Source organism: Notolabrus celidotus, chromosome 17, assembly GCF_009762535.1.
Source record: "Notolabrus celidotus isolate fNotCel1 chromosome 17, fNotCel1.pri, whole genome shotgun sequence".
NCBI lineage: Eukaryota > Metazoa > Chordata > Actinopteri > Labriformes > Labridae > Notolabrus > Notolabrus celidotus.
The window spans coordinates 9545577-9685671 of record NC_048288.1 but is presented as its reverse complement, the minus strand read 5'-3'; the positions used below and the strand labels follow the sequence as shown (position 1 = coordinate 9685671).

Sequence of the window (140095 nt, the reverse complement as noted above, 5' to 3'; positions counted from 1 at the left end):
ATCAATGAATGTGTTTTTTTTTCGCACTCACGTTCTTGGAGGAGAGGAAGTCCATGCCTTTGGCCACCTGGAATGCAAAGTTGAGCAGGTCGTCAAATGTCAGCGTTTGCAGGTCCTCTGCGGGGTCGTCTGGATTTTCAAAGATCTCTGGTCCTACGGATAATGGGTTGGAATAGCAGGTATGAATATATGATTTTAAAACCATGCATGTTGTAACATCAGATGTTTGTTTCACCTTCGAAGCTGTCCATGTCAGTGGAGTTGAGGGTGAGCAGGGCGATGTCCTCCTGCCCTCTGGTGGTGGCGCGGTACATAGGCATGTAATGACCCACTCCTGCGTCTCCCTCACTGAGGGGAAAATAAATGAAATATGCTTGTGATGTTATAGCTTTCTACCTTTATATCTGATCTCTCTTTTGTTGCCTGATTTTACTCATTACTCTTCCTCCCTCCCCTTGTCCACACCTGGAGCTCTTCCTGGGCTGCAGGTTGTGGTACAGGCAGCTGAATCGGTCCTTGTTGAAAGCATCAGTCACAGACTTGTGGTAGAGCTCTCTGTTTTTCTTTAGGTAGTTCAGTAAATCTCCATAACAGCAGTACTGGAAAATCAGGTATGTGGGTCCTGTGCGGGAAACACCTGTAATCACTGGTAACACTTTACTTGAACCTTGTTAAGCCTTTGTTAGCATCGTACAAACTTTTGAATGTTTATAACATACTTTAACAAGCAGCAGAAAACATACCAGAGTCTGTGCATGCCCCCAGCAGGTTTACCACATTGACATGGTGACCGATGTGAGTCAGCATCTTCAGCTCTGACATCAGCGCCTCCTTCTCCACAGTCTGGTGTTTCTCTGAAGGGTCAAATCCCACATCAGCTACAGAACTGACCTCCATGTCATTTTGAATCTCTCTTGTGGGAATAAATACACCAAACACTGACCTTTAAGCATCTTGACGGCCACTTGCTGAGAGACTCCGGGCTTGCTGATGCCGTAAGCTGTTGCCTGGAGCACCATGCCAAAAGCCCCGGAGCCAAGCTCCTTACCTGGAGGAAACACAAAAACACTCTTAGTATGATCACATGATACTACTCCACCTTACTTCATTTATTAGACAGCTGTACTGTTTTTGGATATTGGTCCTCAGAAATGTATTTTAGGATTGGTCTCAGAATATATAAGAACTTACGATTTCATATTTGTCTTTTTTATCTAAAAATTGTGACTTTCTATCCCCACAACTTTGACTTTTTACCTAATAACTATAACTTACCTCACTATTATGATTTACTATCTCCCAGATATTACACATAATCAGTTTTAAGTTCACGCTAAACCTATTCCCTTTATTTTACTGGTGGAAATGAGCCCCTGTACCCATGGCAGTGGAAATAGCTGTTAAAAATAATGATATATAAATATCAATGATTGCTATCGGATGTGTTTGTCTCTACATGCCAAAAGCAGGCATCAGGACTGATTTGTATAACCAGCTAAAAACTCCTAACAGCAGCTGTAGGTCAGTGATGAGTTCTTCTGATGCTTATGTCTGTTCTCTGTGCTAAAGATTGATGTAGTTTGTACCCATTTCCAGGTTCTCTCTGGGAAACTCCCACTTTTTGTCGTACTCAAAGTCCTTGAAGTTGATGTAAATGTAATCATTGTCATTGGGTCCGACCATCTGGATTATCTGCAGCTGGGGCTGATACTGAGGTTTCTGTGTGAAAGCAAATTAGTCACATCTTTCTGTGTGTTATGTCTGTGTTTATCTGTGTTTACAGACTTAAAAATGAGTCATATATACCTTCTTCTTCACAAAGTATGCTAGCACTATGCTAACTACTGCTAAAGCCAGCAGCAGAACCACACTGCCAACTTTCAGCACCATCAAGCTGCCACTCTCGTCGTTTGGAGCACCTAAAATCAGTAACAAAGGAAGGTTAGTGATCACAGTCATCAGAAACATAAAGCTATTTAATCTCCTCATATTAAAATGTGGAATGGTTCTCACTACCTCTGGAGGCCGAGACTAGAGTTGAGTAGTATATGGGCAGTTGGGTTTGGCACCAGGAGCCGACTGAGTTTGTCAGGCAAAACTTTAAATAGTGTCCGTCCCTGCAGTCCTTCTGCCCCACAGAGCTCTTGAGTGTCTTGCTACAGGAGATGTTAGAGTCTGATCCGGACTCGATCACTTTCCAGGTAGAGTCTGAGTCACAATCACTAAAAGACAACGAGCAAGAACCTTAGGAAATCTGAGTCAGAGAGCAAATCAGAGCATCTGATTGGACACTCAGCTTACCTATCATTTGCCGAAGGACAACACTTCCAGGTGTAATTTGCGGGCACGGGACTCACAGTCTTGAAGGTGAAGGTTTCATCTGCCTCATCAGCACTGAATTTGAACTTGGGTGGGTCTGAAACAAAGTGAGAGGTCAGTGAGATTTAAGCTGTCTTAAACATAATTGTATAGGGGTTACATGAGTAGAACTAAATATCCCATCCTTACCTGCAACACACACTGTTACAGTCTTTGTTTCATTTTGACCTCCAGCCTCCAAGTGTAACTTATAATCTCCTGATCTGAGTGGATCACAAAGCTTCACGGTACTGAGGAGAGAGTGTTAAATGTTGAAATATCCAGAATGTATAAAAGTTCCACATCTTCTGTAAAACATCTCATATGGTTTCATTTTAAAGGGTCTATTAAAGCTCAATGAAGACTTATCTACATGCTCTATTGAAGGAGTTTGTTCCAGACTCATGGCTTCATGCAGATACCTGTGTTTTGTCACCCACTGGTCCCTGATACACTTGGTCACAGTTTTATTAGGGGCTTCCCACGAACAGTTTTGGAGCACTGGGTGGTAGGAGACTTGAGCTTGCAGACAGGATTTTGAAGCACTCCCGGCTAGCAGGATCTTTCTCTCATCCAGCTGGGAGGAGAGGAAACCCTCCTCTGGAGAAACACAGAAGTGAAATGAATAAAAACAGGTCTTAAGATGAGAACAAGTCAAACAGAGAAGACGTGAACTTGGACGTACTGACCCTGGATGTTGATGTAGACAGACTTCACTTTGTTTGATGGACTCCTGCAGGTATAGGTACCAGTGTGATTCACATGGACTGACTGGATGTACAGGTAGGTCATCAAACTATTATAAAGTGAGTCATTTTGTATGCAGATCTGTGGCAGAAACATGATTTGACTTAAGACGTGTGTATATCAGGAAGATTCAGTTGTTAGGTTATTTCTATTCAAAACGTGAAGGTAAGGTTCACATGAATTCACTGCACCTCCTTTTTGACTTTTGAAGAGCACTTCAATGATCTGTCACTCATCCTCCGGCTGCCTATCTCCCACACAGAGTGTGGCGGGTTGTAGCTCAGTACTGTGCAGCGTAGCACTAAAGACTGACCAGGGCTCAAAGTCACATTAGAAACCTCATTCTTCTTCATGACGTCAGTCTGCAGGTCTGAAACACACGTTAGGTTATTCTGCATTTGCTTTATTAGAATAAGGAGCATCCTCTGGGCTGTAAATCACTTTTCCTCCAACTTTGTCTCTAAAAAATGAGTTTCAAACTTTTCACTGTGGATAAACGTCTTCTGGACTGTATTACATGATTTTTTAGGAGATATCTTTTTACCATAGTCATATACTTGAGAGCACTCCTGTCCTCCAGCATTAGTAGCACAGCACATAGCCCTTTTATTATAATATTTTCCACTGGATATTTTGCTCCCGCTACTTCCACCATCTGTATGAAATCCCGTGCTTTCATTGGATCTGTTCAAAAGAAGGAATAACTTCACTCACAGAAGTATGATATCATCATATCATCAACATCCTTTTAGTGACCCATACAAATGCAATGTATGAAAACTTACCCTGACCATTTTATGGTGGGCTTTGGGAAGCCCTCAGAGATGCAGATGAAGTTAGGGGATTCATATTGCTCATCCAATCGATCCATTGTCAGCTTTGGTTTTGAGGGACGCTCTAGACAAATAAAAGTTCTGTTAGCAAAGTCTTATTACGTCTTTTCAACAGCATGACATGAACAAGTGTTTGTCTGCTGTGTTGAGTGATGACTGACTAATTTAGATGAGAGGTGTTACTCACTCATCACTACATGAAGAAACACAGTCATGGAGGAGCTGCTCACACAGCTCAGCATGTACTCCCCTGAGTCTGCCTCAGAAAGAGGGGGAAGCACCATCGACTGACTCCCATTTCTGGTAGTTAAGAGAAAATTCTCAGTTTGGCCCTTCACAGGTTCAAAAATGGAGGAAATACACACAACACAAACTCTTACACAGTCACTACTGGTCCTGCTTCTCTGGTCCAGCTGCAGACGGGGGATTCAGAGATGCGATCAAGAGAGATGACGAGTTTCTTACCAACAAACACTTCTACGCTGACGGTACCAGACACATTCAGATGGTCTGATGGAACAAAACACGCCACCTAAAAGACAAAACACCCACTTATATCATTCTGCAGTACAAAGCATTTAGTTTGGTGGCCTGATCCTATTAAACATTTAACTAATTTGTTTCAACTCTTCATACATTTCTCAAAATATTAATTCATTTTAACTAAAAATTTAAGTTTTGATGTCTAAAAGTATTGTTTTGAATTGTCTCTGTAGAAAAAAACATGGGTGTTATAAAAATTAAGAATTACTCAGTTTTTTTTAAGTGACCAAATAAGTTTAAAGGTGAGCTAGCATGCACTGTACCACAATTCTGACACTGAAGCAGCTACATGGAACTCAGCCACGGTTAATTTTACTCTCAACACCTGTACTTCACCAACTTTGACATCATTATAACATATTTAAAACTTGTCATGACTCTGCTTTTACGGCTATTTTTGAAGGTTTTACAGAAATGACAAATAAAGGGAAAGACTTGAAACAGATAAACAGAAAAAAAACGAGAATCAATTCAGTCAAGCATGAACCATTTCTCTCTCAGACGTTTTACATCGCCTGGCTGCTCGACCGTTTTGATTTCTGTTTCTGAGTAAACTTATTTAAAGTGTATGTAATCTAAAATACAAGAAAAGGTTTCTTTGTTTGGTCTGCTATGTGCTGGACAAACACACTTTACAAAAAGAAAAAATTAAATATAATCACATAGTTAATCTTATAATTATGATATTTAAAACCTGTAGTTTCAAAATCTTTCATTACAAGGCTTTTTTAGAAGAACAATTACTTTCTGCACATTTTCATTCACACTGGAGCAAACCAAAATATTCCCTTTACCTAACAACATTAAATAAACTACAGTAAATCAGAAAGACTGGTACATATGCAGTTAATAAGTTTTTCAATTAACACACAGTAGACTTGTAGGCGAGCAGTTTTTACCTCATGACTGGGTACACAGGCTGGAGTCTGCGCTGCCAGACCATCAGAGCCGAGCAGCTCAGCCCACAGCAGGAGGACAGCTGACAAACAAACCGAAGAATATAACTGTATTTTAAAGATTTTCAATTAAATATAATAAACTTAAGTGTTTCAAAAATAAAAAAGTGACATGCAAGTAATATAAAGATAAAAACTGTAGTTCCTCAGGATGTGCTTGCTGGTGGTTTAAATGCTTTATAAAACAGTTAATAATTTCAGTTTGTGAAAAACCTTTACTGATTTGGTTTTTGTATCACACACACACACACACACGCACACACACACACCCACACTTTTCAAATGTTTAAATTTTTTTGCGTTTACTGTATGATGAATGTGTCTCAACCTTCTGTATAACCATCCTCTTGATGTACTTTTGATCTGCAGCTGAATGTTGATATCAACCAGAAGTTGTCTTTTGAAGTAGACTAATGAATCCCCAAAGACAAAATAAAAAATAATCCTGCCAGATTAAAAAAAGTTAGACTTAATTTCCCAAAGTTTAAAAAATTATAATCCTCCTTTAACACTTTCCTTTTAAATCCCTCTGATGCTGCAGTGGCAAATATTAATTCCACATGATAGAGACTAAGAAATGGTCTGACTTACCAACAATCATGTTTGCGTGTTTCAGCAGTGATGCTGTGACACGCTCCTTGGTCAGTCAGCTACGCTACTGTATGATGTTGAAGATTTGGATGAGTACCTTTTAAACCGGGAAGTGCTGAATGTCATAATGACGCTGTCAGACACGCTTGGCTGCAATATGTGAAGACAGACCATTAAACCTTTATGAAGCGCCTTATGATGACAGGGTAATAACACCATGGGGTCTAAATCGTTATACCAACACAAAAGTCCTTTTATAACATATACGTTTAAAATAACATGGACCATAGTCTGAGGTTGTTCTATGTTTTATTGAGTGAAGGAGTAACTGTTTCAATATTTTGGGTAAAAGAATCCAGACAGAGGTCTGGGAAGATTATTGTGTCATATCAAAATGTCACGATTAGACTCATCCCACCTCTCCAAAATCTTTTGATGAATTCAAACTAAGTCAAACTCACCTCCATCAAGGTCCTAAAGCCATAAGATAGTTTTAAACACATTTCCTGTGATGAAACAATTTAGCACTTGTCCATTCGGCAGTAAGATATTATTCTATCCACACTGGTGGGGAAACAAACTTACAAGTATTGTTCAAATTGCAAATGTGCTTAAAAAGATATCTTCTTCTTTCTTCAGCAGCATTATTCGGATGCATTGAGGTTATGACCGAGCAGTAACTCTGCAGCTCGCATGTGCAGCAGGTGAACGCTGTACCCACAATGCAAAGCTATGCTAGCTGGTCCCTAGCAGAGAGAGCAGCCTGCGAGGAAAAACAACAACAGGCTACTTTACGAAGACAGCAGCTGCATGGAGAGCGACAACAACGACGACCAGGAGTCCACACATGCATTTGTATTCTCGTACACCAAATGCATATTAGCCTTATAATGTGAGTACTGTAGCTCATTTAGTGTTCCTCACCAGCTGAAGTTGCATTTTAAGGAGAAAGTGTTTGCAGGCTAGCTGGCTAGCTCGCCAGCTATCTGCTCCTCTATGTGTGAGTGTCTTCCTCCGGCAGCAGCGGCAGCAGCGGTGCCATGAACAGTGGACTCCCAGCTTCAGCTGCTCCGCTCGGGGGTGTCGGGATACCCAATGTCAAAGTGAAATTCTGTCGATATTACGCGAAAGATAAAACCTGTTTTTATGGAGAGGAGTGTCAGTTCTTGCACGAGGATCCGTCCATGGCTTCCCTGCACGGAGGCGGCGGTAGCCCCGTCCCGTTGTCCATGGCCGGGGGTGGCGGGACGCCAGCGGGGTATCCCCTCGGTGGCTCCGCGGCGGCCTGCCCCGGCGGAGGGACAGGTGTGCCCAAGAAGAGCGAACCGCTGGGGCCTGCAGGCACGTCTCTGGAGGGGCAGCTGTTAACCAGTAAGTGACAGTCACAGTTTCTGAAGGCCTCACATGGGGGGACTGACTGTGACTTTACTTTTGGGCCTTGTGGGGCTTTGTTTAACTTTAGCCCGAGGATTCAGTGAGGCCTCTTCACCCAAAACAACGTGGGACACTTTTACCTGCCGAACACAAGCCTGCTGCTTACAGCTTCGGCGTTAGCTGGAATATGAATACTTTTTCCACAGGTGGTATCAGTTGTGATTTATAATAACACATAAAATGACCCAGAGTGTTGCAGGTCACGGGAGGAGGCCCGTGTGTGTGTGACAGCTGTGAGTGGGCAGAATCCGCGACCCACGAAGCTTAGCATGTGGAGCTACTAGCTAACCAGCGTTAGCATGTTAACTTAACCAGTCTTATATTTGCAGCTTTAATGGGCTGAGGTGTGTGCTGGGTGCACTTTCAGACACTCCTTCATAGTTTAAGAACTTATTCTTGTCAAATGTAGAGTAGTTAACTTGAAGTGTTGTGGTGCTGTCAGAGTTTAATGTTTGCTAACATTAGCATAGCTAGCTGTTCATCGTGAGGCTTTTTACCACAAACGTAAACAAACAGCAAGCAGCTAACCTTCACGTGCAGTTCAGATACAACAGTGTTTACTAATACGTGAATCAGGCAATCTTAGCTCCAGTGTTTTAAAGTCGTCTGTGCTAATGCTGTTTATCAGCCCGTGTTTGATAAGTAGCTCACTCTGCAGCTTTGGAGATGTTTACATGCTTGATAATGAGCCCTAAGCATGCCCTCAGTAGATCCAACATTTACATGCAAACTTTCCCTCCTCATCTCCTTTAATGTGCACAATGATCTCATAGTTATTTCTGTCTGGCTGCTTACTGGTAGTAAAACTCGTTTTTGTCTTTCTTCCACAGTCCCAGGGATGGAGGGCACAACCCTGAGTGATGCCAATCTCACCAACTCTTACTTCAGCAGCAGCTTTATCGGGGTCAATGGGTTTGGAAGCCCCGCTGAGTCAAAATACTCCATGATGCAGGTACAGTGGGGAAATACAATATGTATAGTCTTTGAAAACATTGTCTCAAACGCTGATTTTGGATGAATGTTTTTTATTTTGTCAAATTGCTGTGGTTGGTGTCCTTGTAGAATCTGAAGCACTTCATTTCGTTGTGAATTTATAACCAGTTATTTGTCATGTATTTTGTTAAAAATGTATTTTGTGCGCACTTACATAAGATTCAATAACACAAATGTTTCTGATGCTGCTGTTTTTAGCGAATGACGACCAGCAGCAGCTCTCCCAGTCTCCTAAATGATGGTGCCAAGAACTTTAGCCACGGCACTCATGGTAAGACACCTTTAGCACACAGGAGAGCCGCTCACATTTATCAATTACTGAAAGTGCAACTGCTAAGCTCCTTACACTATTTGGTCTTCTACAGATCCAGTGAATTCCCCAACATCCTCACTGTTCAGTGATTTTGGTGCTCTTAGCATTTCCCAAAGGAGAAAGGTGAGCACACATCCACCCTTTACTGACTTTTGTAGGAGCACAGCAGGAACTTTAAACTGAACTAAAACTATTTGATTTCTGTCTTCCTCTTAATCCCATCTGTCAGTGATAGATTTCATCTTAGTCTTTCATGTGTGTGTTTGTGCCAACAGGCTCCTAACCCGGCAGCAAGTGAGTTCATTCCGAAAGGAGCTCCACGAATGCCCACCATGGCTCAGTCCACTGTCCAGGCCTTCCCCTCCCCTATCTTCCCACATCCAGGCCTCAGCAGCTCCACAGCTGCTGCACTGGCTCCAGGTGAGGGATCATTAGTCACTGAAAAATCACCTTCCAACATGGCTCAGTTTTGTTTTCCATCTTAATCTCTGAAGTTGGGTAATTCAGCAGGTTTAAAAATCCTCTGTTGAGTATAAATACATGAACGTCTGCAGGTCTCTTTTGGAGCAGATAATCACACCCAGTAAACAATGTGTGCTCAAACTTTTTGCCCCTAATTTTAGGCATGTCCCTGTCTGCTGGGTCTTCGCCTCTCCATTCCCCAAAAATCACGCCACACAGCTCACCTGCTCCCCGTCGGCGCAGCCACACCCCAAACCCGGCGAATTACATGGTGCCCACCACTGCAGCTGACCCGAATACTCATATAATCCAGAAAGAGACTGTAGGGGGGACCACCTACTTCTACACAGACAACACGCCAGCACCAATGGCTGGGATGGTATGTTCTGCACAAGAACATATAAAGATGAAGCTTCACTCAACCTGCACTACTTCATTACACTAGCTTGCTATTACATCTACATGCATTTCAATGATTTTAATAGATTTTTTGGAATAAAGGGTGGTTGGTCAATTTTTTGTGTGTGCAAACGCAGAAGAAAATGTGTGTACATTAGGTTCATATTGCACTGTGTAACCTTCCTAACAGTTTTGAAAAAATAATGCATGTTTGGTGCCTCTGGTTTTCGTTTCTTAATAAATAGGAAGTTGTGTTTTTCTGGTTTCATTGCAGGTGTTTCCTACCTACCATATCTACCCCCCCACTGCTCCCCATGTGGCTTACATGCAGCCAAAAGCGAACGCCCCATCCTTCTTCATGGCTGATGAGCTACGACAGGTAGTCCCCATTCCCCCTCCTCTGTTTTTGCACTAAGTATCTCTCTTGCCTTCGTGTATTGATGTGATGCCCTTTATTTCCCCTCCAGGAGTTGATAAACAGACATCTGATTACCATGGCTCAGATTGACCACTCAGAAAACCCAGGTAAAGGGTCCAGTGTTATGTCACTATAAAGAGTTGTTGTTTATGGTATGATTACACCCTGTGTGCAGCAGAATGAAGATGACTTGTGATGAAAACAATTTTCAGTCCATGTTGGCTGTGCGTCTGGTTTTGGTTTTCAAGTAAACAAACCTCCATTGGTTGCTTAAACCAATGTGAAGATGATTTCCTCATGTCAGCGTGAAAGGCAGTTGAAATGTGATGTTTGTGGTCTCTTTGGGGTCTGCTTGCAGTTACTCGTGTTCCTATTCTGTTTCTGTCTCATGGTATTGGGCAAGTACAGTCAAGTATGCATGCATACGTGGGAACGATAATAAAGGTTAAAAATACTGTGGAAACAAAACATTGTTTTTGTGGGCTATCACTTACAGCCTGCTTTAAGTCATCAGACTATTTATTGATTCTGCAGCTTTGTATTTTTCTCTGCTCTTTTCTGAAACTGCTTATGTCGGACAGATGTACCAGCAGAGGTGGACAGCTACCACAGCCTGTTCCCCCTTGAGCCCCTCCCCCCTCCAAACCGCATGCAGAAGACCAGCAACTTCAGCTACATCACCTCCTGCTACAAGGCGGTCAACAGCAAGGATGACCTGCCGTACTGCCTGAGGAGGATACACGGTAAAAAAAAGCAGTGATAGGAAAAGGTCTTTCACAGAAGCATAATGCAAACGGCACACAAGCAAGGTAGTCTCTGAGACCAAAGTAGTGACCATTATGTGCTTATGTTTTGAATGCATTTTTCTTTAATTACTATATTCAAACTGAATAAAGGTATATTTTCATGTAATGAAGCTGGAACAACTAACACTGTGTTGGAAACTGGTCCGTAAGTCAAAATAAATGAACACAAATTGGTATTTAATTTCAACAAAGATAATAGAAGAGCTGATTATTTTCTTCTGTCAGGAAGAAAAATAATCCACATCTGTAAAGAAGACTTTGTTACACTAATATTATTTTATTTTGGTGAGCAGAGCTGGACATGGTTGTCGGCTCCTCTCAGAGCGAACCTGAAATATATGTGTTGCATTTAAAGGTGACACAGGATACAGTGATAGTGATAGACATCTGTTATAGCTTCTAATGTCTGTCTGTCTTCTGTGTGTCTGTAAAATCTATTCAGGTTTCCGCCTTGCCAACACCAAGTGCATGATGCTGGTGGACATGTGGAAGAAGATTCAGCATTCAAACTCTGTGACACTGAGGGAGGTCTTCACCACAAAGGCCTTTGGAGACCACTGTGAGTCTGATTTGTGGACAAACAAATGTATTGTTTGGTGTCATATCCACTGTTTGGCACTACTCCACACAACTCCCTTTGAACACTTTCTTGTTCTGACTTCCCACTGTGATTGTTATGGATAGTGTTCAGTACCTGGTTCTTGTTTTGATATCACTATGGCAGAGGTTTCATGCCTGCAGGGCTACAGATACTAACATTTGATCAAAACAAGGCAGAAATAGTAATCCCTGCCTGAGCAACCACACCTTTGGTTTGGATTGGGTGGTGTGTAGTGCAAACACAAAATCTGAGATACACAAAGACGCCTTACACGTTAAACACTCTAATCATGCTGCACTGATGTGATGCTGCACTGCCAGCTAAGAACCTGGCCTGCAGGTAGCTTGTACCAGCTGCAGTAGAAACCACAGAAAGAAAGTACTGGTTTTGGTTCCATGCAAGCAGATCCAACATTGTGCTGTTTGGGACGTTTCATTACCCTGACTCTTCACTCTCCATCTTTTCCCCCAGCGTTGGTGTTCTCCTACGACTTCCATGCGGGTGCAGAAACCATGTACAGCAGACACTTCAATGACCCAGCAGCAGACTCATACTTCACCAAGAGGAAGTGGGGTGAGTAGATCTGCCCTCCCTTCCTCCTTCACTCTGAAATAGACCCAGCATCACCTCTGCACCCCTCTACTTCACACTTTGTGTTTTTGTTTGCATGTGTGCTAATGGGGTCATGGGCCAGGGTCTATTTTCACAATGTGTGGTTATGACCACATATGCATCACGTGACTCATGTGTTGGGAAACTGTCCTACTTTGGCAGTTAGCCTGCGTGTGTTTGTGCCAGAGACCTGGGGATTTGGGGGGAAACTGTGGCTGAAACTGATCCTAGGACAGGTGCTGTAAGTCCCACCTACAGGGATGCAGACTGAGGAAGCAAAACCACTCACACTATGTGCTTTGTTTAGGTTTTCACTGTATCACGCAGAGCAAATAGCTCATATATGGAAACAGACCTAGTCAACCCAAGCATTGTAGGTGTGAGTTTGTGGGTTCTGTTGTGCTGTACACACCCTAACACTGTCGCTTGAAGTTATGAAGTTTCCCAGCCCTTGTATTGGGTGTTGTTATAGAAAATCACATGCATGATATAAACACACTTTCTGAGAACAGTAAGCTGGGTATCCGGTTGTATTTTGTTCTGATGAGAGCTGAATGATCAGACCAACAAGAGAAAGAATCATGAAGTATTTATAATGTTATTTATACATCTCAGGATCTGACTCCCTGTTCAATCGTGAAGCGAATACCTTGGTGTGTGTTTTGATGAGATGAGTAATTTGAAAACAGCATTTTGAGTTGTGGCTTATGATGATGCATTTTCTCCACTTTTTGACATTCAGACCACGGGATGAATCTGTTATTGAGAGACGAAGCAGCTTTATTGATGCCTCAGAGAGTGTTGAACTGACCAGAAATGACATGTTGCATTTACTTCACAACTCAAGCTACTTTTTCCTGTTAAGAGGAAGTCACTGACAGTTTCAGGTTCGGTTTGAAGTAAACTTTTTTTTGCATTTGCATGATAAAGCATCTCCCTGTGTTTAGGACAACATGAACCTCCCCCTCCACGGCAGCATGCAGGCCTGCTCCCTGAGTCTCTGATCTGGGCCTACATCGTACAGCTGAGCTCGGCCCTGCGCACCATCCACACTGCCGGCCTGGCCTGCCGTGTCATGGACCCCAGCAAGATTCTTATTACTGGCAAGACCAGGTACACACACAGAAACCCCTCTGCAGAAATGTTATGTAGCACGGGCTGATGAGTGCTGCTGATTACAGCTTATCACATGAACCATAAGTAGTGACCAACTGAATTTAAATTTCCTTTCTGAAAGTGTAGATATGACTGTTAAATCTCTGAAAGAGGAAGACTATTTTTATGTGAAACTGCCATCTTGCTCTACCATGTATTTGTGCACAACCCTCACAGCAGTCTTTATGTTTCTCTGCAGGTTACGGGTGAACTGTGTTGGGGTGTTTGATGTCTTAACTTTTGACAACAGTCAGACGAATCATCTTGCCCTGATGCCACAGTACCAGGTACTTTCTTTAATTTGGTTTTAACAGTCAAACATCCATTTCAGAAGAGTTCTGCATCTGCTTAACAACTTTTCAGATACCACCACTTGACTTTTCAGATACCACCTAGTACTCTGAGCTTCATCTCTGTGTTGTGTTTTGTTGTGTAGCAAGCGGACCTCGTGTCGCTGGGCAAGGTGGTGCTGGCGTTGGCTTGTAACTCCCTGGCTGGCATTCAGAGGGAGAACCTGCAGAAGGCCATGGAGCTGGTGTCCATCAACTACTCATCAGACCTCAAGAACCTCATTCTGTAAGACAGGAGGGCAGCACATTGTCACTGATGTTTTTACTCTACACATTGCTTGTTCATCTGTCTTACTGTTGTTGTGTAAGACCTCCTACAAAGATAAAACATGATACTGACACACTACCAGACAGACAGGTGATGAGATATGAAGTGAAGGTCCCTTAGTGATGGTTTACAGAGTTAAAGAATTAATGAGCATGCACAGATGTCACTTCTCTCTTGTGGCATTGCATTCAGCTGGGTGAGGCTTTAAGCTTCACGTACACACAGTCCATAAAGCGTATTTATCAGAGCAGGCATGTGTTGCATATCTTCATTTTTCCAAGGTTGAGATGCTTCATCAGCTTAGTGGACGAGGGGAGCCTTCAGTCTGAGAGGATTTTGTATTTGTATTTGGTTCATATTTTATCTCCATCTCTTTCTGAAATAGCTTCACTGGATCAGGTTGGAGCACTGTTTTGAAAATATTGGATGATGTCTAAAAGATGGGGTGAAAAGATTTGATCAGTGTCAGAACCCTCCTCTTATCAACATACACTTGTTTTAGTTCATCAGTGTATCTCCTCATCAACCAAGATAAGAAACTTCCTTCATTCAAAGCTGAACACAAGACTGTTGTGTTCTTTTTTTACACATCAAAAAACCTCCTTTTAACAGTTCATTCAGTTCAAACTGTCCATGGTACCAACTAGGGATGTCAACAATTAATCGATTATCGATTAATTGATTGTTAAGAATATTTGGTTCAGCTATCAGGGAGGTGTTTTAACTTTAAAGCATCTTTCGATGTGAATCAGCTGACTGAAGGTGTTGCACACAGCCGAGATGCTCAGCTGGGGGCTGCGGCTGAGTGACAGGTCTCCAAGCACGTTTTTTTCTCCGCCGCCGGACTGATTATGACCGGGTTGCGCTCCCGGCTGACACCTGACCACATTCACATGCTTATTTCTCTCAATATGAACGAGTAGACAGAAAACTGGACGCTGTGAGTCTGAAATATGTTTCTGTTCAGTTCCCTTGTTGAAGTCTGAGCCTTCACTTTTATGACTGTATGTATGCAGAGATTATGTGTCTGCTCCACATGTTGATATTCAGCGTGTTTAACATTTTGAACACCTCAATACGATCTGTAGCTATTCAATACTGTCAGTTAAATACATGGTGTCATGAAAGAAAATTTGATTCAGGGGAAAAAACGCATTTGTCATTGTTTTTGACATGTAAAACATTTACGTTTTTTTCATGACTAATCGATAATTGATTGTTAACATTTCCAAAGATCGACACAGAAAATACTTGAAATTTACATCCCTAGTACCAACAGGACCTCTTCAGTTTGTCCGTTCTTCAGTTCTTTTGTTGAGTCTATAGACTTTCACATCTTCTGTGTCAAAAACTTTAACTCAGAACATTTCTAAATATCCGGTCCTCTGAGTGAAAGCTTTCCATGTTTCACACTAAGTGTTTTAATCTGATCCAGGATGAACAAAGTTAAAACTTCCATCTGCACAGTTATTAGTTTATTATGTTGCAGTAGTTACGATGTCATGAAACTTGCAGAGGTTTAGGTTCATGTTAGTGAGGAAGGAAGCCAGGATTTAAAGCTGCTGTACCTGAAGTGTTGGGGGTAAACATTAAGGCTGTAACTATCTCCTCTCCTCTCTTGTGTCAGTCTGTGTTTTAATGTCAGCGAGGACTGAAGAGTTTCTGATCTTTCTGAACTTTAAAGAACAAATTCTCTGTTTTACCTGAAATCTCCAGCCAAGTTAAGATCAACTTATAAACAGAGAACAGTCTAAACCTGCTCTTTTTATAAAACGCCTTGAGATAACATTTGTTGTGAGTTGGCGCTATATAAACAGAGATGAGTGGATTGATGGCAAGGACAAACTACCATTAACAGGCAGAAACCTCCAGCAGGACCAAACTCATGTTAGACACACATCTGCTGAGACCGTGTTGAAATTTTTGATCAGATTGACAAGTTCTCATTTGAAGCTCTGAATGCAGAGTGTGGATGTGACATCTGCAGGTAGTTTGAACCACAAGTATTTACACCATCACCTCTTGTGTGGGGGTGGAGCACATTTTAGTGCCCTCAGAAATGTCCTCATGAGACCTGGGGGCTGGATTTAAAACATGTGTCTCTGTAACTTGTGGATGAGTGTATGGATGACTTTACTTGACCTCTCCAGCCAACCTGAAAGTAAACCTCTGATGTGTTTGTGTTTGTGCAGGTATCTGCTGACTGAACAGTCACGTCTTCGCAGCGTCAATGACATCATGCCCATGATCGGAGCTCGGTTCTACACACAGCTGGATGCGTCGCAGATGAGGAATGATGTCATTGAGGAGGACCTAGCTAAGGTATGTGAGGGGTGTTGCAGTGTTGTTCACAACTTTATTTATGAAAACAGAGCATGCATTAATGAGGCGGGTATGCTGTGCCTGCTCAGGCTGGTATTTCGGGTGGTAGTCAGAAGTGGGGACTGTTTTTGTAAAATAAGAGGGAAGCTGTGTGCACACAGGATGTTGTAGGGTGTCTTGGCTTTTGCTGCCTCTTCTTGAGTTTAGTTTCACCACATTGAAGTACAAAGGTGTGAAACAGCCGGGCCTCACTTCATCTTTCTTCTTGCTAGTGCCCCAACTTCCCCTTTATACCCGACTCTGTACACATCCACCAAACAGAGAGGTTTGGTGTTTTCATCTCAGACTGATGCAAGTGGGGTTTTCTGTTTTTGCCTCAATCAGATGTCCAGCCGATCTCACAAGGCGACATGAAGTTAGTAAACAGCAAGTGAGAAGAGATGGATGGGCAGATCAGAAGATATAAAACAGGCTGCAGAATAGAGTATCTTCTTTGCCGAAGCCTGCCTTCAATCTAATGATTAATGTGCCCGGTTATCAGTCTCTGTTATGTGTTAGAAAAATCTAAACACGATACACAGACAGAGTCGTTCATGAAGAACATAACAACTTGGATTCATTGGTTGTGACTAGGGATGACCACAATTAATCGAGTATCGATTAATTGATTGTTAAGAAATTACTCGAAACACAAATTTTTGTTATCAATTTTCCGTCACGTGGAACAAACATCATGTGGTCTCATATTACACTCATCTATCAGGGAGGTGTTTTAAGTTTAAAGCATGTTTCCATGTGAATCAGCTGTTAAAGGTGTTGCGCACAGCGGAGACGCTCAGCTGGGGGCTGTGGCTCTGCATCAGGTCTCCACAAGCACTTTTTTTTAAAGAGGATCAATACAAAACTGCTGCCAACAACGACACGGACACGAAGGTTGACAACTTTACACAGGACATTTCCCACCTTTATCACCCTACCGAAGGCAACAGACTGGGGGGAAATTCAGGTACGCTATGTTTGCAGAGCAGCAACATCAGAGCCGTCTGAGCTTTTCTGCAGCTGGACTGATTATGACCCCGTTGCGCTCCCGGCTGACACCTGATCGAATACACATGTTTATTTTTCTCAATAAGAACGAGTAGACAGAAAACTGGACACTGTGAGTCTGAAGTACTTTTCTGTTAGTAGTCTCAGCCTTCACTTTATAAGATTATGTCCGCGTAGAATATTTTAATGAGCCTGATCATTGATATTCTGCGTGTCAAACATGTACCGTATTCAATCCCGTAAGTTATATGCATTTTGTTGCTGTAGAAAATACAATTTAGGGGGAAAACGTATTTAGCCTTGTTTTTGACGTAAGAATAATAATGTTTTTTTAATCAATTAATCGATAATTGATCGTTAACATTTCCGAAAATCGATCATGGAAAATACTTTAAATATGCATCCCTAGTTCTTACTCGTAACACGTGGTAGGACATTTTCAGGCTGCCTCGGTGGCTGTGTTTCTGAAAGGGTTAAACAAAACGCAGCCAGCAGGTGAAAATCATCGTCCTTTATTTTCTTCATGTTAAAGAAATAACAGAATGATCCCGGTTTGTCTCAGCTGGCCGTGAGCAGGACAGTCAGCATGATCATGAATCTGTTGCTCCTGTTTGTGTTTCTTCACATCAGCCTGATCTCTGTGAGGAGCACAGCATTAACCCGGCTGGAGGAAATACACTGAAGAGTGATTCTGACAGTGAACGCCTGTGTTCTTACTGCACATCACGACAGTACGTACCCGTGAACAGAGCCTATGTTCAGTCTGCCTGTGTACACATGGCATCAAGACAGCTAATGAAGCTACAAACTTTCAGCCAGCACTCTGCAAGTGTTTCATCTGCTGTGGAAACTGGACCAAGTGGCTGAATGTTTACGTTTCCTCAACACATGAATGCATTAACAATTCATGTCCGACCTTAAACGAGAAGTAGGTTCACAGAAATGTAACTCTAAATAACTTTGACCCTCTTCACACCCAGCCCCCATCAGTGCGGGCTGAGATCTGATCACTTAGTCCACATGAAGGACCGCCCCTCCACGTATCCACAGCAACAATCACTTGTTGTCTGGTTTATGCAAACAGACAGAACTTTAATGGTGTATTTGCATCTGAAGTGGGAGGGTGAGATCTAATCGCTGGATGGTTAATGCAGAGTGTGAACATTAATGCTTGGTCACTAAAAACCACGTGTTGATGCAAGGTCTGAACAGCCACTTATTTCTCAACTCAAATCTTTGGACCCGCTCTGCTGGAAATGTCCATTGTAGTATAGAATGAACAAGAAACATGTCTATCTGTGCTAAATGACTGAGGCACTTAGCTGCTGATCTCAGAGGAACAAGGTTTGTGTTTGATGATCTTAATTTGTTAGGGATCCATTGATGTTGAACTTTGATCCACACAAGGAGCCCAGAAACATGAAAGCTTGATTAGTTGTCGATCCTTCTCACTTTGTCCTACAGAGCAGAAATGTATGACAGGCAGAGAGGAGGAAGAGAAAGGAGGAGAGAGGCAGCAGTAAGTTTTAACTGCAGAAGTGAAAGGTGAGCTACGACCTGTTGACAGAATCACTGCAGACAGCCCTGTAAACAGTCCAATAAACCAAGCTCCCTGTAACACATCTGTCAGAGTGTACAGAGTGATTTTAGAAGACTTGATGTCGGGAGTACCCGCTGCGTTTTCTTTGGGTTTCTAATAACTGACATAGTTTTAATGCAGAAGTTTGGAGAAGCCTCTTCTGTCTGACTTTCAGTAAGAAAGGAGGAAGTGTCCTCTGGAGCCTGTGAGGAAACAGTCCAGCACCGAGCGGATGGAAAGTGAAGTGACAGGTTTCAGTGCACTGTTCTCTGTCGGGGAACGAAGTCTTATTTTGAAAGTTCATTAAGAATTGTCACACACCTTTAGTGTGATAAGTGTTCATTCTGTGTTGATCTGTCGCCTCTTATGTATTTGTTAACTTATTTATTTATTTATTTGTACGCAGCATCAGAATGCCCCGCCGGCTTCCTCCTCTGCAGCTCTCTCAGCAGCATTAAAGCACAGTTCACTGTTAACATGCATCCTCTTTAATGATCATAGTGACACTTTCCAACCTCTCAAAGCCTCCAGAATATTCTTCACTTTGTACCAAATTCAAGACGTTTGTTTATGTTTGTGTCACTTTTACAGATAAATATGTTAGCTCTTGATTTTCTGTTTAAGAAACCTTGTGAATCAGCCACACTGAACTCCTCTCAGGATCTACTCTGAGCTGCTCTGAAGCTCCTCAGGGATGCTGATGACGGATGTGTTTGTAGGAAAATGTTTCAATGCTTTAACCTGACACTTGGTGAACTGTCACCTTCATTACTGCAGACAGTTTGGTTCTGTAAATAGATCTGTTAAAGGTGATACCTCTCACCTTATATCCTGCCGGCCTCTTACCCACTAACTTCAACTTCTGACTATTTTCAGGAGGTGCAGAACGGACGTCTCTTCCGCCTGCTGGCCAAACTGGGCACCATCAACGAGCGACCAGAGTAAGTACCACCCAATAGAAAGAGCCACCTGTACGTGGGACGTGTGATTCTGTGACTTGGTGATGTGATGTGGGGTTTGTATTTTTGAATCAGGTTTCAGAAGGACCCAACATGGTCAGAGACGGGCGACCGCTACCTGTTGAAGCTTTTCCGGGATCACCTGTTCCACCAGGTGACAGAAGCCGGGACACCCTGGATCGACCTCAGCCACATCGTCTCCTGCCTCAACAAAGTCAGTCAGCTTCATCTCTCATCTTTTATTGTGTGATGATATTCAGGAAGTTGTGCTTGTGAATGAACTGTTTGTGTTTCAGTCAAACGTGCAAAGTGTCCACTCTCATGATGTCGTTCTTTAAATGCACTGCAGAAAAAAAAACATGCTCAAATATCTGTGCAGAAAGAGAGTCTGTCTTTCTCTGGCTGACTTCCAGCAGTGACATTTGGTGAGCAGATGGTTCCAGGCAGAAGTACTGAAACTGAAAATCCCTCAGCTCTTTAGGATGGCTCAATCAGATATCTTCTTCTTCTTCTTCTTTGTGTCACTGAGCTAACAAATATAACATGACATGAGTTCAGTTCAAGTACAGTTTAAACTAATGAATCCAACAAAAGTCCACGAGCGGCTCAAAACATGTCCTGAAGAAAAAGGTTGACCCATTAACTGAGTCCTCTTGTTTTTCTCTTCTCCTCTGTGGTTCCTCTTTTAAGTGTGAAGCTGTCAAAAGCTCTACTTCACAAATATGACTCTTTTGTTAAACTTAACAAACTGAACCCCACACACTGATGAAAACACAATACTCCTGTCCTGGAGTTTTTAAAGTACTCAGTGTCCCCAGGAGTCAGACAGAAAGTGGTCCGTGCTTGAAAAGGAGAGTTCATTCTTTTTTTAAATCAAGTTAATCTGCTGAATCCTGATGATTTGATCTCCACTTGGTCAAACTGTCCTGTAGCGCACTATGAGAACAGACCACACAGATGTTGAGTTACTGCAGCGTGAGAAAATCACAGGACTTACCACAGCCGTCAAACAGTCCCGGCTCACTTACTGAAGAGATGACCGACTGACCCTCACTACTCTCTCCTCCTCTCTTTATAGTTCAAGCTGCTCTGCTGTGGTTTTCAGAACGTGTCCTCACACTTTAAGTTGATTCATTATGTCTTCGTTCACACAGCTGGATGCCGGCGTTCCTGAGAAGATCAGTCTGGTGTCTCGGGACGAGAAGAGCGTCCTGGTCGTGACCTACTCAGACCTGAAGCGCTGCTTCGAAAGTACCTTCCAGGAGCTGCAGGCTGCTGCCTCTGGCTCTCTGTAGCGCCTCCTTGGGGCCAGGAATGGGACTGCCCGGACCTGGAGCACACTATTGCACTACAGGGGGAGGACCAGGCGCATGGAGATGACATCAGCATGGCGAAGGCAGCGGGGCGGGGCTTCGTGAACCTCAGTCACATACACTGACCTTGTCCACCAGGAAGGCTTTTTCTAAAGTGTATTTTTTTTAGTTTTCCTAAACCCCGCAGCTGAAAAATGTAAAAGGAACAAAAAAAGGACAAACGTGGAAGCTGTGATGAACGATTATGAGGACATTTTTTTAGATTTGGGGAACAAAACGAGAAACAAATCATGAGGTTTTGAACATTTTCCTGCTTTTATTGTTTATTTCTACAGTGGGGGTTATTTTTCAGAGGAGGATGCACTAAGATTTTAATTTTTTTGTTATTTTTTGTTATTTTTATGAACACGTGTGCGTGGCCTACATGGTGTACTGAGAGCGAACGTCACACACACGGACACCAACACCAGAGTAGACTAAGAATGAAAACAAACAAAAAAAACCCCAACAAAAACAAAACCCAGCTTTGCATCGAATGCGTCTCTCTTCCGTCTGGAGACCACACCTCTTCATTGTGACGCACTGAGAGACAGGACGCACCACTCGAGGCTCTCAGGAGGAGGGACGGCACCTGTTCTATGAAATGGGCCGGCCCCCCTCCGCCTCGGTTGTCGGCTCCTCTTCAGAAAGGACAAACCACTCGGGTGGGCGGGGAGGTTTCTTAAAACTGGAAGAATCTATGAATTTCTGACATTTTGGTTCAGGAGATTGTGGAACATCAGGCTCATATGTACATGATGTGTGAGGGTGGGGGGGCGAGCATGGACGGGTATTCGGGGGTAAAACGTGGTTTTCGTTGGCACTGAGGAGGGGTGTCTTCTCCTGATGCCATCTACCATGTATGTGTTACATATGCAGCAGCAGCAGCAGCAGCAGCAGCCTCTGGGTGACAGACAGTGACATGAACTGCTCGAGGATGGGTCCTTTTAATTTGGCTGTCTAGCACTTAGGTGTAGCCCGCGGGTGGGGCTTCTGTTGAGGTGGAGCCACAGCTGCCTCTTTGTGGAATGTCCTTTTTTGTCCCCCACCCATCCTCCCTGCCTCCCAAACGTCCCCCTTTTCTGTCTCGCGTTTACTCTCCCCTCTTCTCCTCCTGGCCTCTCTCCATTTGAGAAAAAGTGATGCTTTTTTGTGATTTTTCTAGCTGGTTTTTCTCTTTGCTCAGATATTGTGCAGGAATGCATGATGGGAAATTGGAGGGCAGTTAATTTTTGCCTCGTTGTTATTCTGTGGACCAATTCCAGCAGGGGTTTAGAGGGTAGGGCTGAGGGGCAGAGGAGAGAAGAAGAACAGGGCACCAAACGTTTCTATGTTTTGTTTTATTTGACTTTTAAAGATCATGATATTGAAAACGTGCTGGAGACGATGCAGCGGCGGCGCCGGCTGCTGCGCTCACTCGGATGGCTTGGATTTCTCTCAGGATGTCAAACAGCTGGAGGGGCCCGATGATTGAATGTGTTTGGCTGTCATTGGCCGCCCCCTGTCCAGTCAGATAGATAAGATGTGAGCGGAGTGGGCTCTTTGGATCAAGGTTTTAGGAAGTTAACGGCATTGTGGAGATCATGCTGGGAGGGATTTCATGTTGCCCTTAAGCACAGTCCATAATCTGATTATAATCTGAAATCTATTCCCAAATTCTGTCTTTGAAAGGACTGAATGAATCTGGTGCTTTACCCTGATAGAGCTTTGACAAACCACAGGTTTTCATTGACCTGCCCTTGCCTTGTTATCCGTAGATTTTGGCTCATTTTTGCAACAAAAACAAAAACATGATGAACCACATCATCAGATTGGAGGAAAATCAAGGTGAGAAGCAGGATAAAGAACAGGGTCCTGGCTGTATTTGGGGGCAACAGACGTGCAGGGTGAGTTTGATCATGTACGACTTCCTGTTTTAGTGACATGAACAGACAAAAACATATTTGGTGAATGTGGTGCTTTAGAAAAACCCTCAAAACAAACACACAAACACAAGCCCTCCAACACGGCCTACACAATGTCAGTGCTCATATCACCTTCTTCCACGTCATCACACACACTCCACTTAATATTAGTGACAACCTTCTCCTCCTGCTCCCCTGACACACACACACACACACACACACACACACACACACACACACACACACACACACACACACACACACACACACACACACACACACACACACACACACACACACACACACACACACACCTACAATCACCATCTAAATATGTTTTATGCCCCTCTTGTGTTCATTGTCTCAAATTTTGCAATATTTGTGTGTACAGCAGTATTTTAATAAAGAATACCAAAACTGACGCATCCTGTTTTCTGTCTGCCGAGGCTTTAAAATCCAGACCTTCTGCAGGGACATTTTAAAAACTAATCACTCACTGAACGTCAGACTTTTCCTTATAATGTAGTAACTGTCTAGTTACTACATTATAAGGAAACAACATGTAGCTGTTGCTCACATCTTAATGTGAGTTCTCTTCTCATCTGCAAGACACCGATTGCATTAAAGGTGACATATTACGCTTTTTTCATCAAAATATATTGGTCTAAGAGGTCCCCAAAACATGTCTTTAAAGTTTATGCTCAAAAAAACACTTTGAAATCAGATTTTGGCATGCCTGAAAAACCCTCTTCTTCAGCCCTGTTCAGAAAGGTCTGTTTTCCGACCTTTGTGTTTATTAAGACAGCCTACAACTAGCATGCCTCCCTCCTAAGCTCCTTGTTAGAAAACATTTGTGCAGGGAATGAAAAACGGAGGAGGGGTTGAGTTGTATTTTATACAGTCTATGGGCTGAACAAGCTCCGAGCTCTGACTCCGTGACAGACCGGATATTGTTGTGACTTAACAAAAACACGGAAGTCTGAAACGGCTCGTTTCACACACATTTACAGAAATGTGGAGAAATCAGAACAGGGGCAGAATGGATTTTTTTCATTCTCGGGGGGTTTGTAGACATGCCAGGGACACATATTTCAGGTAGAGAACCATTAAAAAGTCCATTTTGCATATGTCACCTTTAAACTGAATTATCATCTGAATGAGGACGTCTTTAATGATGTAAACTGAGTTGACATCAATTACAAATCAATAAAGATGTTCACAGAGTTGCTCAAATACCAAATTGTACGTTTAGTTTTTTGTCCAGGGATGCTACAAAACATCTGTTCATTCATGTGGTTGATGAATCATTTCTATTCATCCATTTATCTATCTGCACCGCTTATCCCAGAGGAGGCTAAATAGTAAAAGGACTGTGTTGATAAAGCTCTCTCTCTCTAGTCGTCTGAGCACTCGGAGCTCTTTTACATCATGTCACATTCACCCATTCTCACACTGGTAGCAGAGGCTGCTGTGTAAAGCACCATCAGTATTAACTAATCTGATTCACACAACGCTGACCCAGTACTAGGGGAAGTTCAGGGTGAAGCATCTCGCCCAGAGACACTTTAACATGTGGACAGCAAGACCTGGGATCAAATCCCGACCCTACGATTGAGAGATGACTGACTCCACCACTGAGCCACAGCTGCTCTGCTGGAGCCAGGGCTCCCTGCACAGGGCTGACACAGAGACAAACAGCCACCCACACCTACGGGTGATTTAAAGTCACTTCTATTTAATTCAACGAGTGTGATTGTGGTAGAAAGTCAGAGAACCCGGCCCTGCATGGGCAGAACATGCAAACTCTACACATACCTTAGCTGAGATTTAAACTGAGAAACAACTCATATTTTTAAGAATGTTAAACTCTGTTGGAAAGCAGTGATAGAGAAAAAAAACACACCTCCAGATTGAGTTTATAAATATATTTGTTAATACAAAAACATTTAATATTCAGCAGGAGAAAATGAGTATTATAAAAATTCTGAATAACTAAACTTTGTTTCTATCCAATAACACTAAATATTACATTTAATATAAACTCAGATGCCAGTTTGTTTTGTGCACCTAGATAAACTACAGTCTCAGAGTCAGCGCTGCAGCAGGGTTTAATGTTGGTGGTTTATGTGCACACTGACAGCAGGCTGTTTGTCACTGAGAGGACTTTAATATGACCCCCTTACTTTGATTCTACTGCGGAGCATCATTTTGTAAAGTAAGGCCACACTGCAGCCTAGTACTCACCTGAAGGCTGTCAGGGTTGAACTAGGTGCTTGTAATAAACTGGCAGCTGAGTGTGAACGTCCACAAAAGTCAAAGCTCGGGACAGAAACAAGTCACTTTGATTAATGCATTAATATAAATACAGATAACTACATCCTGTCTGACATCTTCAGATTCAGTGACAGTGACTTTTTCCAGCATTAGTCGCTGTGCAGGAGAAACAGATTTCATACAGCAGTGTTCCTCTTTACAAAGCTCAGCATGAGGTACCAATACAATAAGCTCTATTACTGTTAGCTCAGTGAATACGTTCTGCAGAGTACAGCAGGTGAGTGTTACTATCAGGTAGCAGCTGCTCAGAGAGGAGGTGTGTGTGGGGGTGCAGGATTAAACATGGTAATACTGAAGGACCTTTACAGAGAAGCAAAAAGCCAGATTTGTTTTCATCCTGATGTCTTAGTTTGGCTGAAGGGGGAGAGAGGAGTGAAGACGATCTTCAGATTTTGACTCGAGGTAGAAAAGATAGGATGAGTTCTGATTGGCTAGAATTGAACAGCAGGAAAAAATATACCCCGTGATAATCTATCAAATACAACATCCAATGCTAGAGGGAGGGGTAAAGGAAAGCAGAGTTATAGTCCGGAGGAGGGGAGCCACCCTCTTCAGATTCCCAATCACACGGCAGGATGGACGGCTCATCGTCACAGAGACCTTTGTCATTGCACAAGAAGGGCACCTGGTTGTCCCGACGCTTTGTGAAGGAGAGAAACCTAAACAGGAAACACATCAAAACAGAGATGCTGTCTCAAAGCATCAACACAACTGCACTCTTATGAGACAAACCACAGGAAGATGTAATCATGTTCAACTGAAGATCTTTACATGCAAAGATGTTGGTAGGATAAAGTGTTTATGTCACAGATAAGATGTCATCACCTGCTGAGCTTCTTGGTCTTGGCGCTGTTATTCCACGTCAGACGCTTCAGCTCCTCAGATGGCAGGACCATGCCGCTGTCGCTCTGCTCATTCTGAAGCAATGACACACTCATCAGTCTCTGTTTTCATCTGTTGAGCCCAGAGCTCTTCAGTGTTTACAAGCTGAAGATGCATTTTAGAGTGTGTGTGTGCAGGTATAGTGAAAGTGTGTTTCTTACATCAGGGCTGTCGGGCTCTTCACAGGGCAGCTCCTCAAAAACCTGAAGTGTGGCCATCCCCCTCATGTAGCTGGAGAGATTCAGACACAAAAACAAGAGATGGAGGTTTGTCTTTTGTTGTTTCTGGGTGTAGTTTCAGCTTTCTCTCTTCACTTTCACCTCTGAGATTGTCATTTTTCAGTTTTCAAAAATATATATCTAAAGTGAAAACACGCTGACTCAGACCTTCATGCAGCTCACTGATTTATGTGATGTTTCATTTTATGTCTTGTTTTTCTTTACCTCAGATTTGTGACAGCGAGAGGGTTTTCTTTCACGGTCTCACTGCGACCACTGTGTCCTGCTGTGAAAGATCCCAGAGGAATATAATCCTTCCCGTCCTGTTAAAGAGAAGGAATTTAAACAGGGTATTATAAACCACTTTGTCTTTTTCTCTTCGTGTGAAGAGGAGATCAGATCTGAGAAAAGCCTTACCTGCTGAACTCTGGCTTGCAGCAGGTCTCCCAGAGTCTCCACCAGGTCAGTGAAGGTGGGTCGATCTGAGGGACTGGCCTCCCAGCATGCCAGCATCGTGCTGTAACTGCACAAACAAACATGAAGTGTTTCTGTGAGCTTTGTGTCAAATATCTGGCATCAGGGCAGAGCAGTTTTTATTCTGAAGTTAAGCTCCTGGTTTGTATCCAGGCTGTTTCTGCTGTTTATCCACTCACATCTCAGGTGTGCTGTATTCAGGGGCTCTCATCCTCGTCCCCCCCTTCAGTCTGTGGCAGAACTCTTCATCGATGTGAAGACCAGGATATGGAGACGCTCCTGTGAGAGAAGCCCATACATAAACCACCGTCTGTCAACTCATAACGTTGTTTTGGTTAATTATTTGGTTCATTGTGTTTATTTATTATTTTGTTAATTATATTTATCTATTATTTGTTTTTATTATTATGTTTATTATAATTATTAATTATTTTATCCTCTCATATTTATTTATCATTTTGTTTATTATACTCATTTATTTTTTGTTTATATGTATTGATTGTTTTGTTTATTATGTTTATTTATTATTGTATCAATCATATTTATTCATCATTTTGTTTATATTGATTTATCATTTTGTCTATTATATCTATTAATTGTTGTGTTTATATTTATTCATTATTTTGTCTATTATATGTATTCATTATTTTGTTTATATTTATTTATTATTTTGTCTATTATATTAATTAATGGTTTCGTTTATATTTATTCATTATTCTGTTTATTTTTATTTATTATTTTGTTTATTATAATCATTCATTTTTTTTGTTAATAATATAAATATATATTTTTTTAATTATATTTATTTATTACTTTTTAAAGATATTTATTTTTTAATTTTTACCTATATTTATTTATTTGTTCATGATATCTATTTTTATTATTTTGTCTATTATATTTATTAATACTTCTGCTTATGATATTTATTGATAATTTTGTTTATGATATTTCATTATTATTTTGTTTCTGTTTTGGACTGATTAATGTTTTATATTTAGAATAAATTTGTGGAGTGAGAGCTCTTACCCAGAGAGAAGATCTCCCACAGCAGAATGCCAAAGGACCAGACATCACTCTGTGTAGTAAACACTTTGTCAAAGATGGACTCAGGAGACATCCACTTCAGAGGGAGACGAGCCTGTCAGCCAATCAGATCGCAGGGATGAGGAAAAGTGTTTCCAGAATAATAGAAGTGAGTTCATGTTTGCAGCAGGGAGCAGAAATCCTCTACGTCTGAATAAAAGACGATGTGGGATGAATGCATTATGAATTCTAGATGACAACATTTTCTAAATATTAAATGCTAGAATATCTTTATTGTTACGATTCAAGTCAAATATCCCTTTCCCCTGTTTGTCCTCATCAGGGCTGCTGAGGCGTTAAATATTCTAGTTTAAATAAAGCTTGCACAACATCTGTAACTTTATAAAAACATTCTGTGAAGACTTCCTGGACTGGATTTTGGACACATTGCTGCTCAGTTACTCACATCTCCCTTGCGGACGTAGTCGGGGTCTTTGTAGATGTCTCTAGCCAGGCCGAAGTCACAGATCTTCACCACTTTATTGTCGGAGAGCAAAATGTTCCTGGCAGCCAGGTCTCTGTGAATACACTGAGGTAGAAACAGAGTACATAAATAAATGTATGAAACAGGTGTACCTGCAAACACGCCACTACACCTTCATCAAGACCGGCACCAGACCTTGCGAGAAGCCAAGAACTCCATCCCTCGCACCACCTGGAAGCTGAAGGAGATGAGATCCTCCAGGTACAGAGGGGAGCCGGAGGATGAGTCAGGATCTGTAGAGAGACCGACAGACGATGTTAGAGACAGTCTAATTGTGCTCAAACATGACAGGTGTTCATTCAGTGGCTGTGTTACCTTCATCGCTCTCTGTCTTGTTTAACTCATCATGGTTTGTTGGAACTTTGTTTTGGGCATCCAGCATGCTGCTGATACAACGTGGACTTCCAGTCTTCCCGTCAGATACCTGAGGTTGGGAGAAATCAGAAGACTGTAGACAGAAAAATAACATTAAATTTAAGATGGACTGAAACAGCCAGATATTTTTATTTTTCCGGTCTCACAAAAATAATTCTGTCAGACTTTGAGACTATGTTTTTTGGTTGTGTCTAAAACTATGAATTAATTAAGGAACTACACCTCCTGCTAAAAACTGATAACATCCTCTGACCTCAATAACACAACAGAAATGACTTTTGAATGTATGACTGTGAAAGCGTGTGCGGCACAAAAGGCTGATTCTGTATTCAGAAAGAAGGTTTGGGGCAAACATAAATGTGTGAAACGTATGTGTCATGGACGTCCTGTTCTCTGCAAACAGGATTATTTTCTGAAACCATGTTTGATTGTGTTTGGAGATAACTGTGGATGCTGAGCTCACCATGTGGTTCACAAACACCTCTCTCTTGCTCTTTAGAAAGGCAGAGAGATTTCCGTAGCAGCAGTACTCCACGATAACCATCAGCGGTCCTTCAGGCACAGAAAGCACAAACGTTGTAGTTAGAGCACAAACACACAACTGTGCTTGAAGTGAATGGGATATACACCATATACACACACACACCTCCTAGCTCAGTGCAAGCTCCCAGTAGGTTGACCACATTCAGATGATGCCCAATGTGGTTGAGGATCTTCAGTTCAGTCATGAGTGCTTTATGTTCACTGGCTGTGGCTCCCTCTAGTGGACAAAACAAAAACACACCACAAAGATAAATGTCAGCATTTTCTTTTGCACAGACTTTTTTGATTTTCTCTGGACTTCAGGGAAAGGATCTTCACCTTTGAGCATCTTCACAGCCACAGTCCTGCAGTTGGTGCTGTTGTCAATACCAAAAGCAGATGCCTGCATCACTTTACCGAAGGCCCCCCGGCCCAGAGGTTTCCCTGGAAAGAGGCAGAGAAGAGGGATGTGAGGGAGGCTGATAAAAGGGAAGGGAGGTGTTTTTATTCTTTAATATTATGAGCCATCCTGGAACGTGAGATGCTGATAAGAGAAGAGCCCATCAGCAGTCCATTTAACTGAATCCCACCCTGATGATAGTGAGAGCTGATTAGCTCCAATCAACACTCCCTGCTGGAGCTGATTAGCCGAGCACAGACAACATAGACACAAAGTCTGATTAACGGAATGAGAGTCACTCCCAATAATAGTCTGATAAGACCTGTGAGAAAGTCCTCGTATCTGTCATGTGATCTTCAAAACCTTCCCTCTCTCCCATCCTTACATTACGTGACCTGTTCTTAGAGTTACAGTCGAGGTTAAAAAAAATCTAGATCAGTTCTGTATCATTAAAAAGAGAAGTGAACCTAGTTTGAGCCGCTCCCGTGGGAACTCCCATTTGTTGGGGTCGTACTGCAGTCTCTCACACTGCTCTTCCATTGGTCCCTCTCCGGTGTCCAGGATGATTGACAGGTACTCTGGCTTTATGTTGGAGCTGTTGGGCTTTGGAGAAATAACAAAACAGAGATTTAAAGAAATAAACAAAACCATCTTCGCCTCGAGGAAGAAGATCAACCACAGATTCATAAAAGGGAAGAGCTCACACTGTGTTGGTTAAAGAGTGGAGGTTAGCCTGCCTCATGTTTGTTAATACCCAAACTATTGTCTTTATTCTTTAGTCATGTAATCTGCAGCTGATTTGTGTTCCAGTCATGAAGGTATTGTTTTTGTACCACTTCATTTAATCATGATCCATACATGTTCAGGGTCATGTAGAACAGAGTATGTACCTGATATTACCAGACAAAAACAATGAGATCTACTCTGATGTTTCAAATTTCAAACACTTTGAAACTTGTGTTATTTCATAGCTCTGATGTGTCTGTAACATGGAAGAGACAAGGAGGGAAAATACATCTCAGAGCTTTCAATCAGAGAGGTGGAGTTATTCTGCAGAACTAAATCATTGATGTCAGTTCAAAGAAAGATTCAGATTCTTTCATACGATCACAAATAAAAAAATATGTAGGTGATTCTGTTTCCCCATCACCTTCTCTTACTGACTCTCACCTGCTTCAGTCTGCGTATGAAGAGAGTGAGAAGAAGCCAGAAGATAGTGGCCACCACGCAGGTACAGGTGAGTGTGGGAATCTCTAGAGACGAGGTTTCAGAGGGGCCTGCAGATAAAAAGAAATACACTTTATTGATTAACTGGTTTTAACTTTGCATTTGATTATATAACAGAAGAAAGAGCCTTGAATGAACTGCAAGGAACTTTGATCATTGATAGATTTTGGGAAAGCAAAACAAAAAGTCCCTTTATTCAGAGATGATGCAGATGTAAGAACATGTTTTAAAATGAGATAGACTTTGAGAGCTGAGAATCAGAGTTACCTGGCAGGTTTTATAATTTGATTTTATATTTTTATATATTCTACATTTCTGATTTCTGATATTGATTGTTTTAATCTTTAATGTTGTATACTTTTTATAAAACATCATTTTATTTCCTTTTACTTGTCTTCTTCACATTTCTCTTTAAATTTATTCTATTTTCTTTCTTAATTGTAAAGAATATAGTAACCCTGTTTTAAAAAGTGCTATATAAATAAAGATTATTATTATTACCTCATGAACATCTCTTCAGCTTTAGTGCTTATTTTACTGTGATTCCACCATCATATTATCATCCACACACACACCACACTTCTATGTGTTTCCTCATTAAATCCCAACTTTATGTGCGTTTCATTTTGAAAGTGAAGAAATGAAGAGCTAAATGCAGCTAAGATCCTCCTGAGGATGCAGGCCGAGCCCTTCAGGAGGAAATAAAAACGGGAGACAGCTTCCTTCCTGACTGATCTGAACACAACAACACAGCCACTCCTCTCTCGCGCTCGGACTTGGAGGCTTGTCGCCCACTTGTGCAAATAAGAATCACTCAAACTGGGGGTGATAGCAGAACCACACAGGTCCTGCCGCGGTCAAACGGGATATGTGTGCACATATGTGTAAATGAGGAAACTGAACAAAAGGCTGAGGGTGTCTGAGCTCAGGATTATGTAAGACCGTTCTTTGATCATTGTTTACTCTGACATCGATAAACAAACCTATCACCCTCCATTAATAGAATCATCACACCATGCCTCTTGTGGAAAACACTGTATCCATAGAAACAATGCGATAATGTGCACTATATGTCAGAGTGTCCAGGCCATACATCTATTTAGAGAACTGAGAACAATGGACATTCAAACATGTCCATACATGGAGGAGTTGTGTCTTTGAGAAAAAGTCAACAAAGCCAATCAAAGGCTGACATGCTCTGCTGACGAACACTCACCATTGACCCATATATAGGCAGAGCTCTCTGCAGTACCCCTCTCATTGGTGGCCTGGCAGGTGTACAGGCCCTGGTCCTCGGGCCTGATCCGATCAATGTGGAGGCTCCCATCCTCTGATGATACGATGATACCTAAAGAAGGTGGCACAACCTCTAAGAAAACAGAATATAGCTACAGCTGAAGATGGCATGTTAGTTTGTTTTTACCTGATCCCTGGGACAGAGCATGTTCATCCTTGTACCATGTGATGGTGGGGGCTGGGACGCCCACAGACGGGCATGTTAGTACCACTGAGCTGCTGACGTTGACCGTACAGTCCGTCAAATTATCCAGCAGCACCGGAGGCTCCAAAACTGAAGACAGGAAACAAACACCATCAACAAAACAAATAATAACTGGTTTGATTTATGATTAATGATGAACAATAACTCAAGTGCTTGATTATTTTCAATCTATGACACTTCATAATTAAATTATTCAACACATCAGTGACATCTTTCTCCAATCAGTATATCCATCAGCTTGAGGGACTTCACAGAGTAAGACTTCATTTGAACGTGATAATGGATCGATTTATTACAGTGTATGAATAGTTCAAACTATTACTACTGTTTCCTACAGAATTCACATTTGTTTAATTGATTAATCAATCTTTATTTATACAGCCCCAAATCACAACAAAAGTTATCTGAATACTCTTTACAAACAGCAGGTCTAGACTGTACTCTATGTTCTGTTATTAACAAAGACCAAACATCAAGACAGGATAAGATCCAGTCCCATCTTACAGACAGGACTCAGTCTGATCTCATCTTAATCCACCATGAGCAGAGCATTTTGCAGCATTTAGCAAGTTACAGTGGCAAGGACAAACTTCCTTTAACAGGCAGAAACCTCGAGCAGGACCAGACTCATGTTAGACACACATCTGCTGGGAACTTGCTTGGGGTTGGAAGGAGGGATAGCGTTTCTTCTAAGTAATTAACAAAATCCATACTTAACTTTTGGACATCGATCTCAGCAGATGTGTGTCTAACATGAGTCTGGTTCTGCTGGAGGTCTCCTGTTAAAGGAAGTTTGTCCTTGCCACTGTAACTTGCTAAATGCCGCAAAGTGCTCTGCTCATGGTGGATTAAGATGAGATCAGACTTAGTCCTGTCTGTAGGATGGGACTGGATCTTAACCTGTCTATATTGTCTATTTTAATAAAGACTGATTGATTGATTGATCGATTGATTATGCATTAGTCCCTTTTGTAGCCACCTGAAGGCAGCGAAATTAAGACCTGAACATAACGCTGTAGCATCTCGTGAAAATAATGTAACTAACATGTAAGCGAGCAGTTCTTCACCTGTCAGATGTGAGTGCATAGTCCCCACCAATTCCTATGATACTTTGAATGTTTTTTATACTGCTAGCCTCTACTTGAACTGGCTAGCTGCTAGCTGTCTGTCTTCAGTGGTATCAAGTTAAATGTGTAAAGTTGTGTTATAAATGATCTGCCTGGCAGGATGTGTGCAGAAAAACAAAAGCAAAGCTAGAAATCGCACACCCAAATAGTGGGCTGCAAAGGTTCAATTCAAGTTTTCAGCCCCTTTCTCACAAATTATCACCCCACTCTGTCTCCTGTTTCCTGCTCTGTCCACTGTCCTATCCTCTCAAAATAAAGGTGTAAAAGCCCAAAAATAAATCATTTAAAAAAAACTAAAAATCTCCAACAGTTCTGTATAGAAGGGAGAGAACTACAGAGCTGACTGCTGGCTCGTTACTGATCCGTTGATCCACTGTGTATATAAAGTATACCTTCCTGCTGCTTTAATTTTCATTAAACTGCTAACATGTATGGGCTTTCAATAAAACTAGACAACAGAAGGTTTTAAATTACATCAAAGTCCTGTTTACATTTGGTATTTCCATCCCTTGATTAAAGATTGTACACTGAAGTCACTTAAAAACACTTGCGTCTTCATGCAGCTGCAGTTATTTATAGACTGTTACAGTTCTGTGATGAAGTGAAACTGTGCTATTTTTTCCCCACTGTTTTCTGGACCTGTGCCACTTTGAAACAATAATTGTGCACTAGTAGTGACACATTTTTCCGTGAGAATGGCCTTGGCTTCAACCTGTGAGTCAGCTGAAGTTTGGGTCCTCTAGGGTCCCTTACTCACCCTGAAACTCTTTTCTAAAAAAACCACAATGTAGTGTTTCATCATGTGGACACTCATAGGTCTATGAGTGCAGACAATGAGCTGGATGCTGTGTTTTAGTTTCCATTTCAGCACTATAATCAGAGTACACAATATAATAAAATGAGTTGACTCCTTACGCCTAGAATGTTTCACCCCATGCTTTATTTTTTTCCATAATTTCCCCTTTTTTTCTCCTGGGCTCATTCTTTCTCATCCCCATGTCTCTCTAGTAATTCCTTTGTGACGGTCTCAGGGGAGGAAGCTGACGTGTTGAGCCCTGATTGTATAGTGAACAGCAGTAAAAGACATGAAGAAAAGTCACTTAAGTAAGGCCACTGATTGTTGTTTCCCCTATCTTCCTCCTGGACAACAATTGATGATTGTCTGCGGGGGCTGGGGCCTGACAGTGTCTGATTGGCTGATTGTTCCTCGAGCCCTGTGTGGGGGCCTGTAAATGTGGCATTGTGGGAAGTGCCATTGTATGCTCTTCCTCCAGACAAGGGCTCATTCCCACGTGAAAGAGGTGCAGAGCTGAAGCGCAAGAGCAAAGGCAGGGTGGGGCCCCAGGAAGTTGTGGGGACCCAATTCCCAAGCAGCAAAGCTCTGTGAGAGAGTGTGGCTGTTTGTTTGTTTGTATGCAGGTTTAACGTCTGCACAGAGAACATGAGGAAGCAGTGAGTTTTAGGGGAGACGGACATCAATTTATCAATGCTTTCAAATTTTGTTTGACAGAGCAGATTCAGGGCCCTGACAGCTAGTCACCTGGGGCCCAACAATCAATATCCTCTTCCAGGCCTGTTTAGTTTAGGGGGCCTTAAGGGCCTAGATAATGAAACCTATGTGGGAGGGCTTGATTCTTTCCTAACATGGTCGGTTAAGGCTAAAATTATTTGAAAATAATAAGTAGCGTCACCATACCATACAATATGTATGATGTCATATGAAACATACAATATGATAAGATACAAAACGATACGATATGAAACGATAACATACCATACAGTACCACACCATAACATACAATACAAAATAATGCGATATGATACGATATAGGGATGTCAGTTTTAAGTATTCAATGCGATCGATCTTTGGTAATGTTAATGATCAATAATCGATTAATCAGTAAAAGAAATGTAGACCATGTCAAAAACAATGATAAATGTTTTTTTTTCCCTCAAATCAAATTTACCTTAGCATCACGATGTGACGGTATTGAATAGCTAAGGATCATATTGAGATGTAAAAACACTAATTATCAAAGTGTGAAGCAGACTAAAAAGTAATCTCTGTGGACGCATAGCCGATGCGGAAAGATACGATACGATGCCATATGATACAATACAATACAATACAATGCGATGCGATACGATATGATATGATATGATATAATACAATACAATACAATATGATGCAATGTGATACGATATGATACGATACAATATGATACAATACAATGCGATACGATGTAATACGATGCGATGTAATACGATACAATACGATCCGATACAATGCGATAGAATACGATATTATACCATACTATATCATATCATATGATACGATATGATTGAATATGGAAAGATATGATATGATACTATATGATACAATATACTATTCAGCATGATATGAAACAGAAAGATACGATACAATTCCATAACATGCAATACTATACCTTACAATACGTTATGATACAAAACATCACCATATGATCCATAAAATACTGGACAATGTGATGTGATCCACTTTATTGTCCCCAAGGGGATCTTTACCTTGAACCCATGTGCTGCATTCATTTAGCTGCCCCCGTAGTGCCACTGGTTGATTTTGTCAAACAAAGGCGTGATGAGGCATTGTAGTATTATGCACTACCGGCATTACTGTTCTGTTAAAATCCTGTTTGTTGAGAGATGTCTGAAGTTCAGGTGAACTCATTATTGGAAGGAAGATGCTGTCTGCCATATGAGCAAAGTGACCTTGAGACATCACACAAGTGTGTGGTTGATTGTTTTGTCTGAAGGTATTGTATCTTGTTTTGTTCAGTAGGTAAATTTAACTCTGCACTTCTCTGACTCCAGGATTCTTGGAGGGAGAGCTTCTAAAATTCAGGAAAAAGCCATGAAGAAGAGTTAAAACACTCAATAAGGGAGGGACATGCAGTGGTGGTTCTAGACCAATTTTACTGGGGGGGCCAGGCTGGGGCTAAGGGTGTTGTCAGAGGGACACATTCAACCCTGACAAAGGAGACTGAGAAGGACGAGGACCGGCTGAGAACAAACTGGCAAAACATCAGTGCATCCCTATGTACTAGACATATATACTACTGTGTACTAGATCAAAATGCGGACTGACAGCAGCTGTTTGGCTGTTTACACTCAACATGAGTCCCTTAGCGCTCTAAGGGACTGGAACCAAGTGCCACACGCATGTGTTCCGCCTGTAACATTGGTGCGATGCTGAAGCTTTTTGTATTTCAGTTTTACAGGGGCACTGGCCCCTGTTGGCCCCTCCCCAGAACCGCCACTGGGGACATGACCGAGCAACAGTGGAGCCGAAGTCACAGAGTTCCAGTGTTCACTATGGGGTGCCTACAGTTCACTAAAAATTAAATCAATCTTGCACAAAAATCTGAACTAGGTGATAACTTGACCTATTAGTGTCTATAAAGGGAAGTAATTATTATTCTGTTTAAAGGTATCACCACAAATGCTCCATAATACATCAGTTTTATAGATGAAGATGAGGAAGATGGGAAAGGGACTCACTTGTGACCACCACCTGTATATCCAGGTGCATCTCCTGTCCAGTGATGATGTGGTGGGCGGAGCATCTGTAGACTGCAGAGTTTCTTGCTGTCAGGTTGCTTAGCCACAGGTCCAAAGTGTTGGAGTACTGTCCTGATGTGAACTGCAGAGAGCTCAGATTAGAGCTCCAGGGCTGATCTGCTTTGATGTCATTCACTCGCTGCCATGACAACACTGTGTACAGGTATTTATTGGCTGCACAGGTGAGATGGAGGTCTCCCCCCTCTCGTGGCTCCTCCCTCTGCCTCACGCTGAAGCCTCCTGGGATGTCTGAGGGAAGAGAAGGCCCATAAACTAAATATAATGTGTTTGATGAATTAGCCCTCTCAGTTTCACGGCGTGCAAATCTGGATCCTGTCTGGTGCCTGAAACCAGGACCAGCTGATTGGACCAATCCTCCATTTATTGAACATTTGGATGACAATGTTGAATGGCTATTGTGGGTAAAAGCAGTGAGTGGAATACAGTGAAAAGGCCTTTTATTTACTTTAGCCATTTGAAACTTCCCGTGGAAACGGCTCAAGAGTTTCCTGATGGCAGATAGTGTTTATCTTTCCCGAACACCCCAAGGCCTCCCGAAATAAAGCGGACCTGCCAGTCCAAGGAAGTGCGCTGCACAGGGAAGTGGTACGATAAGAGCCACAGGTTCCTGTTTCGCTCTAACAGCCTACACACAAATACACTCACGTACACGATTAAAAACAAATTGACGCCAAACCTTACCTGTATTTTCAGTAGCATGTGAGACCTCGCACAAAAACACAGTATGTGCACAACTTTCATCAAGTCTTTCCACGCACATCAGTGTGTGTTACTCCGCTGACAATACATGACTTAATTTTGTCACGGATGACTTATAAAAAATTCTGACTGTAGACAGACACATAAGAAAATCCTCAGTTTTGTTAGAAGTCATAATTTAAATTTTTGAGGTTTCAATAACGTCCTTCCAGTCTTAAGCTTCCGGATGTGAGGAGATTAATGTTGTGACAGTATCACCCAAACTGAGCAGCGTTCAACAGACCTGTTACTGTAGGTTTGTTACTGTCGAGGCTTGAGAAGGAGCTTCAAGATCTGTTGCTCTAAGTCCCTTAACTCAGCAGTTCACTGCATTTAATACTCCATTATTTCCACATTTAGAATTTGGGCTTAATGTCTCATTCAATAACTTCAATCTAACCAGTAAAGTTGGAAAGTTTTTCAAGTGCATTTTGGCATCGACATGAAAGATAATGTCTTCTGGTTTACACTAACTTCTTTCCAGAGAACATCCTTTTAGAGAGTTTCAGGTAAATGGGGCGGCTGTGGCTCAGTGGAAGGGGTCATCTCTTGATAAGAAGGTTGAAGGTTCGATCCTAGCTCCTGCAGTCACATGCCAAAGTGTCCATGTGCAAGACACGAACCCCAAATTGCTCCGTGACGTGGTCAGCGGTGTATGAATGAGATTAGCTAATACTGACAGTCCCTTACTATAGCAGCCTCTGCCATCAGTGAGTGAATTTGGTGTGAATGTGACCAGACATGTAAAAGTGCTTTGAGCGGTTGGACTAGGACATTTCAATAAAAGTGCAAAGTCAATTTACCATAAATCGAGATCTTTAGGAAGTCCGTTCAATAAAACTTAACAGGCTTAATTGATTACGCTAACAACACCAAAAGAGAGAACTTAAATTATTTCATGATTGGTCACTTCTCTGGATGAAATGTCAATAAAAAAGTTAATGTTAAGCTCACAATGACAAAGCATTGAGTGAATCAGCTGATACGAGCATGGTTTCAATTAGGAAGGGGAAGTGAAGTGGAAAAGATGAAACAGGTATGAGACAGAAACTAGTTATTTAAAGTAAGAGGATTCTGAGTTCAAAGGGGGGAGGCAGGCAAGGAAGGAGCAACTTAAAATAGATGTTTTACTGTAATTTCTTAATCAAGCTTAGGAAAAAAATCCCAGATGTGAAAACGGAAAACAACTCCCACGGTTTGTATATCTTAAAACATGATTCATCCTGTTCACCTGTGACGTAGAAGTGGACGTCTAGCTGGTCTGTGCCTGCAGAGTTGGAAGCAATGCAACGATACACTCCAGACACAAAGGCCTCTGCCACAGTCAGGACCCCCACCGTCTATGAAAACCACAAACATCCTCATTAACAAACCGGCACTTTGCACACACACACACACACACACACACACACACACACACACACACACACACACACACACACACACACACACACACACACACACACACACACACACACACACACACACACACACACACACATATTCATGCACAGATGTCAGGTTCAGGTCTGTTACCTCTGCCATCGATGGCAGGAATCATAATTTCCATTGGCCCACTGAGCAGACAATAGGGGTCTCTGAGCCGGACCTCCTGCCCACTTCCAGCCCAGTGGGCAGCGCAACATGCAAGCTGTCGATAAGTATTAACATAGGTATGTGTGTGTGAAGGTGTGTGTGTAACAAAGGAAGCTGTACAGTGAAGTTTGCCTAATGTCTGTTGATCATGTTTAGACAAAGTGATGTATTCTAGGTCAGTTTTGATCAAGATATCTGCTTATGTTCTTGATCAAGATCTTCGTATGGGATAAAATCTAGATCTTTAATCATCACATTTATCACATTATCATATTACAGTTTTTCTCAGTCGCTTTTCTACATTTCTCGAATCATCCTCAACATTTGCAAAACAGTAAGTGCATTTCTCCAAACAATTCGTACAAATAGCAAAACACCATGGATTACCTGCAAGAGCCAGTTTCATGCTCAAAATCCTTAGTTCATCCCTCAAAAGTAAATATCTGTGTCAATGAACATGTCAGTGCCGTCAGAGTGACAAGTCCTTGTGTCATTGCGTACGGATAAGACAGTCAAATTACTAGTCGTGTTGGCTAAACTTTTGATGACAGTTATTGTAAATTGTAAGTTAGACCTTAGTGTATTGTGGCTCTTATCTCATCAGGAATATGCATATGTCCTCTGCCTCTTCCTCTGTATTGCCTCCCAGCTCCTCCACCACGCAGCCTCACTCCTCTTCCTCTTCTTCTTCTCTCTGGCTGTTGACCCAGTCCAATTCCTTGTCCTTACATTGTCAGACATTGTAACATTGTGTTGTGCTCCGGCTATATATATACTTGCCAGTATATCGTTCATGAGATGCACCTTTGAGCTATTTCAGAAAACTGGTTGATCATTGGTTGATCTCACGCTCCACACATTTCCCTTCGTTAGAGAGAGTCAAGATTCACCTGTGAGCAATTTACCAATTCAGAACAGATTTAGAAAAAAAAGTCTGATGGAAATGTATAGTAATATGACTGACATATTCTGACATGTTCAACCATTTTGCATGTGAAAACTTATGCGATGAACTAATGCCTAAATGTTGTTGAGGGTGAGACTATTCAACAGAGACCCATTATAATAGATTTTGATCAACATGACATAAACACTTGATAATGTAGGAAACAGCAGAGAATTGTACATAATCATTTGCATGGATGTACCAAAGCATTTGCAACTTGTTCAAAGAAACGAGAAACTGCTTTTTTGATGTCCACTAGTGACACAATGATGTGAAGATTGAACAAGTAGTTTTGAGAATTTCAATTCTGATCTGAGAAATGTACCAAAGCGATTAAGGAAAACTGTAACTGTACACTCTTATTTTTACGGATTCATAGTGGAGACTTTATCTTATTTAAGATTTTATGTTTAGTTACCTAAACCTTTTCTATCATTTTCTTACAGTGAGCATTCATTCCCCGTTTGATCAATGAAGACCTTCTGATCCTGAATCTGCTGTACCTTCGAGTCAGACTGTGTCAGGAATCTTTTTGTGTTGTTACCTTAATTTTCAACATTGCATGAATAATATATATATTCCTGTTACATATGTCAGCTTGTCTTCTTAAACATTTATATTTCACAGCTTCACCTACCTTTTTCTTTCCCTGAAGCACTTCCTGTCTGCGTGTTACACTCAGGATGCGGTTGCTTGTGGACGTGGCAGGGACTCTCTCTGTCACAGGACCCCATAGTGAGGAAGACTTTGGACACACGCACCTTGAAAGATGAGGAGGAGGATGCAGAGAGCTCAGCTGTGTTATCACAAGTCATTTTATAGTGACACCAGGTGTGAGTGTGTTTTTCTCAGCTGTGCGATGCAGGGGGGAAATCAGAACATCAGGGAAATGCCTTGATCATCGCTGCTTGATATTATCCTCACCAACATCATCATCATCATCACCTTACCATTTTTATCAACGGCATCACATCCTCTTACTCTGTCCTGCCGGCTGACAAAAGGGAATCTTTGAGTGCTTTGTTAAACTGGATTGTTCATCTATGGAGGATGCAGAGGTGGTATTGTCATCCTATGAATCAACTTCCTCCCATTCTTGACAAACCATCCCACATATCCAGGACAAGAGTTCCTGTCTCCAAATCCATAGATTACATATGAGTGGAGCTGTGGGAACTGGACGTTGTGCAAGATGCTTTGTGGTATGCACATGATGCAAAACTGTGAGATCATACAGGAGCTGGGAAGTGGCCTCAAACATCCAACACACTTTCTATGTCTTATAACAGCTCAATAAAAACGATGGTGGAAGAATCAAATGTATTTAAATTAAAGGTGTTGAACATGGATGAAAATGTACTGTGTTGACAACTTAGCAGGAAAATAAGTAAATGATTTTAAATATTCATTCAAATATTTCTAATGTTTGCATCTGGAGCCATGAAAGTGTTGCTATTACATATACGTACTTTTAACTAAATAACTATTAAATACTATTTCTGACTGATTAAAATGAATGCTTCCATTATTTTGTACTCAGTAGACAAGGCTAGTTATTAACCAAGCTAGCAAGTTCACTAGCTTAGCTTAGCTTTACTGACTGAAAGGTGTGATTTACATTCATACCTGATTATTAATAAAGCGTTTGTTGGGATGTTACCATCATATTTATCTTCTATGCTAGTTTGGTCCTCTGGAGAAAAACAAACCAGATCTACTAAATGGCTCACTCTCCAGGTTCCCAGAGTTCATTCAGAGCTGTGAAAATCTGCCTTTGGCTTTTTTGCACCATCTGCATGGAACTTCCTTCAAAGCACTTTAAAATGAATGCATTTGTTTCTTTTAGTCAATTTAAATCATTAGATTTAAACCTTTTAACCTCTGATTGCACCTGTTTCAACTGACTTTGTGTTAACATTACTTTTCAGTAGTTTTAACATTACTTTTTAATTGTTGTCTGTTTTGAATTGATCATCATTATTTTAAGGTTTCATCTTTTATTTGCTTGTCATGCATTTTAATGTTTCTTTTGTATGCTCCACGTCATTGTAAATGAGGGCTTCGCTCTCAATGATTTTCGAGTTTAAATAAAGATAATTAAATTAAAAGCTTACTTGCTTAGTTTAATAGCTAACTAAGTGATAAGTCCAGCTTGTTTGAGCTAAAATCATTTCTTGATTTCCAATTTGTTTTAGTGGAAGAAGATTTTACCTGCCCTTTGGGAGATGCGCATTAGAAACAGTCAAACACTTCTGGGGAAACACAATTCTTGTTAAGAGCTACTAGCAATAACTGATGATGTAGCCAGCAGCCTATAAGCTAGCTTAACTGGATGCCTGGAAACATCCAAAAGAGGCAGGATAGGATCAACAGAGCTCCTTTCAGCCACACATACCCCCTCCTCTTAAATTTAAATAGAGTCACAACAATCTAACACTATTAAATGTTACAAACGGGATAGAACATGTTAAATGGTGAGCTTGGAGCATAGACTGTAAATGATTATATAATAATAATTGGAGGTACTTTTTGACGGACACAGACAGGCTACCCCCCTTTACTACAGTCTTGACAATAGGCTATTTTCTCTTTGCTTCCTGCTTTCTTTCATTTTTTGAGTATCCCTACTTTAGAGACTTGGTGTGCGTATCTTGTACCCGAGGCTTTGTTAGAACGTGTTTCCTTTGCCCATCTTGAGGCTGCATTACTCATGAAACTGCAACTTGTTTGGTGATGATGATGATTATTATAGAACAATGCTGAAAATAATGATTTCTATGTTTGTATGTGCACATCTATCTATCTATCTATCTATCTATCTATCTATCTATCTATCTATCTATCTATCTATCTATCTATCTATCTATCTATCTATCTGTCTATCTGTCTATCTGTCTATCTGACAGACATGTATTATTTAGAACCACTGTCCTTATTGTAAACCATCGTTTCCCCTCTGTCCATTGATCCTTTGCGTGTTTATGAATGTGTCACTGTGTCTCTCCGCTCCCTGTCTCTGTCTGTATCCTTGTCGTCATCCTTCTCTGTCTGTTCTGCGCTCCTCCCTGAGGTTGGTTCCTCTTTGCTCCCTGATTGCTCTTCCTCTTGGCATCTAGTACGCGACTGCACGAATGACCCACCCTGTGCATGACACTGAAGGCCTCACACCGATGTCACAAACACACACTCATCTCACAGGCAGTGGAGATTCCAGCGAACACTCCCACGCTTCTCAGGAAAGGCTTTCTCACTCAAAGAAGAATTTGTACACAAAAATAGGATTAGTTAGATGGATGTGTGGACATAAACAGGGTTAGAAATGAACTTGCATGCATACACACATTCAAACAGACACATTCATACAGTGTGTGCCTGCCAACAGGGTGAGCAGCAGCCGCCTGGAAATATGAATGAAGTGTTCAGTTGTGTATCAGTGGGGGCCATCTCCTGCTTTTTCTTCCTGTCCTGTCCTACTGCTTAAAATACACTTTTTACTGCTGTCCCCGTCTGTTCCTGTCGCAACCACAAAATAACCTCAGAGCCGTATAAACCAAACACAGGCGTACACAAATATGAGCAAAGTTTAATGCAAAAACACAAACAACGGATATAACACTTCAATACATCTTAACAGATTCATACAAAGTTGTCAAATACTGTCATTCATCATATGTAAGTTAGTTGTATAAAATTATTAAATATTAGATTCATATATTACTCATAGAACATCTGTATACAAGGAATGGATCACATTGGGAAACACCCGTAAAATGGGACACACACGATTTTTCTGCACAAGTACACACACTCTCACACTTGCTTTACGCACACAAACACATGCATAAATGGACTTTGCTTTTAAGGCACTCATTCTTTTTAGATGACTTGTAGTAGCACACACACTTTGAGACTTTAATCAACGGGCTGTTATACTGACATCATTAGACAAACACAAGACACTTTGACATGGGATGACACTTTACAACACAGGGTGACATAACATGATGGAGGAAGTCATAGTCTCTGGTCTGTGGAGACTTCCTACATGGTAGGCGTCTGTTGACCATCAGTCTTTTTTAATAGAGAACTGTAGGCACCCCATAGTGGACAATACAAAGCTTGTCCTCCTTCCTGCTTCGCCCATCCAAAGTGAGCACATTTGACCCTCTACCAGCGGCTAAAACTGGCAGCAGAAACTCACAGCTTTTGTGGATGTCAGAATCGGATCAGGGCTTGGGACAGGCACGGTTCATGCACCCTTTATAGTACCACTCTAGGACACAAAAAAACAAGCAAAGCAGCTCCAGAAACATGGCAGGTGGATGGATGGAATTGCACTTCTTCTGGCTCAAAATGTCTGTGTAATATAAAAATAGCATGAAACTATAGGATGGCTGGGCGAGGGGAGCACTCAAATTGGGAAAATGAAGAAAATAAATAAATAATCAGTAAAGCAGGTGCCTTTATATCCTTAGTGATGTGGCTTTTTTCCTCTGTGTTCTTGTGTCTCCTGGTCATCACTGCTCAGCAGTGTTCAAAGTCACTTTCCTCACTTTCCACATCAGTTTAGCAAGAACAGGATCTTCACGAAGGATCACTGGTAATGTCACTGAGGGTTCTGGCTGCTTTGGAGGAGCACTGATGAGTGTGGGGAGGTGGTGGCAGAGGTGATGGGGGGTTGTTCTTCTGTAGAGGTGGAGGATGCTGGGTTGGGGTGGAGGGCAGAGCTGGTGAGGGAAGGGGCTGTAGAGGTATGTGTGGGGGGCAGCAGAGTTGGGGGAAGGGATGTGTAGGGGTGGTGGGTGTGTGTGTGGGCCTCTCAAGAATAGATCAAGCCCTTGAGGAAGCGGACTGTGCCACGTTTGAAGACGAAGGGACAATCACGCTGCTGGGAAGCGTCTCGCGTCGGAGAGGAAGCCAAACAACGAGAGGAAAAGCGCTCTGATTTTCGCACAGGAAGCCCAGTGCGCCTCCTGCCCGGGCCAGATAAGAGCGCTGCGGTTCCCAGGGCCAGACCCAGGAGTGGGCCCAGGACCCAGGCGTGAGGCCCCCCATCAGCCTGGCCCTGCCTGGTTCACTGTCCCTGGGCCTCCTCCAGCGCGGCGTCAGGCTTGTGGTGCAGCCGGGCTGCAAAGAACAAGGCGCCTAGTGAGGATCCAGTCACAAACTGGTCTACAGAAACACACTCAGTACTGAACCAGAACAGAGCTTTATCAAGGACCATAAGTCAGCGTGAAGGGGCCAAATGTAATCTGCTAAAACACTGATGTGCATTTATATTTTAACACCACTGAAGCATGATGCTGAAGTTATATCATTAACGACTGCAGTGACGAACAGTTGTGTCACTTTTGAACTCTTCTTATTTTTTTAAGCCTTTTACGACAGAACTTTCCAATTGAACTCACAACCTGATCAAAACTTCAATAAAAGTCTGAACGTCTGTCACAAACTGAACATTAAATGATTTTGATTTGGGCAGTGTTCTTCCATTAGCAGATTGCATGTGGCTCCTATGATGAAACAAGACAAACGTTTGCACTCATGCATATTTTACATGTTAAACCATTTTCAGAAGCGAAACTGAAACCCTCAATGAAATGTTTGAAAATGAAACAGATTGAGTTGGCTGACATTTCTGCAGAACACCCTCCACAGGCTCAGTTCTTACAGGAGACACCCGAAACTTTAGCATCACCTGCCAATCTCAAAGATGTTTGTGTACACTTTGTAAATTGCATTTGAGGGGGAGACAGACGGGTGGAACCAAAATGTAATAATCTCAGCATGGCGCCATCTTAGAGTGCGGGGGTCAAGGGTCAAGTACACGAATGATGTCAGTGCATCAGAGGGGGAACTGAGCATGGGCGGCTGCTGCGGTGCTCTCAGGTAATACTTAACCTTTCTGACTCAGTCATAAGTAACACAATACGAGTCTGACCTCCGAGAGCAAGTCAATCAATGTTACTGCCAAGTGCTGGCTTGAGTGTGTATGTCTGTGTGTGAGTGTCAGTGTGTGTGAGTGGACTAAATGGACTGTCCGTCTTCATCCCTGGGCCATTTCTCATGAGAACTTTATATATAGTGTTTGTGTCAGATATAAGAAAGGCATCACAGGATGCGGTGTGCAATCACAATAATAAACAGGCCTCTCACCCCGCGTCCTGCTCAGGAAATTCATTAAATCATAGCGTTTGATTTGGAAACCAACAAATCGTGACTGAGAGCACGGAACTGGCTTCTATTGAAGTGTGTTTTTTTTCTCTGTCCTTTCAAGTCTGAGATACACTGTGTACTGTCTGTGAATGTACCACACACACACACACACACACACACACACACACACACACGCACACGCACACACACACTCACACACATGCATGCACAGTGACACAGAGGCTAAGCATTTGTGTGCAGTTAAACAAACATATGGAAAAGGACACATGGACAAACAGAACAAACATATGGGGAAAGAGCTGCACAAGCAAGCAGACAGATATGATGGAGCACTCACACACACACACACACACACACACACAGGTAGACGAATACACATGCACACAAATAATCACACACACATTTTCACACATTCCCGCACATGAAAGGCCCCAAAAGGCATCTGTTCTGGTTACAAGAAGGAAACGTTGTCTGAACACATGCTGAATTAGACAAAACATGTCTCGTTTTTCAAATCTTACACACACACACGCACACACGTGCGCACACACATACACACACACTAACACACGCACATACAACTTAACATGAAACACAAGACTAAATGAATTTATTGACTGTATATTTGGTAGATGTTGATGAAAGTACTGCGTGCATGTTACTTTTAGCATTAGCAGCCAAAATTAATCAACAACAGTTTAATTTCAATCAGGACCAAAAAATAAAGAGAGCTGGTTTTTGCTCTTCATCAGGATTCACCATGGTTTTGGTTCCCCGACACGTCATGCACGTTTTGGGAAACAGTGTTGTTTTAATTCCAGCTAAATAATACTTTGTTAAGGTGGCTGCAAAGGGCAAACACTTTGCTTGTGCACAAAATGCTGCAAATTATTGTTTCTGTGTTTTCCTTATGTTTGTTGTAAACACATATTCATTTTCATTAATTTTCACTTTATATGCCATGCATCAGTAGCTTTTGTTTTTTTTTTGGATTATTGCATGTTTTTTGAATTTACATCATTTTGAAAATCTTTTGGAGTTGCTTCAGCCCATTTGCCCTCCATGGCCACCATGCTTTATGTTGTCTTACTCTTACTGTGTTTTTTCCTTTGTGCTTATTGCTCTGTAAGACTGTGATGTGATTATGTATTATTATGTAGGCTATCTATATGTGTTTGGGTGGACTCCAGGAAGAGTAGCTGTGCTTTGGCCACAGCTAATGGAGATCTGAATAAATGAAATGAAACACTTTTCTTCTCATTCTGTGAGTAAGACATAATGTCCACACTACATCCAGACTTGAGGGCTACTTACCGGCCTTTGGATGGACAGGGATGCCAGAGCCACTGGATGTGAGGAGGTGGGACTGCGTGGGATGTGCAGTGAAGGGCTTGTCTGCTTCCTTGTGGCACTGAGCCCGGGTCCTGCGGCGATACCGCTTTCTCTCCTATCTGAGGACTCACTGCCAGAACACACAAACAGACAAAGAAAAGAACACGGTTTAACTCCTGGGATGGAGAGGGCTAAAGGTTGTTAATAGGTGAAGTATTAAACCCAAGGAATCTCACCATTGACCACAAGTGTGAGTGTGAGATTCTGGTAAAGCCCGTGTTCCTGGATTCGTACTAGGACAGTGTACTTCCCAGCATCCTCCTCTGCTACATCCCGGATCACCAAAGAAGTCCCATCGATGTGGTATCTGGAGCACTGCTCTGCTGCCACCATGCCATCCTTCAACCTGTCGGAATAAAAAACGCCTCTGAGCAAAGTTTCGGAGAGGAAAGTCCAACTAATTAAGAACACATTTCCTCTTCAAATCAGAGTTTAGAGAGGGGATTGTAAAGTTACAGAATTACTCCGATCAATAGGATAACGACGCACGATTAGCTGAATTTGGTTGCTAAAACAAACTGCGCCCGGCCTTTCTAAGGAAATGGTGTTGAGGAAGTTTGCCAGAGATTAATATAGATAAAAGACTTGGAGGCAGAAACAGGGTGGGAAACTGAAGACAAAAGGCTGTTAGGTGTGATTGAAGGATCAAAGTGAGCTCTTACCAGATGACCTCAGGGGCAGGGAATGCTCGGAGTTTGGGGCTGATTTTGTAAGATTTCTGTCCTGCCTGCACCTCCATCACAGACCCGTGTCGGGGCTTCAGGCGGATAAACGGATGGTCTGACATGAAGGAAACACAGGCATGCAGTTTTTAACATCAAGAGAGCAAATGAAAAAGTCTGAGCATATTTTACCCAACACTTAAAAGACTAACCTTTCTGTATGTCTGCAGTCTGAGTGTGTAAATGTGGATGAGGTTCAGAGGAAGACACTCACCATAGACAGTAACAGTGACTTTCTGTTGTTTGGTATTATTTCCGCTGGTGACGCGACACGTGTAGAGGCCTCGGTCTGAGCGCTGGAGCTTGGGGATGGTCAGAATATTGTAGAACAACATGTGATTTTTGTGTTTCACAAGCCTCTTGAAGGTAGAGCCGGTGTTGTTACTCTGAAGGTGGAGAGGGAGGAAGAGCAGATAAATGAAGTGTGACATACAAAGCACCTGGACCAGAATCCATTTCCTCACAGCTTGAACCCTTGAGAGCTACAGACTTTAATACACTGTGTTAAACAAATTTGTGTTTAACAAATGAGTCAAAGTCCTGATTAATGTAATGTGAATAAGCATTATTAAGTGGTTGCATTTCACCTCAGTCGAGTGACAGTAGGCTTTCAGCCAGCGATGAGGTGAAAGGAAACACTCACATCCAACGATCAGTTTTAACACTAACTTCACTTTGAGTCCTTTTCAAAGCAGCAACCTTTCACTTATCTCAAACAAAGTGTAAAATAAGTACTTCAAGCCTTTTCTTAACTCTCAGTCCAATCAATCGACTGTCCACTCACCCCTGAGCTCCTTTCAGAACCCCCTGACTGAAGAGACAAAGTGTTTTCTGACGGAGAGAAACTCTTGTTCAGTCTCTGTCAGAGCTCATTTGACCTCCACACATCTGCGTTAATTGCTTAATTCAAAGTCTTCTCAATCTCATGTAGCTCTGACCTTTCCAGGGTAGTCCCAGGTGATGTTGACTCTAGTGTTTAGCTCCCCGGTGGCAGTGCAGTTCAACACCAGTCTCTCTCCCTTCAAGGCCTGCACAGGTCCACTGCTGTTCAGATACACCTCCATGATGTTACTCACTGTGATGGGAAAGACATGACGTATGACAGGAGGCAGAGTGGACTGCAGAGAAACCTCATATACATATATGTTGATAAGGAATTTGATTCCTTTCCAACAGGAGTGTAAGCACAGCTGACCTGGTCTGTATACAATGTACATCCGTGACTTGTGTTTGACACCCTCAGTGATCGTCTCGCAGTAGAAGAGGCCGATGTAATAGAAGGTGGGACTTCGGATGGTGAAACCTTGCTTGCTGTTCCAGATAATGTTCCTGTGGTCTGGATTCAGTCTGTGGTTTGGGAACTGAAGGAGGATGAGGGAGGAAAAGACAACACCCTTCAAATGTATGACTGTACAATAACCGTGACTGCAGCCTCATAACAGGCTTTCAGCACTCTTGATGTCTAAGGTGAGGCAGTGCAGAGATCACTGAACAACAGAGTCATGGCTAGTTTAGTTATTGAAAACATAACAAATGCAAATGAGGAAGGAACACGGTCACATGTGATATATTACACCCTGCTAACAATGTTATAATGTGATCACACACAGAGGAACGAAACTGTGAAAAACCAGTCTCAAGACTTTGTGTGAATAAATGTCCAAAGTTAATGTGTACTTATGGTAAGATACTTATTTATCCTGCCTCTGACCACAAAGATCCAGTAAGACAAACATGTGTCTGACCTTTGGGCTCAAATAGTTTGATACAAGTGGAGTGTGAAGTCTTGTTAAAACACTCTCAAGAAAGTCTAAGCTCAGAAATGTAGAAAAAAAGGCAAGTACATTAAATTGAGAATTTAGAATTAGCATCTTAAGTTTTCTTCTAAAAGCTTTAACGTGTTTCTTTTTTTTCAGCAGGATTTTTTAAAATTACACAAATATCCAAATATCCAAAATGTACACAGAAAACTACATGATAAGATAAGCTGGATCTATCAGAAACCCATTCCTCATAACCCAACAGTCCCAATGTCCATACAGGAGCTCCATACTGCATCTGTTTAATAGAATAGGCTTGGAGTGAGCAACGTTCAAGTGCTGGAAGTCAGGTTGTCTATTAAGTGTAATACTACTAAATAATTGGGAATACATTAAATAAAAAAATTTAAAAAGATAAAAGTGATGAAGGTTTTCGTGGTGACAATAAATATGAGTAATCCTTTTAAACTGTATGCCTGAAAATTATAAAGAAGACTGTGAAGTCAATAAGAGAAGGAAGGTGTCTCTTTAAATTGACTGAAGTTACTGAAAGTGCTCCACAAAAGGTCCCCACGTTTGAATAATCTTTTCACTGCAGCCAGTGACTGAACAGTGGATCTTTTCAAGGTCTAAGGAGCACATGATGTCCCTGAGCCACTGACTGTGGATGGGCGGGGCAGCATCCCTCCATCTTAGCAATAAAGCTGAATTTTTAACGATTGAGACCAAGTTATACAATATTTTTAAAAGGTCTATTTTTGGTAATTTTCGCCTTCATTTAATAGGACAGCTGAAGCGAGACAGGAGATGTGGGAAGCAGAGAGCGGGGGAAGACACGCAACAAATGGTCAAGCACGGGAGTCGAACCTGCGACTGCTGCCACAAGGACTATGGCCTCTGTAAATGGGACCAAGTTATTTTAATTTATCTATTTTTACACATTAAAAACAGGCAGCAAAGCAAATCCTCTCTGTTTCTGTTGTATTAGTCACTCTTTAGGGATTTAACCTATTCCAGGGGTGTCAAACATATGGGCCGCGGGCCAAAACCGTCCCACCAGAGGTTCCAATCCAGCCTGACGGATGACTTCCCAAAATGAAAAAATGACAGACAAGACATTAACTGCTATTTTCCAATAAAAGTAACTGCTATATCAGATTTGTTCTCTGGGGGTTAGTTATAATCATAGTGCTGATGGAGTGCACCTGAACAACGCAGGTGAGTGGGATAACCTGTGTGTTTGGTGTGTTCGCAGCAGGTTTCAGGGCTTAAAGAATAAAATACTTGGGCCCACTATGAGACTCATCATGGAGAAAAATACAACAGCTGTTTTAGTAAAAAAATGTAGTTCATTAAATGTGAACATTTTCAGAATTTACTTGTACTTTTTGCACTAAAACTAAGGGAAAATGTGTAGTTGTCCTTCTTTATAGGTTATTATGTTATGGTTTTACTAGTCTGGCCCTCTTGAGATCAACTTGGGCTGTCTGTGGCCCCTAAACTGAAATCAGTTTGACACCCCTGACCTAGTCAATACTTCAGGGCATTTTTTTGAGTTCTTTAATTTTTTTTTACTACTAACATGTAAAGATGCTGTTTTATTCTGGTGTCCCAATCAAATATGCTGCCAACAGCTGATAGCTATGACACAGGGAACCATATACTGTATGATCTGCTAACAATCGACTGGTTCATTTTAAAAGAATACTGCTGCCAAGTGACAGCAACATGAACAACAAGTTAGAGATACTGCCTGAGGATCAAAGCCACAGAGGCTGACAATGTCACAACCTAGAGGTGAGAGGAGGTTAACACTGAAGCCAAACAGCACCATGAGCAGTGTCAACAAAGAGAGATAAAAGAGGGAACAGGTAGGGACTGCTGAAGTATCAACAATTTCCTAAAACATAATACAATCTCTCTATGACCACTGAAATATATGAATTAATAGTCCCTCAGTTAAACATTAACAATCACTGCTGATGCTATTTTAAGAAAAGGTCTCACTGATTTCACAACCACTGAATCAGACCTCTCCTAAGGTGTGAAGAGCACAGTAGAAGCTTTATTCCTTGAACACACATCAGATTTGGTTCTGTGTTTTCAAGGTCTTGTGGATTTTTCTAGAATTTGACTCCATGTTAAGTTCCATAGATCCTTTAGGCTTCTTCTTGGCTTGAGTTTAGGTTTTCACTCATTCACCCATCCACTTCAATCTCAGCTCCCTCTAGGAGTCCTTGTCATTTCTGGTCAGACAAGAACTTACCATGGACTACCGTCAGTCAAAAGCAGCCCGTGATGGATCGACCTGGGTCCTCCCAGTGCTGCTTCTGTAATCTGGATTTATAACACTTGTGTAACTGTGTTGTTTTCTTGGACACAGCCTCGAGGAAATGTTTACGAGAATTTCTGTGACATAGTGGAAGCCTCCCACCCACTCTCAGGGGAACAGGTAGACCCCACCACCTCCACCATCACACACACAAACACACACACACACACACGCACACACGCACACCGACTTCCCCCCTCCTGCACCCCCAGTGTGAACTGGCTGATATCCCCCCTCCCAGAGTGAGGTGACCCTCTCAGACGCCACTGAGCTCTTCCTCCTCCTCCTCCTCTCAAGCCTTTGACGGCTAGCCTCTGATAAAACGCCCTCAGTGCCCTCAGTGCCCTGCTTTCCCTCTCTTTCCGAATGTATACGAGTAAGATGGAGGCAATGGAGAAAACAAGAGGAGGAGCTGAGGAGTCAGAGGACTCAGGATATGAGAAACGTGACTCCAGTCCATCTCCTTGCATCCTGTTACTACAGGATATAGACATTTGGACTGGAACCTCAGGTCGACCCTGTCATCCCGGACCTCCTGGTCACTTTCACAGCCAGAGAGCTGAGAGAGAGCTCCTGGGTATTGTTCCTGATGACAAGGGTCATATTAGAGATCCAGGCAAAGTGCAAATTCCTTCCAGGAAAAAAACACTCCAGAGGTTGTGACAGTGAGCGGATTCCTGGTTCAGACCGGCCAGTGCGGGGTGAGAGGAGGGAGACGAAGGAAGGGGGGAGGGGGCTATTTTTAGAAGAGTTACTTTAGTGTTTGCAGGACAAAAATACACAAGGGTCTCTGCAGCCGAGTCTGTTTCAGGGCTTGAATCTCATTTTTATATTTCCTTCATCAAGAATCAGACAATTCCTAGAAGATCCTCGACATGACTCCGTTCTCTGACGCATCTCAGTCTGTTCAGCAAGACTGCACTTCCTCAACAACTGTTACATAAAACACACATACTGATATTCATGTTCCCTAGAGGATGAACCCATCCGTCTTTGATCATCACTTGACTACTTTTTCTTTCACATTTGGCTCATAATCAACCATACTGTCAGCATGGAAACCATTCCACTGCTGCTGCCCTCTTGGCCCTCAGTGAATTTTTCCTGTGTTTTTGACCTTACTGTTGTGTGCATCTGTTGTTGCTTACTCAGTGAGCTCTATATGTTGCTTCATGTGAATTGTGTGTGCCGCTTTTTTTAATGATTGATATTCACTCTCTGATGCAAATGTGTAGAGCACTGATAAATGTTGTCCTGTTGTGCAAATGTGTACATATAGCACTTGCACACTTTCTGCATGTTTTTACTAAGACATGTTTAATGCTGCATAATGTGCTGATCATATACTGTATAAAATATGGACGTAGGATCCGTGACGTCACCCATCTGTTTCTGAAGAGCTGTTTTGAGGCCAATAAGCAGTGGCAGCCATATTGCTGCTGTTGAGCTAGTGTGACGTAAAGAGGCGGGCTTTGTGCCTCCTAACCAACAGCTACAGTGTTCCTGCCTGTCAATCAAGTCAGCTGTGCCTCTCATTGGAAGACTCTTAATCTCAATATCTTTGAAATTGCAGCGTTAGAAAAAAATTCACCCCCCGTACAGTGTGTGCCGATCGAGAAATGAGCTATACAGACTACACTTGTTTTCTGTACCAGGCTGTAAACATGTTTATTTCAGCTGTAAAGATCAGCTTTTCTGAATTAGTGTGTATGTGGTCTCCGGTACTTGCCAGCCTCAAGCGGATCTTCGATTAATTGCAGTTTATAACACTTCTGCATTGGACTCATATTTTTAGACCGGAGGTTGCCGCTTGGTGCTGATGCATGCTTAGCTTCTATTCCTGCACTCTTGTTTACCTTGAAAGCTTTGTTTTTGTTTTTTGTTTTTATGCATGTCCTGCATGCTCCATGTATTTCTTAACATTTCTTTATTGCTGCTTCCTGCTGGTCTTGCACGCTTCATGTATTTAATTTCTATGGCTAATTCGCCTCTTTCTCTAAGACTGTTATGTTATCTCTTTATGTAGTTTTTAGTCAAAGGTGTTATTTGTAATCGAATTATCGTGTTTTCTTCTCCCACCTTTTTTGGGGGAGCCTATTTTTACATCAGGGACTGCGGATGGAAACTAGCCTTTTTGCTAACTCTGGCATATTTACAGAAATGTTCATCAATATGCATGATCCTTGTAAATGAAAAATAAATATATACATTTGTAAGGGTCATGTATGGGGTTCTGATATGTCTGGAGATCTATGGTGTGGGTCAAAATACATTTAAATTCAGACGTTGTGTTCTCCTCAGGATGAATCTAAAGTCGTCGTCATACATTTAATCTATCAGGTCATTTTTTGTCGACAATTACACTCACAATTTTGTTCACCATGAAACACTGGACATTTCACCAGCTGCAACTGCTCATTGTGTTTTGTGCTGAGTAGAGATCTTTTAACTTTAAACTAAAATTTTAAACATAATGAAGGCTTTACCTCAGAGCTGTTAGCGTGGGTGCAGACTTTCAGTATTGAATAATAAAACTGTAGGAAAAGTGCTGTTTGATCCCTCAGCTCTGTAAAGTCCTCTATGGATTGTGTCTTGTCCTCTTACTGCATGTTAGCGCTGTACTTAGTAATTAAACTTAATGTAACTTGTTGTCTTAAATGAGCATCCTTTTAATGCACATTATTCTCACTTAGTGGTCGTCTGTTTAAAGCACCAACAGAATAATTCATCTCATAGTTCACTGTATGTTTTACAACCACTCCATTGTAGTTAAGCCACCCTGAGCTTCCTACTGTGACGCACACACTGTCATATTAATGATCAGCGTTCGTGATTGAAGAGAATGGACTCCTCTTTGATCTGCGAGGCCAACAGTAGCTCCCTCTGCTTCCTCCACCAGGCTAACCAGCTGTTTTAAACATCAGTGTGGGGAAGTTGGCAGCCAGTAATCCTACTACAAGAGGTGGAGGGTGAGATGTGGGAAGTGGAGCTGGCCAGGGGCCAGAGGGGCCAGAGGGGCACTCCAGACCCCATGTCCTGTCTCCAGAGGTGGAAACAGTGCCAACAGGAGCGAGTGGGCGCCGCTTGATCGGAAAAAGTCAGTAATGAAAGAGAGATCTTTGCAGGAAGGTTTTCTTGCAGATTCAGACACAGAGACGGGGTTTTGTTTCATCCGCAGGCAAATACAAAAAACAGACATACGCAAACAGCACTCACTCCAAACACTCCTCTTTGCACTCTGTAACAATGTCCGCTGGCTCGCTCACTCAGCACTCAAGCACCAACACTTACAAACACATCCGCACACTTTCACACATATCCGCAGGCGGACTCAAACAAACGCACGCACACGCCACAGCGCCATGACTGCCAAGATAAAACTATGTGCTGAATGATCTGTAGAGGGAGAAAAAGCGGGACGCAAAAGTGAGACCTGATGGAAAATGTGTGAGAGGTGATGAAGTGCAGACAATGTGAGGAGTGTAATTAACAGAGAAGGACAAGGTGTAGATCTCTGCACTCAAACATCTGAGCTCTCTCTTCTCGTGTCATATTTCCTGTACTGACCTTCACCAGCGTGCTGGTGGTGTTAGGGTGGGTGACACGGCAGGGGATGACCAGCGGCTGCTTCTCCATCAAGTACAACACATCTGTGCTCATCGCGGGATGGTCCACAAATGGCTGCTGGCTGTCTGAAACCAAAGAACAGCAGTCAGGGACACATATGGTGCACAAATGGAGCATAAAAATCACACGGACAATGTCTGTCTTCAACACTAAGATCACAAATGCAAGATTATGAGCATGTGTCCAAAGGGTCAGGTCAAGGAAACTACAGCAAACATATTTTCTCACTTTTCTTTAGCTGCTAAGCTTTTGGTTTGACTTTTACTTGACTGTTTTGAAGTTATGGCTGAGAGTAGTGTTTGTGTTCTTTAAAGCTCCTGGGATGAGTTTTTAGCTAATTATGAAACAGACTCAAATGAACACTGAGGCATTTTTCTGACCTGCAAAAGAAAATGAGTCCATTAGCATAAAGACAGACTTATGGGATTCACAGTACACACAGTACACAACTTCTTTTATCCATTTTCGATGGCAGAGACTCGATAAGTGATGCATTCAAGTGTTAAAAGAAAGCCGGAGGAGATCGATCAAACTCAGCAAAGAGATGAAGGTACTGTTTTGTCCACAGAGGGTTCCAAAACTAAAATTCTCACACAGGGGCTTTAAAAAAAAAAGAAATAAAACCCAAATACATTTTATTTAAGAGACAGAAAAGTGACCAACATGACAGATTCTGATGTCCCAAGAAGAAGAATGATTTTTCTTAATTCTGCTGCAGCATTTTTTCTATTGATGTGAGAAACAATCTTCAACCAACCTTTACCATTTTATCTGGTTGGAGGCAGAAATCTCAAATATCTCAAACACAGAGCAGAAAAAAAGTCATGTTGTTTACGTGTTCAGAAGAAGTTAAGTTTGGCCTGCATGAATCTTCACTTTGAAGAGCAATCCACTTCACTACCTTCTTCGCTAACAGAATATTCCTTGCTTTATTTAACTCAGAAGGGGTATGGTTGTCAGGTCCATCAGTCGGCCATGAGTAAGGTTTGTAAGTATTCCTTTGTTGCAGTAAAGAGTCATTAACCCTCAGCAGTGAAGTATGGTAGCCTGAGAGGCAAAATCCATGGAAATCAACTGATCTTAAAGTGTCATGTTTTATATTTGGTGTCACAGTGGGAATGAGTTTAAAGTGGAGACATTTTTGTGACGACTCGAAATACAGGTCAGTAGATAGAGTAAAATTTGGCACCCGTTCACCGGTTGTACTGACATGATGTCAGAAACATGGCGGACTTCAGTAAACGCAATCAGTTGTGATTGTTCTTCTGTCCACATGGAGGGACCTGGATTAGTTCTGAGCAATGAAATTCATCAAATTGCGAATTTTTAGCATCTGTTTTGATCCCACATTATGACATCAAGCTCCTGAACGTGCCTCAGAGAGGAAATGGGACCGCTGACCGAGTGAGAAAGTGTAGCATCATAAATTATGTTTTGTGAGCTGACCCTTTAATTTCATGCACAAACAGACAAGAAACAAAACAATTACGCGGCCCAAACAAACACACACAGACTTCCAAGTATCAATGTCAACAACAAACAAAAACAAACAGACACACACTCCTAAACACAGCCTTTCATTGAGCCAATGACTGCCTGTAGTCAACAATAAACACACAGATTGTTTAGAGGCAATCAAACGGCCTCTCTGAGCTTTCTCCTCCCTGTCCGACTCCTCTCAGAGCTTGCAGCCATTGAAAAGTGTGGGTGTTGCTCGCTGTATTGTTTGGGTGTTATTCAAGGAAAGCAAATCTCTGAACATTCGAACAAAAGTACCCAGAGGACCAGCGGACTGAGGGCTTCCTTCTCTCGCTTTGATTTCTAATAGAGGACTCAGGGAGGGAGGCAGCGTCTCAGCAGAGCCGCAGGCCAAGTCAGACGCTTAATGGACATGGCGACCTGAGCGATTGATGGCCCCCGAGGGTCCTGTTGGCCAAACAGTAGCATGCCCTGTGACCCTGGCTTCTAGCCCAGCTCCGTGCCAGGTAGCAGACCCAGCCCAAAGAGCGTCATCCTCCAGGAACAGGGAGGAGTAGACAAAGTGCCTCTTCTAGAGCCCTCATCTTATCCTTTTCAGCTCCTCACTCGCACACAAACACTTCCACTCCTCCTTGCACCTTGTAGAGACACAGCTACATCCCCTCCAAGCACAACCCCCCTTAGAGCCCTCCCCCCTCCCCCACCTCCTCCTCCCCCAAGCACAGGATGCTTCAAGCGAGGCTGAGCAGAGCAGATAAGGCTGATGCCCTGGGAAACTCTGCCCGGGGCCTGAGCCTTTCAGCAGCTGGGCTATTCCTGGCCTCGAGGTAGCACGTAAACGAAAGTAAAAAGAATTTAAATATAGAAGCACAGGGAGGTAAAAAGGAGGGGTTCCAAAACTGTGCCAGAGTCATGTAGAAGGATGTGTTGTTGGGACAAACAGTGTTTAGATATAATTGGCTCTCTGGCATTGGTCTGTATTTAGCATCCACTGCATCCTGTTTAACCTAGAGGTATAAACAATAAGCATGGAGGGTGGGGAATGGAGGGGCTTCTCAATGAGAGAGAGGGAGAACGAGTCAGAGCTCGGGCAGGAGAGTCTTACCTGTGACATAAACATAAATGGAGGTCTGTTTCCGGGTGCGGTGTTGGTATCTGCAGCGGAACAGGCCGGTGTGCTGGGCCTGACTGCGGCTCACCGTCACACTGCTGCAGTACTGTTGGCCGGTCTTCCCACAGCGAGATTCCTCCACCTGCACCTGATCTCTGGCCAGACCTGAAGGGAACGCCCATGACAGCTCCCAGCGACCCCTGCAACGAGCAAAAGAAGAAAAAACTTGGCAATTTTGTGCGTGCTTCCACATTCGGCTTACATAACATCCAAGTGTTTGTGGAAGGATTGTTTTAGCATCTTGAGTTTGAGCTTCAAAAAAAATTAAGACCTTCAAAGTGGCTTAATTTAGATGCTGGAAATGACCTTTCCCTGTGTCCCGTTCAACTGAGTTTTCGTCCTGACATGAAGACATTAAAGTTTGGGGTCTCCTGTGCTTTGATATCCAGTTATCAATCACCCACACTGGGACAGAACCGTCTACACAAAACTCACCTGCAGCTGAGCTGTAGTGTCTGGTTGATGTCTATGACCAGCTGTCGGCTCTTTACGTCCAGAATAGGGACGCTGTACTTCCCTTTTTGCTCTTTATCTGCAAAGAGAGAAGAGAAGGTGAGCATGCAGAAACATCTATAACTACTTCACTGATAAAGCACTGATATGTAGTCCTCTCCTTAAAGGTCAGAGGTCAAGGTCGGCTTGTAAGACTTCAGGTTAGAGGAATCTTCTGGGACATCTGGTAGGATGTTTACTCTCTGAAATGAGTGCTTGAAGGAGAATCTTGTTTATGAATAAACTAATATGGAGGAAATAGTGCAGTGACATTCAGATGGGGATATTCTTAATTCCTTTGTGTGTCCTCAGGTCTACATGAGACCACTTTAAGAGGATATCCTGGAAGACAAAACACTTTACAAGGAGTAAATATTTTGGAAGGTTCCTCTAAGCTCTGTCCATCACAAACTGGACTAAACCGGACTCTGACTGCAGAACTGGTCTTGATGGGCTCCAGCTTTGGAGCACATCCTCCATTCAGGCCACCGTATCTGTGACCCTCCTCGATTCTCCATGCTCAGGACACTTGACAACTTGTGTGGAAATGCGTAGGCAGTGTCCCTCTTGTTTATCAAATGGCGGCGTTTCTCCACTCGGTGGCTGAGGTTTATTAATGAGAGATAAAGACGCCGTCTGTCCGCCCTTCCTTCCCCCAACAACAGCGGAAACATCCTTCAGGGAAGTCTGTCCTTCACTCTGACTCCTCTCGCAGCTCTGAGCACTCCTCTGAACACCACGACTTCTGTCTGTTCTTCCACATTGTTAAATCATTTGGATGAGAGTGAGTTTATCACTGCGGCCCATTATTACCTTTCATTGTCAGCATCATTGTTCCCAGTGGATGCCCCTTTTTGTAGACCTAGTGTTACTCACACTACTACCACTTCCTATTCTATTTCCTCAGATTTCACAGTGTGAGTATAGCAGGACACACACACACACACACACACACACACACACACACACACACACACACACACACACACACACACACAGGCATAGTAAGGGACGAAAGACGGGAAGTGAGAGATCTCCTCCCGGCCTTCTGGGGACTTTTAATAAGCTCTGAGCTGTCTAAACTACTGTGTCAAATAATCTCCAGCACCTTCACACCGAAAGCTCTGTTATTGCTTTTGTATCACACTGACAAGAAATCACTGTCTGTTTTTCCCACAGTAACTCAATAACTAAATCATTTTCACTTAAAGTCGGAAGGGAACATCAAAAAAAACAAAATACTTTTAGGATACACATCTCAAAGGAAAACAGTTAATGTTTGAATGAGCACCTCCAGACCTGATGGTAATTCAACTTCATCCAATGACAATAAATGCAATTAAATTGTGACTTAGTCTGAATTCATTTTTAACAGTGTTTTATGTAAATACCTGACTTTAAAATGTGTAAAACATGTGCGTAATGAACACACAAGGCTAGTTCAGAGCAGCCTGAGTTAAGGGATGTCCTGCGTAAGTAACGTTTCAGACACTGTGTTAGGGCTTCACTTTCTGAGTTCTGAACTTGGTATAAGTAGAGTGTACCCTCGCACTGTTTCTTGCCAAAAATAACCTCTAAGTGACCAATGGCAGCACAGAGATCTGTGGAGCGCATACCTGCTCACTGATTTAGAAGTAAACACAGATCAAAACCTGTCCCTGCTCACCGGGTGCCCCATGACCTGTCGTTCATTAATATCCCAACTCTTACTCAACAAACTCATCCGTCTCGGGACAACAACGCCCTGCGTGTGTCAAAGCACCCAAGGAGCCGTGCCACAGAGGTCCAAGTTATCCAAACACATGTCCCGCAGGATAGAGCTTATCTCCATCACGGCGGGCGGGTCTCATAGAGGTGAACAAGTCAAACAGCCTCAGACACACGACTAAACCGAACAATGAGTAACCGAGAGATGCACACGATCCTGAGTCGGTGCGTAATAATGAAAAAGGCACGTTTGCTATGCCATAGTTAATTTTTCTAGCAAAGCATCGCCTGTTACATGGTGGTGTTGGAAAATATTGTCAAGCTAAAGAGCGATAAGGTGCTCACTGATCCTCTGGGACTCTGTAGTTTATTGCAAAGACTATTTATGAGGAAACTCGTGCGTAAAATGTCGCTTTTATGAGTTTGTAATGTATTACATTTAAGGCTTTAGCCCGTTACAGTTAAACCAACGACACAAAAAAAGTTACATTATTCAAAAAGTAACTAAAATGCTAAATTTGTAAGCATCGTAGAAATATTTACAGCATGTGCTCTTTTCACTTTTCAGGGTCCTGCATCATCCAAAGTAAACTTGACTCACCTTTTCCAAAAACACCGTACAATCCACATAACAGGCAGAAGAGGATCAAATTCATCATCTTTGGAGACTCCGGTAGGGCAGGTAGGTTTCAAATACAACACAAGAAACGAGATTTATTCCTGCGGTTTATGTTCCCCACTCCAGACTTTGCACGGCGCGGCGCACTGGGCTGTGGCGCTCAGCGCTGATTGTGGGTGAATAGAGATTTCCTGAGTGTTGCTGCGGGAGATCACACAACAGGGCTCCTCACTTGAACTCCAGTGCAACTTTTTCCCATCGTTTTGGATACTGGCGCGGATTTATACAGTTCCCACAGTGCAGCCACCGGATAGCGGACTTCCGTGACGTCCATTGACACACCCAGGGCGCGTAACAACAGTCCCAATCCAAGTCCTCCCCAGTGGTCAATCAACCGATCACTGAGGGGTCATTAAACTATATTTATAAAGTCAAAAACAGCTTCAGTTATGTTTGACAAACTATTAATAGTTTATTCCTCCACGACCTAACTTATATCCTCTTTATTATCATATTTTCTGCACTGACTGGAAATACGCACCGCTGGATACCGGAGAGGATGCAGGGCAGCTCTTTGCTGGAGTCTCGAGTGTCCCCTGGACTGGTAAACGGGATAATCAGCACGTAGGCACCGTAGGGAACGGGTGGTGTCATGATCAACTTGACAGTCACGTTCCTCACATTCCTCACTGTCAATCCGTCTTTATAAAAAGCTCCTTGGAAAAGCATGTCACACATTCCGCTAGATAGAGAAGCATTGATTTAAACTCTTCAAGAGAGGTTACCTCAGTTCATAGGTGACTTCATACTCAAGTTGTCCTGCATATGCCATCAGATGATGACGTATGTAAAGTCATTGATAGCCAGGATACTGCACTTTACAGGTGTCTGATTGTACTTCTGAGTCTACAGCATCAACAATAAGAAGATTTCTAAGAGATTGTTGAAAATAAAAATCAGATTCCTCATAAAGTACAGTAACAAATTCTACAGGTGCATTGGAAATTGTGTCTTTAATATAAAGGCATATAAAGTGGTATAAACAATGATGCAAACTGCATGTATTAAAGTCCTTTGGGTGTAAAGTGCATCACTCCTTCCAGACATTAAATAAACAGTGGTGCAGGGCGACCACAGGGTGGTGATGTCAACTGATTTTGAACAGAGAGGAGAAGAAATATTGAAGTGCAGGTGTGTCTGCATTCAGAGATCAGTAAGATTGTTTTTGATGATCTCATTTCTTCCTCACTGCAGGGCTGTGAGGGGAGCGGTGATGATGCTTTATTCAGAGACACCAGAGATAAATTAAATCAGGATACAACTGAAATGAAAAATATATTATTACCTCATATGGAGGGATTATTTACTTTCTATATAACAGAATATACTCAACATAAGGCTATGACTCAGATAAACTCATGATATACAAATGCACAAACATACACATACAGTACAATAACAGTTACACAGTGAGCCATGGACACACATATACAGTACAAGGACACATTTAAGGCTCTATGCTTGTGTGGGGAGAAAATAACTGATGCGATTGCTGCTGTCAGCACCTGACGCGGTCACTTTCAGGAGGCATGTAGCTTTGACAGGGACAGGATGGAGGGCAGACATTCAGTCGAACAGGAAGTGATCGTCTACTTTTACATGCACACTGTCTTGAGTTTGTATTTGCTGAGGAGGTTTTCAAGCAGGTTGTGTAGTTTGATGGGATGTTATCATGAACAACTTTTATATGTCTAAAAATGACTTTCACAAAAGGACACAAAAAAGTAGGGATGTATACACAACATGATGATTCTAGCAAATGTCTGACATATTGGTTTAATTGTATGCATATATGTTTTGATTGATACATAAACATTTATTGCACACCTTGCTGAGCACAGTCTGATTGGTCAAATATGTTGTTCTGCTGTAGGTTTTTTTTAATAGCAGATCACGGGTGAATTTTCTTTGTAGTCTTCAGAACTTGTTTTTTTTTTGCCTGTTTTTCAAACGAACAGCTGTTCTAAATCGTTTATTCCCTCTGAAATTAGATTGTAAAATGCTCCTTAAGTTAATTATAAATGTTTAATCATTTTTACCAGACTGACTCTTTTTTTTTATTGTACTGATCCTTTATTGATTTTTATTCTACCTATCTTATCAGTCTGCTGATACCCATAGTGTACTTGGTTCATTGTTGTCCATCTGTCTGTTTGTATTTATGTTATTATTTTTGTACAAGCTGCTCCAAACAAACTGCCCCTAGAGGGATTAATAAAGTTGTTCGAGTTGCTCAGGGCATAGATCACATTTTTTCTGCAGAAGTAATAAAGTTGTGTTTTTTTAATCATTATTTATCTCAAAGTAATGCTGATCTGAAACTTCATACACTTTGATACATTTGGATGCTTATATCTGTAAGAAACACTCACCACTATATAATTCTGAAACATGAAAATCATGACATCTGTGCAGAGAGCACAATCAAAAGCTAAAGGGCCTTTTTTTTAATAACTAACTTATCTTTGTTTAAACCACATGTCTATGTAGTGAGACAAAACCAGGTTCATTTAACACAGCTGTTCAGTGCAGACTCTCTGTGCCTGTCAGCACAGCCTCAGCAGATGTTTGAAGATCTGAAGGCAGTTGTCGGGTTAGGTAGGTGGACCACGTTGGTGTCAATGATATACTCCCAGAAATGGATGAATTTGTTGTCACGCAATCATAGCAACAGTCTGAAGATCGACTCCAGATCTGTCGCCTTCGTCCTGCACCTCAAGTCTGTCACTTTGTTCGTGTCAGTCTGGATTTCTGTCACACCTGTCCTTTAGTCTGCTGATGGATCCAGTCTGTGAATTTAACTACCTGTGTATAGACGCCAGGACGATTCAGCCTCGCGCAGCCTTCACCCCAGCTTACAATCCCCGCCAGGAACCACCGTCTGCCTCGCTCCAGACACACCAACGGACCTCCTGAGTCCCCCTGATGGCAGAGACAAGCAGAGGGACGTCATTCAGATTAAAAAATCATAACAAAGTCTTGATAGACGCATGCACACACACCATGGTCCAGTTCCTGAGCATTTCGTGACCAATACGGCTTAGCTGCAAACTTTTCTGGAAGTTTTATCATCATTTCAGAGCAGCTGAAGGAATTATGATGACAGAAATTTCAAGAAAGACAGAGAGACATCTTATAAAAGAAAGGATGTGAGTGAGGTTACCCAGCACGAGTGGAATTCTGCTAGTAGCTTAAACTGAAAAGTTGTTCTGGTGGCCGTCTGACTATGACTGAAAAACTTAGACATGTTTTACATTTTTAACATTCTTTTTTAAACATTTTCTTTTTTGATATTTTTAAATGAAGATAAATATTTTGTTACATTTTAACTTAATTTGTTTAGTTTTTTTTAAATATTTTTTTCACTTTTTAAAAATATATATTTTTCTTTCTTTTAACATTTTTTTCTTTTTTCACACATTTTTAAATTAACTTATTTTGACCTTTTTATAAGGATAATTTATTGTTAAGAATAATCAAGATATTGGAGAAGAAAAAGTAAAGACATTTAGAAAATTCACAAAATGAAAATAGATACGTGAATTAAGATTAGATTAAGAAAATAATCTGCTGCTGCTACTGCTGCTTCAAAAAAAAATTGGTTACCTTTTTGTTTTTGTTTTACTTATTTCATTTTATGTTCTTAACTGTGTCCTAATCTTTCTTTGGGGAAAAACAGTTTTAAGTTTCTGACATATTTCCAGTTTGACCTTACAGTCTGGAGAAAAATGGATATTTTCTCTCTTTGTCATGGTGCACATTAGTGTGAACATTATCAAGTATTTTTCCATGAAGAGAAACACCACTCATAATGCACACACTCACTTGGCAGGCATCCACCCCTCCCTGCAGATTCCCAGCGCACAGCATTCTGGGAGTGACAGCGTCATCGTACAGCTTGTTGCACGTGTTCCTGTTGATGATCTTCACTGAAGCCTCTTGTAAGCGAGAAGCCAGTTCACCTATGAATTAAACAAATGGTAAATTATGCTTTTTGATAATGCTGGAGATCTCAGTTAGTTTTATTAGATACTTTCAGAAAACTCTTACCGTCCTCCATCAGGACGCCCCAGCCTGTGACGTAGCAGCTGGTCCCCGTTGTGAAGGTGTGTGTGGGTGCAGGGACACACACAGGTTGCACCAAGTCATTGAAGAAGACCGGAGCACTGAGCTCGAGGAGGGCGATGTCGTAATCAGAGGTGAACTGGTCGTACTGCGGGTGGATGAGTATGCGGCGGATTGGTCTCGTTGCCGCTCCGTTGTTCCCTGTAGTCATCACACGCATCCCCATGTAGGCCCGCCACGCCCGAGCGTCTGAGTATCTGCAGACACAGTAGACATGAATTTACGTGAATAACGACTACAATCCTGACACTCTCTGGTGACTTTCTTACTTTATGGCGTCCGAGTCCTGGAAGCAGTGAGCTGCAGAGATGAGCCAGCGGCTGGCGACCAGTGTAGCTCCACAGACGTGTCCATAGCGATCCATCTGGAGGCTGACCTGCCACGGCCAAGACCCTGGCCCTGAATCAGAGCCGCCCACTATCTTGGCACGCTTTCTGGGCCTGGTGCCACAGCCTGAGAGGACCACGAGACAGAGAGACAAAGACAGGTCAGCCCGAACAGTCAGACTATTTTATTACTGAGAACTTCAGAAGTCTGAGGTTGAATTTATAAAACGAACCACAGCGCAGTTCATCTGAGCCATCATAACAGTCTTTAACTCCATCGCACTCAGGGTTCACCTTACTGACACACTTTCCATTGGCACATTTGAACGAGGATAAGGAGCAGCCTTTGAAGTCTAAAGAGAATGAAAGACATGTGAACACACTGAAAGTAGAGATTATAAATCGTGTAATTTATAAAACACACTAAAACTGATCCATTAGACACGTGATGTCATAAGTACTCACACGCTCTGGTACAGTTGAATTCATCGCTGCGGTCTTTGCAGTCAATAACACCATCACACACGGATGATTTGGACAGACAGACCTTGTTGGGACACACGTGGTAACATTTACCTCCTGAAAGCAAATACATGAGCTGTGATCATGAAAATACACCAAACTACAAGCACATGTTTCCACCATGACGTCTGCTCACCACACGGTCCCTCCTCGCTGCTGTCTTGGCAGGTGCTCTGGCTCACACACAGGCTGCTGTGAGGCTTACACTGTCCATTCCCACACAACACCTCACCTGGCCTGCAGGAGGCTGCTACGTGTTTGTGTGAAAACATGCAGACAGAAACATCAGACAATTTAGCTCCCAGGTCTTTGAAATCAGCGTGATTCATACATCGACATAAAATATCCTGGATTTGAGTCTGTCAGGTTTCTGGTGATCTGTATGAAGTTAAGTAGACGTGTGCATGTAAACACACTTAATGTCAACTTTACACCCGAGCAGATGAAAGAAGGAGCCTTACAGCATCGAGCCTCATCCCGTCCGTCTGAGCAGTCTTTTGATCCGTCACACACTTTCCTCAGAGGAATGCAGCGCCCGTCACCACAGCGAAACTGACGAGGACAGGCTGGAGGACGACAGAGAGTGACATACATGTACTCTTCTTTAGTTAGCTTAGACAGGCCTGATTCACTGCACCACTTATACTACAAGTCCAATAACCAAATATCAATGTGAGAGCATTATTTGATTTTTAGTATAGAGTACAAAAACATGTTTATTCTGCTCTTAGAAATAAAGGAGGAGCTTCAGATTGACTCACTGCCCTCTGGAGAAAAGGCTCGGTAGAGCAGGTAAAATCCTTTGTGAGTGAGAGATTCATCCGAGTGGAAGTGGATGGAGACAGGAGAGGAGTAGACTCTCTTCTTGCTGCTGTCTGACATTGGATTACACAGCCTGGAAAAAGAGGAGCACAATGGGAAGGGGTGTGACCCTAAACACACAGATATGACCAAGAGAGGGGATGTTTTTAACTTCAACACAACATATCTCTGCTCTGGAGGAAGAGCTGGAAGCAGCTCAGCCTCACAACTCACTTGATCCCTCCGATATCCAGCCAGTCTTTCTCACAGCCATCTGATGACGAGTCCTGAATGTCCATTGTCACGATCGTCAGTGAGATCAGGTATCCAGGTAACGGCGCCTGATGAGAGACCAGAAGAGATTTTTGAAAAGTTGAAATGTTGGAAAAATTTAAAAACTTCAACAGAAAGGTTTAAATGTCTTTACTTTATTTTATGTGAGGTTTATAAACTCACACATGCACACACACACACACACACACACACACACACACAAGCGCGCACGCACGCACACACACACACACACACACACACACACACACACACACACACACACACACACACACACACACACACACACACACACACACACACACACACAATCATGTGGCTCACCCTTAATGTCCAGGTACAGTCCACGTTAGGAGGGTAGTAAGCAGGATAGTAGGGGGAGGAGATGGAGCCATTCCAGGAGGATATTGACCCTCCACAACCTGCAGGGGGAGATATATACACAAATAAACCTCTGAGACGCCAAGGAGACTCTGCTCTATGAATCCTAATCAGTCAAAATCAGTCATCTAAGCGTGGACTCCAACACCTCACTCCAGCTTTCTAACTTCAGAGGTACTATATGTGAGTTTGTCTCTCCATTAAAGCACTGAACCTGCTTTTGGGATGGCTTGGAAGTAGGCTTTGAAGATGGCACCATCCCTCTGTCTGCTGAAGGAAAAAGTGACCAGCATCACGTTCCCAGAGGAAGTCAGCTTCATGACAGGAGACGATCCTGAAACAGGCAGCCCACACCACCTGAGCAACGACACAGAGGTGAGGTTTTACAGGGATCAGAGCTGATGTTGTACAAATAAAAAAGGCTGTTGCGTGTATTTACCTGGCAATGATCTTGTTCTGTAAAGGCAGTAAGAAGTCATAGGCTGATAGCTTGTGTGTGGTGCAGCTTCCTGGAGTGGCACCATGCAGGGTGAGGACGACCAGTCGAACCACATGACCTGACGGCACGCGGAGGCGCCACTGGTAGTACGGCTTCTTTGGACTCACAAGGCTCAGGGTGCGGTTGTTGCCATACTTGGCATAGAGGTCAAAGGACATGGCTGAAGGGAGAAATATTACTGCGTGTTCATCATATTAATGCATGAGAGAAACATTGAGAGGAATTTAAAGTGAACTGCAACCAAAAGAACTCAACAACAACTGAACCTGGGTCACACACTCTTTCTGATAGCTCTAACTCTCAATCTTCAGGTGCTGTGGTTATACAAAATAAAGACGGAGTTTTGCTCTCCTCACCTTGGAAACCAAGCTGCCACTTCCCACTCTGGATGCTGTTTGGGTTTTTACTCTTGTCTGATTTTTCTTCACATTCAAAGTCATCAGGATCCAAACCTACAGACACACACAGCAGATACCAAAACACTTTGAAGCACTGCACAAACATTTAACACCACAGTGTTACTTCAAATGTGCAAATGCAGATTTTCTGACACCTTACCTCCAGTGTTTCTGCTCAACATCAGAGCAAAAAAACTTTGTATTCATTATAGGAGCTTTACACTACTAACCTTAATGCCTGTTATATTAATGATTGGCCTGGCTCGGGACATTTGGGTAAAATTCTGACCTCCAAAGAAACTGAGCTCCACAGAGAGAGCTGAGCTAACATGAGCAGCTTTTGAAGCTAGTGGCATCTCTTGTGTCTGACGCTTAATTTGCTTTTTGTTTAATTCATATTTAAACACTTTTAATTATCTTTATTTTAAATGAAAAAAATATATAGAGGCGCTGCTGGCTTAGCGGTTTAAGCGTGTCTCCATATACTGAGGCTTTAGTCCTCGTCTCAGCAGTCGTTGGCTCGACTCCCGGCCTTGACCATTTGCTGCATGTCTTCATCCGCTCTCTACTCCCCACTCTTCCTGTCTGTCTTCAGCTGTTCTATTGAATAAAGGCAAAAATGCCCAAGAATATAACATAAAAAATATATATATATAATGCCTTAAATTACACGATAAGCGAAAGAGTGATTGAGCTTTAAATAACACTTAGCTACCTGCTAGCATAGCTCTGCTGTTTCCTATCGTCACAATTATTTACCTGATACCACAGTGGCATACAGACTTATTTATGCCTCCATTTATGCAGGGGTGTTCTGATGTGTGTGTGCATTACTGACCTTCTGTCACCACTAATAACATCTACTTTAACCCCAACATTAAAATATCATACAGATATATACTGATGTAATTTTTTCAAATAAACAGAAAAGAGTAGCAGCATTAAGTCTTCTAAGTTTCATTCTTCTCAGACTCAAACAGAAGTAACAGAACAAAGTCTCGTTTTTAAGCACTCAAAGAAACATGCAAAGAAGCTCACAACAGCCCGCTGCAGCACAGCCAGATTGATTTTAATTCACTCCTCTGATAAAGCAAATAGCCAGTCCTGGTTTCAGATTGTGGGTTGGCTCAGCAAATTTCAAGAGGGGGGAATGCCACCCCTTGCAACCCCCCTGGACACGCCCCTGGTAGCGCCCCTGGTATTTTGATTTGGTATAATTTCAGAACATCTGTGATTATTACTAGAAAAAATAAAAGCAAATCAAGTTATTAACATTAACAAAGTTTCTACTCCATGTGTGGATGTATGTGGCTCTAATTTCAGACAGAACAGTCTGCATGTGGTAAATGTGCATGTGCTGTTTGCGTGCAGTCTGTACCCAGCAGGTGGAGCATGTCATCATCTCGCTCCATGTAATAGCGCTGCTCATAGCGGCTGTCCCGCAGCACCTTGTTGCTGCCTGGAAGCCTGCGCTGCAGCCTCTCTGGGCTGGACCCCCTGATCTCTAAGGCCACATCGTCTGGAGCAGAGAATTTACTCCAGTAGAAGACGTTGAGCCCCTCTGTTCCTTCACTGTCGACACAGGGTGTAAAACACATCTGAGTGTGAGCTGTTCTGGAGTATTCTGTATCTGCATGCTTCATGAATAGACGTTTGTGTGCAGCATACCTGAAGGCAGAAATCCCTGAGTGCAGGTAGTAAGAGCTCCATGGTGAGGACTCGTAGAGCTCTGAGAACTGTTTCAAAGAGACAAAAAGAGAGGTACTGATGCTGTACAGTAGTGCAGGTGTGACATCATGGCGGTGCGAGTGAGGTCACTGCTCCTGTGTTAGCAACACATGAGCACACCTGGCCGAACATGCAGCCTGAGCTCTGTTTCAGAAGCATTGTTCCTGTGTGTGTGTCTGTGAGAGTGTATCAAACCCTGCTTGTGTATATGTTGACTTTGAGCAGCACAGAGCTCCATTGTGTCTGTACCTGCCGGCCGTGTAGAGGTAGGACCTGGGTGGTATGGGCTGCTGGCCTTGAGTTCACCTGTTCTTTAATGAACAGATGGCCGCACAGATACTATGTCCACTTAACAAGCCTGATAGCTCACCCTCACAGCTGATTAAAGGAGCATTACACTGTGTTACTGCAGTTTTCTGGGGATCCAACAACCACCAGATCACACATTTTCACCTACTACAAAGAATCTGCATCTGAGCGTCTGACCTTTCGCTCCAAAACCCAAACTCCCCCTCTCATATCTCTGTCCCTGATCCCTCTGTAGTCCCATCCTGCCCTACTGCCCTGTCTCTCCCCCTCAGCCCCATCATCAAACCAAGGCTCTCCTCCTCTCTGTAGTGCACGGCGCACAGAGCGGCTGATTGTGTGAAAGCCACACAGACAATGTTTTTATTGAAGGCCTGCTCTTCCTCTCACTCTTGCTGCCTGGACCGAGCTGGGCTCACAAATACCGGGCTTGTCCTCAGCCCTGAAAGGGCCCTGTCCCAGGGGGTCTGGGGGAACTCATGCACACACACACAGACACACACTCACACACTGTGCCCAGCTCCTGTTTCAGCTTTACATTTAACACCACCAGAGAGAGACAGAGAGAGAGAGAGAAAAGAAAAAAGAAAAAAGAGAAAGAGAGCAGATAAAGAGAGAAGGAATGCAAATTAGGACAACAGAAGAGTAAGAGGGCAGTATTGTTTTCAAAGTGAAGGAAAATATTGACCACCAGCCCGCATCAGTCAACCTTTCAAAATAAGAGCATCATCAGTTTGAGTGCAGCATCCCACTTACATAATGGTTCAAAGCCTGAGCCTGCAGGCGGAACTGAGGGGAGGAGGAGTCAACCAGCTCCGAGGTGAAGCTCAAGTTTGGGAACTCCACACTGCCACCGAGGAAGAACACTGAAGATGGCGGGGCTAAGGAGGAGGAGGAGGTAGAGATGTGAGACAGGTGAATCTGTCCGAGTCAAAATACGAATATTTAAGGACATTTTAAGGAGGGGTCTGAGAGTGAAAACAGAGGCAGGTCTGTACTTACATGTTAAGAAGTGGAGGGTGAGTGCAATGGCAGCAGTGAAGGGAAAGAAAGGCAGGAGTCCTAGCATCCATCTCCTCCACGAGCCACATGCTGGAGCTCGCCCCCCCTCCACCTTCTCCTCCTGCTTCGTGGGGGGGCTCAGTGACTGGGTGGGCTCCTTCAGCTCCCCCTCTCCCTTCCAGAAACAAGAACATGACTCAAATATCATACCAGCCTTTATGTTCACAGCTCAAGTTGCTTCTAATTGTTGTCTTTAATCTTTATGTGAGCACAGCAGAGGGGGCCTTCAAGGAAATCTGCCAAAATCAATGGGACAGTTTTTTTTTATGGCTGAGCAGACACTGATTTATTGAGAGTAACGGTGAGCATCTCTGGGCTGAATGGATCTCCTTAAACATTTAAGGGCTTGGCAGGATTCCCCGGGGGAGCAGACAAAGCGTGGCTGGAGGAGTCTGCTTTCCCACGGCCTGGCTCTGCGGTGTCAGCACTCAATCAAGTGGCTCACGCCGACTCGGACATTCATTAGACAGAGACCCCCCCCCCCCCCCCATATCCTTAGAGACGGATTTTACAATTAAGATGAACAATGACTGACTCGTTTTTAACCATTTTACATTCTTAATGTAGTTAACAGAAGTACAGAAGACTCAATTAACACATGGGGATAAAATATTTAGAGAAAGAAGTCCCTTTGTAAATCAAAGTACCGTTTGGCGCAGAGTATTTACGCGCAATGAAAATGGCTCACCTGTGCAGCGGCGCAGCTTGAACGTCCATGCCCGGAGACGCAGTACACTTCACAAGTCTTGCTTTCAGGGAGAGTCCTCATAGCACTGTCCCGTTCAGCTCCAAGGCGATATGCAACAATACCTTAGGCATAGAAACGATGAAGAGATGAAGAGAGGGAGGGAGGCAGAGAGAGAGAGAGAGAGAGAGGGAGGCAGAGAGGAAACCCCCGCTGTAGCTTCCTTTGAAAAAAAAAAGTGCAGAAATCCGACCTGAGCGGCTCGGATGCGGCGCGCATTCACCGCCTCCCGTTTACCTGAACGGGGCGGCAGGTGTCACACGGAGCCCCAGAATGCAGTGCGGGGGACAATGGGAGCTCTATGAAAGGGCTCAATCCGCACAGCCATCCGTGCGACAGATATTGTGGGCAAACTCTTCTGTGTATGGGGGAGAAAAGCTAGGAGGGACAAAAAGGTGCTTGAGGGAAACGTGTGCGAGGAGGTTTAACAATCGAAGCTAAGCTGCTGTGCCCTTGGGTGCTCCACAGGGGTGCAGAGCAGGACAGAAGCTGCAATTATTAATCTGGCACCAAACTTCAAAACTGTTGTGAGGCTGGAAGAGGACCAGAACCTGAGCTACAGAGGACACCTGAGGATAATTTCACTCTTCAAAGCATATTTACTTTGGTGGAAAGTCACATAAATACATTTTGTCATTTCAGTGAAAGGCAGATGTTTCTTTAAAAAAGCACAGTACACTTTGTCTGCTGATGCTTTTATTGTCTGATGTTTGTGACAAATATTTCAGATTTCTGCTGGCAGAGCGTTTCATCTCATGTCAGCTGATATGGCTGTAAATCCAGGAGGTGAACTTGTTGACCCTGGTGTAGACCCCAGGCAGGTTTGGTCGGCCACAGCCCGCCCCCCAGCTCACAATGCCAATGAGGAACCAGCGACCTCCGCCTGGAGCCTGACAGGTCAGAGGGCCGCCTGAGTCGCCCTGAGACACAAAGAGAGATATGAAATAACAGATTCAGGAATGTTTAGTATCAAAGTTTAATATGAATCAAAATGCAGAAGTAGACAATCTGGGCTCACCCTGCAGGCGTCCCGCTCACCAGAGGAAACTCCAGCACACAGCATGCGTGGTGAGACAGGCCCGTAGCTCTTCTTGCACTCAGTCTGGCTCATTAAGGACACCTCTGCTTTCTGTAGCACTGAGGGCAGCACTTTGTCTGCACAGAGCAAGGTGTGGACACATTATACAGATTAACAGATTCACTCAAAGACTAAAGATGAAGCATAACTCCAATACTTCAGAGTTTAAGATCATTGAAGGGTTTTTTATAGATAACAATGCAACTACACAGGTGCAGCAACCAGCTGAGCGCTCATAACAGAGATGTGATGCAACTTCAAATAGCTGCTGGAGGTAGATGAAGACACTGAGTACATTCAGACACATCAAAATCAGTTTATGAGATGAAACATGACAGGTAGAAAAGTTTAAGGTTAAAATCAGCCAGGTGTTTGTCAGAACAACAACATCATTGGCTTAGCGGTTTAAGCATGCACCCCATGTACAGAGGCTATAGTCCTCATCGCAGCAGTTGCAGGTTCGACTCCTGGCCTCTACCATTTGCTTCATGTCTTCCTCTACTCTCTTCTCCCTACATTTCCTGTCTCACCAGCTTTCATATACAATAAAGGCAAAAATGCCCAAAAACACAATTTATGAAAAATTGTGACATTTATTTATTGTTATTATCATTACTATTATGTTATCTGTTAGTGTTCTTTTCTTTTCTCCTTTGGGTGCTTATGTCCCTGTCCCCTTCTATTATTGCCGTATGTACACTAGCTTTCAGGGTGGGAAGTGGGTGCGGGATTGGGGGTTAATGTTATGGCTGAATTATGACTCGTGCTGTGTTTTGCATTATCAAAGCTAATGAAAAACAACCAATAAACAATAAATCACAAAAAAACTGTGACATTTAAACATGCAGAAGATTAAAGTCCATTCTGCTGCTGTCAGTGAAACAAAAACAAAAAAAAACAAACAGAGGATATTAAATACGTTAACTAACCCTATCAAAGTCCCAGGTTCATTGTATTGCTTGGAACTCACCATCCTCTGCGCGGTATCCCCACCCAGTGACCCAGCAGCGGTGGCTGTGGGTGACAGTGTGGGAGTGGGGAGGCAGACACACAGGCTGCACCAGTGGGCTGAGGGAGAGCGGCCAGGGCTTCTTCAGCTGCAGCAGGGCAATGTCGTAGTCAAATGTGTATGCGTTGTAGTACTCGTGCACCACGATCCGCTGGATCTCTGCAACATGTTTGGCACTGCCCTGACTCAGCATGCCGAGGTGAGCGCTCCAGTGACGTGGGTCAGACAGTCTGGAAGAGTCAGTGGTCAAAGGTCACAGAGGTTGAAGGGTTCAACTCTAAGTAACAAGCTTAATAATTGATGAGTAAACGACAGCTTTGTGTATCTTTCAACTAATGAACTGACTTAAATGTTCTAAAAACTTTAAATACAATCTGTCTGAGGACTTTTCAGTTCACCTAGTGAAACTTTTAACATGATGAAGTTAAGACATTATTACACTGGTTTCTATCCTGATCAAGATAATTGCATTATCACGATAATTGATCAGGGCCAAAAAGTGATCTCTGTCACACAGTATTTTCTGTCTTCTTTCAGTTATCTTCGTCAAATTTTGTTATTATCATCTCTAGGCTCTTCAGATCAAACTAAGTGTCAGAGGAAGCCTACTCTTTGTTTGAGAAAGTCACATCTGTTGTCCACACATTGCATCAAAGCAGTGAGGGATGCTTTTCAGGTATCAAGGAGGGAACTAAGGACGGGGACGACTGCATTCAGTCACTGAGGGTTCTAATATTCATATATATGCTCAGTGTTTTTTTACATACAGTTACAGACAGCATGGAAGGATTCAGTTCTGACCTTTGTTTGCTGAAGCAGTGTGCTGCTGAGATGAGCCAATCAGAGGAGAGGACAGAAGCACCACAGTACAGGTTACCAGAGAAGTGGAGGCTGACCTGCCATGGCCACTCCCCCTCCACAGAGTTATCCCCACCCACAATCCGCTCTTGTCTTGTTGATGAGCCCACCTTCTTCATAATGGAGGGATGACCACAGGCTGGAGACACACACGCACACGCACACGCACACGCACACACACACACACACACACACACACACACACACACACACACACACACACACACACACACACACACACACACACACACACACACACACACAGATGGATCATACTCATCATACTGGACCTTGTTATTAGTGTGTTAGTACACTGAGCTTGTGTGCATGGATGTGCACTAAAGTCTCTGGCCTTGATTTATGTTCGAGCAGTGTTTATGTGAACACGTGGCATTTCTTATTTGTTTTAGTTGCATTATTAACAATAATAATTTTCATAATTATGAGTACATTAAGGCTCTGATGAGGCTTTGTATGAGCACAGTGTTCTTGTATCAGTTTTCAGTATCAACGTGTTTGTACTGTACACCTGAACTCTTCACTGTACTGACATCCAAACTCATCAGCATGACAAACAGGTCCATGGCTGCCTTATTAAAAAGTAGATGTTGAAGTGTGTGTGTGTGTGTGCCTGTACAGTATCAGCTAGTGATCAAAGACAGGCCTTCAGACCCCACCATGGTGAAATGAAAGCAAATAGTGAAGCAGCTCTTCCAGCTGGATCACCTTAGTGCTGCAGGTCAGCGGGTTTGGAGCAGGCTGCAGAGTGGATTACAAAATTACAACAACTTTCTCATGACTCCACATGAAGGACCTGGCAGTGCAGGGGCAGTTTAATCACTGTGTGCAGAAGGCTTCATTAAAAGAGAGTTCAGGTGAGACTGAACGGGAGTGATGGTGGCTCAGAGTTAGTAAATCAATAAAGAAATGAAACAGTAATAGTTTCACATAAAGAGTCTTCAAAAGTAGACAGGTTTGTATCAAACGTTTTCTTAAACTGTGACTTCAACATGTGCACAAGCAGCAGGTAAATCTGAGCACTCACCACAGTCTGCCTCGTCACTGTGGTCCCGACAGTCATGAACACCGTCACACTTTGCATTCTTCTTCAGGATGCAGGAGCCACTGCTGCACCGATACCTTATAGCAGAGCAGGATGTTTCTAAGAGAAGCCGTGAACACAGTTAATCAGTCATCGTTTGTTAAACAGTGAACATGTGTAGATTATGCTGCTCTGTAACACCAAGAAGGAGTAAACACTTGTACCCTGAGTGCAGTTCATCTCATCTCTTCCATTGCTGCAGTCTGTCTCTCCATTGCACACAAACAAAGGATGCAGAGGACTTTTGCCTCCACAGTTCTTGGCTGGCCTTGCTGTGAAAACATGAAGCGTGTCTGTAACGCATGACTTTACTTTTTAAACAACATGTTTCATTAAGCTTGTTGGATCACTTACAGCAGAAGACCTCGTCACTCTCATCCTGGCAGTCGTCAAGACCATCACAGCGTCTGCTCTTCTCCACACACAGTCCCGTGGAGCACAGGAAGTAGCTCTCTGGACAGGCTGGAGAACGAGAGTGTGAAAAGTGGGATTATAATACGCAGTGTATGTGGTTGGACAGAAACGAGAAGAGAAAAAGAAGAAGTTTTAGTTTTCTTTTTTGTTTTCAAAGAGAACTTTCTCTGGTACCGCTGAAGTGTTTTAATGAAATTAAAATGACAGATTGTTCCAGTTGCAAAATGTCCAACTGATGTAAAACATTTATTCTCAGCCAACACAAAACAAAACAACAATTAGACTATAAGACTCAGAGGCAGATCTCATGCACAAATATTTCATTAAAAAAAAAAAAGAAAGTCTGTAGTCTGAAAGAGAAAAGTAAAATAATAATAATACAAAATCAAAATGAATAAATAAATACATATAAAATAAATATTTTTGAAAAAAGGTACATTAATAAATCAAAATAACAATAATAATAATAATAATAGAAAAAGTAATATAAATAGATCAAATTAAACTTGTATTAATGACTATATTTCAAATTTGTCTTTTTGAATATTTGAGTATTTGACAATTTTTAGCCTTCACATCCAAAGTCCTGAACATGCATCCTCCCTCGGGTACAATGAAGCCCCTTTGATCCATTAATTCCTATGTCCCTGCAGTGTGTCTCTGTTGTTGTCATGAGCTCCTCTCTGGCCCTGCCGTGCTTACGTTGGCTGATGTTGTAGCTGCTGTAAGACGCCTGGAAAGGTGGAGCAGAGTGACGTGAGCTGCAGCGAAACTCCACCTCTGGGTTGTGGTCGGCGATTCGAAACACAGTTTGGTGTCCCACGTAGCTTCCGCAGAAACTAAAGAAGAGGAGTAACCATCAGGAAGTAAGACAGGATGTTACTGAGTTAAATGAAGTAATGTACAATGAATACAAAGCTAGTGTAACTATAATCACTTATGAGAATAATTAACTTTATGTTAAGAGTTCATTTTGAGCTCAGGGAGACGTTATCTTTAGTGATATTTGTAAAAGAAAATGATAAATGTTTTAAGTTGGCCTTACATGACTTCATTGATCTTCCACCAGCCCTGGTCGCAGGCCTTCATGTTCTTTGGTTTAAGTAAATAGTTTTGAAAGTGTAAAGCGACTCCTAAATCCCTGTTAGGAGTCTGAGATAAAACAAACACAGCAATCAGTCCAAGCTGTTCTCACAAACAGGACACCCTTAATTAGTTTGTCTGTGTGTGCTCCACCTTAAACCTCCAGGTGCAGGCGCATCGTGGGGGCAGCAGGCTGGGGTAGAAGGGGCTGTAGATCTGCCCGCTGATGTCAGGTTTTAACTTTGTCTCAATCTGAGACATACACACTGAGGAAGACGGAGACAGAAGGGAATCAGAGAGGAAAGATTAAACATGAGAGAGTCCATCCTTCTCATCAGCTCATTCTGCTCACTTCTCTTTCTTCTAAAATTTTCTGAAGTTTTATCCCTTCAAACCTCCTTAAAATTAATTTTGAGATGAGAATAAGACTTTCATTCCAGAAAAATTAAACCTGTGTGGAGTGGACACAAACCAAAATGAGTTGTGATCTGGTGCTTAAACAAACGTGACATACTTTCCTCAGCAATGGCCTCAAAGTGTCCTCTGAAGCCTTTGTTGCCGTTAGTCATCCTGAAGGACAGCAGCATGACATTGGAGGTAGACACCACGGAGAATGAGGCAGACACCGGCTCACACAGCCTGCAGAGGAGAGATCCACTTTCACAGATGCAACGTCTGATCTCACGAGGACAGAAAGCGGCCTCAGACTCACCTGTGCAGAATGCGCCCTCTCATGGGCAGCAGAGCATCGTACACAGTCAATGCGTCATTCACACAGTCAGTGGGCTCAATGAGGAAGGAGGACACGGTGAGACGGATCAGATACCCGGGGACAGCGGTGAGCTTTACATGGCAGGTCACACCCCAGGAGGAGAAGACATTTAAAGGGACATTCGTCCCAGGAAGGTTGGCATACAGCTTTTCTACACACTGAGAACCTGAGAGGAGAGACAAGACTTTAAAACACACTACATGACACAGAGAGGAGATTTATATGCAGGTGTGAATACCTACCTGCCCCGTTTGATGCGTAATCTGATCTCTGAACAGCTAAAGAAACAAACAAGAATCAATCTCTGCACACGAGAGAAATTAGGATGCATGTTTTAACACACACACATACCGTTGATGAGGATAGAGTCTATATCGACTGGAAGACCCAGCAGGTAGCCCACAGAGGACCTGTTCTTCATGCTGGTGTGGACTGAGTCTCTGAGAATGGCTCCCACACACTCCTCACACACTGCCGGGGTCTTCAGTCGAGGGACCACAAACACCATCCAGAAATGAACCAGCACGCCGCCTTTGTTGTTGTTACTGTGCCAGAGACAACAGAGTGTATAGTGCAGCTAAAACAGGGTGTGGTGATGCTTCATACTTAATCATAAATATCAGCAACCATAACAGAGACAACACAGCCACCGTACCTGAGGTCTGAAATGACAGCTTGCTTGTAGAGTCTGGCCACTGAGGACATCTTGTACACATTGCTCACCTGCATCAGTAGACACCAGCAATTACCACTAAGACTGTGTCAGATCTTCAGCTGAGAGCATGGAGTGAATAACAGGGTGACACTGATACCTACCACATGTTGGATTTTGTTTGCCATGGAGACAAACTCATGGGACTCTGCCTGGCGGTACTCTGGGATAAACTCCATGTTGGCAACACGGAACATCCCGGCAAAGTACGCTCCACTGTTGCTTTCCCTGCGGACTGAAGACATTGAGACAAATCTGAAGATGTGGTGCAGGTTCAACTTAAAGCTCCTGTGAGGTACTTGATCACTTAAGAGAGAGGAGCAAGTAATACTCATAGGTATTTTTAATGTCTGTTGATGCTGCTGTGGGGAAGCTGTCAGAGGAGGTTGACAGCACGCTGCTGAAATAGACATTTTGAATGTTTCAGCATCAAAGATTCAGGTTTGAATAAAGCAGGGTGAGATTTCATTATGAAACACTACGATGTACAGGACAAGATCAGCAAAGAGATGAGACATACTGGGGACGCCAAAATCAACTCACAGAAGCTTTAATGATTGAGATAATTACAAGGTACAAAGAAGGATGAGCGCTCAGTGAAGAAACCCCTCCTATCACGCCCTCACACTAATGTTCTCTGTTGAGAAGTTATGTAGCTTATACATGGTCCATCATGTCCCCCACAGCCTGAGATAGAGAGGACAGATGAGCAGTGAGAGCCAGCACATCAGCTGAGGTTGAAAGTGGGCTCATCCCTTCACCTGTGTTCTCCTAAGTAGGGCCCACAACCGCTCAGAAGGCCCTCCCCTCCATGCAAGCTCCCACCACCTATCATATCCACAAGCAGATCCTCCTTATATTCCAACACGCAGGCTGGGTTCATGCAAGCTCTAGATAGTGACAACTAATGGCCTCAACAACCCAAAACACAGCAAAGAGAAGAGTCTGAAGAGAGAGATTAGAGAGAAGACAGGGAAAACAGAAGCTTGTTTGGGTTGAAGCTCATCCCTGCTGGGTTAGACTGTACGCTCTACCTCCCCCTACTCCCTGATTCTAACGATGGGTAGGAGCAGAGGATAGAGATGGGATAAAAACGAAAGCCTCCTTCTACTTACATATGAAGACCCACAGCAGCGACCACATGATCACTACAATTACAAAAACCACTGCCGCAATGATGACAGCCAGGTGCGGGATGTTCAGCAGACGGATCCAGAGCCTCTTGAGCCCCTTGGGCTTCCGTCTTGTCTTTCTGTACATCCTGCGGAGCTTCTGGAGAGTGTGGTCCACTGTGGCCATCTCCACGGACACATCTGCAATCTACAGCCATGAAGGGGGACACAGTCACACTCTGAGTGTCCTCACAGGAGCAGTACAGTTTACTTACCCTTTTAAAATGTCATTGTAATCTGTGTGATCTAACAGGTTTGTGCTCAATGACACTGAACTAATAGAGAACAACATTTGATACTGAGTCCATAGGAGTCACTGTAGGGACCAGAGAGCACAAAGAGCAGTGCTGGCTCTCAGTGTGGAGCCTATGGAGGTTAAATTACCAGTGGAACATCAATAGGGCATAACCTGCTGCTGCTATTCTTCTCTTATCACTGCATCTTATTCAGCTCAGCTAGTCTCAGCTGAACAATACACTAATCATCCTGAGAGCAGAGGGACGGGTTTTAAAGAGAACAAAGTTTCATACATGTTCAAAAGGAAAGCGTCACATTAAGCTGTTGATCTGTCACCAGTGATGTAAGATTATGATGGTCACCATGACTGGACATTATGGAGGGTAATGCCTGACAACCAGCAACAGTAACTCCATCGTATGCAGTGCTCAGCACTCATTGGGTTACCCAATGCACATATATTATTCATCCAGTGTCATCCCATACTGTGCAGGCAGCACTTAATCCATCACTGGTTAGCAGGGTATAGATTCCCACGGGAAAAAATGTTTCATCTGTTCAACCAACATTTAATCAACTTACTCACGATGAAACGTTTTGATTTTGACTTCTTTTGATCAATTTAAATCTTCAGTGTTTAATTTGGATTAATGGCTATAATCCAGATTAAAGTGTGACAGAAGGGTTTAAATTACACATCACATCAAAGTGTTTATGAAGAAATACTACTGCGTGGTGATTTCTGATGAGAATGTACTCACACTAACGGCATCATGTTGGGATGGATCATCATCTCCCCTCGTCGGCTCATTCTCCTCGTGCTCTGTGCCCATGACAAAGGCATCTCTAAAGACCTCGATCATCTACTTCCTGGTTTCTGGTTTAGAAGATCCATCCTCATGTCCCTCGGAGCAAAGACTGCTTCAGAAAAACGTCAGGAAACAAACTGTGGAAAGCCACCCAGCACACGGTTTAGATGCACGGCCAAGGGGACAGGTGTGTGAAACCAGATCCTTCAGCACAGGCGAGCAGAGGAGGAACAGGTAGCTCTGTGATGGTAAAGCACCTCCTCCAGTGCTAAAGCTTATGTTTCATTCATAAACTTCTATCCAGTTCACATCAAGTTTAATTCAGCAGCTTCACAGTCTACCTTTTTTCACCAGGAACAAAATTAAACAAATTTTCTCTCCATTAAAAACCAAATAATTCAAAGTAACATCTTCATGAGGTATGTTTGTACAAGAGCTTTTATTTACAGAGTTAACAGGGAAGGTGAAAGTGTCAGTTCAGTTTCCTCTGACCGCTTTGTGCTCAGAGTTGACAGACTCACAGCAAAAAAGGGTCCAGCCTTTGTGAAATAAACTAAAACCATGTTGGTCAACGTAAAAGCGGAATATATATCTTTGTCATTAACAAATAAAAAAAATCATACAGCTGGATCTAATAAGACAAAGAGGGTGGGACTCTCGTGAGTGAGCAGCATCTTTAACATCAACAAAATGGACAGTCAGTATTTTAACACTTTAGTCGTGCCTCTTTCAGAGTGAAGGCACTGAAGTTCAAAATGCAACGACAGACACAGAAGAGACACGAGGCACAAACATTCACAGGCAGGAAAAACACATGAAAAAAATAAAGTGTTCTTTGAGTCTTCAGGATGTTTTGGGCGTGCCCGGAGCGTGCACAGGGAGGATGAAGAAGAGGAGGGAGCACAGCCTCATTTCCTGAAGAAGGCGTTGCGGGTGATGCTGTACAACAGGTGATAAGGCTTTCGTTTTGGGGGCTCGGCCAGTGAGAAAACCTGCTGCTGAGGCACGCTGGTTGGAATGGTGATGTGTCGCTGGTGAAGTGGGTGGAGGTTTTGGTGGTGTGGTTGGCCAGAAGCAGAGTAACCAATGACTAAAAGGTGAACAGGGAATACAAATATTCAAATTAAAATACAAGTTTGTTAATCTGAGAATGAAGAGTGACTCAGCAGTATGATGCGAAATATTCCTTACGCTTGTTCTTCCCCTGTTTGGCTCTTCTGGCATTAACAATGGCCTGTTTTCTCTGCTCTTCACTGATCTCCATCCCTGCCAGAGAACAAACACAAACACCTTCAGATCAAAGCATTCTGAACCGCCACCATCTTCCAACTCTCTGGATCGTTTCGTCTTTGATTTGACATTCACCCACAGGAAGTTTTGCGTCATAAGTAACAGAAATTCTTCTCCACTCACCCATCTCCTGGTCCTCCTTCACTCTGTGTCTCTCCTTGGCAAACGCCTGTAACCACCTCTGCTTGTCCTCGGCTTTCCTGCAGCACAACACGCACACAAACTCCAGCGTGGAGGCGTTGCGCAGCCGCAGAGCGTTCCTGAGGGTCAGGCCCAGGTCCATGTCCCGCCCATCAGGCACGTCCAAGACCTCGGTTTGGTCCATATCCAGCCGTCCACGATAGTGGAGCAGGTCTCTGCGCAGGACGTCTTTTTTACAGAACACCAGCTGGTGGTCGAACAGGAAGAAGCTGCGCTGCTGCATTTTTCCTTGTCGGACAGCTCGGGTCAATTCACCGGAGTGGATCAGCTCTGAGCTGCGCTCTAGCACGTCGGATCCCTGCAGACGACATAGATTAATTTATTTAATACATTTCTTAACATGCAAAGGCTCCCTTTCATTATCTGAAACATTATAGAAACATTATTTCTTTCATCTTCACCTCCCAGTGTAGAATGGCCACCTGCCAATGAGCGATAGTGTCGATGCTCTCCAACCGTCTCTTCCTCTCGTTTATCAAACTGGCCACGTTCTTCATCGCCTCATGCGCCTGACTCACTCCGGTGTAGTCACTGCAATAAATCAAGAAAACTTAAACAGGATCCAAACCTTAATGGACATCATGGATTCTGCAGCAACTCATAAACACTGCTCAATGTTAGCTGAAGCTAGGCTAATGCTGTATATACTGTTAGTATTACTGAAGCTTCTTGAGCCAACAATAAGACGACAGCTTCATCAAGTTAGGGTTCTGTCTTTAATTAATCATCTGGAGTAAGACGTGGTTGTTCTCGAGCGACAACATCAACTAATATAGATGTCTTCCAACTTAAATACTATCTTTCATAAGTGCATGTGCAGGCTGTCGGCAGATACAGGTGAGGCTTGAAGAATAGTTTAGTTTTTGATGCTAGCAGCAGTGAGTGTAAACAAGAACATAAAAACATCCTTCATATTCAAAGTGATGCAATAACTTAAAGATCTGTATGATCAGTGACATTAGCTCATTCCTGAGGAGTACCTGTGGTCTTTTGGGGTGTACTTCAGCAGCTCTCCCAACTGGAGAGGATATTTACAGATCTTCTGCACGGGCGTGAGCAGGAAGCCAGCGATGGAAATGTCGATCATCTGCTGGAGGAGCCTGCAGGCCTCAAAGAAGTGTTTATATTTTCCTGACTTCATGAGGCGCTGCAGCTCGGCGCAGGCTGCTGGATGAGTGTTACAGTAGTCGGAGTAGATAGAGAAGCCCTCTCCCTTTGAAAAGAAGAGCAACATTTAATGGAATTAAGTGAACTCAGCTGCTGGATTTGGAGAATAAGTCAGCTACACAGTGATTAAGAGAATATGAGAGTAGTTTTGTGTGTGCTCACTACCTGCAAGAGAAAACAGGATCCTATTTCACTGAGATGTGGCTCCTCTTTGTTGTACTTCTTCTCCAGGTCTTTGAGAAACTGCCTCTGAAACCTGTAGATGTCTTCGATGTTACTGAAGATGGTCTTCAGCTGCAGCTCAGTGAACATGTCCGGGTGTTTGCGGCACTGACGGATGTAACCCTGAAATTTACACAGAAGCAGTTTGTTGACAGACACACAGGTTGCTGGCCAACAGGGGGAGCTGGTTGTTACATTTGAATGTTTCAGGATTTTATGCCTTTTTCTTTCTCATCAGTCAATCTGGACACAAAATGTATGTGACAGAAGTGAACACTCTGCTGCTGCATACCTCACAGATGTCTTTCAGGTGTTTGATGTAGATGCGTTCAGTGTTCATGATTTCTTGAACCACATTGGTTCTCATCTGCTCCTTGTGCTGAGTGCTTTGTGTGTCTCTGGGAGCTGGATCCTCCTGGTCCGCGACACTCTCCACGCTTTCTGCACTCGAGTCCTCCTGATTCACTCGAACCTAAAACAGATCCACCCAACACAGTGACCTCCTGAGCAGCTCTGAAATCATCTCCATCATTCTGAGCTGTTTGTTTGTTTTCCTAAAACTTCACACATCTGGTCCTCGACATATTTTTGTGTTTCACTGAAATTAAAAATCAAAAGATAAAAAAGAACTGAAACTACAAAAGACTACTCCATATCACTACAGTAACCTGCAGGTTTAACCAGCTCCTGTTCTGCAACTTTGATTCAGCTTCAAGCAATTACACAGCAGACGCCCATCTGCCAATCAAGTCACCTCACCATGGCAACAGCCCCCTGCCTAATTAAGACTCAACTGTCAGTCAGCTGTGGTCGCCACAGAAACCAGTTGAACCTCTGAGGTTTGAACCTTTCCTCACTCCGAGCTAAGAGGGCTGCTGAGCTTTGTTTGGAGCTGGGCCAGTTTGTGAGTCTTTTCTGTGCTGTTTGAGAGCAAACATGCGTAGGACACGCGGGTCAGGAAGTCCACTTACCCTTACAAAGCTGGAGGGGAACCAGGCCTCCCTGTCAGCTCCCCTGCCCCACCACCAGTCCTGGTCCGAGGCTTCCAGGACATGGATGACGTCTCCGGCTTTGAATGCTAGCTCCTGCTCCTCCATGGTCACATGGTCCCAGAGAGCCTCAGCGTACACGGCGTGGCCGGAGCTTATCCACTGAGAAGCACACACACAGAGAAGATAAATGTATAATTACATGCAGCCTCAGCGCATGTCCGACATGTAAGATTATGTCTAGACTTAAGGACACAGCAGTGGTTCTCTGTTGAGTTGAATTGCCGCCAAACATTTTGAAAGCACACACATGAAAACGTTCACATGGTCGTTCACGAGGCATGCATGCAGTGATATAATGTTGAGTCATAGATTGGATACTCATTCTTTGAGGAGATGCCTCCGAGTGTTGCAACATGACAAGTTTCCCACCTAAACCTCACCTCTTTGAGCACAGAGAGCTCCACCCCCGGCTGAAGGTAGGGCGTGCCCTCAGTGAGCTCATCGAAGCTTCCCTCCTCCTCCTCACTCACGCTGTCATCAAGAGCCGCTGAGCACTCCGTCATACCGTCTGCAACACAAACAAAGAAGTTAAGAATCCTGCAAGGAGCCGATAAACGTCTGAAGAAGATATCGAGAATCCAGAAAACAAGCCACAGATGCAGGCACACCCACACCTGGCTCAGCACCAACATTTCCCTCCAACACACTTATTGACATTCCCAGACTCAGCTTTTCCCACAGACTGAAATATGGGATCAACAACAACCCCAGTTCTCACCGCTGAGCACTCTGTGGAGCTTACGGCGACCGACGCGGTCCAGTCCGATGGGGGTGCTCTGAGAGAAGGTGGAGGGACGAAACCTGGCTGACACCGCTCTGTAGGGGGGAACCTGGTGGGAGGGGATTGGCGGCCGAGACAGGGGCTGCAGAGGAGACGAGAAAAACATCCTGGGATTTAGGTAGAGCTCATTTTCTCAGGCTTTAGAGACCTGATGAATCAAAGTCAAAGAAATAAACCTGCAGCTTCTTCACTGACGACACAAAAGTAGAAAACTCTTCAGTTATTTTCATTTTCAACTTGTTGCCTGTTGAGTTTTTTGGGGGGATAATTTTAAGCCTTTTTCAAAAACACAGAAGAGGAGGACAGAAGCTGCAAAATAGGAAATTGTTCTGACTCTTATGGGACTTATGGGCATTATTACTCCAGGTCCCAGACTCATTGCCTTTTGTGCTACTTATTCAGTGTTTTCTATTGTGCATTCATATTTAGTTCAAACATATCACTTGCGATTCAAATGCTGTACTGCAGGAGGGATGAGGGTTGGCATACCAGTTAGATTAGCTTATCTCTGGCACTTTACTCCACCTGAAAAAATAAACCTCTTTCACCAACTAAAATCATCCACTCCTCATTCCTTAGAGGTTCATTTTATCACCTTAAGAGATAGAGGCAGAGGCAGAGGCAGAAAGGAGAAGTGTATCATACAACAATGATGGACAGCTGGAGTCAAACAGACAGCCCTTCAGGGAGCCGTGAGTCAGCCTGCATAGAGCTCTGTGATATAGGGGTGACCCTCCTTCATCTTCCCTCTCTCTTTTTTAGCTGTAGGTGATCATTATGCTTTCTGCAGTAGGAGACATAAATGGTTTGGAGTTTAAATCTGAATGCTTACAGAAGGAAGGCGGCCATCTTTCTCCTCAGCATCAGGAGAATACAGATCCCCGGCTCCTATCACAGAGACGGGCCGCTGTCTACATCCTTGTATGTCTCCGTTAGACACACTGCAGCTCTCAAGGCTTCCATCATTCCCACTAATGTTACTCCCACTGCAGTCTCTCTGTAGCGACGTGTTTGCTGTCCTGTCCTCAGAGCAGCGTTCTGCCACTTCCTCAGGAATGGAGTGCTTCCTGGAAATGAGCTGCGCATAGTCAGAAATGGGCCGAGGTCTCGATCGCCCGCTCCTTCTTCTGGGTTTGACGGAGGATGCTTCTGTAGAGTATGGGGAAGCGTCTGTGGGCGATGAGGGCGATGTGGATGACTCTGAGGGGCATGATGGGGAGGTAGGAGGGGTGCTGCTGGTTGTTGGTAAGGCCTCCTCTGTTGGGCAAAATACTTCCAACTCTTGTTTGTCTCCAGTCATCTACAGAGGGGACAGGAGATTAAAAACTCAATACAGATGAAGGTATTGACTTCACCATGCTCAGTGACCTGCAGTTTACACAGATTAAGAACTTGAACTCTGCTGGAAAGAACATCTGTTAATAAGAAACAGAGCATGTCACAATAGCTCCTACGAGAAGCAGGTTGGATCTCAAGGTAGAAGCACAAGAATCAGAAACTTCACAAAGATATCTGAGCTCACACAGCCACTGGCTCCACAAATAAACCCATAAAATCGCTGTGCTCATCAAACTCAAAGAAAAGCCACAGAGACATCATGAATATAAACATTATCACACTACATGTACGCCTGCAGGTACTTCATGAACACTTATTACTCTTTGGGAAGCTTTGTTTAAGTTCATCAGCCAGCCGGAGATTTCAAACCTCACCTCGTGGTTTTCTCCGTCATGCTCCGGTCCTCGGCATATACACTGGAAAGGCACACAGTAGACTAGCACCATCATAAAAACACACAAAAACACTAACCGGCCTGTGTCCTCACGGCCTAGTCCCTGTTTCCTTTAAGGAAAGTTAACGCTGCTTCATTTCTTAAGCAAACTAATCTGATACTGACTCTTCATCTTTTAAGAAAACCGCACTAAAGGCACTAAGGCACCAAAAAAGTCATTGTAGCAGTGTGTTTATGGTCCTGTCTACATGCTACTAGCTGTCCCAGGCCCAGTGCTCATGGTGCTGGACTTTGACCCACCGGGCTTCAGTTCAGTGGAAGAGGGGCAGACGTGAGACAGGGGCCGTACACCCCTCCCACAGCAACAGGACTCTGGAGCTATTTTGCGTAAGGGCTGCTAATCATAAACAAAGTGTAATCATTAACTCGGTCTGCTCCTTCAGTGTGCACGGACGCACCGAACAGCTGGCTTCAGCATGTGACCTCGCTCCAGCAGGAGTCAGTATATCAAACACCACTGACAGGAAGAGGACAGTGAGGAGCGTTTACATCTACACTATTATTTCTGACACTGAAGGGGACTTAAGACGCACACTTGCTCACACAGCTTCTTTTTTTCCAGCTCTGATCTAACCTGGGCTGCTTTGGCACTACAGTTATCTCAGTAGGTTAAAATCATGCCAGAGTCAAAGATCACGTCTTGGAGGAGTGATGCTTTACTTCCTGAGACAAGGGTCAATGCCATTCAGATGAAAGATTGGCATCCAGGAGTGATCATGCTTTTAAGATGATGAAGAGTACAGTGCTTCCTTCCTCTCTGAACGTTTACAAGAACTCTCTTATCTAATGATTTCTAATCCCAAGTGTCTGAGTCAGTGATCCAGGTGCTCCCGACGTGTGATCACGTGAAACTGTGTGCAGACTTTGTGTCCTTTAGCTGCATTATGTTGTACCCATCAGTCAGCAGTAATCTGACAGGCCAGGTACATAAAGATAACAGCTTAGCCTAATGTCATCATTATTGTTTAACACACATCCTGCAATGCATCACTCTCATGTGACAGTGAGCACGACAGAAACAGCTGGAGCTGACACCATGTGAAGTGTTGGCCATGAGAGTTAATTCACTTCCTGTAAGATCCCCGTTTATCTTAAAGCGACTGTCAGGGACTTTGATTGTGTGTTGATTTTGGTGTCCCCTGTGGACAAAGTCTTATCTCTAGCTGAGCGTGCCTGTACATGTGTGCAAAGTGTTCCTAAAAGAAGGAATTCCTCTTCACCTAAACGTTTGAGTCACTGCTAAAATTGCTGTTAAAAAATGTAAACAAACACTCTTTTAGGCTGCTTGAGGAATCTGACCCCGTCACAGCAATGACAGGCATTCAGAATAACAACATGTCTTCAACTGGTGGTCTGTTTAGCTTGTAAGTCACATAAAGGTATGTCTTCCAACACCTTTCTTTTATTTATACTCCAGTGCTGAGATGTAGAAAGGGAAGGAGGGAATGGGATGTAAATGTGCCATGTATTTTTCGTCTTACTGCAGATTTTATATCATATAAGAATGATCAACTCTTCACAGCAGGTTCAAACTTCAGCGTTTCGTTTCTTTTTACCTCGTTTGGTGTAACCTCAGTCTCTTCCTGTTGTTGTGACGACTCTCTTTGGCTCAGTGGAGATGAATCACATTCTGCTGCCTGTTTAAAATCACTCAGCGGTTCATAATGAGCAGAGATACCAGGTGAGGTCTCCACAGGAGCCGGGCTGATGAGGACCTGGTGCTGCTGAGGCCTGGCATCAGGCTGTGAATGATCCAGAGGGCTGTGTTCAACGGACATGACCCTGGCTCTGACAGGCGAGGGCCTCCGCTGTCGCTCATTGGTCGTTAGGCAAGGCACGCGGCGGGAGTAGTCGTCATGGAGCTGGCTTAGGGGGGACATGGGAGATGGAGTTGTGGGGCTCGGGGACGGACTACGCCTGCGTCGGACAGTCAAGTCAGTCATGCTGTTTACTAGCTTCAGCATCGGTTTCTTGGTCTTCACAGAGGTCTTTCTTTCTGTGTGGCCCCGGAGGTCCACTGAGGAGGCACTGGCTGTCCTCTGGATGCATGCTGCCCCGTTTGATGTGCAGGTCCTCTGGGGGTCTTCTTGAGGCAGAGGAGGTCCTTGAGCTAACGCCTTGCGTCTGAAAGGTGCCTTAAATATGTGGAGATTTTCAGCACTTTTGCTCAGTCTGCTCAGCACCTTCACATTCATGTTTTCATTCATGTTCTCATTCATGTTCTTTGTTTCCTTTGAGGTCTGATCTGGTTTCTGTCCCTCTACTTCATTTGTGTTCTTTCCTGCAAGTCTCCCGTTCCCTGCGTCGAATGTAGAGATGCGTCCCGCTCCGTACGCTCTCCTGATACTCCTTGAGCATCGAGTGTTGCGTGTGAGACCATCTCCTTCATCTCCTTCATCAGCTTCATCATCATCATAGTCCTCGATATCTGATCGACACTGACACATCACAGCCAGCTTTTGTCCAGCATGTCCTCCGTTGGACATGCTGCATCCTTCTGCAGACTTGAAATGATTTGTTGCATCATGACGACCAGGGCCGGTGTTGGCCCCAACCATGCCATTTTTCACTTCCTGATTCAAACACAAGTCATGTTCCCCCTCTTGGCTGATTGTCCCTCTACTCTGTATACCCTGCAGCACAGATGAGCGGAGCTTTTTAAAGGAGTCCACAACACCCAGTCCTGAAAGTCCAGACCAGGACTGGGGGCCGGAGTCACTGCCGCTGCTGTTGGAGGAGGTTGGACTGTCAGTGGACGGACTGTGAGCAGGGACGGGGCCCTTCCTGGAGTTTGAAAAAAGCCTCATAATTCTTGCGGAGTAGGGCTTGCCCTCAGGCTGACCTATCACAGGGTTGGACCAAGCGGAGGAGTTGATCCCGTTCAGTTTGTTCTCATCAGTCACCTGAACTTGGGTGCCACACCCAGACAGCAGATATGGAGCCACACTCCGGTCAGCTTGACTGTGGAGCGGGTATATATCACTGAGGGGTCGGCTTCGGATCACAGGCTCAGCTTTAGAGGTGTGGAGGAATGGGAGAGGGTCCTCGCTCGTGGACAAGACCCTGTCTTTCTGTTCTACCTGAAAAACAAATCAGAGATTGATTTTAGGACAATGAGGAACTTTCACAGCACTATTTTATCTCTTATAAAGTTGCATGCATGAAAAGGACAGACTGAATGCTCAAGTGAAGTGGAGCATAAGAAGGAACTATTGTGAGTACAGTACAGTATTCTCTGTGAATGTATGCAAAGAGGAAGACTGAAGAATAAAGGGAGACACAGACCAACAGTAATACAAATATCCTTCAGTGTGCAAAGAATCAAGAGGAGTGAGACATCTATCACTGAAAACACTCTGGGCATTTGTCCTTGGTGCTGTATTTCAATGTCCAAGGAGAGCTGAGGCCCAGGTTGGGGCGGTGTTGTGCTGCGTCCAACTTAATGTGAGTGTGTGTGTGTGTGTGTGTGTGTGTGTGTGTGTGTGTGTGTGTGTGTGTGTGTGTGTGTGTGTGTGTGTGTGTGTGACTCGGCCAGTGGCTAATGCAGCTGAGCCTTTGAAGTGGGGCTTTGTGAGCGTGACTAAGCAATGAAACTTGCTAATCCATTGTGATTAATGAAATAAATTGCCCAGTTTCCTTCATATTACATCGATGATGAGGTGATGGTGAGGGGGAGGGATGTGTGGTCCTCAAATCAGAGACAAAGCCCAGCACTATTCCCCAATACAAAGAGAGTGCTGGTTGTTTTACAACGCAGGTAACATTTCTCTGTCGTAGTGGGGAAGTATAAATATCACTCATAATGTTAGCAATGGTTCAGTTTCATGCACAAACATCAGGAAACTAAAACTGTAGAAACTGAATGAAATACATCCATCATCCATTTCACTTTTTCCAAAGTAGCCTAGTGTCTACTTCAGTGCAGTCACTCTTCTCCTCATCTATCAATGATCTATCTATAGGTTCACTTGAAGTACTCCATAAAATCTAATGACAGCACGAGCCAAATGTACAGTGTATTAATTAGAAAATTCTGCGATATCTAGCAGTCAGAGTACACTTAAACACTCCCTTACCCACCCCTCCTGTTTGGGAAGCTACGGTGGCTTTCAAGGACAAGAAGCTCCGGTGATGCATGATGAGCTTGATCCTCAATTGGTAATGTTTTTACAAATTGTACCTTTAAATACTACACTCTGTACCTTTAAATACTACACACTGCACCTTTAAATACTACATACTGTACTTTAAATACCATACACCTTTAAATATGCATTGTACCTTTAAATACGACATACTTTACCTTTAAATACTGCACACTGTACCTTTGAATACTACACACTGTACCTTTAAATACTACACATTGTACCTTTAAATACTACACATTGTACCTTTAAATACTACACACTGTACCTTTAAATACTACACACTGTACCTTTAAATACTACACACTGTACCTTTAATAGTACTTGTTGTGTTTGTGGGTTAGATGATAATTTAATGGCATGACGACAGACTTCATCACTGATTTTATTTAAATAATATAAACATAGCACCAGTGCTCACCTTTAAGTTTATGTGAGAGTTTTATTCAGTCAATGTAACACTTTTATGAGTTTTTGGTATATATACTGCAACAATTGAGTTTAACACCCACTACCTTTTCTTTATAAACATGTAATACTTTGATTACAACACTGTAATGTAACTAAACTCTCAAAGCTGTGATTGTTGTTGTCATGCCAGGGTCCAGTTATTTAGTCATCAACAAACACGTTCAATGATATTAAAACTACTTAAAGTGGTCATTAAACACTTGATACTTTGTTAGATAATAAAGATAAGTGCTTAATTACTGCTGATTTTCTAAATGTATTACTCACAGAGTGAAGTCTCAGTAGTCAGGCTCATTATGCTGCTGTTATTATTCAGGTATTGTATTAAGACCTGTAATTTTGCAGCCACACATTTTTAAGCCCTGAAGGCAGTTCTGCTTCCACTAAACCCTACGCTCACATGCAGGGAGTCGCAGGGATCCTGGAACGCTCCCATACCTCCCGTCCCCCGTGCGTGTTCAGCAGCAGATGGGCTTTCTCAATCAAACTCTCTGTGGAATCTGCTGTCACTTCAACCAGCTCGCTCCATCACACCGAGCACTTATGTAAACACAGAGCCACCGCTGCCAAGCACCGCTGCTGACAGACAGTAAACACCCCTTGTGAACAATGTACTGCTTTCAAAGCAGAGCTGAATTGTCTCCTTGTACTTTCTCCTCCTCGGCCACGGAGGAATCACGATGGGTTGCGACTGGAAAATAGACGGATCAATTCTTTTCTATTTTCAAGGCAGAGAGATGGGAGATAGGGAAGGAATGTCTGCAGCTCCAGAAGCTTGTTTTTGTTTTGAATACTCTCATCATGATATCAGACATTCAACCAACTGTGCTATCCTTCAACACCTTTCTGCCGTCTCTCTACACATGGCGCCAAATGTCACAGGCCAGTTGGCTTTTACTGAGACTTGGCAGTGATGTGAGTCAGAACCAGGCTGAGGCAGGTGGCGCTTATGAAAATCCTCAAAAACAACAGACTTTAAAAATGAACAGCTCATATGCAATAGACTGTAGTACTAACTGATTCTGGAATATATCAGATTCTACTTTATCAGCATTAACAGCATCCGGTCCTTTAAAAGTGCTTTAACCGAACGCTTCAATCTAACAAAATGGCGAGTCTCTTAATAATACGTAATCACAGATTTCAACATCGACACTTTCCTTGATTATGAAACACTGCACTGCTTTTTCCTGTTGCAGCTCTTCCTTTCTTTTGACTACAAAAATACACAGAATTTAACAAAATAAATTAAAGTGTAAAATGATGCATTTCTGAAACATATTTTGTTCATTAGTCTCCAAAGTCAAGATGAAACGTTTGAATTTAACGTTCGGGTATCTTTTCATCAGCCCAGATTAACTAAAATCAAACTTCCAGGGACAGATTTATTTTAAAAAAGCATCAATAACATCTTTAACATGTATAATAACAGCTATGAATACTGAAACATCCAGACAAATTTTACTTACGTTTATGTTAATATCACGCCCTACTGTCTGTGCATGCAGATCACTTTTACTGTAATGAACCTTCCTTTATCAGCGTTCACTCCCTGCTCCAGGCTCACTCCTGCTCTCTGGCTTCCTCCTGCTTAACTGTGGAGGGGAACAGCGCTCTGGGGCCCTGGTCCAGAGTTAATTAAGAGCTCAGGGAGGAGCCCCCCCCCCCCCCCCACACAAACACACACACGGGAGCCAGCTGGAGCCTGCCTCAGATTAGACTCCTGGAGACGAGGATGAACATGCACCCAGATACATCAACATGTGTACAAGAGCTAAAAGAATGCACTCCAAAAACATACGCGCAATTAGTTAGAGCATCCTTTCTCATTGCATGGCCCAAGTCCAGACCCGTGTGTGTGTGTATGTGCACACTCACACGCATGCATGCACAGAACTGAGCAGGGAGGAAGGCATTTAAATCATTGACTCCCTTCCTGTTTGGCTAGAAAACCTAGGCGGTTATGTAAGGGGTCATAAATGCATAATGATAAGTGACCTCCTACCCATGGTCCACCTCTGCAGAGGTCTGTCCTGCCAGAGGCTAGGATAAAACTCATCAGGCTAAAATGAGCCGAGCATTAAATAGAGAGACCCCTCTAACATTAAGTACTTTTTTGTCATTTTCCATTCCTTAACTCTGAGACAGACACAAGCAGCCTGCAGCATCACCACCATTCCTCTGTGAGATGTCACTTAGCTGCTCGTCTGTCTGTCTCCATGAATGAAAGCTGTGAGGAAGACTTTCTTCCCGAGTGTTTGAAACAACACCACACAAGAGATCGACCATATAACTGAATCAGAGTGACACTTGAGCTGAACGTACGCTCACTACTTGAGAAACCATCCAGTGGAGTTTGTCTCTGAGGTGAATGAACTCCTGTTTTAGGTTGTGAGGAAAACTGTAACATAGTTCCACATTAAACACCTGAGCCTGTATTAAAGTGTCGACTGTTTCCAGGCAGAGATGAAAAGTGTGCGCAAGAAAGCTGCATGAGTGTGAGGCAACCGTGTGTACGTTTTATGAATGTATAGCTTATTCTTCTTCCATCCCAGCAGTAATCTGATTAGTGAAGCTTTACCAGTCTGTGTTTAGGACTGGTTTCAACTACACATGATAGCCTAATCAGGTGGACAACCAGGCTATTCAGCACGGATGGAGAGTGACACCCAAAGCCTGTAAACAGCCCACCAGGGCGAAAACTGCAGTCGAGTAACTTGGCCTCTTTGCACTCTACATCTCAGGGTGTCATTTAGGAAGTAAGAATAAGGTGTCCATAAGAAATGTGTCACTACTTGTGTGCTCAGCTTCAACACACACAGTAATGTGTCTTGATTGTATTTACAAAGACTCTGGCATGACTTACAGAGAGACAACATGATCCATGTCTGCAGCACGTGAGCAGACAGGTAACCGGTTCAGTTGCCTGGTCAAAGTCTCATATTTGTCTACGACCTAGTTCCTCATTTTTTAATCCTGCAGAAAGAAGGAGATTGAGAGATGCCACGCCCCTTTCTATAGAGCGTGGGAAGTACCGGTACAGGCCTAACCAGGGAGTGTCCCCACTCTCACACAGAGGCAGCCACATACTCACCTGATCTGCTGTGGACTGTCATAGAGACAGACAGACAGAAATCGAACACCTCACAGTGCACAAGGCTTAGAGAGGACAAAACACCGCTGAGCTTCGATGTCAACAATCAACAGTGTAACCTGACAGCGGTGCAACAATAACCAAGAGGCTGCTCGATCCATCATGAGACACTGAAACAGAGAGCTTCTTAAGAGCTGTATGATTCATAAAGGAATCAGAAGCATCTGGCACAATCGTTGTGCAGACTTAGACGAGATGTCTCTGACACTAAAGTCTTTTTGACCCTGTCAAAGTGATGAAAATGACTGATAGAAGCTGCTCTTTGCTGTTTGAACTGAAGTGCACAAAGATGGAAACTAAAGCTTAAAAAGCAAAAACAAACAACCCTTTTTATTTTATAAGAATTATAATTGAATCTCAACACACATAATTCAAAATTCAAAACATATAGGACCCTTTTTTAAAGTTTGAGTAGTTCAGACCTGTTATATTTTTATATAACAAGTCTAAAAACTATAAAGTAGTATAAAACTCCATAAAGCAGAGGACTCTGACCTTTATCAATAAATGATTCAGACATTACAACCTTACTGGTATGAAAGTCTATCTGGGGAGCCATGAGAGCAAGCCAAGGCACTTGTGAGTGAAATCCCACTGTAAATGCTGTAAGTGAATCTGAAAACAAGGATCTATGAAAGGGGATTATACTAAGAACTCTTCTAAGCTCATAGAGGACTGAGGGCTACACTGCTTATTTATTTCTGCATTCATTAACTTTCTTTGGCCATAAAGCTCTTTGTAGTTGAATCCCCCTGTCCCCTCCTTCACCAGCTCCCTTCACAGCCTGGCATCTCCCACATCACTATAACAACCACGGCTGTAATGCACTACAAAAACCCCCTCTGGTACCATTTCAAACAAGAGCACAGGAGGGAAAATCACTGCAAAGGTAATATTGATCAGTCATAATAATTCCCAAGGCATGAATCAAACTCACCTTGCTCATAGTCGCTGATGTTGTCCTCCTGACCTTCTTTTCTAACATCAACCGGGCAGCTGGTTTTGATGTTTAGCCATAATGAAACAGCCAAAGTTTCTCTGAGGTCCAACAGCTTACCGCCTCGTACTCACGGGTCTCTCTCAAAAACATGTCAAGTCCAAAAACCCGACAAGTGCCCTTCCTTCCTTCCTTCCTCTGATGACTAGTTACCCCGAAACATGTTGAGACAATCGTCTGCCTGACTTCTTCTTCAACACACAGCTAGCAGCTGAAGCTAGCTCACGACCTCACTCATAAAACTTCTTCTGTATTGCGCAAGCTCTGCGGGTTTTACTGTCGCTTTCGTAGACGTGCACAAACCGGTGTTAGTCGCAAAGGTGAACAACATAAGGACTGTTTTATCCGGTATCTTCAGGAGTTGATTAAAAAAAAGCTCCAAATTTCGCCAAAGACTGCATTCAATAGAGGTCTTTCTTGAGGAGTGAGCTGGCGAGCATCCTTAATGCACTTGTTGCAGTGTTTGTGAGGGGCGGGGCTTCAAGAGGTTAGGATAGAGGTTACTGGTTGACCGCATCGTGGCCATTCTGCAGGAAGCCAATCACAAGTCAGCATATGAGTCTGTGACTGCAGAGCCACGCCCACAATGGAGCGCTCTTCATTGAAGGAAAAAAAACTCAGATAGACAATGTGCCGTCTGACTTCCTGCGGTTCTTCAAAGACTAAAGAGACTGGACCTTCCAGTTGTCGTCGCACAGTCTTCCTCGTGCCATGTCGCTTCATCATGCCTAAACAATTAATGTCACGGGTACCTCTGTTGTGTATGCCTATCCCCAAATACCAGAGTAAGAAAGGATAACCTCATGAATGTTGCTCTTTCCTGTCACACAATAGTACAAGAAAAACACACCAAGCAGGTAAATGAGAGTCATGACACTTTCCATTCAATGTGTATGTTTTATTTCATCGGATGCTCTCTTTTCAAAGGAGTTACTTGTGATACTAGCAATTTCATGTATGCTCAGAAAAAGGCAACAAAAAATAAAATTGATTAGACAAAATTCAATTATTTCAAAATATGAGAGTCTAATAAGAAAAGAAGAGTTTTAGAAATCAAAGTGAAGCTAGTCTACTTCTGTCACTCAAATATGCCTATAATTTGTCTAGCCTATTTACTCCACTTTACTGAGAAAACAAGTTAATTTAAGTTTTTCAGTCCTTCAGTTTTCCTTAAGATCTGGACTTAATGTCAGATTATCATAACTCCTATCTCCAGAGCTGCAAAAGCACAAATCAAAAACTCAAATGAACTTGGTAGAATGGCATGTTGTGGTTTCGTCAGTCACAGTTATCAGCCCTGTTTTGTTTTCTATGTCAGAAAATGATCCATGTCACACAATAGTACAAGAAAAACACACTAAGCAGGTAAATGAGAGTCATGACTCTTTCCATTCAATGTGTATGGTTTTATTTCCCCGGATGCTCTCTTTTCAAAAGAGTTAGGCTACTTTTGATTACCAGCGAGTTCACATGATAGTTCATTAACAAAAACAGGCAAAAATTATTATGAATGAGACACAATTCAATTAATTTAAAGTATGAGAGTTTAATACGAGAAGAATAGAGTTTAAAAAAAAGAAATAAATCAAAGGGAAACTAGTCTGCCCCTGTCAGTCTAATATATTTTGTTTATTATGGGAGTCCTGGACATTTTTTACTCCACTTTACTGAGAAAACAAGTTGATTTAATTTGTACAGTCGTTCAGTTTTTCTCAAGATCTGGACTTAATATCTGATAATCATAAGTTGTATCCCCAGAGCTGCAAAAGCACAAAACAAACACTGACATGAAAATGATAACATGGCATGTCGTGGTTTGGTCTGTCACAGTTATCAGCCCTGTTTTGTTTTCTTTATGTTAGAAAATTATCCCTGTATCACGATAAAAACAAGTGTTGTTTTCTAGAGATGTTGAGATAAATGAATCCATTAAAATGTAAAAACAATCTTTGTTTTCTTGATTTAAGAGCAAAATAAGTCCAGCGCTTGAGGAAGTGAAATTCACTAAATAAAATGTACTGAAGCATGTCCACTTAGGGCACTTTGTTAACACCGAGTCCCTTATGAGGTGTTTTATTTTCCTTGTAAGTAAAGATAGACATTTTGAGTTATTTTATTCTTGGTAGTAAATCTATTTGTATGTTGTTGTATTTTTAAGCCTCTCCAATGTTTTGCATGAAAATTGCCAAGTCAAATAAAAGCTGTGGATTTAAAGGGATGAGGTGTCCTTAAATAAAGTGGCTGCATGTAGAGGAAATACTCAGGTAGAGCTTCAGTCCTTTAAATTTGGTTTGTAAGGTCCACAGTATAAAATGTTCTGAGATGCATTCCACCGACTAAGAGGCAGAGGAGTTGATCCCTCCTGACAGATTTCTAGTTTTTAAAACATTTATGAAACCAGAAATAACACCAGCAGCTGATTTAAACCCCAAATATTAAGAAGCCAGAGAAGGTGGTGTCATCATCTTCATCAGCAAAGAGCCCATTGAACAGCTCTCCTCCTGCCACCTGCAGCCACACCCTGTCCCCCACATCCAGGTGCAGCACAGCACCCCCTGCTGCCTGATCCTCACCGCTCTGGTAGTTATCTGTGGTGTGGATGATCTTTGCACCATTCTTCACCAGAGCCACCTTCACATTTCTGGAGAAGACAGTGATGTGGTAGGTGAAGAAGTAGGCTCCTGCTGCAGAGCATGTGAATCTGCCGGTTTGTGGATCGTAGTGATTCTGCTGATTGTAAATAATCTTGTCAAACCGGATGGGTGCGTTAGCTGCTGGGAGTTTAGAAACTGTTGTGAGTCCCACAGAGAAGGCACTTTTAGAGATAAGAAAAGCATCTCCCTTCTCGCCCTTATCACCTCTCTCCCCTCGAGTTCCTCTCTCACCGCGATAACCAATGTTGCCTTTGTGACCTGGAACACCGATTTCCCCTTTAGACCCTGGCCTGCCGGGAGGTCCTAATGGTCCCAGAATACCTCTGTCACCTCGAAGGCCAATCTCTCCCTTGGGACCCTCTGGTCCAAGAGGCCCCAAATCCCCTTTATCTCCTAGGGGTCCAGGCAGCCCAAGCTCTCCCTTATTTCCTTTCATGCCAATGGGCCCTTGGACACCTTGAGGCCCCATTTTCCCAGGAGTACCCTTTTCTCCATTATCTCCTCTTTTCCCTTTGGGCCCAGCTGGGCCAAGTTCACCTATAAATGACAAGCACACATAATCCCTTTATGTTAAAGGTGCATAAATATTCTGGGAGGCCAGAACACTTAGGAAAATGTATGAATAATTACAATAAATAATGTGCATAATGATACTGTTTAGCTGGTTAAATTAGTTCAGGTTACAGAGAAGATACATACCAGGCTCTCCTTTTCCTCCTCTGACGCCGTCGCTGCCTGGTCGTCCAACAGGGCCAATTTCACCTATGAGTCATAGATGATTGTTATAATGAATCACAAAGTTGAAGTCTTGGACATGTAGGGAAATGTGCATCTAAAGTTCTAAAAGAGAAGTTTAGCCATCCAGACTTACCTTGATCCCCCTTTTCCCCTCTTTGTCCATCCCGGCCGTCTCTGCCAGGTGAACCGTTGTGTCCAGGGTCCCCTGGTATTCCAGGGTATCCACAAACACAGGCTTTATTTTGTGCTTCTTCCTGTGCAACACACCTGGCCATCAATACAAGGAGCAAGAGAGAAACTCTAAACCTCATCTGCAGCATTGTGCCTGATGCACCTGTCCCTCAAACTCAATTTCACACCATGCAAAAACTTTAGACCACAAGAAGAACACTGTGGTGCATAAATTCTGTGAAAAAAATACAGAAACAAATTTTCTAAGCTGTCTTTTAACAGGCTGAACAAAAGGAAGTGTTAAAACCAAGACACCAACTCAAGAACACTTTAACTAACCAAGAACTTTGGACAGAAGTGACCTCGGTCCTCTGAGTCTTTTCATTGGTCTGACTGTGTTTTAGGTTTACTTATTGAGTTGGTCAGTTACACATCACCTGTGCCCCTCGTCATGCCTCTCCAGTCTGCTGGAGGCTAATAATAAGCTGTATGTGCAGGCCTGACATGCTCAAGGCTGCATAGTTTCTCATGAGCTTCCTTCTGTTGCAGCAGAGCAAACATAAAACCTAAACAAATGATTGTACTCTGTCAGCTCACATCTACACAGGAGGATCTTTACGTCTATTTTTTTAGTCGAGCAATAAAAAGATAGTGTAATGAATTGTTGCCTCTGAATAATATGAGCTGTTGTAATTGTCTTGGATTTAAAAGACAGCACCTTAATGTCACAGTATCTGTTTAGTTGTTGAATGCTAGTGAGTTAAAATGTTAATTCAGGCGTGTTTCTCATGTTTGCTCTTTAAATGTCAACAGTCACAAACAATTGACCCCGTAAAGTTGATCACTAACATAAAATGTGACCTTCAGAGCCCAACCCTTCTTCTTCTTTATCTTAATGAAAGTGTCCCTGAGATGTTATCTGCATGCTGGACTGATTTTGGAGCATGGTCCAAAATCAGCAGCGGGAACGTTTGGTGACTACACACACATAAATAAAATGTAAAACCACAGCTATTCCCAGTTAACACAACAGAACAGTATTTTAGAAACATTATCTGAAAGTACTGTTGATGTGTTTTTGCTGCTCCATCCATAAAGGTACAACCAGCTTCTTAAAAGCAGCACTGGAGCAGCTGTAATATCTCACTCAAGCACAGGGGCTTCACTGAGGCCTCTCTAGTAGAGTAACCTCCATAATTATCATGCTGTGCTGCTGCCCCTTTATTAGATTGTGTACAGTGGGGAGAGACAGCAGGGATGGGCGCAGGGGAGGAGCTGGAACATAAAACCAAGATAAGAAAAAAACACTCTGCGCACACAGCATATACACATGTACATCTCTGTTATCCAGACACCCAGCTTGTGTTTAACAGACTGACACAAATACATGTTCGCACACTTTATTTTTTCATAATTCATCTTACAAGCCTCCAGATATAAATATATTCAAAAATATAAACATGACAATACATAAAAGTGCACATTCAAGCAATGTCTGTACCTGGCACCAGAAATGGAAACGTCACTGTCAGACATGTTGGCTACCGCACATGTGTTTACTAAGACACAAAGATGTAATCTAACAAACAAATAACAAAGGCATGGCTCAGAATGAATGAAACCCATTTAGAATTTACAGACAATAAATCAGGACCCAGTCTCTGTAGTCCCATAACCAGGCACAACGTGAGGTTGATTTGGTTACAGAGGATACTGCAACATGTCTACAGACAAGATAGCAGAGACATCGTCTGTCACTGAGTTCCTTTAAGTTTAAGGCTAAATAATTACACACCTTCCTAGAACAATGACAGATGATGAAAGGAAATAAATGTTCACCTATATACAAATAAATAGCTTTAAACATGCTGTAACAGTTTATCCAGAGTTTGTAGAACACTGATGGCTTGTTTTGTACAGATTTAATCTTTAATTCTCTAGATAAAGACTAAATTGATGTTGAATGACTCCACATTAGGTAACCATCTGCACATGGAAACATAGCAAGAGAGGGAACAGCACATGTCAGAGGGGAAGAGAGGAAGAGGACAGCTTTAGAAGGAGGTCTACAGAGTTTGACATCATTTTTAAAGTTAGATCACTCTGTTTGGGAAAGCAGCAGTTCCAGGGAGATTGAGGTTAACACGGCAGGTGCTAGAGAGGACACGAAGGTCACAACTTCTGTGGTATTAGTAGAAAATAATGACAGGAAGCAGGGGAGCAGGTTAGGTAGAGAGTGGCCTACATGATCTGACGGTGCATACCGTAGCCTGTCATACCAGCTTGTGAAGCCCCGCGGTTGCTGCCCATCTGCAGGCCAATCAGACTCTGACCCTGACGGAGCTGCTCTTCACTGAAATCACGTCGATACGCCTGGGCTTTCCTGCAAACATGTACAACAATTATAAACAGAGGTGGAGGAACATGAAGCATTATATAAAACACAGGCCAAATCACAATCTATACTTCAAAGCCAAAGCACTGAAACCTCATGGACTTGAATAATGTCAGGTGTGCAGTGTGTGAGTGTGTGATGGTAGATAAATTACTCACTATCATGACACCACATGTTTCCAGGACACAAGATGTGACATTAAACAAAAGAAAGCTAACCTCCTGACTGTGTTTGAGCGTTTTACATTAGTGTTCATTTATTGATCAAACAGTAAAAAGTCTGAAAATCCATTCATGTGAATCCTCTGTGAATCTTTGACAAACATAAAACACCTCTGCTAACATGCTCCAAGTAACCACAATGGAGGTTAACCATATGATATCACTCAGAGCCCTCACACACTCCATGATTTTACTGTGGAGCAGCACTAAGCACTCACACACTTATTGGGAAGACACTCTTGAAAGTCAGTGAGTCATAGAGTGTGGAGATTGGGATTAAGCCATAGAGCTTTTTGTTTACCTGTGAAACCAGTCACGGTCTCCTCTGTAATGACCGTCGTCCTTGGTGACAGCCAAACTACCCAGAGCCATCATAGTCCTTTGCACTGCTGCCATGTCCTTTCCTACAGCAAGAATAATGAGAAGTTTTGTTAAGTCATTTAGTTAGAACAGCTAAAACAGCGGTGAGTTACTTTATACCAGTTCAGTAATCAGTGGATAATCACCTTCCCACAGGTCCACGGTTTGAAAGATGTCAGTGGTTGTGACTCCGTACGCTTCAGCTGCCTGCAGAAACTGAGAGATTTTCTCCATTTGTTTGAAGGCCATCTGCGTCTCTGGAATCTTTTTGATCGGCTCCTTCCCCCTCGGATAAAGGCTGTTGATGAGCCTGCAGAGGATCTGGAACAAACAAGGTCAGACATTTAAAGCTTTATCTAAATTCACACATTGACCGAACCAAGGTGCTCTTATTTGACATGCCTAAAAGCAGTAATTCATTTTTTCCCTTTTCTGTAGATCCTCCTCCTCTGCCGAGGATTCCTCAAAAGACAGGGTTAACATTTATTTAGATCTATTTGCACAAGTCGATGTAAAGTATAAGTCACACCCGTCACTGAAAATCCAGCAAGCATTACATTTATCTTTATTGAGCTCCTTGCTGTAGCACCAGAAATGGATGTCTCTGGCTGGTCTCTGATGGATTTCCCTGAATGATTTTCACATCATTAGAGTAAGCTGCAGTGTCACAAAGCAGACATTGCAGTAAAATGCACTTTTATAACTGGTTGGTAATTATGTCTCATAGTGTTTAGCATCTCCACTGTGGAGTCTAAGGAGTTCTCCAACCCCGCCATTAAAATGACTCTAAATCTACAATTTTATAGCACGAACCATGAAACAAAAATCACTCCTCTTCTCTGCACTTTTCTGACTTGATCTGGCTCTTTAAATCTGCCCGAGCTGCTTTGTTTTTACCTAAATTATTAAACCATAACTTCTATTTTAAGTCCAGGTGCTGCAGCTACTCACCGTCCCATCCATCAGCCATTTCTGGAAGTTCAGCCTGCCCGCCTGTGGCCTCTCTATGTTCCCTCCACACTGAGTAACTATCCAGTCCACCAATCGTTGCTCCAGGTCTGGGTCATACTTCTGCTCAATCTTTTCCTGCACCTCTCGGCTCAGTCCGTAGCTGGGCCCTCTGTTCGCCATGGCTGCTGCAGGAACACTCTGGTACAGTGTAGTAGCCCTGAGGAGAAAAAGGAGCATGTTTTAGAGGAAAGTGCATGAATTGTGACAAGCTGCAGACATGTAGTCTGAAACATAAGGCCTGGGTGACACCATGATATAACTCTAATAACATGAACCTGATTAAATAAAGATAGATAGATAGATAGATTGATTGATAGATTGATAGATTGATTGATTGATTGATTGATTGATTGAGCACTTTAAAAAATTGGCTTGGTGTTCAGGGAAAAGCTACTGTATAATGCCATGTTTCTGTCTCTCTGGAGCACCTGTCTCCCAAAGTTAAGCCCTCCACCCATGCCCAGCTCTGGATGCTGTAGCAGTGAAGGGTGTGGTCGCTGGCTGCTGTCCCGCACGGGGAGAGGCCAGCCCTCTTATTGCTATGGCAACAATCAAGCCCGTTTCCGGCACGCTGTGTGCAGTGATGCGCTGAGAGAGAGAGGATGGTCAAAGTATGACCTCCAGTAGACAGTTATCATGCCACCAAATAAACAATCAAATGTTTGATCAGAAAGTTTGTGTCCTTTACAATAACACACACTGACGGATCTATATTTAGCCTGGCACGGAGTTTAATTCGATTACGTCAGTCCCATGTGCCGCATAAAAAAAGGTTAGTGTGACTGTCGTTCAGCGCATTCCCCTCACTTAAACTCAGTCAATAATGAAGTTCCGCCATCATTGTAACCACACCACACTGATACACATCCTGCAGCTTGTTACACATTAAACTACTCCAGAGGCAAACTGAGTAAATCAAGCTCCTAACATCTAAAGCTGCGACACTGCATCACTCGCATCAACATTATTCACTCCATGTCCTGTCTTTACGCATCAACATTATTCATTCCATGCTCTGTGTTTGGAGCACTTTGATCTGATAAAAGCTGCGTACACTTACCGAAAAGGAGAGTCGGATTTGACCGTGTCACCGTGCTTCAGTTCCGCTGAGCTGGGCAGGGCTGAGGATGCTGTAGTGCTGAAGCATCCATGAAGCGCAGCACAGGCGCGTGGGGCGCAGGCTGGGTCCAGTTTGACCGGGAGGGGCGAGTCACTCGTTTTATATGCCAGCTTTTCCAGGAGGGGTCCCCAGAGACTCTACAACACAGAATGCGACGTGACACTGCTTCCGGACAGTGGTCAGTGTAGTGCATGCTCAGCTTTGCAGCAGGGAGAGAGCCTCAGATAACCGAAGCACATGATGAAAACCAAAGCGATCAAATTCTGTTTAGAAACCCAATAAAACAAAAACAAGTCATCACCCTGCTGCGTTCAATAACAAATCAATTTAACCTCCAGACAATCTGATGGAGTTTGTTGCAGAGTTTAACTAGTTTCTCATGCTCAGTTTTTGTTGTCTTTCATTGGCTCCTACACAAAGTACGTTATAAGGTATTTTGTTTCTTACAGAATCTTAGTTCCAGTAATGGAAGACATTTCTCTTCACTAACTGAGTTAAGAGGGTTGCTTTGAGTAGTGCTGTAGCTCACTACAGGGAGAGCGATGCCTTGTTTTTGAAGGAAGACAGCAAACAAATAAAATGTAGTTACTAAAACATCATCTGGTGCACAAACCTGCTTCATGTAAAAACTAAAACATATTTGTTTGCCAGTTAACACTTTGTCTCCTGATGGCATTAGACTGTCGTCCTGTATGCTCCATGAATTGATTTTGATTTTAGTCTTGACACAACAAATCACTGACTGCATAGCTCAAGCACGAGTTAAAGGTCAGTGCTGCAGTTAAGTGGATCCCAGAGAGTTAAGTGGTTGGTTCTGCCCCATTGAGCACAGTACAGCCAGTGGCCAATTACATGTTAATAATCAACAGTCCAGTGGCTCCATTCTGCAGGCCTCTCTGTGGCTAAAGGCCAACAGGAATGAGGAGTCATGTAACAGAGCGTCCTGCTAAACAAAAATAATCCGCTCATGGATGTAGCCTTCAACCTTTATCATATAACTCAGTTAATGGAAACATGTTGACATGCTTAGAAGTGTCATTTCAGTGTTTTGCTGTGATTCAATAATAATGTCCTGATTTAATATCATCTGTTTGAGCTGTTAAGTAAGGAGCTTATCTAAGAAATACATAACAGACTTAAATGTACTTCACTTCATGTGATACAGCCTTGAATATGTTGTGTTTGTGGGAACAGACTGAGACCTGCACTCTCATGTGCAGAGGTTTTATTGGCCAAAACAGTTGAAAAGTGATTAAAAAAGGCACAGGAGAACTATGCTCTAAGTAAAGGGGGTGGGGGGGAGAGTCAAACAATAATAACAGCGGCAGACACAGCAGCAAGGACAGACCTAACGCAGGCCGACATAACACTCCGTATAATAACCTGGAACACATACAAATGCAACCTGAAGGTAAGAGGTAACGTCTAACAAGAGAGCTCCTCTCAATGTAGTTTGCTGTAACGGCATGTTGAAGTGACAGATGAAGTAAAGGGGGAACCGAGGGGATAAAAGGTGATATTTGGCAGAGACGCATGCCATTGTTTGGTAAATTTCTTGAGGGTTGACTTCTAAGTAAACAAAGTCCTTGTCTCTTTATCTCAGCAACCTCTCAAGCTCACTCCCCCTCCCTGCACTCAGACCAGAGTGGTCAGCTTGTCTATGAGATCGTCAATAGTGTACACCATGAGCTTGATGTCATCCTTGTCAGACATGCGGTGCTGGCCGTGTCGCCGGAGGATGACGTCCACATCGGGGCTCAGGACGCGTTCTGCGACCTGCATGGAGATGTGCCAGGGGACATCATCATCCTTGAGCCCGTGAATGAGCCTTACGGGACATGTGATGGGGATGGGACTCTGGAGCACACAGTGATTTTCTGCCTCCTTCAGAAAGTCCATGCTAAACTTATAAAAACCTTCCTCTGAGTGCTTGGTCGGCACAGTCCACTCCCCTTTCTCCTCCCACTCTTTGCGTGCCTGCACATTTAAACAAACAAATCCATGTCAGACATTTCAATAAGAACACATACCAGTCTAATGAAATAACAACAATGTGATTTGTGTGATACTGTTATATGATCCTACCTCGATAGGAAGAGTGTTAAATTGTGTGACGAGGTGATCAGCAGCAGTGGAGATGCCTACAAGTGCAGCAGTCTTCTCTGGTCTTGCAATAGCTGCCAGCAGCATGAGCCAACCGCCTATACTGGAACCTACAAGTATCTGAACAAACCACAAACAGACTGTTAACCATCTGATAAACCAAACACCCCACAGAGCCAGGTCTGAGCAGAACATTCACTGCAGAGAGGGACTGAAATGTGGTAACACAGTGCCACCTCCTGGACATATGGTGGAACATACAATCAATACCAGACATAGAAGTTTAACAAATTCATGTATTCCCATTCTATTACTGAATTTACTGTTTTGAACATTTGTATTGCATTTCAAGTAAATCTCTTTTTGGCGAGTTAAAATATGTATTATTTTATGAAAGGGTTTAAAGAGTACACTTCTGCAAGAAGCCAACCTTGATTTATGTTTCAAAAATGAAGTGTCCCTCATTTTTAAAATAATGTTCAGTGTGACATTACTTGATAATATGGTTAATCCTTTCTTAACATCATTATCTCTGTGCAGAAGTTGATTGAATGTGTGACACCAGATGTAAATATAGAGCCAACCGTGATTCAACCTGTAAATGACACACCTGTTCTGTGGAGACATGAAGCCTCCATGTCACTGAGGTGAGAGTGAGAGTGGAGGTGTGGATAATATCAGTATGTTCAGACAATCTGGCAGGGAAAACTTTACATCAAGGTAACTTCTTGTGAAACCGTATCAGAAAAAAATTGTATTTTTATATTAAAGCTTTTAGTTCACTATTTAAACTAGCCAGAGCTCAACCATTATTATTGTGATGATGCCATTACATGATGTGAATAATTTATGACAAAGTGGGAGAACACTTTTCCGAGAACACTAACTGATAACCGAAGATACTTTAACTCACAAGACAACTTTAAGACTCTCTTATTAAGAGTGTCTTCATTCTCACCGTCATGGTGAGTATGTTTTGATCCTGAATGACTCGCCTCTGTTAAATATATCTTTATCTGAAAAATGTACGGTACCAGTCAAAAGTTTGGACACACATTCTCATTCAAGGATTTTTATTTATTTTAATTATCTTCAACACTGTAGCCCCCTTTTTCCTTAATGACAGCTTTGCACACTCTTGGTATTCTCTCAGTCTGCTTCATGAAGTGGTCTCCTGGAATGGTTTCTAATTAACAAGAGCCTTGCCAAGAGTTCATTTGTAGAACGACTTGCCTTCTTAATGTGTTTGAGACCATCAGTTGTGTTGTTTAGAGGTAGGGTTAGTACAAAATGGATATCTCCATTTGACTACTGTCGTAATCCATATTATGGCAAAACCAGTTTATTTCATAGTTTTGATGTTTTTGGTATTAATCTACAATGTTGAAAATAACTAAGATAAATAAAAAACATTGAATGAGAAGGTGTGCCAAACTTTAGACTGGTACTGTACATTACTCACTGGCTTTACCGGGGGAATCGCCAAATTCTGGATGTAGCTGTTATGGAGCTCTCAGTATCTGGTTTGCATGGAGCTACAGGAAGCACTATTTCATCTTGGATAAGATCCATAACTAAGATCCAAGAGTATGAGTCATTTGATGACATACCTGATAATTATCATGTGACTTTTTGACCTCGCCCACTACTACTACTACTACTACTACTACTACTACTACTATTAATATTTCTTTATTTTTGATTCATTTATCACCATGTACTTCTTGTATAACCTGGAGTACACATTCCCTGTCATTATCACATGGAGATCTATCTGCAGAGTGGGGTGGGACGTTTCCATAATTAGTTTGCTTTGTTTGGTTTTGCTCTCTGATGTGCCTCAGCCTGTTTCACACAGCTGATGTTGCAATGTGTTGCTTTGACAACAATAAAAATTGAAATGCAAAAAAAAATAAAAAAATTGTTGAGTACGAGGCACTGACAGTACAATAAAGGAGTTTCTTGTGATTAAAGAAGAACCTGTTCCCTTATCAACAGAGCATCTTGAACCAACTCTTCTCAGGTCCAGGGAGCTGTCTTTTATTTAAATTCATGTTACTAAAGATCCTGTTGACAGAGGGAAAAACGCCAGCTGAAGACAATGAAAACGTCTGAGCTACATTTTGTTTCATTGAACTGGTAAGATAATATCTGAGGACTGGAAATTTAAAGGAAATAAATGTATGCACAATTAACTCATTCTCAAAATAAAAGGAGTCTGAAGATGCCAAAAAAAGCCTGGTTCTATGACAGCTAAGACAAAAACCAGAGGGTCAGACCTGTAGATTAGTTCATATTAGGGTTTGAAATTATGTAGCGAGCCTGTTTTATCTATCCTTGGTGATATTTTGGCTGTTGTGTTATTGTGCTACTGTCTTCTGAGTAAGTTCCATATGTTTTTGTGAAAGTTTAACTGGAACTATAGCTTGTTTTTTGCGAGCCTGTCCTTAATTATGGTAAAGTTGAAGGAAACCTGCTACAAGCTATGTTGGGCTAACGTAATGGTATCATTTATCAAAACAGATCAATAAAGAAAAAGTGGAAAACAAAAGACATTCACTCATTCAGGAGAGTTTAGTTTCAGGCCTTTCTGTCTTCCTCTGGTTTTCTATTTTATTTATTTTAAAGGAAAACAACTGACAGAAAAAAGAGAAGTCCTGTGGAAGTCCAGATGTTTGCAAGCTGTTTCAACACCTTCTGTCTGCCTACCTGTTGTTCTCTGCAGCTACAAAGGAGACATTGTTTTGCTTTAAGTTTGAATTTTTAACACAGAAAAAGGTGTTAAAATATTGTTTCCAAAATGTCAAAGACATGAGATGTTAAGCATCCCCGATGACACAAAAGATGCAATCTTTGCAAAACTATATTTCATTTAGGTAATGGCCTTTTACAGGCTGCCTGTGCCATCTCAATCATCGCACGGGCTGATTCGTTGTATCATTTCCCCAGATAAACTTCCCCTTTCACTGCCGAATGGAGCGTCAGTTGGATTTAGTTTTTCATAAACATCATAATCTTGTGATTTAACATGTGCATATTAGGAATATATCATAACAGTTGTTATTTTTGAGCATAATTTGTTTTTGACATCTTGCATTGTGTTAAATTATGTTCAAGGTGCTTCGTTTCCTGACACATGCCTGGAACTGTTCGCACTGTTCGCAGGATTTCCCAACACCCAGTCATTTTTCTCAATGAACAAAATTCAGTGACTGTTGTAAATCTAAACCTGTTCAGGGAGCTAACTCTTAACGCCCATCCCTTTGGAGCAAAGCTTTCATAACTTCATTGATCCGTACCGAGCAGGGCACTGCTGACAAGGGTCATGACCCTGAGAAATATTTACCTGTGGCCCCTCTGCTAACTCATCCAACACAAAAAGGACGTCTTTCTTCCAGGTACCGATGGTTCCTTCTGCCATCACCCCCTCTGAGGCCCCATGTCCTGTGTAGTCAAACCTGAGAAAACAGACAAAGAACATGACTGTGGGTACCAGAGGGGAACACATTGGCAGGACACAAGAGGCCGGGGACTAATCTGCTTTTTGAGTACATCGTGTACGTTTTATTTTACAGTGAACATGAGATAAGGTCAGTAGTATGGATCAATTGTTTTTGTATCCCATAATCTCAGGATGAAGATTTGGACCAATGAAAGAGTTTAGAATGGTTTGAGCAACTGATTCAAAAATAATAACACAGTTCCAAGAAAATGTGGAATTAAAAAGACAGTACAGCTTTCTAGAATTCATTTTCATTTATGAGTGCTCACTGCTGTCAGCCGTCACTCTTGTGTGGTCTATTTTTTTATTTGGATTTCAAATACTACATTGCTTAAAGATATTAAATATAACTAGCGTTTTTTTTATAAAGGACTGGCCTCAGTGAAGAAATCACATCTTATCTTGGTTGCATATGGCATGATACATTTTGGCAAGTGAAATCTAATCTCAGTAAGCACATATACTTAAATATATTTGATTTTACAGCTGTGCTCTAATGTTCAGTGTGGCACATGGCTTTTTGGAAACAAAACCAGAGAGCAATATTTGATTCAAACGCAATTTCATCGATTATTTAAAGTCAGACCTGTGGTATTTTTGTACTGATAGATTTTCTTCTGTGCCCTGGTTTCCTTGGGCCACTAAATATGTGCTGAATCAACCAGGTCTTGTCATTAACAATCTATCAAGAAAAATAACATCAGTATGTTATTTGTTTAGCATTTGCAGGAGAATGCTACTGCGGGGGGACGCCGGCTGTTTGAGTAATTTAGTGATCTTTGTCCCAATAAAAATGATCTGCTCAGGTAGATTTAATGATGCATGGAACAGTAGTTATGTTTGGTAGGTACTGCTGTTGATTTGATGGATTTGATGATAAAATCTAAGACTATATGAATCTAGGATGTACATAAGAGTTTGGACTCTTTGATCATGTCTCTTGTAGTCATACCTGGGGGTATTCAGTGTTGTGCATGGCATGCTCTTAGCATTCATCCCTCTTTGGTGGTGTATTCCGGTGACTTACCTAAGGTATGAATGTCCTAGAGACTTGCAAAACTCCTCCAGTGACTCAGCTTTCTGCCCATTCATGCTGGAGCCATATCCTGGGAGAAAGACCACTCCTGGACTCTTCCCCTTCACTCTCCTGTAGGCCAGCTTCGGGAGGTCTGGTCGTGAAGCATACTGAACTGTGGACTTGTGTCTCCTGTCTCCTGCTTGACAGAGTGCAAAGTATAACTGCTGTGGCGGAACATATTATGTAAATGACTACATTAGCTGTATGTTATAAATTATATAAGCTCGACTAATACAGTACATCCTATGTTAAAGGTTAAGGCTTCTCCTGGCGCAAGTCACAAAAACTGCACATGGGGAGACACATGGAAATGTTCAATATCGACTGAAATAACGAAGAGTGACACTCCTGAATAAGTCGAATGAATTTAGAAGAGTCTTGCACACTATAAGAATTAGCGTAGACAGCGCAAATAACACAACACAGGCGCAAATGTCGCAACATGTACTGCCCTAAATTTGTAAGACGACGCAGTCTGTGAGCCACACCCCCTCCTCGATGTTTAAATACCCTTGTATGAAATTTAAGCGTTGTGTTGTTAATTGTGTCCAAGCGGAGATCTCTACAAACCTTCCAGACGCTTTGAAGACAAAGCAGCGAGCCCTCCATTGCTTAAAATCTGTGAAAGTCCTCTGCGGCAAGACCTCAGCGCGACGGCTGCCATACTGCTCCGCGACCAACTGAGGAACTATCGCGAGAGTTGCAGCAGGGACTCTCGTTTACTCGCAGAGAAGTTGTAGTCAGGTTGTAGTCCATTACAGTAAAATACAGCACAGCTCAGCGGTGGAGTATCCACATAAAGTAGAACTGTTCGTCTTATTAAAAAAAAAAAAAAAGGCCTCATAATTTAGATGAAAAAACACTCTGAAATAGGAAGTAGTTGGTGGCACATTGGAGTGATATTATTATATAGCAGAAAAAGAAAACATTGCAAAGACTCAATGTTGCTTCCGATGTTGCTATGATATCCTACATAGCGAAGAAATACATTAATCTCAGATGGAATCAGCACAGACCCCCTAAATTTAATCTGTTCAAACTAACTTTGAACGAAACCTTACGTCTGGAACAACGTACATACACAGAAAAACGAGGGGATGTTTTCCTATAAGTTTGTCAACCGCTTATGGACCTCTGACATCCAACCAGCATGACTGGCCGTGCTTGGACTCTGAGTACCAAAAAGACAATGTAATGTGACCATGGTTTATGTATTTGTATTGCTTAGTATAATGTACGTAGCCTATTTGTGTTTTACAAGCTGTTTTTCCCCTCTTTTCCCCCTTTTATTTTGACTCTGCTCGCTTGTGTTTGTTTTTCGTCTTGTATGTTTATAAAATGTTGAAAACAAATAAAAAGATAATTGAAAAAAAATACCTTTTTCATTTGCATAATAGATAGAAATGCTTCCTCCTGCAGTGGTGACAATTATTTCTTTAATCAGATAGGATTTTGGCATGCCGGTAAAACCTGCTCAAAATAACCTTGTTGGTTCTGAAAGTATAACTTGTGTGTTTGTGACAGTCAAGTGAAGTGTCAGTGTGTAACATGACTCAGAGCGTCACAGGCGGAAGGTCACGGAGCAGCAGAACGGAACTGAAGCGGGAGTAAAAAGCCTGTCCGCCATTGTGGAATATGGTGAGGGATATTCCAGTAAGACACTAGTCACTTTCAGTTCGCCTGTGAAACACGCAGCCTGTGGCACGATCCGACACGTTAACTACACCGCAGACACTCAGACGCTGTTTGTACCAGGCGAGGAGAAGAACCGGATCGACGTCGGGTCTGAGCTGGGGAGTAAAACGCCGCTACAGAGTGATTGGACAACCCGAGAGACGAGCCAGGAAAGCACCGGAGTGCAGAGAGAGAGAGAGAGAGAGAGAGAGAGAGAGAGAGAGAGAGAGAGAGAGAGAGAGAGAGAGAGAGAGAGAGAGAGAGAGAGAGAGAGAGGGAAACCGTGGACAGTCTTCACTAACAACGATCAGTTTCGGTTCCTGGAGGATGTCTGCGACCACAGTCGATCAGGTTCGTGTGCCGACCGCTCAAAGGTGATACTGTGTAACTTTGCCGACAACAGTTTGATCTGGTTTGTCACACCGGATCAAACAGGCTCCAAAGTCTTTGATATATGATAGCTATTAGCTTTAATGTAGGCCGACTGTAGCTGTAGCAGGTTGCCAATGCGGCAGCGTTTATTCCTGGATGTCAGAGCCTTTGAAAACCTGTAAATGTGAACATTAGAGCTGTTTTATCTTGAGGTTACACCATAGACTGTTATATTTAACCGAGGAGGAGGACACAGTCTGCTCTGTGTGTGTGTGCGCCTGTTTGTCTTCTATTTCCTGTCGTGATCTCACAACGCTCTCATCTCTTTCTCCTGTGCTGTCCATTATTTCAGAGACCTAAAGGACAAGGAAATAAAGGTAAGAGGTGTCTTCACAGGGCACAAAAGAAGGCTAATCATTGTGTTAGTGCCAGCTGTTTTGGTTTTAAATTAGCTTAAATGTACGGAAGCCCCAAGCGGACATGCCGACATACATTTTGTTTATTCAGTTCTGACCTCACTTTCTACGGTGGCCCTGAAGGACAAAACAGATTTACAAAAGATGAAACACTTTTACAAAGTTGGAGACAAATTTACATTTCGGAAAACATTTTTTACATTTTATAAAACTTAATTACATCGGCAAAACACTTTTACCAAGGCCAAAACAAATGTACATTTAAGGAAACAAATTTAAAAAAGAAGAAACACCTTTTACAAACCTGGAGACAATTTTACAAATGACGGAACACTTTTACCATTCCTTAAACAAATTTACATTCATTTTTAACAGAAAGGGAATGTATCAAACACCAGAAGTGATCCGGCACCAAAGGGAGTACCAGTACCAAAAGTCGCTCCGTTTGGTGTCTTCACAGGGCACAAAAGAAGGCTAATCAGTGTGTTAATGCCAAGCGGCAACCTACGCCCTCGAATAATGAAGCCCATGCGGAAGTGCTAAAAACTGCAATTCATCGAGAATCCGCTTGAGGCTGGCTGCAGAAACACCAGAAACCACATAGACACCAATTCAAAGAAGATGATCTTTGCAGCATTAATGAACATGTCTACAGCCTGGTTCAAAAAACGGCTTGGCTCTACATCGCTAATCTCTCTGTCTGCACACACTGTACGGGGTGAATTTTTTTCTAACACGACGGATCAGAAGATATTAAGATTATGAGTTTTTGCCCAAATAAGGGCGTGACTGACTTGACTCCCGGACAGGAATACATAGCTGTTGGCTAGGAGGCTCAAACTCCGCCCCTTTACGCCACTGGTTGAGTTCCGCATTTCCAATATGGCTGCCGCCATCGATTGTCTTCAAAACAGCACTCAGGAACAGATGGGTGATGTCATAGATACTACGTCCATATTTTATACAGTCTATGGTTAGTGCCAGCTGTTTTGGTTTTAAATTAGCTTAAATGTACGGGAGCCCAAAGCGGACATGCCGACATACATTATGTTTATTCAGTTCTGACCTCTCTTTTCTACGGTGGCCCTGAAGGATAAAAAATATTCACAAAAGATGAAACACTTTTACAAAGTTGGAGAAAAATTGGAAAACATTTTTATATTTTATAAAACAAAATTACATTAGCAAAACACTTTTCCAAGGCCAAAAAAAACTTTAATTTGAGAAAACAAATTTACAAAATCAAAAAGACACATTTACAAGCGGTGAGACAATCTTACAAACGACGGAACACTTTTAACATTTCTGAAACAAACATTTCTCATCTTATTTCGGGAAATCAAATCTGGTTTTCCTTTTATATTATAATGGATACATTTATCTCAACCAGGCCGCTTTTCTTGTGATCACAGTATCATTTTCCAGTGATCTAGATAGCAAAACAACAAGCTGGTCACTGTTACAGGCCAGACCTTGACATACCATGCAACCATTCCCCAAACTGATATGGTAAGTTAGGCGTATTGAAAACAACACAACTCATTATCAAAGGAAAACTGAGGAAATAATTGAATAATGGAAGTCTGCATTGGGCTTCCATATAAATGCAATCATGGAACTTGTAGATTGATCGGCTTTTTTTTTTCACCTGGTGTCTGTCTCTAATGTTACACAACCATGAGACCATGTTCACATTTTGAATTCGATCTTTGTATACCAAAATGGCTGACCTCTCAAGCCTTAAATCTTTGAATCACATAATTACAGTCCAGGAGATATTATGATTTAATGACCTCTTTTTCCACCCTCAGTGCAAAACGGATCAATGCATCAAAAAGATGGTGTGAATGATGATGATTTTGAGCCTTACCTAAGCGGCCAGACAAATCAGGTAATGAGCCACAGCAAACCACGCCATGATCTGTGCAGTGTGACCAAGTGTCACCAACAACCTATGGACAGCATTCAGCTCACAGGCTTTTGTTATGGACAAATGAGATGCATATTTTAGGTGTCAGTCACTAAACAAATGAATGCAGTCACTCCAGTCTAGTGTTTACGTGTGAAAAGAAAAGCAGATGAGATCCTAGAATGTAATTCAGTTTAAAGAACTTTGTAATGCTCGTATGAGAGATGGTATAAATATAGCTGAGTAATAGTCAAACATTAATTCTATCTTTATGGATCTAAATATCATTGTAATGTTAAATATTTACCTTTTGTATAAAAAAATAAACTGCAGGTCTTTTGTATCCTACATTAACTGACAGTCTCCCTTTACCACACAGAATAACAGCTATCCACCAATGTCTGACCCTTACATGCCAAGCTACTATGCTCCATCCATCGGTTTCCCTTACTCTCTGGGAGAGGCTGCTTGGTCTACAGCAGGAGACCCCCCTATGTCCTATCTAACTACATATGGACAGATGAGCAATGGCGAGCCACACTTCATCCCGGATGGTGTGTTCAGCCAGCCAGGTGCCCTGGGGAACACCCCTCCCTTCCTGGGCCAGCATGGTTTCAACTTTTTCCCTGGCAATGCAGACTTTTCCACCTGGGGTACCAGCGTCTCTCAGGGTCAGTCCACACAGAGCTCAGTCTACAGTAACAGCTATGGGTACGCCCCCAGCTCTCTGGGAAGGGCCATCACGGACGGACAGGCAGGGTTTGGAAGCGACACCCAGCTCAGTAAAGTTCCAGTGATGAACAGCATTGAACAGGGTATGACAGGGTTAAAACTAGGTACGGACATGGTGGCAGCTGTCACCAAAACTGTAGGCTCTCCCCTAGGTGGCACAGCAGGTATGAGCAGCATGGCGGCCAATAGCCTCCCGCCGTCTGTCAGCTCCTCTGTCCCTAAACCTGCCTCCTGGGCGGCCATCGCCAAGAAGCCGGCCAAGCTGCAGCCCAAGGTTAAACCCAAAGCCAACATGGGGATGGGGGGCGCTGCTATTCCCCCACCCCCCATAAAGCACAATATGAACATTGGTACTTGGGACGATAAGGGCTCTCTTAACAAGCCCCAGTTAGCTCAGACTATGATGCCCCCACAGCCTCTTGTGCAGCAGCCTCTCATGGCTCAGCACCAGCCCTTACTTCAGAACCCTCTGCCCCCTCAGCCTCAACACCAGTCCCAACACCAACATCAACATCAACACCAACATCAACACCAACATCAACACCAACACCACCAACATCAGCACCAACATCAGCACCAACATCAACACCAACACCAGCCCTTCCAGCTCCAGTCCCTCCAGTCCCCTCAACACCCCCAACACCCCCAACACCCCCATCCTCTGGCCCCTGGTCCCCAACACCTGCACCTCACCGCTCAGCCTGGTCCCCATCAGCAGCTTCATCAGCAACAACCCCAGCAGCCTGGTCCACCCCCTAACCGCTGGGTAGCCCCCAGGAACCGGGGTGAGGGCTTTGGTCTGGGTGGGGGGATCCCATTGAGTGCCTCCCCATGCTCCGGAGAAGTGCATCCCGTGCTGGAGAAACTCCGCGCCCTCAACAACTACAACCCCAAAGACTTTGACTGGAACTTGAAAAACGGACGGGTTTTCATCATCAAGAGCTATTCAGAGGACGACATCCACCGCTCCATCAAGTACTCTATCTGGTGCAGCACAGAGCATGGCAACAAGCGTCTGGATGGCGCCTACCGCTCTCTGGGCAACAAGGGTCCCCTGTACCTGTTGTTCAGCGTCAACGGCAGTGGGCACTTCTGCGGCGTGGCCGAGATGCGCTCAACCGTGGACTACAATGCCTATGCAGGCGTCTGGTCTCAGGACAAGTGGAAGGGCAAGTTCGAGGTGAAGTGGGCCTTCATCAAAGACGTGCCCAACAACCAGCTGCGACACATTCGGCTTGAGAACAATGACAACAAGCCGGTGACCAACTCCAGGGACACTCAGGAAGTGCCTCTGGAGAAGGCCAAACAAGTGCTTAAAATAATCGCCACTTACAAGCATACCACCTCAATCTTTGATGACTTTGCACATTACGAGAAACGTCAGGAAGAGGAGGAGGCTCTGAGGAAGGTGAGACAAACACACATGCATACAGACCCCTTCTTTGTGTAAACAGCTTGTTTGTATGCCAGAGAGAGTTCACTGTAGTTACCCTTTAATCCAATGGGAGGCTAACTTTCACTGAATCACTGCTACAGCCTGTTGCCAGACTATAATCAGCTGATCTGGTTCCACCTGCTCTCACACTGAGGTTGTAACTTCCTTTGGCTGAATGAACACTCTGGCGTAAATGGAAGTTCCCAGAGGCCTGTCAGCAGACTGACATGCTTCTGCATTACTCATAAGCAGGTTCAGGAAGCTGTGATTCCTCATCAGCCATCTTGTGCTGCTGAGATTGCAATGCCGATCTGCACAAGTGGAGTTAGATGCATAGAGGTTTCCTGAAATAGCCTGCATTCCTGGCATTCCTGGCATTCCTCTCCTTCAGACAAAGGCAGATGTAGGCTCTGATCTCCCTTTGAACGCAGAGCCTCTCTGCTCTCCACAGGCTCCTCATGCTTTATTAGTCTTTAACAACATAAGCCCTCGGCCTGCAAACTGGCTGCAGCGTGCCTCAGAGTTGGTACAGTTCGCCTGAGATGTGCCAAAACAGAAAATGTTTCCCAGGAAAATAAATGCTAAAATGCACAAATACACTGTTCTGTGCATGGTTTATAAAAACACACACAGGGTTGAGCCCACAGAGAGGAAGCTGAAATGTTCTGCAGTGGTAATAACAGTGGTGTACCACAAATGTTAGTCTAGGTTGTAAAAGCTCAGTGGGATTCTAGCTGTGATGGAAAACAGCAGCAGAGGAGTGAATATCATGTTATCACTGCTCACATTCTGCTGCATCCATTCTTAGGATGCTAATTTATTAGCGTTCAGAAAACCCCCATGACCCACTCCCTTCTTTTCTCCCACTCCCTACTGCTGCTGCTCCATTGATGCTGTATTGACTCCTCGCTGCTGACCTTGTTAATATGCGCTGGGTTACTTTCTCATAAATATTTCAAGTCAATGTTTTCAGGCTTCTGAAAACAACCTGTCAGTAGAAAGCCTGTTTCGTCCTGCGTTGTGCAGGCGTTGCGCTGTGCTGCTTTTGTAGCCCTGACCTCCTACATGACAGGATCGGCCCGGCTGAGGCCTCGCCCTCCTCTGCCTGACAAGGTTAATTGTTCTCTATTGTTTGGCCTGTCCTTCCCCAACTTTGAGAGGTGTCAAACCAGCACAGCTACCTGCACTGTAGCAGAGTTCCCAGAGTGTTTTTTTTAAGGATGGGATCTCAATGTTTGTGCAGGATTTTAATAAAATTAGTCAGGCTATTAATACTAAGAGGTTGGCTTCTTCCTCCCTCTGGATTTACATTCATGAAGAAGAGTTAGCTTTAATACCCATCTGCTGAAATGGCCACGGCTGTATCACACCAGTAAAGATGTGGCTAATTTTGCACCTGGAAGGGTTTATTATCTTAAAACGAAACCTTAAATCAACCGAGGTGGAGGTTTTATGTGAGAAGACGTAATCTGAACATTGCTCACATTAAAGAGGCTTTCAGGTCTCACTTCCTGTCCTCATCAGGTTTGATTTTTAATGGAATGATTAAAATCAATCTGCCTGCCAGCCTTCCTGAGGTTATCCCACTGTGATCTGCCCCTCTGGTGACAAAGGAGGGCTGAATCTTACACACTTTCTCTGACTACCTGAATAAATGCCCCTAAAAGAGACACGACTCCCCCTGTGAGAGGCACAATCTGTCGGTCAGTCAGTGTCCTACTTTAGTTTTATCAGATTTTTAACACCATCAGACCTTTAATGGGACACTCAAAGTGACACAGTGTGTCTGTTTTTGAAGTTTGCACTTTAAATTTAAGGTGTGTTTTGATTGCGCTTGTTTCATCTGGTGTGTGTGTAGAGTCATGTGTTTGTCCCCAAGACCGGCATTACAACAAGCTCAGTGTAGTGGAGTCTGAACTTCTGTGTGAGCACAACAGGAGGCCTACTGAACTAGTTTTCACTCTGTGCTCTGTATCACACTTTATGAACAATAAGAGCTTCATGAGCCTTAATTTACTGATAAGTGAGTTTGATTTATGACTTATTTTTCATTTTTTATGTAATGAAAACATTGAAAATGCATAAAACCAAAGAGTACTACACAAAAAACCCAACATAACATAAAAGTCTCATCAGATGTATCCCTGGACACATCATAATAAATAATATAAATAATAAATATATACCCTTACACACTAATGAACATACATTTGATAGTTATTCAAAGAAGTTCTTACTTTCAGAGTCTTCATTTTATTCCTTGCATTGTTTTTTCTTTTAGTTTATTTGGATTATGATTATTAAGACAACATGCAGATCATTGTTTATTCTTTTCAATGATTTGTTATTAGTATGTTCGTCTCTGACCTTCCGTTAGGGCTGGTTTCCAAACATGCTCTCAAAGTGTACAGTATGATGATAAATATAAAGTCACAAACTGATCAAAACACAACATCAAAGAGAGAAAAGTATTAAACCAGCCAGAATTCTCTGAAGATGATTTTAATAGCCTGTTTTTAAATAGTTTTTTTGCTCTTTGCTCCGTTTTGAGACACCTTCTTGGTTTCTTGAATCAGATGTACAAAAAGCAATCCCATCTTTTAAGTAAAGCGCGCATGGAAACAACTTTAAAGGTGCTTTGATTGAAACATTTATCATAAACTGACTGACGCTGTTAACTCATCACGACTCATTGAGCTGTGATTGATTCAGAAACGCTCCTGTGAGGCTGTTTTCTTTGAATGTTTCTTTAAAAACATGAATGTACTCCAAAAGAGACATTCAGGCATGTTTTTCACGGTATTATGAAACATGAATAAGGATTAATCTGATTCTGTCCTGATCTCTTATTTGATGACACGCTCAGGACTTTCACTTTGTTCAGTGCCCCTGACGATGTCCTAATTTTCCCACAGACAGTGAACTCATCTCTATCCATCAGTTAATAACAAACTAAAGCAAACTTGTGTTTTTCCTCTGCCTTTTAAATCCCTCCCTTGAATCAGCTGTTGTTTGTTTATATTTGTTTGTGCCTTGTTGCCATCAACTGATGATCTCTCTCTGTTTTCTTGTCTCTTGCCAGGAGCGTAATAGAAATAAACAGTAACCTTCAAGCAAGCTCTCTGCTAGAACTGCAACACTAATGATGTAGGACCTTAAATTCAAAATGTTTGCCTAACCACGAGGAGGAAAGGCTCTCACAATCTTTCCGCTGAAGACGACAATGTATCTGAACACTTGAACATGACAATTGGTGGACTCATCTGTATCCGTTGACTGGTGCATCAAACCCTGTGTTCCCGTCTCACGAGAAAAAGAACATAACCCACTTTGAAACTGTCTCTAAAGCACTTTCAGTCCTGAAACAGCCTCCACCATTACCCTTAACTCTCTAACTGTGTTCTTCTTCTTTGATTTGTTTGTGAACAACTAACTGACTAACCCGAGTAGTCATGAGATTTCACAAGGCTTCTTTGTAATTTTTTTTAATGCCTCAGATGTTTGGGATAGTGGCGATCTTCATGAAGAGAATTAAAGATGATATATATGAATTAATCTTCTACTTGAATCTGTATTCAGCTGTCTGATCCTCCTCAGACAGAGGTTTGGATGATTGATAGGTGAGATGAAATAATTGGGAAACAGCCACAATCATGCCAATCATAGGATGACTCCTTCCCTCTACCTGTTCCCTTCTTTCTGCATCTGTTTCTGTGTACCAAAAGATTACAATTATGCAGCAGGCTGGCAATCACTGGCCAGTGCACATCTTTTGTTTCTCTCTTGTGATTCTGTCATTCTGAAGTGCATTTGTCTGAGGAGAAACCTGCTGCTCTGGTGTCGATGTGCTCTGCTGTACCTCAGGCTCAATCTGACTGTCTGTCCTCAACAACTTAAGCACTTTTGGGAGAACCCCCCACACATCACCATCTCCTTTCTGCTTGGCTTGACCGGGATTCCCCCAAAAACAGCAAGACATCAACTGCAAGGAAGTGACAGTTTTCTCCTCTAGGTGACTCACTAGCTAAATAAAATTACCCATGTTTAGCGCAAACCTTGCCTTTGTGTTTTTACTCAATACTTCTATGCTCCACATGCACTCAGATATAAACACTCCTCCTGCAGCACACAGATCGCTCTGTTCTTTATTGTAGCCTCTAAATAAACCGGTGTACGTACAGTGGCAGCACTTCCACATCTACTTTGCTTTTCTGAATATAACTGACAATGTGTGCAAAGTGTGTCAGTGTGCGGAGGTTGACTATATACTTAAAATATCAAAGGTGTACAATAAATAGACTGAAGATGACACCAGCATCAACATGTTTGCTATGTGGGCGGCAGCACTGCCAGCCTGCAGCGGGTTAGTTAACAGAACAAATGCAGGGATAACAGCAAGCAGTGCTTCAAAAATACTAAATACATTTACTCAAATACAGTCCTAGAGATCATTTTCAAGGTGCTTCTGCTTTACCAGAGAATTTCTATTTTATGCAACACATGCCACATATCAGCCCTCTTTCCTTAAAGCACATTTGCTATTGATTGTTCCTCTCCATTCTCTCCAGTTTTTCTGTCCCATTCTTCATAAGACCATTGAGCAGTTATGGTTCCTAATCATGTAAAAGACACAGTTTTAACATTGTTTTATTCAAATCACTCTAATATTTTCATTAATCATATAACGTCCCCTATCTTTACACTGTGAGCCTTTGAGAGGGCCCTTTCTAAACTTTCAGTTAGCTGACTGTACAACAGTAAAATCTTTAATAAATAAGTAAGACATTAATAATCATTCCTCTTTATGACCAAACAAACAAAAAAGACCACCAGCACTGAAATCATGTCTCTATTGATCTTCAATGACTAAAACCACTGCCACCAGGAAGCTGTCAGATGATGTGATTAGCAGCATGCTGGAGAAACAACCTTTTTCTTAAATATATTTTCAACCTTATAAATTCAAAGTTTAGAAATAGGAATATTTAGTATTATTCAGCTTCAAGGACAAGAAGCTACTGTGATGTAAGATAAGTATGATCCTCCATTTGTCAAGTTCTTAACATCAAAAATGTTTATCCATACAAATTATTTAACACACACCAACCACTCTCTTCTTCTACTTCTAACCGCTGCAGTATGTAGGTCTGCAGTATGCTGAGCCAGACATTACTGGATTTCTGGTTTTGGAAAGAGGAAGTAAACGACGGCCAAGCTGATAGAGAAACTGCTTCTTTAGCATCCCTTATGATCTAAATAGTTAAGAAGCGGTTTATATGGAATTTAATAATTTTCACAGCACATAAAAATTTAGTTCCCCCCGTCAAAAAAGAAGCGAAAAGAAAAAGCGGAACGAGCGCTGTGCATTATGGAAAACAGTATGCGAGGCAGACAGGTCTGATGCAGACTGTGAAAATTTTCCGAATTAGTATGATGTCCAGGTAGTTTTTGCTCTTGTTCACATACTGCATACTACATACAGAATTTTGGCCAAATCAGTAGGTACTGCTAGTATAGTAGGCACCTTTAAATATGGCACATTGCATTTTTAAAAACTACACAGTGGTTTCAGACATAACTGTTGACCTTACAGAAATAGTCCCTGTTCTTGTTGATGGTCTTGTTTGCTCGTGGAGTTAATAAGGAGACATTAATATTAATTTCAGCCTGTTGCATATCCAGCGAAAAACTCCTCACAGGAGCTTTAATAATGAAACTGAGCAACTCTTTGTTCACTGCAGGCAGAGAAGTTACCATGTTCATAGGTAAAAATTTGACTTTGTGGATGAATCCCACTTTAAACTCCACAGACATGATGGTACACTCATGCACTCATGCTTACTGCCAGTGAGGGACACCTTGATGTAGTATACACCTGTACCTTCAGCAGGCTAATACTTCCTGTAATAGTTAAAAATAGTCTGATAAACATTCCAGTGAAAGTGGTGTTAATCACCTGGCTGCTTGTAGGATCCTGACACAAGTTACATTTAAATCTGTGGGATTAACTCAGACACACCTTCCACTATTAGCTGCATTCAGCCATCAAGCTGTGACATTAAGCAAAGACATCTTGTGATCACAAACCAAGATGTGAATACCAACATGTGCACATTGATTGAATGATTTTTCTTATGAGCAAGTTAATAAAATACAGTTATTTATATTAATGGTTGTTGTTGTTGTTGCGGGACCTGTTTTTATTAGTTGAACAGAAAGTGCATTAATATTAGGGTTATATATATTTATACATATAATATTATACAGTCTATAATTAATACACATATACTTGCATTTTCAACTGTGATTGTTGAAGTTAAAACTTTAATATGTGGAAGAACACGACTCTGCATTACATGAAGACTGCAAAGGAGCTACACCTGTAAGTACTACTTCGGTCTTTCATCATAAAAATCTTCTGTCTTACTTTTTAAGTGTATAATTAGCAGCTGCTGTTTTCAGAGAGAAAGGGGACTCAACAAGTATTTTGCACATAAGACACATAAAAGTGTTCCTAAAAATCTTCAGTGTTGTCTAATAAACATATTCTATGAAACACATGTAGAGCACAGACTCTTCTGTCTGAATATACTGTGAGGGAGACACACAGAAATAATCTGCAACATGATATAATACAGTCAAGAGATGAAAGATGTAATATTTCTTAATACTGGGGCTGGGTGGTGCAAAACCTCAAAGGAATCCAATTGATTTAGTTTATTTACAAAAAAGGGGCAGATTTGACATGCATAACATACATATTACCTTAGTAAGTAATGAACTCCATCATAATAATTCTTATATAATATATATTTTTATTCCTCATGCTGGTAGATTAACAAGCCTTGTCAGTAGAGTTCATAACCTAAAAATGTTCTGCATGGTTTTCATTGCAGTACAACATTTTCCTGCAAGAGTTTCCCCTTCTCTGTATGATCTTCAATCGTATGACAGTATTTATTTCATACTGACATAAATAACTGTCCTTCCACTGACTGTCCACCAGAGAGCGCCACCACATCACGTTCACACCCTCATCCTCTTTTTCCCAAGATGCACTACAAAGCCTCTCCTGAGAGCAGCAAAGCCCCCTTTCTTCTCAAGCCCTCCAACTCCTGCAGACACAATTATACCAGGATGAGAAGCACTTGTTGTGCTTCCACAGCTTTTCTGCAGCAATTAATGCTTGCTCACCCAAGCTGCGCAGCGAGAGGTGGAGGAGAGAGAGGGAGGGAAAGAGGATGTGAGCAGAGAGTGAGATAAAATCCCCACTTTATGTTAGTGGAGGAGGAAGAAAGAGTTGTAATTATAACATTGCAGGCTTTGGATTGCGACTCCGCTCCTCTGTGTGTTAATTTGTGCATTCATCAGGTTTTTGAAAAGAGCACTGCTTTGGTTTGTGTGTGAACAGACCAGACAAACGCAGCTGGGAACTCGCCTTTTATTCACCTCACAATTACCAGTTTCATGTGTGATCAGGCCGAGATGAACAGAAAACACTGATTTAATTAAAGAGCTCTGATGTGATGATTTTATCATTGTTGAAATGATAACTTGTGCACTCTGCATGGCTTTTGAATCAGAATCTTCAGGAAAATGAATGTTTATTTAATTTCAGCAGCTTGTCATGTTGCTCCTCCTCACTCAGGGATCAAACTAACTGGCTAATGACTTTAATGTCACCAGTTTTTAATTTGCCCCCTTCCACACCGGTCAAAGCCGTTCCAAGAAAGTGCCAGCCAAACTTTCCTCTTTTTTCTCCTCCTCCAAACCATCAAAATGTCCTTCTGCAGAGGGATTCAGTCGAGAGAAGATGAGAGAGGAGCAGCATCCTGCCTTATGAGCTGAAATGCCTTTGAAGTTTCAGTCACACTCAAGACTCATCAACACATGGCTCAAGGCAAGGTTAGGCCCAGTCTCAGGGTTGGCACTTCCTCAGTGTTTTGAAGGATTTCACACTGTGGGCCATGAAGTGTCACTCACAAAGTCCTCACAGAGCATTAGTCCTAATGATGACTATTTTATCTGACACACGGCTGATCAGAGGAGCTGGAAATTATTTCCTAAATATGTGAACAGTTTGCTGATTAACAGTGTTTGTATAAGCTTCAACATTAGAGGTGGTAAAGTGAAGAAGTGCTCTGACTCACAGATGACTCTTCTATTCATGGCTATATTCAAGTTGCAAAGTGTTACTCAGCATGTCAGCTGGAATAATCAGCAGTTTAATCTTTCATGTGAAAACACTGGCTTCTGACTGACAGTTATGTCTAAGTTTTCTTTCTGCCCTTCTCCAAGGTGTCTCTGTTGCCATGGTTATATCATTATCTGTGAAGTGAAAGTAGAGGCTGAGCGTTTTTGCTGAACACAATGATACGACATACATCCAAGCTGGAAACTCTTGATTGTTCTGCTTTCAGTGAAAGACAAATAACAAACCCTTTGAATATCTTCTCAGTGTTGTCAGTAGTTTTCTTAATGCAGGCGTTGAATAATCATCAGTCACATAACATTTAGATCTCAACTGAAGGAATAGTTTCCTTTAACATCAGATTTTGTGCCTGTTTCTGAAACACATTGATGTGTAACAGGACTGTTTTTTGTCAGCGTTATTGTTCTTCATGCCAACATTTAGGTGCAATCCTAAAAATGTGAGACAGCCCTGGATGTACTCATTTTAACATGTTAATGTCTGGCTGTGAGAAAATATTTATCACTATCTAATCTTATTTAAAAATGTAACATTCATCTCACACTTTGCACATTATCTACAGCTTTCAGGGCAGTGTGCACATGGAAAGCAGCCATGCAGGATAGAACCCAGACAACAGAAAACAAACAAACGTTGTATTAAACAGAAACTCCAGTTGATTGTTTGCACTTTCATAAAGTTGGATAGTCAGAGAAGTCACATAATGAAAAAGGAGTGATCACATTTTGCCTGGTGAACCCAGGCTGACATGTGAGATAATGTTTCTTAGGAATGGTTCAGTGTTGAGGCACCGGTTGGTCTAGCAGTTTAAGTGCGTGTCCCACATACCGGTCCTTGTTGCAGCGATGGCTGTCTCGACTCCGATACAAGACTTTTGCTGCATGTCTTCCACCTCTCTCTCCCTCCATACTTCCTGTACCTTTTCAGCTGCTCTTCCAATAAAGGCAAACACATAAGTTAAAAAAATAATAATTGTTCAGTGTTAAATCATCTGTAATTTCAATGACCTTAAGGTTTGAAACTGACATGTTATTTTTCAATTGCGTGCTGTTTGTCCATTTCAGTACACCGTAGTTAAGGCACCCCAGTGTACTCCTGCTTCCTGCTACCGTTATGTAAAATATCAACACCTCTGTGCTCTTGAACAGATGGCTCAGCCGACAGGTCAGAGTAATCCATCCAAACCATCAGTGAAATACTTTGTGTCTGAGCTAAGAGCTAAGAGCTAAGAGATAAGTGTTAAGCGCTAAGAGCTCCAACCCCAACAGAGCGTTGCTAAAGGGTGGAGACTGACTGCAGGCAAGTCAAAACTGAGTAGGACTCTGGTCTAAGAGACGTCGTCAGTTTGGCATGTATCGCTCTATGTTGCTTTTCTGGACTCAAAACTGTCCTGAAATGCAAAATAATGGAATTTTATACATCTGATGAAAAAAATTGATAATCGTTTTTTAAAACTGAAATTCCCAATTAATTGGGATAACAAAGATGAATCTTTGACAGCCCTAATAGAGATTGATTTTACTTCTCTGGAACAACCTCATGTTTAATGTTTGACACAACCTGAAGACTCTCACAGAGCTTTAAGTGATACTGTATAAATGCAAGACACGTCCTGTTTTCTCTACTTTCAATCAGTTTATGAAGCAAAATGGAGGAATAAGTAACACACTTTTCACCCTCTCTATTTGTTGGATAAATGGGATATATACTGTATGTAATACATAAAGGCAGCACTGAAAGCAGCAGAGAATAATTCAAGGCCCTGTGAGATTAATCTGTTTAAATGTTTCCTGGCAACAAGAAGCTCCTATTAAACCCACTTTGTTCCTGCAACTTCTCAAGTAGGAGCAGCATTTTACCTGTGTGTCACTCACACATAGAGCTGTTAAAGGGTGTCACTGTGAAGAGGAGAGTCTGAGGATCAGGATCCTTGCACTTCCTGTTGTCCTTCAGAGACTACAGTGTGCACACGAGAAACATGAAAGAGGACAGCATCATCAATCCTGTTTTATGACGCTTCATAATGCAGCGAGCGCCTGTGGCTAATGGAGAAATAACAAAGAGCACAGAAACCAAAGGCCTGTTATTTAAGATCATCTGAGCAGTATTCATTTCACATACATCCCTGCTTCTGCTGCTTCTGCTCTGAGGTGTCCCTGTCCGTACTTTATGTACGCAGGAAAAAGTAAAGAGAAGTAAAAGAAAGAGTTTTTTGATGCTCTAATCTCTATTTGATGCTTTGCCTCTCTAGGACACTGCCATACACCCCAGCAGAGTGTCTTATAAATATGTATCTTTAATTTCTGAAGCAGGAAAGTAAAATATATGAACTGACGGACTCTTGTATCGTAGTTAATCTTCGTAACTGGACTTCTATCTCTCTTGAGTTCGGGAGATGACATGTGCAGAAACAGAGGCTGTGGTAAGGCTGCTTATTGAATTCAAAGGTTGGAGTGTGTCCTGTGCTGCGGCCGTATGTTCGGGGTGAGTTTTTTTTTTTTTTGCATGGCGGGGGGTAGTGCAGGATGGAAAGGTCTGAAATGTAATGCATTTGAAATGAAATGAAAAGGTGCCGAGGAATGAAATATGACATGCCTGGAGTCCTGGGAGGCACGGATCGGGACTCTGTACTCAGCTGTAGACTATATGTGTGTGTGTGTGTGTGAGTGTGTGTGTGTGTGTGTGTGTGAGTATGTGTGTGTGTGTGTGTGTGTGTGTATGTCTGTGTGTGTATATGTGTGTGTGTGTGTGTGTGTGTGTATATGTCTGTGTGTGTGTGTGTGTAATCTAAGAATACGGCACTGTGCAAGTCCAGGTTGTAATATGATGCTGTCTTTGCTCCTGTGACTTCCTCTTCCTCCCTCCTCTTCAGGCCCTGATGGAGATTAAGGGCCATTAAAGGCTCTCTGCTGCATGTGCAGTTTCTATTGATCACATCGACTCAACCCACTGTAGCCAATGATCCGATTACAAGTGTTGTACCCCCATCCTTATCCCCTCCCCCCTCCATCTTCTCCCCTCCTCGCCTCCTCGTTCTCAGCGCTCTGTGGGGGTTGCTCTGCCTCTGCTGATGTCAGCACCGGGGCATGCCCAGAAGGCCCCAAGCCCCCCTTGGCAAGTCCGTGCATATCTGCTTGCGTGTCCATCTGTATTTTTGTCTTTTGGCTTCGCTGTCCGCTCCCGCTTCTCTCCCATTCCTCGCTTCTGTGCTCTCACCATCTCCAGTCATCTCCCAACACAGCGGGGTTATGATGAACCTCATTCCTACAAGAGAGATAGAGAGCGATGGACTTTGTCCCGGAGAGCTAAATGAGTTCAGACAGTCTGAGAGGCATCAGCTCAAACCCCCTCCCTACCCCCTTGAACATCAACCCTCCCATCTCCTGCACGGTCAAACAGCCCTGGGGGAGTGCTCAGTGAGACCACTGTGGTTATTAGCATTGACAGAGGCTCACAGAAATCTTCTTAGTTCCTACTGTACAGGAAATGTCCCACTATGCTGCTAATTCAGGGGGATTCCCACCAGAACTGGTTCCCCCCAGAAAACATTTTAAAACACCTTCAGAGGAAGTTCGGGTACTTTTTAGCATTGCAGGTCTGAGCATGACCTTACTGGTCTTTGCGTAAATGGGTTCAAGCTATTTGTCCAGCCTGAAATGTCCCTGCAACTATTGGTTAGATTGCTATGGAGTCCCTTAAATAAACGAATTGTCTCAAGAAGATGAACCTTATTAGCTCTAGTGGACCCTTGAGTTTTTTCTCTTCAGTGATTGTGATACTTTCTGCTTTGAGGGTAATATCTTGACAACTATCAGAAGAAAAAATTGAGGCTTGTGTGGTTTTTAGCTAATGTTCCCTAAAGATTTTGGAGATCCCCTGAAAAAAGAATGTGTTTGATCAGCGTGATAAAAAATAGAGTTTGAGTTGTATGTAGGCTGTGTCTGTATAAACTGACATATAACCTCTCCACCAGAGCAATGAGTAACCAGAACAGGCACGAGGACGTTAACCTGCAAGGAGGACTGAACTCTGATAGAGCTAGCTCTGCTACTGTTAGTCACACCCTGCAAACCAAACTGACATCAATTACCTGCATCCTGTGTAATACTCTGTGATCCTGTGTTTAACCATGTTAAATACATTGAGCTAAATTTTGACTGTTTTTTAAATCTTTCTGACCTTTAGACTCATCAGTCTGATTTAAATTAAGAAATCAGTTGCTTCAAAACATCCCTCCTACAGACGATCATATTCCCCAGAAGATGAACCATAATCATGTTTACGATTAATTATCTTTTCAGCATGAAAATCTAAAGATATTCATGTGTGTCTCGCTTGTTTTTGGTGCTAATTAGCAAATGTTAGCATGCTATCATATCAATCTAACATGGTGAGTCTTTCATGCTAAACGTTCAGCATTCAGCATCACAGCAGCTGCTATCATGCTGTTGACTCTCTTGTCATGTTGCTACACCATTGCAAGAAGCTGATTCAGCACAATGTAAAATGTGAGGAAAAGTTTGAAAGAAAGAAAGTTTACTTCAAGTACAGAGCACAAGGATGTGTGAGCTGAATGATTTCCACACTACGGTCATGAATTCAAGATTTCATCAGTTGGGATTGCTTGACTGAATGACATTCAAATTGAATTTTGACTAAGACTGAGTGAAAATGCTCTAACATATCCTCAGGGATGAGTTTGACTCTGTGTTAAATACTGTACCACAATAAGTAAAGTCATGTGAGGTGACAGAATTAGGTCTAAAAACAGTGTGACAGAAGTTGTTCTCTGTCCTGGTTCTATCAATCAGCTGTAGCCATGAGAGATTCAGCGGACCCAAAAACAAGCAGGAAACAATACACAGAGAATAACTGACGCTGCATGCAGCAGGAATGAAGCACCACAAAGGCAAACATGTGAAGATCTCACTTATAAGGGCACATCATACTTTTTATAACGTAGCAAGGGATCTATATTCAAGAAACACATTCTTTTTTAGTGCGTCTCATTAAATATTCGGATGCTTGGCTTTGATATAGAGTAGAATCCTTGGGGCCAGATCAGGGCCAGAGCTGGAACATGAATAAAAAGGAGGGTCCATTATATTCAGAACCAGCAGGGCCTTGAGAATAGGACCACATGTAAACAGCTCTCCTCCCTGGATGAAAGGCTCACTGTGATGTGTGTCCAAGGAGAGCTCAACATTACGGTCTGAGAGCACAAAAAGTTTGGCAAGAACTAAATTAAAAGCAGTTTTTTATCCATCAGCAGAGTCATCCTTGTCTTCAAACTGCACAGGGATCACCACAAAGAAGCCTAAGTGTTGTGTGCGTCCAGGCTTTGATGTCATGCACAGGCCGGGCTGAGGCACTGACCTTCGCCGCTACCGCAATTACATCATAGGGCAGCTCCCGCTCTCATGCATATTGATGCAGCTTCTGGAGGCATCACCCACACCTTTGATTCCCCGGGATCTGAGCTCGCCACTGCATGACAAGTGTATCTGGACACAAAGTGTGTGTAATGGTTTTCTGCTTCAGGAGAGAGATAGAGCAGGAGGGGGGAAAAGAGATCAAAGGTGCACAGACTCTCTGCAGGGGGGTGAGAGGAATACTGTGTGTTTGTGAGAGGGAGAGGGAGAAAGTGTGTGGTTCGATACTCTTGATGTTACAGAGTATGATACAGAACTGTAGCAAACATTAGTCTGGTGGACGGCACGTAAACTTAAAGTCAAAGATTAATCACAATCCAAGTTTTTAGTGATATTTTGTTCTGATGGAGTCAAAATTAGACATTTTACTCAAAATAGAAATTTTCAGACTGAGAAACACATTATTTTGCTAACTGCAGGAGTTATTTGTGTGTTATCAGTGTGTCCTCTGTATTTAGTCACCTGAACATAAAACTAAAATGAAAGCAGTCTTTCCTGAACCCTTAAGTCTCCACAATAACCCACTATTAAAGTAAAAAGGGGTTTAAAGAAACCCTGAGTCTAAATCCCAGAAGAGCAGCAGTGAACAGAGGAAAAGAGAAGACTGGTTACATTTTCTTTCACACACAGTAACATGGTGCTGTTGCAGAGACGCTTGCTGCCAGTAGAGGGCCTCGTTGTTATGACATAGAGCTCAGCGATGGTCGGTTCCATTTTCTTGCAGCCGAGCACTCATTTGATTCTTGAGCAGAAACAATGCTGATTCAATACCTTTGAATTCTCCTGAAAAAAGGTAAAATAGAAGCTTCACGTTATTCAGACTGAGTTATAATTTAAAAGCTAGTCAAAATGATATTTTTTAAATGAGATAAATTCAAGAGGTAATTGTTGGAAATACAAAATGCAGGTGTAAAATTAAGTGATGGACTTAAATCAAATGTGCACAGTCCTCATGTAGGATATTACTCTGCAGAAATATGTTTTAATTCAACATCATGATGCCGAAGTGTAGAGCTGTTTTTTGAGGGTTATCAGATGATTTTCGCCGTGCATGAAGTCAAACTGCTCTATTTCCCATCATGCCATAAAAGGCCTGAAGCAGCGTTAACTTCTCCGAGCTGTGAAAGAGCTCTGCTCAGCAGGGAGCCAATAGGAGACTAACCATCACATGAATTGGCCCCATTTGCTGCTGCTTCTGCTGCACTGGTGTCGTGTCATGGCTATGCATTAAACACAAATAAAGACTGAGATTTATTTCAGCTTGAGCATTTAAGATAAAACAAGTGATGTTTTTCTGTCTAAATATTTCTGAGGGTTGAAACACAAGTGGTGCTCGAACACGCTGAGTGTGGATGCTGCGTGCTAGTTACTTGTGGTCTCTGCAGCAGCATTCGTCCATATTAAATCTCAGTAATGAGTAAATTAGTGGCTCTCCATCTGTGGCATTGTAAACTTACAGTCGCACATGCTGACTGCATTCACGGGCTCCTGCTGGGTGTGCTGCTGGAGAATAAACATACACAGATTATTTCACACATGTTACAGCAGTCGCAGCACAATGCACAAAGGGCTGCATTATAGCCTGCGTACATACACAGTAATTCACACACTCACTGCTGAGAAAACGTTGGCACAGAGGAGGCTTAATTTACAGTGTGAAGTCAGAAAACGGACGCGTCTTTCGAGCAGTGCTATTGATCTGACTCAACCCCCCTCCCTCACCACCTCCTCTTCGTCCTATCTCTCCTCCCCCCGCCCTCTGTGGTTACATTTCTTCCTGTGTCATGGAGTGCACTGTAACATATATCTGATTCACAGCACATGCATCATTGATTTAGCATGCCTTTTACTGCATGCTAAAAAAACAGCACAACAGGAGCTTACGTTAAAAAAGAGGTACACTCTCTATAGAGTCGTTAGAAGCAGCCAAAAAAATCCAGGATCAAAAATAACTCAACTAACTTACTATGGCCTAGATTCAACTCGGTGCTCTGCAGCCTCACAGCGAATACAATTTAGAATAAATATTATCTCAAAAAACATTTCATTTTTAGATTATCTTTCACCTGATAAAAGCACAATGGATCACTAAAAAATAATACACGGCTCTTTTTTTATTCTGAGGTGAACAACCAGAATTTTTAACATACATACAAACAATATAAAGCAATCTACAGTAGGCCGCATGTACAACAAATTCACAGATAAATGCCTCATATAATTTTTTTCTCAATCAATAAATGTTTCATCTGAGTGGAAACATTTTCTTTACAACGTCCAGAAATAAAAATAGATCAAATGTTTAAGCAAAGAGAGAGAGGGTGGGGCTGTAAAAATGCAAAGACACATAAATTGCATATGCACATATATGGGTGAAAACACACACAGATACACACCTATTGTCACATGCATTTGCATACATACACACACACACACACACACACACACACACACACACACACACACACACACACACACACACACACACGTGCACACACACACACACACACACACACACACACACACACACACACACACACACATGCACGACCATCTACATATTATCTGCAGCCATCTGCTCTAAATGATGGGTAATTAAGTGAGGCCTGCCTTTGTCTCTGGCTGCTCGGCTGACATATAGGAGCTCTTCAGGAGAATATACGCGAATCGAGGACTTCAAAGAATGAAAGGGACGAGAGAGAGAGAGAGAGAGGGAGAGAGAGAGAGAGAGGGAGAGAGAGAGAGAGAGAGAGAGAGAGAGAGAGAGAGAGAGAGAGAGAGAGAGAGAGAGCGAGAGAGAGAGAGAGAGAGAGAGAGATGGGGGGACTGAGATGTTTGTGAATGATGCTGCATAAACCCAGAGAAGCAGAGAAGAGAACCATGACAATGATGACAGAAAAAAAGAGGAGTTGATGGAGGGAGGACATGCTGGGTCAGAGAGGATGTATACACGCACACACTCAGCACGTTGCGTGTGTGTTGAACCTGCTGTGCAGCTCACCTACAGTTTTCCTATCAAGGTTAAGCTGTTTTTAACAGAGATGTGTGCTCTGTGGAGGTTGGAAGAAAGGCATTCTGGGCTTATGCTGGAACCAAAAAATAATGAGCTGTGGATGCTATTTCAGACATTTTACTTCACACACTGTATCTCAGGGTGAGTTCAAGCACCAAGGATATTTTTACAGTGGTTTAAAATGAGTGAAAAATATTACAATATCTCCACAACTAAATCATTTCAGTAAAATACGTCAAATAAAAAAATTTTAGCGTTCAAAAAATGTACATCAAACCAAATTTAGGCGTGTAAATATAACAAAAATATGATTTCTCTCATTCAGATGTATTCTGGATTATATTCTCTCCAATCTAGCATTGCATTCAGTTGCCTTTGTTAATCCTCCCTCTTCCATATCCTTTTCCTGCAATGTCTGCCCCTCCCAGTCACCCGGTACCCAGCTCCGTCTCTGTTACAGCAGCACGGTGCTATAATTAGCCAGGTATCTCCTGCAGTAATGATGAGTGGGAGAGGAGCCCTGCATCTACCTGCTTAGGCTCCAGAGCCCAGCCAGCAGCAGCAGCAGCAGTAGAGGAGCCCGTTTGTCATCAGACAGGATAATTAGAGTGTGTATGGAGATGTGATTCCAGGTAAGAGGTGACGGGGAGCACAGGAGAGGACGTTTGTCTACACGCTCACCTCCTCTGCTCAGATAGAGAGTGGACTCAGGCTGCTGTTGGAGGGAGAACAAGACAAGGGTGGCGGCAGGAGAACAAGATATCACAAGATATCGCTCTTCTGTAGATAAAAAAAAATGACAAAGGAGGACAGAAAAGTAGGGTTTTCAAAGGCGAGAGAGAAACTAAACTTAAAAGTAACAATACTGCTTTAACGGTGAAGAAAAGGACTGTGAGGTAGAACCTACATGCACAGCTTTATAAGATGGTACATCAACAGTTTAATGCACTTAAAGCAGCATGCTGGTGTACAGGGTGTGGTGCAGTATGGAGACTGACGGATGACCTGATGCAGTAACTCTACAGAGGAATGGGCGTCACTTTGAGCGAGCTAGGAACAGAGAGAGAGGAGGAGAGAGAGAGAAATGATCAAAACAATGATGATGATGATGATGATGGTGATGTTTAAGATGATGATGATGGCGGCCCCCTCTTATCTGGATCACACATCTGCAGTCAGCATCGTCTCCAACCGCAGTGTCCCTCCCCAGACGCCCGCCTGACACGTCTGCACCGGTCAGCAGGACATAAACACACTAATGCACCATTCCAGCAAACAAACAAACAAGTGTTGCCGTGGTAATTGCAGTGATCAGGAGATAAGCGCCCGAGGGGGGGAAAAAAATCCAGCCCAGTCGTGGAGGAAGCCCCCCGTGTGACCTTTCACTGGTCTGCAGACGCAGCGCTGCAGTGGGATTCAGGACACGTATGACTAGCGCCACATAGATCCACAGGACAGGTCATAAATACGAAGACTCTAAAGCCTCTGCAGGTCACACAAAGCACCTTGAGCTGGGCTTTCAGATGCTGCTTTAGAACAGAAGTGTGTGATATTTCTTCTACATTAATGATCTCAGTCAAATGAATTTTTTCAAGACTCTCAGTCGAGGTTCACAACTTTATACAACCTCCCTGAAAATCTTTCTTCTTCCATAAATCACGTCTGTGTTTATGGAGACTTGAGGCAGAGGTTTTTCTCACAATTCCCACAATCCTCTCGTAATGTACAAATCAACTCACATAGTGCCTGCCAGGGAAATATAGTTCTTGTTATTTCACATTGAGTTGAGTTACTGTATCTAGTTATCTGGAGTATTATGTAGCATACAAAGCATGTCTAAGTCCTGTTGGATTATGTGTTAGCATCTGTACTAAAAAGATGGTGTTTTCTATTGTTTATATCTCATAATCAAGGTGTGCTTCTGAGCTGTAGGCCAACCAGGGTATAACCTGAGCCCCCGTGGCCATCTGTGTTCAAAGATTAAAGGAAGGAATATAATAAACAAAGCATGTTCGCAATAAACTAAGCTATCAGTGAGATGCACTTAAAGCTCCTGTGATGATTTTTAGCCCGTGATGAAAGAAGCTGAAATTAAAACTGTTATCTCTGCCTGAGCTACAAAAGCAAATTAAACCATCAGCATAATAACTTATAATTTCTGCATGATTACTTTAATGTCGGAGTCCACTGCGGGGGGGGGGGGGGGGGGGGGGGGGGGTAGTGGTCAGACAAGGTGAATAACAGCATGTAAATGTTCCACACCAAAGATTCACAGAGTGATATGTTCAACTTTTTAAAGAGAGCTTAATTAGGTTTTTGTTGAAAGGAAAATAATAACAACAATAAAGCGCTCCTTAAATACAGGACAATTACAGTGCAGGGCTCTTCTTTGTCCACAGGGGGCGCCAAACTCAACACGGCCCTCACAGGAGCTTTAAAATAATCGCCTAAATATTTCATTTTTATTTTTAATTTAAACAAGTAAAAAATTCTAAATTATATTCTTAAGCTTTGTAAAGATTGAAGATGGACAGTTCAGCTGCCATTAATTAGGATTTCTGAATCATTTTGAATATGCTGTTTCAGTTTTGTTAGTGATTTATGAATTTGCCACAAAAAACATCCTACACATTCTGATTTTCAAAATAAAATATTTTCTGAAATAATTAGAGGTTTATTTAATTATTTGTACTAATAAACATTTAGTACATGAATCAAAACTTGGTTGTTTTATTCTTTCAGTCATTGTTTGTTGGTGAGCAGAAAGCCGCCAAGTGGTCCACCTTTTTACACCATGAATGCACAAATAACATTTAAATGTGCCTTAAATTACATTTGTAAATCAACAATATCAATAATCTTTTTTTTTAAATTGTGGAGTTGTTTAAAAGAAGGACAGACATTCCTCTCTGCAAAGACTTAGAGATACTTCTGTGAAGAGCGTTCATCATAAACAGATGCTCATGTTTACGATCAAAGGTCCACACTTTAAGATACACATCCAAACAATAAGACAAAGATCTGAAGCAAACTAATGTTCCAACAAGTTGCACAATAATCTAATTCAGGCTCAAGCTGCAGTTCGTCGATCCTGGATTTAATGCATATAACTCAGACAGAAAAGAGAAAGTAAACGTTCATGCTTGTTCTGTTTCTCACAGCAATGTCACGGCCGGTAAAACAGGCTTAGTCACACATGCAGAGCTGAAGGTGTTAGAGGAAAATCAATGGTTGGATTGCAGTGTAAGGTCCTCTGGGTGAAGTAAACACAGTTTGCTATATTTTCTGCCTCAATGTTGCAAAAAGCCTCTTATATGTGCAGAATATGTGCATTAAGTATGAGAACACGGGGACGCAAATGTAAGCACAGGCATTTACTCAACATCACTCACAGTACTGATAGTATTTTCTACTACAGTTGTAATAGTGTTAGAAAATGGAGAAGGGTAATATTACATAAGGTGCCATTGGTTTTAAAAATGTCTCATGTTTGAGCCCACGTGACCCCCCCTCTCTCTCCCCTCTCTCTCTCCCCTCTCTCACACCCTCCCTGTTCCCGAGCAGCTCCCCAACTCTCAGCCTATGAAATGTACATCACACCTCCGATCTGAGGGAATCTCACCCCAAATCCTTCCTTTGAATAATTGAAGAGGACCAAGCCAGCTTGACTCTGATTATCCTCCAATCAATATGCCTCGCCTCTCCTTCTATAACATCAAATGCCTCCCCACGATCGATCTGACCAATCAGGGAAGCTGCTTCAGCTCAAAATGCAGAACG

At 42.6% G+C, this 140095-nt stretch overlaps 10 protein-coding genes across 17 annotated transcripts in view; 2 read left to right on the top strand and 8 right to left on the bottom strand.

The window, feature by feature from the left end:
- The window catches only part of flt3 (fms related receptor tyrosine kinase 3), an 11043-nt gene extending 3253 nt beyond the window's left edge, over positions 1-7790 (bottom strand). The window contains exons 1-19 of one of the 2 annotated variants that reach the window (XM_034705977.1): positions 6614-7790; positions 5381-5460; positions 4319-4470; positions 4126-4238; positions 3891-4002; positions 3650-3789; positions 3297-3475; positions 3048-3186; positions 2781-2958; positions 2509-2609; positions 2302-2416; positions 2017-2222; positions 1807-1919; positions 1587-1719; positions 944-1048; positions 744-854; positions 466-622; positions 236-348; positions 32-153 (exon numbers count right to left, since the gene is read on the bottom strand). In XM_034705977.1, the coding sequence (XP_034561868.1) occupies positions 32-153; positions 236-348; positions 466-622; positions 744-854; positions 944-1048; positions 1587-1719; positions 1807-1919; positions 2017-2222; positions 2302-2416; positions 2509-2609; positions 2781-2958; positions 3048-3186; positions 3297-3475; positions 3650-3789; positions 3891-4002; positions 4126-4238; positions 4319-4470; positions 5381-5460; positions 6614-6686 (2442 nt within the window). In that variant the 5' untranslated portion in view covers positions 6687-7790. Of the gene's footprint in view, positions 1-31; positions 154-235; positions 349-465; positions 623-743; positions 855-943; positions 1049-1586; positions 1720-1806; positions 1920-2016; positions 2223-2301; positions 2417-2508; positions 2610-2780; positions 2959-3047; positions 3187-3296; positions 3476-3649; positions 3790-3890; positions 4003-4125; positions 4239-4318; positions 4471-5380; positions 5461-6028; positions 6102-6613 lie in introns of those variants that run through there. The other variant, XM_034705978.1, reaches the window with a different exon arrangement.
- pan3 (poly(A) specific ribonuclease subunit PAN3) lies at positions 6711-21561 on the top strand. Of its 2 annotated transcripts, none has more exons than XM_034705979.1 (18): positions 6711-7399; positions 8293-8414; positions 8654-8726; positions 8821-8891; positions 9044-9188; positions 9392-9609; positions 9904-10008; positions 10097-10154; positions 10629-10790; positions 11296-11412; positions 11926-12027; positions 13014-13179; positions 13421-13508; positions 13658-13797; positions 16032-16161; positions 19664-19728; positions 19822-19960; positions 20901-21561. In XM_034705979.1, exons 1-18 carry the CDS (start codon positions 7069-7071, stop codon positions 21039-21041), a joined length of 2373 nt encoding a protein of 790 aa, XP_034561870.1. In that variant the 5' UTR covers positions 6711-7068; the 3' UTR covers positions 21042-21561. The 2 variants fall into 2 exon arrangements, with proteins under 2 accessions (XP_034561870.1, XP_034561871.1); XM_034705980.1 differs by having other exon boundaries at positions 6777-6920.
- Positions 21562-24912: 3351 nt separating this feature from the next.
- flt1 (fms related receptor tyrosine kinase 1) lies at positions 24913-62277 on the bottom strand. Of its 3 annotated transcripts, none has more exons than XM_034706853.1 (30): positions 61988-62277; positions 59623-59719; positions 59122-59327; positions 56478-56602; positions 50014-50179; positions 49757-49893; positions 49033-49204; positions 48759-48876; positions 48273-48442; positions 48019-48166; positions 41165-41288; positions 39217-39325; positions 37167-37475; positions 32425-32571; positions 32218-32349; positions 30945-31051; positions 30242-30377; positions 29714-29818; positions 29499-29612; positions 29316-29404; positions 28793-28925; positions 28613-28710; positions 28400-28522; positions 27937-28048; positions 27090-27189; positions 26854-26959; positions 26662-26759; positions 26380-26449; positions 26162-26253; positions 24913-25995 (listed from the first exon to the last, which is right to left on the bottom strand). In XM_034706853.1, the coding sequence occupies exons 1-30, from the start codon at positions 62043-62045 to the stop codon at positions 25830-25832; spliced, it is 3867 nt and encodes a 1288-aa protein (XP_034562744.1). In that variant the 5' UTR covers positions 62046-62277; the 3' UTR covers positions 24913-25829. The 3 variants fall into 3 exon arrangements, with proteins under 3 accessions (XP_034562744.1, XP_034562745.1, XP_034562746.1); XM_034706854.1 differs by having other exon boundaries at positions 28793-28901; positions 61988-62262; XM_034706855.1 differs by lacking the exons at positions 24913-25995; positions 26162-26253; positions 26380-26449; ... (15 more) ...; positions 39217-39325; positions 41165-41288 and adding an exon at positions 44092-45654 and having other exon boundaries at positions 61988-62262.
- Positions 62278-62999: 722 nt separating this feature from the next.
- On the bottom strand, positions 63000-73591 carry LOC117829244 (suppressor of tumorigenicity 14 protein homolog). Of its 2 annotated transcripts, none has more exons than XM_034706856.1 (19): positions 73193-73591; positions 72445-72619; positions 72199-72323; positions 71077-71144; positions 70787-70980; positions 69367-69462; positions 68951-69170; positions 68726-68868; positions 68455-68552; positions 68074-68180; positions 67800-67933; positions 67500-67604; positions 67175-67288; positions 66982-67095; positions 66750-66869; positions 66460-66643; positions 66116-66387; positions 65891-66027; positions 63000-64987 (listed from the first exon to the last, which is right to left on the bottom strand). In XM_034706856.1, exons 1-19 carry the CDS (start codon positions 73271-73273, stop codon positions 64820-64822), a joined length of 2655 nt encoding a protein of 884 aa, XP_034562747.1. In that variant the 5' UTR covers positions 73274-73591; the 3' UTR covers positions 63000-64819. The 2 variants fall into 2 exon arrangements, with proteins under 2 accessions (XP_034562747.1, XP_034562748.1); XM_034706857.1 differs by having other exon boundaries at positions 67175-67285.
- A 343-nt stretch (positions 73592-73934) lies between these two features.
- Positions 73935-82519, bottom strand: tmprss7 (transmembrane serine protease 7). Its single transcript, XM_034706858.1, has 18 exons — positions 82448-82519; positions 81393-81597; positions 80382-80512; positions 80221-80288; positions 79917-80110; positions 79808-79843; positions 79506-79731; positions 79308-79432; positions 78947-79059; positions 78756-78862; positions 78413-78549; positions 77651-77758; positions 77461-77568; positions 77240-77356; positions 76138-76333; positions 75298-75566; positions 74268-74404; positions 73935-74169 (listed from the first exon to the last, which is right to left on the bottom strand). Exons 1-18 carry the CDS (start codon positions 82517-82519, stop codon positions 74008-74010), a joined length of 2511 nt encoding a protein of 836 aa, XP_034562749.1. The 3' UTR covers positions 73935-74007.
- Positions 82520-82915: 396 nt separating this feature from the next.
- Positions 82916-98199, bottom strand: spata13 (spermatogenesis associated 13). Of its 2 annotated transcripts, XM_034705920.1 has the most exons (13): positions 97708-98199; positions 90557-92080; positions 88041-88508; positions 87146-87290; positions 86808-86935; positions 86347-86526; positions 85668-85847; positions 85319-85498; positions 84967-85199; positions 84388-84517; positions 83909-84284; positions 83687-83761; positions 82916-83585 (listed from the first exon to the last, which is right to left on the bottom strand). In XM_034705920.1, exons 1-13 carry the CDS (start codon positions 97753-97755, stop codon positions 83404-83406), a joined length of 3849 nt encoding a protein of 1282 aa, XP_034561811.1. In that variant the 5' UTR covers positions 97756-98199; the 3' UTR covers positions 82916-83403. The 2 variants fall into 2 exon arrangements, with proteins under 2 accessions (XP_034561811.1, XP_034561812.1); XM_034705921.1 differs by lacking the exons at positions 86808-86935; positions 87146-87290; positions 88041-88508; positions 90557-92080; positions 97708-98199 and adding an exon at positions 86675-86801 and having other exon boundaries at positions 83404-83585.
- A 544-nt stretch (positions 98200-98743) lies between these two features.
- c1qtnf9 (C1q and TNF related 9) lies at positions 98744-101479 on the bottom strand. The gene is made up of 3 exons (XM_034706674.1): positions 101293-101479; positions 101121-101183; positions 98744-100958 (listed from the first exon to the last, which is right to left on the bottom strand). The coding sequence occupies exons 1-3, from the start codon at positions 101477-101479 to the stop codon at positions 100189-100191; spliced, it is 1020 nt and encodes a 339-aa protein (XP_034562565.1). The 3' UTR covers positions 98744-100188.
- Positions 101480-102716: 1237 nt separating this feature from the next.
- tagln3b (transgelin 3b) lies at positions 102717-107534 on the bottom strand. Of its 2 annotated transcripts, none has more exons than XM_034706757.1 (5): positions 106378-107534; positions 105258-105474; positions 104453-104627; positions 104248-104350; positions 102717-103713 (listed from the first exon to the last, which is right to left on the bottom strand). In XM_034706757.1, exons 2-5 carry the CDS (start codon positions 105435-105437, stop codon positions 103572-103574), a joined length of 600 nt encoding a protein of 199 aa, XP_034562648.1. In that variant the 5' UTR covers positions 105438-105474; positions 106378-107534; the 3' UTR covers positions 102717-103571. The 2 variants fall into 2 exon arrangements, with proteins under 2 accessions (XP_034562648.1, XP_034562649.1); XM_034706758.1 differs by lacking the exon at positions 106378-107534 and adding an exon at positions 105746-105862.
- Positions 107535-107645: 111 nt separating this feature from the next.
- Positions 107646-113830, bottom strand: abhd10b (abhydrolase domain containing 10, depalmitoylase b). The gene is made up of 5 exons (XM_034706755.1): positions 113691-113830; positions 113070-113256; positions 111887-111998; positions 108523-108660; positions 107646-108414 (listed from the first exon to the last, which is right to left on the bottom strand). The coding sequence occupies exons 1-5, from the start codon at positions 113782-113784 to the stop codon at positions 108073-108075; spliced, it is 873 nt and encodes a 290-aa protein (XP_034562646.1). The 5' UTR covers positions 113785-113830; the 3' UTR covers positions 107646-108072.
- A 719-nt stretch (positions 113831-114549) lies between these two features.
- Positions 114550-123712, top strand: ythdf3 (YTH N(6)-methyladenosine RNA binding protein 3). Its single transcript, XM_034706754.1, has 5 exons — positions 114550-115145; positions 115519-115543; positions 117394-117473; positions 117871-119631; positions 122741-123712. The coding sequence occupies exons 1-5, from the start codon at positions 115122-115124 to the stop codon at positions 122762-122764; spliced, it is 1914 nt and encodes a 637-aa protein (XP_034562645.1). The 5' UTR covers positions 114550-115121; the 3' UTR covers positions 122765-123712.
- Positions 123713-140095: the final 16383 nt, after the last annotated feature.

What these genes read in the sequence shown, in the direction of transcription:
- c1qtnf9 (XM_034706674.1), bottom strand. Translation starts at nt 101,479, where the DNA reads ATGCTGCAGATGAGGTTTAGAGTTTCTCTCTTGCTCCTTGTATTGATG. An exon ending in AGGGGAAAAGGGGGATCAAG is followed by an intron (nt 101,184 to 101,292) that starts GTAAGTCTGGAT and finishes TATGACTCATAG; the next exon opens with GTGAAATTGGCCCTGTTGGA. An exon ending in AGGAGGAAAAGGAGAGCCTG is followed by an intron (nt 100,959 to 101,120) that starts GTATGTATCTTC and finishes TGTCATTTATAG; the next exon opens with GTGAACTTGGCCCAGCTGGG.
- LOC117829244 (XM_034706856.1), bottom strand. Translation starts at nt 73,273, where the DNA reads ATGAGGACTCTCCCTGAAAGCAAGACTTGTGAAGTGTACTGCGTCTCC. An exon ending in CCAAGCCATCCCAAAAGCAG is followed by an intron (nt 68,553 to 68,725) that starts GTTCAGTGCTTT and finishes CTCCCCCTGCAG; the next exon opens with GTTGTGGAGGGTCAATATCC. An exon ending in ATTCAACTGTACCAGAGCGT is followed by an intron (nt 66,870 to 66,981) that starts GTGAGTACTTAT and finishes CATTCTCTTTAG; the next exon opens with ACTTCAAAGGCTGCTCCTTA.
- flt1 (XM_034706853.1), bottom strand. Translation starts at nt 62,045, where the DNA reads ATGATGAATTTGATCCTCTTCTGCCTGTTATGTGGATTGTACGGTGTT. An exon ending in CAAGACAGAGAGCGATGAAG is followed by an intron (nt 28,711 to 28,792) that starts GTAACACAGCCA and finishes GTCTCTCTACAG; the next exon opens with ATCCTGACTCATCCTCCGGC. An exon ending in ACTACGTCCGCAAGGGAGAT is followed by an intron (nt 28,049 to 28,399) that starts GTGAGTAACTGA and finishes ATTGGCTGACAG; the next exon opens with GCTCGTCTCCCTCTGAAGTG.
- tagln3b (XM_034706757.1), bottom strand. Translation starts at nt 105,437, where the DNA reads ATGGCGAACAGAGGGCCCAGCTACGGACTGAGCCGAGAGGTGCAGGAA. An exon ending in AATGGCTGATGGATGGGACG is followed by an intron (nt 104,628 to 105,257) that starts GTGAGTAGCTGC and finishes TGTTTGTTCCAG; the next exon opens with ATCCTCTGCAGGCTCATCAA. An exon ending in GACCGTGACTGGTTTCACAG is followed by an intron (nt 103,714 to 104,247) that starts GTAAACAAAAAG and finishes ACATGTTTGCAG; the next exon opens with GAAAGCCCAGGCGTATCGAC.
- spata13 (XM_034705920.1), bottom strand. Translation starts at nt 97,755, where the DNA reads ATGTTAGAAAAGAAGGTCAGGAGGACAACATCAGCGACTATGAGCAAG. An exon ending in GATCCTGTTTTCTCTTGCAG is followed by an intron (nt 85,200 to 85,318) that starts GTAGTGAGCACA and finishes TTCTTTTCAAAG; the next exon opens with GGAGAGGGCTTCTCTATCTA. An exon ending in TACACCCCAAAAGACCACAG is followed by an intron (nt 84,518 to 84,966) that starts GTACTCCTCAGG and finishes GATTTATTGCAG; the next exon opens with TGACTACACCGGAGTGAGTC.
- abhd10b (XM_034706755.1), bottom strand. Translation starts at nt 113,784, where the DNA reads ATGGCAGCCGTCGCGCTGAGGTCTTGCCGCAGAGGACTTTCACAGATT. An exon ending in GTCTTCAAAGCGTCTGGAAG is followed by an intron (nt 113,257 to 113,690) that starts GTTTGTAGAGAT and finishes TCTGTCAAGCAG; the next exon opens with GAGACAGGAGACACAAGTCC. An exon ending in AGTTAGCAGAGGGGCCACAG is followed by an intron (nt 108,661 to 111,886) that starts GTAAATATTTCT and finishes TGGTTTGTTCAG; the next exon opens with ATACTTGTAGGTTCCAGTAT.
- pan3 (XM_034705979.1), top strand. Translation starts at nt 7,069, where the DNA reads ATGAACAGTGGACTCCCAGCTTCAGCTGCTCCGCTCGGGGGTGTCGGG. An exon ending in CAAAATACTCCATGATGCAG is followed by an intron (nt 8,415 to 8,653) that starts GTACAGTGGGGA and finishes TGCTGTTTTTAG; the next exon opens with CGAATGACGACCAGCAGCAG. An exon ending in CAGCACCAATGGCTGGGATG is followed by an intron (nt 9,610 to 9,903) that starts GTATGTTCTGCA and finishes GTTTCATTGCAG; the next exon opens with GTGTTTCCTACCTACCATAT.
- ythdf3 (XM_034706754.1), top strand. Translation starts at nt 115,122, where the DNA reads ATGTCTGCGACCACAGTCGATCAG. An exon ending in CTGCGACCACAGTCGATCAG is followed by an intron (nt 115,146 to 115,518) that starts GTTCGTGTGCCG and finishes CCATTATTTCAG; the next exon opens with AGACCTAAAGGACAAGGAAA. An exon ending in TAAGCGGCCAGACAAATCAG is followed by an intron (nt 117,474 to 117,870) that starts GTAATGAGCCAC and finishes TTTACCACACAG; the next exon opens with AATAACAGCTATCCACCAAT.
- tmprss7 (XM_034706858.1), bottom strand. Translation starts at nt 82,519, where the DNA reads ATGGGCACAGAGCACGAGGAGAATGAGCCGACGAGGGGAGATGATGAT. An exon ending in TGAGGCCATTGCTGAGGAAA is followed by an intron (nt 79,060 to 79,307) that starts GTATGTCACGTT and finishes CGTCTTCCTCAG; the next exon opens with TGTGTATGTCTCAGATTGAG. An exon ending in TGAGATGAACTGCACTCAGG is followed by an intron (nt 77,357 to 77,460) that starts GTACAAGTGTTT and finishes GGCTTCTCTTAG; the next exon opens with AAACATCCTGCTCTGCTATA.